Below are 140,314 nucleotides of genomic sequence, written 5' to 3' on the forward strand. Positions count from 1 at the left end.
CAGAGGAGGTTGAAGGCAGTCGGTAGGATGATAATTCAACTGAGGAGGTTGAAGACAGTCTGTAGGCTGCGAATTCAACTGAGGAGGTTGAAGGCAGTCGGTAGGCTCAGAATTCAACTGAGGAGGTTGAAGACAGTCTGCAGGCTCAGAATTCAACTGAGGAGGTTGAAGACAGTCTGCAGGATCCGAATTCAACTGAGGAGGTTGAAGACAGTCTGCAGGCTCCGAATTCAACTGAGGAGGTTGAAGACAGTCTGTAGGCTCAGAATTCAACTGAGGAGGTTGAAGACAGACTGCAGGCTCCGAATTCAACTGAGGAGGTTGAAGACAGTCTGTAGGCTCGGAATTCAACTGAGGAGGTTGAAGACAGTCTGCAGGCTCCGAATTCAACTGAGGAGGTTGAAGGCAGTCTGTAGGCTGAGAATTCAACTGAGCAGGTTGAAGGCAATCTATAGGCTGAGATTTCAACTGAGGTGGTTGAAGGCAGTGTATAGGCTGTGAATTCAACTGAGGAGGTTGAAGGCAGTCTGTAGGCTCAGAATTCACCTGAGGAGGTTGAAGACAGTCTGCAGGCTCCGAATTCAACTGAGGAGGTTGAAGGCGGTCTGTAGGCTCAGAATTCAACTGAGGAGGTTGAAGACAGTCTGCAGGCTCCGAATTCAACTGAGGAGGTTGAAGGCAGTCTGCAGGCTCCGAATTCAACTGAGGAGGTTGAAGGCGGTCTGTAGGCTCAGAATACAACTGAGTAGGTTGAAGGCAGTCTGCAGGATCCGAATTCAACTGAGGAGGTTGAAGACAGTCTGCAGGCTCCGAATTCAACTGAGGAGGTTGAAGACAGTCTGTAGGCTCAGAATTCAACTGAGGAGGTTGAAGACAGTCTGCAGGCTCCGAATTCAACTGAGGAGGTTGAAGACAGTCTGTAGGCTCGGAATTCAACTGAGGAGGCTGAAGACAGTATATAGGCAGAAAATTCAACAGGAGGTTGAAGGCAGTCTGTAGGCTGAGAATTCAACTGAGCAGGTTGAAGGCAGTCTATAGGCTGAGATTTCAACTGAGGTGGTTGAAGACAGTCTATAGGCTGAGAAGTCAACTGAGGAGGTTGAAGGCAGTCAGTAGGATGATAATTCAACTGAGGAGGTTGAAGACAGTCTGTAGGCTGAGAATTCAACTGAGGAGGTTGAAGGCAGTCGGTAGGCTCAGAATTCAACTGAGGAGGTTGAAGACAGTCTGCAGGCTCAGAATTCAACTGAGGAGGTTGAAGACAGTCTGCAGGATCCGAATTCAACTGAGGAGGTTGAAGACAATCTGCAGGCTCCGAATTCAACTGAGGAGGTTGAAGAGAGTCTGTAGGCTCAGAATTCAACTGAGGAGGTTGAAGACAGTCTGCAGGCTCCGAATTCAACTGAGGAGGTTGAAGACAGTCTGTAGGCTCGGAATTCAACTGAGGAGGTTGAAGACAGTCTGCAGTCTCCGAATTCAACTGAGGAGGTTGAAGGCAGTCTGTAGGCTGAGAATTCAACTGAGCAGGTTGAAGGCAGTCTATAGGCTGAGATTTCAACTGAGGTGGTTGAAGGCAGTGTATAGGCTGTGAATTCAACTGAGGAGGTTGAAGGCAGTCTGTAGGCTCAGAATTCAACTGAGGAGGTTGAAGACAGTCTGCAGGCTCCGAATTCAACTGAGGAGGTTGAAGACAGTCTGTAGGCTCAGAATTCAACTGAGGAGGTTGAAGACAGTCTGCAGGCTCAGAATTCAACTGAGGAGGTTGAAGGCAGCCTGTAGGCTCAGAATTGAACTGAGGACGTTGAAAACATTCTGCAGTCTCCGAACTCAACTGAGGAGGTTGAAGGCAGTCTGCAGGCTCCGAATTCAACTGAGGAGGTTGAAGGCAGTCTGTAGGCTCAGAATTCAACTGAGGAGGTTGAAGACAGTCTGCAGGCTCCGAATTCAACTGAGGAGGTTGAAGACAGTCTGTAGGCTCAGAATTCAACTGAGGAGGTTGAAGACAGTCTGCAGGCTCAGAATTCAACTGAGGAGGTTGAAGGCAGCCTGTAGGCTCAGAATTGAACTGAGGAGGTTGAAAACATTCTGCAGTCTCCGAACTCAACTGAGGAGGTTGAAGGCAGTCTGCAGGCTCCGAATTCAACTGAGGAGGTTGAAGACAGTCTATAGGCTGAAAATTCAACAGGAGGTTGAAGTTAGTCTTTAAGCTGAGAATTCAACTGAGGAGGCTCAAGGCAGTGTATAGGCTGAGAATTCATCTGAGGAGGTTGAAGGCAGTCTATAGGCAGAGAATTCAACAGGCGGTTGAATGCAGTCTAGAGGCTGAGAATTCAACTGAGAAGTTTGAAGGCAGTCTTTAGGCTGAGAATTCAACTGAGGAGGTTGAAGACAGTCTATAGGCTGAGAATTCAACTGAGGAGGTTGAAGGCAGTCTGTAGGCTGAGAATTCAACTGAGCAGGTTGAAGGCAGTCTATAGGCTGAGATTTCTACTGAGGTGGTTGAAGACAGTCTATAGGCTGAGAATTCAACAGAGGAGGTTGAAGGCAGTCGGTAGGATGATAATTCAACTGAGGAGGTTGAAGACAGTCTGTAGGCTGAGAATTCAACTGAGGAGGTTGAAGGCAGTCGGTAGGCTCAGAATTCAACTGAGGAGGTTGAAGACAGTCTGCAGGCTCAGAATTCAACTGAGGACGTTCAAGACAGTCTGCAGGATCCGAATTCAACTGAGGAGGTTGAAGACAGTCTGCAGGCTCCGAATTCAACTGAGGAGGTTGAAGAGAGTCTGTAGGCTCAGAATTCAACTGAGGAGGTTGAAGACAGTCTGCAGGCTCCGAATTCAACTGAGGAGGTTGAAGACAGTCTGTAGGCTCGGAATTCAACTGAGGAGGTTGAAGACAGTCTGCAGTCTCCGAATTCAACTGAGGAGGTTGAAGGCAGTCTGTAGGCTGAGAATTCAACTGAGCAGGTTGAAGGCAGTCTATAGGCTGAGATTTCAACTGAGGTGGTTGAAGGCAGTGTATAGGCTGTGAATTCAACTGAGGAGGTTGAAGGCAGTCTGTAGCCTCAGAATTCAACTGAGGAGGTTGAAGACAGTCTGCAGGCTCCGAATTCAACTGAGGAGGTTGAAGACAGTCTGTAGGCTCAGAATTCAACTGAGGAGGTTGAAGACAGTCTGCAGGCTCAGAATTCAACTGAGGAGGTTGAAGGCAGCCTGTAGGCTCAGAATTGAACTGAGGAGGTTGAAAACATTCTGCAGTCTCCGAACTCAACTGAGGAGGTTGAAGGCTGTCTGCAGGCTCCGAATTCAACTGAGGAGGTTGAAGACAGTCTATAGGCTGAAAATTCAACAGGAGGTTGAAGTTAGTCTTTAAGCTGAGAATTCAACTGAGGAGGCTCAAGGCAGTGTATAGGCTGAGAATTCATCTGAGGAGGTTGAAGGCAGTCTATAGGCAGAGAATTCAACAGGAGGTTGAATGCAGTCTAGAGGCTGAGAATTCAACTGAGAAGTTTGAAGGCAGTCTTTAGGCTGAGAATTCAACTGAGGAGGTTGAAGACAGTCTATAGGCTGAGAATTCAACTGAGGAGGTTGAAGGCAGTCTGTAGGCTGAGAATTCAACTGAGCAGGTTGAAGGCAGTCTATAGGCTGAGATTTCAACTGAGTTGGTTGAAGACAGTCTATAGGCTGAGAAGTCAACTGAGGAGGCTGAAGACAGTCTGCAGGCTCAGAATTCAACTGCGGAAATTGAAGGCAGTCTGCAGGCTCAGAATTCAACTGAGGAGGTTGAAGGTAGTCTATAGGCTCAGAATTCAACTGAGGAGGTTGAAGGCAGTCGGTAGGCTGAGAATTCAACTGCGGAGGTTTAAGACAGTCTGTAGGCTGAGAATTCAACTGAGGAGGTTGAAGACATTCTGCAGGCTCCGAATTCAACTGTCGGGGTTGAAGACAGACTATAGGCTGAAAATTCAACCGGAGTTTGAAGGCAGTCTGTAGGCTGAGAATTCAACTGAGCAGGTTGAAGGCAGTCTATAGGCTGAGATTTCTACTGAGGTGGTTGAAGACAGTCTATAGGCTGAGAATTCAACAGAGGAGGTTGAAGGCAGTCGGTAGGATGATAATTCAACTGAGGAGGTTGAAGACAGTCTGTAGGCTGAGAATTCAACTGAGGAGGTTGAAGGCAGTCGGTAGGCTCAGAATTCAACTGAGGAGGTTGAAGACAGTCTGCAGGCTCAGAATTCAACTGAGGAGGTTCAAGACAGTCTGCAGGATCCGAATTCAACTGAGGAGGTTGAAGACAGTCTGCAGGCTCCGAATTCAACTGAGGAGGTTGAAGAGAGTCTGTAGGCTCAGAATTCAACTGAGGAGGTTGAAGACAGTCTGCAGGCTCCGAATTCAACTGAGGAGGTTGAAGACAGTCTGTAGGCTCGGAATTCAACTGAGGAGGTTGAAGACAGTCTGCAGTCTCCGAATTCAACTGAGGAGGTTGAAGGCAGTCTGTAGGCTGAGAATTCAACTGAGCAGGTTGAAGGCAGTCTATAGGCTGAGATTTCAACTGAGGTGGTTGAAGGCAGTGTATAGGCTGTGAATTCAACTGAGGAGGTTGAAGGCAGTCTGTAGCCTCAGAATTCAACTGAGGAGGTTGAAGACAGTCTGCAGGCTCCGAATTCAACTGAGGAGGTTGAAGACAGTCTGTAGGCTCAGAATTCAACTGAGGAGGTTGAAGACAGTCTGCAGGCTCAGAATTCAACTGAGGAGGTTGAAGGCAGCCTGTAGGCTCAGAATTGAACTGAGGAGGTTGAAAACATTCTGCAGTCTCCGAACTCAACTGAGGAGGTTGAAGGCAGTCTGCAGGCTCCGAATTCAACTGAGGAGGTTGAAGACAGTCTATAGGCTGAAAATTCAACAGGAGGTTGAAGTTAGTCTTTAAGCTGAGAATTCAACTGAGGAGGCTCAAGGCAGTGTATAGGCTGAGAATTCATCTGAGGAGGTTGAAGGCAGTCTATAGGCAGAGAATTCAACAGGAGGTTGAATGCAGTCTAGAGGCTGAGAATTCAACTGAGAAGTTTGAAGGCAGTCTTTAGGCTGAGAATTCAACTGAGGAGGTTGAAGACAGTCTATAGGCTGAGAATTCAACTGAGGAGGTTGAAGGCAGTCTGTAGGCTGAGAATTCAACTGAGCAGGTTGAAGGCAGTCTATAGGCTGAGATTTCAACTGAGTTGGTTGAAGACAGTCTATAGGCTGAGAAGTCAACTGAGGAGGCTGAAGACAGTCTGCAGGCTCAGAATTCAACTGCGGAAATTGAAGGCAGTCTGCAGGCTCAGAATTCAACTGAGGAGGTTGAAGGTAGTCTATAGGCTCAGAATTCAACTGAGGAGGTTGAAGGCAGTCGGTAGGCTGAGAATTCAACTGCGGAGGTTTAAGACAGTCTGTAGGCTGAGAATTCAACTGAGGAGGTTGAAGACATTCTGCAGGCTCCGAATTCAACTGTCGGGGTTGAAGACAGACTATAGGCTGAAAATTCAACCGGAGTTTGAAGGCAGTCTGTAGGCTGAGAATTCAACTGAGCAGGTTGAAGGCAGTCTATAGGCTGAGATTTCAACTGAGGTGGTTGAAGACAGTCTATAGGCTGAGAATTCAACAGAGGAGGTTGAAGGCAGTCGGTAGGCTAATAATTCAACTGAGGAGTTTGAAGGCAGTCTATAGGCTGAGAATTCAACTGAGGAGGTTGAAGGCAGTCTGTAGGCTCAGAATTAAACTGAGAAGGTTGAAGACAGTCTGCAGGCTCCGAATTCAACTGAGGAGGTTGAAGGCAGTCTGTAGACTGAGAATTCAACTGAGGAGGTTGAAGGCAGTGTATAGGCTCAGAATTCAACTGCGTAGGTTGCAGGCAGTCTGCACGCTCCGAATTCAACTGAGGAAGTTGTAGGCAGTCTGTAGACTGAGAATTCAACTGAGGAGGTTGAAGGCAGTCTGCACGCTCCGAATTCAACTGAGGAGGTTGAAGGCAGTCTAGAGGCTGAGAATTCAACTGAGGAGGTTGCAGGCAGTCTGTAGACTCAGAATTCAACTGCGTAGGTTGAAGGCAGTCTGTCGGCTCAGAATTCAACTGAGGAGGTTGAAGGCAGTCTACAGGCTGAGAATTCAAATGAGGATGTTGAAGGCAGTCTGTAGGCTGAGAATTCAACTGAGGAGGTTGAAGGCAGTGTATAGGCTGAGAATTCAACTGCAGAGGTTGAAGGCAGTCTATCGCCTGAGAATTTAACTGAGGAGGTTGAAGACAGTCTATAGGCTCAGAATTCAACTGGGTATGTTGAAGACAGTCTGTACGCTCAGAATTCAGCTAAGGATGAAGGCAGTGTATAGGCTGCGAATTCATCTGAGGAGGTTGAAGACAGTCTGTAGGCTGAAAATTCAACTGAGGAGGTTGAAGGCAGTCTGTAGGCTCAGAATTCAACTGAGGAGTTTGAAGGCAGTGTATAGGCTGTGAATTCAACTGAGGAGGTTGAAGACAGTCTGCAGGCTCAGAATTCAACTGAGGAGGTTGAAGGCAGCCTGTAGGCTCAGAATTCAACTGAGGAGGTTGAAGACAGTCTGCAGTCTCCGAATTCAACTGAGGAGGTTGAAGGCAGTCTGCATGCTCCGAATTCAACTGAGGAGGTTGCAGACAGTCTATATGCTGAAAATTCAACAGGAGGTGGAAGTTAGTATTTAAGCTGAGAATTCAACTGATGAGGCTGAATGCAGTGTATAGGCTGAGAATTCATCTGAGGTGGTTGAAGACAGTCTATAGGCTGAGAATTCAACAGAGGAGGTTGAAGGCAGTCGGTAGGCTAATAATTCAACTGAGGAGTTTGAAGGCAGTCTATAGGCTGAGAATTCAACTGAGGAGGTTGAAGGCAGTGTATAGGCTCAGAATTAAACTGAGGAGGTTGAAGACAGTCTGCAGGCTCCGAATTCAACTGAGGAGGTTGAAGGCAGTCTGTAGACTGAGAATTTAACTGAGGAGGTTGAAGGCCGTGTATAGGCTCAGAATTCAACTGCGTAGGTTGCAGGCAGTCTGCACGCTCCGAATTCAACTGAGGAGGTTGCAGGCAGTCTGTAGACTGAGAATTCAATTGAGGTGGTTGAAGGCAGTCTGCACGCTCCGAATTCAACTGAGGAGGTTGAAGGCAGTCTATAGGCTGAGAATTCAACTGAGGAGGTTGCAGGCAGTCTGTAGGCTGAGAATTCAACTGAGGAGGTTGCAGGCAGTCTACAGGCTGAGAATTCAACTGAGGAGGTTGAAGGCAGTGTATAGGCTGAGAATTCAACTGCAGAGGTTGACGGCAGTCTATAGGCTGAGAATTCAACTGAGGAGGTTGAAGACAGTCTATAGGCTGAGAATTCAACTGAGTAGGTTGAAGACAGTCTGTAGGCTGAGAATTCAACTGAGGAGGTTGAAGGCAGTGTATAGGCTGAGAATTCAACTGCAGAGGTTGAAGGCAGTCTATAGCCTGAGAATTCAACTGAGGAGTTTGAAGACAGTCTATAGGCTCAGAATTCAACTGGGTATGTTGAAGACAGTCTGTACGCTCAGAATTCAACTAAGGATGAAGGCATTGTATAGGCTGAGAATTCATCTGAGGAGTTTGAAGACATTCTATAGGCTGAAAATTCAACTGAGGAGGCAGAAGGCAGTGTATAGGCTGAGAATTCATCTGAGGAGGTTGAAGACAGTCTGTAGGCTGAAAATTCAACTGAGGAGGTTGAAGGCAGTCTGTAGGCTCAGAATTCAACTGAGGAGGTTGAAGACAGTCTGCAGGCTCCGAATTCAACTGAGGAGGTTGAAGAGAGTCTGTAGGCTCAGAATTCAACTGAGGAGGTTGAAGACAGTCTGCAGGCTCCGAATTCAACTGAGGAGGTTGAAGACAGTCTGTAGGCTCGGAATTCAACTGAGGAGGTTGAAGACAGTCTGCAGTCTCCGAATTCAACTGAGGAGGTTGAAGGCAGTCTGTAGGCTGAGAATTCAACTGAGCAGGTTGAAGGCAGTCTATAGGCTGAGATTTCAACTGAGGTGGTTGAAGGCAGTGTATAGGCTGTGAATTCAACTGAGGAGGTTGAAGGCAGTCTGTAGCCTCAGAATTCAACTGAGGAGGTTGAAGACAGTCTGCAGGCTCCGAATTCAACTGAGGAGGTTGAAGACAGTCTGTAGGCTCAGAATTCAACTGAGGAGGTTGAAGACAGTCTGCAGGCTCAGAATTCAACTGAGGAGGTTGAAGGCAGCCTGTAGGCTCAGAATTGAACTGAGGAGGTTGAAAACATTCTGCAGTCTCCGAACTCAACTGAGGAGGTTGAAGGCAGTCTGCAGGCTCCGAATTCAACTGAGGAGGTTGAAGACAGTCTATAGGCTGAAAATTCAACAGGAGGTTGAAGTTAGTCTTTAAGCTGAGAATTCAACTGAGGAGGCTCAAGGCAGTGTATAGGCTGAGAATTCATCTGAGGAGGTTGAAGGCAGTCTATAGGCAGAGAATTCAACAGGAGGTTGAATGCTGTCTAGAGGCTGAGAATTCAACTGAGAAGTTTGAAGGCAGTCTTTAGGCTGAGAATTCAACTGAGGAGGTTGAAGACAGTCTATAGGCTGAGAATTCAACTGAGGAGGTTGAAGGCAGTCTGTAGGCTGAGAATTCAACTGAGCAGGTTGAAGGCAGTCTATAGGCTGAGATTTCAACTGAGTTGGTTGAAGACAGTCTATAGGCTGAGAAGTCAACTGAGGAGGCTGAAGACAGTCTGCAGGCTCAGAATTCAACTGCGGAAATTGAAGGCAGTCTGCAGGCTCAGAATTCAACTGAGGAGGTTGAAGGTAGTCTATAGGCTGAGAATTCAACTGAGGAGGTTGAAGGCAGTCGGTAGGCTGAGAATTCAACTGCGGAGGTTTAAGACAGTCTGTAGGCTGAGAATTCAACTGAGGAGGTTGAAGACATTCTGCAGGCTCCGAATTCAACTGTCGGGGTTGAAGACAGACTATAGGCTGAAAATTCAACCGGAGTTTGAAGGCAGTCTGTAGGCTGAGAATTCAACTGAGCAGGTTGAAGGCAGTCTATAGGCTGAGATTTCAACTGAGGTGGTTGAAGACAGTCTATAGGCTGAGAATTCAACAGAGGAGGTTGAAGGCAGTCGGTAGGCTAATAATTCAACTGAGGAGTTTGAAGGCAGTCTATAGGCTGAGAATTCAACTGAGGAGGTTGAAGGCAGTCTGTAGGCTCAGAATTAAACTGAGAAGGTTGAAGACAGTCTGCAGGCTCCGAATTCAACTGAGGAGGTTGAAGGCAGTCTGCACGCTCCGAATTCAACTGAGGAAGTTGTAGGCAGTCTGTAGACTGAGAATTCAACTGAGAAGGTTGAAGACAGTCTGCAGGCTCCGAATTCAACTGCGTAGGTTGCAGGCAGTCTGCACGCTCCGAATTCAACTGAGGAAGTTGTAGGCAGTCTGTAGACTGAGAATTCAACTGAGGAGGTTGAAGGCAGTCTGCACGCTCCGAATTCAACTGAGGAGGTTGAAGGCAGTCTAGAGGCTGAGAATTCAACTGAGGAGGTTGCAGGCAGTCTGTAGACTCAGAATTCAACTGCGTAGGTTGAAGGCAGTCTGTCGGCTCAGAATTCAACTGAGGAGGTTGAAGGCAGTCTACAGGCTGAGAATTCAAATGAGGATGTTGAAGGCAGTCTGTAGGCTGAGAATTCAACTGAGGAGGTTGAAGGCAGTGTATAGGCTGAGAATTCAACTGCAGAGGTTGACGGCTGTCTATAGGCTGAGAATTCAACTGAGGAGGTTGAAGGCAGTCTATAGGCTGAGAATTCAACTGAGGAGGTTGAAGGCAGTCTGTAGGCTGAGAATTCAACTGAGGAGGTTGAAGGCAGTGTATAGGCTGAGAATTCAACTGCAGAGGTTGAAGGCAGTCTATCGCCTGAGAATTTAACTGAGGAGGTTGAAGACAGTCTATAGGCTCAGAATTCAACTGGGTATGTTGAAGACAGTCTGTACGCTCAGAATTCAGCTAAGGATGAAGGCAGTGTATAGGCTGCGAATTCATCTGAGGAGGTTGAAGACAGTCTGTAGGCTGAAAATTCAACTGAGGAGGTTGAAGGCAGTCTGTAGGCTCAGAATTCAACTGAGGAGTTTGAAGGCAGTGTATAGGCTGTGAATTCAACTGAGGAGGTTGAAGACAGTCTGCAGGCTCAGAATTCAACTGAGGAGGTTGAAGGCAGCCTGTAGGCTCAGAATTCAACTGCGGAGGTTGAAGACAGTCTGCAGTCTCCGAATTCAACTGAGGAGGTTGAAGGCAGTCTGCATGCTCCGAATTCAACTGAGGAGGTTGCAGACAGTCTATATGCTGAAAATTCAACAGGAGGTGGAAGTTAGTATTTAAGCTGAGAATTCAACTGATGAGGCTGAAGGCAGTGTATAGGCTGAGAATTCATCTGAGGTGGTTGAAGACAGTCTATAGGCTGAGAATTCAACAGAGGAGGTTGAAGGCAGTCGGTAGGCTAATAATTCAACTGAGGAGTTTGAAGGCAGTCTATAGGCTGAGAATTCAATTGAGGAGGTTGAAGGCAGTCTGCACGCTCCGAATTCAACTGAGGAGGTTGAAGGCAGTCTATAGGCTGAGAATTCAACTGAGGAGGTTGCAGGCAGTCTGTAGGCTGAGAATTCAACTGAGGAGGTTGCAGGCAGTCTACAGGCTGAGAATTCAACTGAGGAGGTTGAAGGCAGTGTATAGGCTGAGAATTCAACTGCAGAGGTTGACGGCAGTCTATAGGCTGAGAATTCAACTGAGGAGGTTGAAGACAGTCTATAGGCTGAGAATTCAACTGAGTAGGTTGAAGACAGTCTGTAGGCTGAGAATTCAACTGAGGAGGTTGAAGGCAGTGTATAGGCTGAGAATTCAACTGCAGAGGTTGAAGGCAGTCTATAGCCTGAGAATTCAACTGAGGAGGTTGAAGACAGTCTATAGGCTCAGAATTCAACTGGGTATGTTGAAGACAGTCTGTACGCTCAGAATTCAACTAAGGATGAAGGCATTGTATAGGCTGAGAATTCATCTGAGGAGGTTGAAGACAGTCTGTAGGCTGAAAATTCAACTGAGGAGGTTGAAGGCAGTCTGTAGGCTCAGAATTCAACTGAGGAGGTTGAAGACATTCTGCAGGCTCAGAATTCAACTGAGGAGGTTGAAGGCAGCCTGTAGGCTCAGAATTCAACTGAGGAGGTTGAAGACAGTCTGCAGTCTCCGAATTCAACTGAGGAGGTTGAAGGCAGTCTGCAGGCTCCGAATTCAACTGAGGAGGTTGAAGACAGTCTATAGGCTGAAAATTCAACAGGAGGTTGAAGTTAGTCTTTAAGCTGAGAATTCAACTGAGGAGGCTGAAGGCAGTGTATAGGCTGAGAATTCATCTGAGGAGGTTGAAGGCAGTCTATAGGCAGAGAATTCAACAGGAGGTTGAATGCAGTCTAGAGGCTGAGAATTCAACTGAGAAGTTTGAAGGCAGTCTTTAGGCTGAGAATTCAACTGAGGAGGTTGAAGGTAGTCTATAGGCTGAGAATTCAACTGAGGAGGATGATAGCAGTCTACAGGCTGAGAATTCAATGGAGGAGGTTGAAGGCAGTGAAAAGGCTGTGAATTCAACTGACGGGGTTGAAGACAGTCTATAGGCTGAAAATTCAACAGAGGAGGTTGAAGGCAGTCGGTAGGCTAATAATTCAACTGAGGAGTTTGAAGGCAGTCTATAGGCTGAGAATTCAACTGAGGAGGTTGATGGCAGTCTGCAGGCTCCGAATTCAACTGAGGAGGTTGAAGGCAGTCTGTAGACTGAGAATTTAACTGAGGAGGTTGAAGGCAGTGTTGGCTCAGAATTCAACTGCGTAGGTTGCAGGCAGTCTGCATGCTCCGAATTCAACTGAGGAGGTTGCAGGCAGACTGTAGACTGAGAATTCAACTGAGGAGGTTGAAGGCAGTCTGTAGGGTAAGAATTCAACTGAGGAGGTTGCAGGCAGTCTGTAGACTGAGAATTCAACTGCGTAGGTTGAAGGCAGTCTATAGGCTGAGATTTCTACTGAGGTGGTTGAAGACAGTCTATAGGCTCAGAATTCAACTGAGGAGGTTGAAGACAGTCTGTAGGCTCAGAATTCAACTGAGGAGGTTGAAGACAGTCTGCAGGATCCGAATTCAACTGAGGAGGTTGAAGACAGTCTGCAGGCTCTGAATTCAACTGAGGAGGTTGAAGAGAGTCTGTAGGCTCAGAATTCAACTGAGGAGGTTCAAGACAGTCTGCAGGCTCCGAATTCAACTGAGGAGGTTGAAGACCGTCTGTAGGCTCGGAATTCAACTGAGGAGGTTGAAGACAGTATATAGGCAGAAAATTCAACAGGAGGTTGAAGGCAGTCTGTAGGCTGAGAATTCAACGGAGCAGGTTGAAGGCAGTCTATAGGCTGAGATTTCAACTGAGGTGGTTGAAGGCAGTGCATAGGCTGTGAATTCAACTGAGGAGGTTGAAGGCAGTCTTTAGGCTCAGAATTCAACTGAGGAGGTTGAAGACAGTCTGCAGGCTCCGAATTCAACTGAGGAGGTTGAAGACAGTCTATAGGCTGAAAATTCAACAGGAGGTTGAAGTTAGTCTTTAAGCTGAGAATTCAACTGAGGAGGCTGAAGGCAGTGTATAGGCTGAGAATTCATCTGAGGAGGTTGAAGGCAGTCTATAGGCAGAGAATTCAACAGGAGGTTGAATGCAGTCTAGAGGCTGAGAATTCAACTGAGAAGTTTGAAGGCAGTCTTTAGGCTGAGAATTCAACTGAGGAGGTTGAAGGTAGTCTATAGGCTGAGAATTCAACTGAGGAGGATGATAGCAGTCTACAGGCTGAGAATTCAATGGAGGAGGTTGAAGGCAGTGAAAAGGCTGTGAATTCAACTGACGGGGTTGAAGACAGTCTATAGGCTGAAAATTCAACAGAGGAGGTTGAAGGCAGTCGGTAGGCTAATAATTCAACTGAGGAGTTTGAAGGCAGTCTATAGGCTGAGAATTCAACTGAGGAGGTTGAAGGCAGTCTGCAGGCTCCGAATTCAACTGAGGAGGTTGAAGGCAGTCTGTAGACTGAGAATTTAACTGAGGAGGTTGAAGGCAGTGTTGGCTCAGAATTCAACTGCGTAGGTTGCAGGCAGTCTGCATGCTCCGAATTCAACTGAGGAGGTTGCAGGCAGACTGTAGACTGAGAATTCAACTGAGGAGGTTGAAGGCAGTCTGCACACTCCGAATTCAACTGAGGAGGTTGAAGGCAGTCTATAGGCTAAGAATTCAACTGAGGAGGTTGCAGGCAGTCTGTAGACTGAGAATTCAACTGCGTAGGTTGAAGGCAGTCTATAGGCTGAGATTTCTACTGAGGTGGTTGAAGACAGTCTATAGGCTGAGAATTCAACAGAGGAGGTTGAAGGCAGTCGGTAGGCTCAGAATTCAACTGAGGAGGTTGAAGACAGCCTGTAGGCTCAGAATTCAACTGAGGAGGTTGAAGACAGTCTGCAGGATCCGAATTCAACTGAGGAGGTTGAAGACAGTCTGCAGGCTCTGAATTCAACTGAGGAGGTTGAAGAGAGTCTGTAGGCTCAGAATTCAACTGAGGAGGTTCAAGACAGTCTGCAGGCTCCGAATTCAACTGAGGAGGTTGAAGACAGTCTGTAGGCTCGGAATTCAACTGAGGAGGTTGAAGACAGTCTGCAGGCTCCGAATTCAACTGAGGAGGTTGAAGACAGTATATAGGCAGAAAATTCAACAGGAGGTTGAAGGCAGTCTGTAGGCTGAGAATTCAACGGAGCAGGTTGAAGGCAGTCTATAGGCTGAGATTTCAACTGAGGTGGTTGAAGGCAGTGTATAGGCTGTGAATTCAACTGAGGAGGTTGAAGGCAGTCTTTAGGCTCAGAATTCAACTGAGGAGGTTGAAGACAGTCTGCAGGCTCCGAATTCAACTGAGGAGGTTGAAGACAGTCTGTAGGCTCAGAATTCAACTGAGGAGGTTGAAGGCAGTCTGTAGGCTCAGAATTCAACTGAGGAGGTTGAAGACAGTCTGTAGGCTCAGAATTCAACTGAGGAGTTTGAAGGCAGTCTCTAGGCTGAGAATTCAGCTGAGGAGTTTGAAGGCAGTGTATAGGCTGTGAATTCAACTGAGGAGGTTGAAGACAGTCTGCAGGCTCAGAATTCAACTGAGGAGGTTGAAGGCAGCCTGTAGGCTCAGAATTCAACTGAGGAGGTTGAAGACAGTCTGCAGTCTCCGAATTCAACTGAGGAGGTTGAAGGCAGTCTGCAGGCTCCGAATTCAACTGAGGAGGTTGAAGACAGTCTATATGCTGAAAATTCAACAGGAGTTGGAAGTTAGTATTTAAGCTGAGAATTCAACTGATGAGGCTGAAGGCAGTGTATAGGCTGAGAATTCATCTGAGGTGGTTGAAGACAGTCTATAGGCTGAGAATTCAACAGAGGAGGTTGAAGGCAGTCGGTAGGCTAATAATTCAACTGAGGAGTTTGAAGGCAGTCTATAGGCTGAGAATTCAACTGAGGAGGTTGAAGGCAGTGTATAGGCTGTGAATTCAACTGAGGAGGTTGAAGGCAGTCTGTAGGCTCAGAATTAAACTGAGGAGGTTGAAGACAGTCTGCAGGCTCCGAATTCAACTGAGGAGGTTGAAGGCAGTCTGTAGACTGAGAATTCAACTGAGGAGGTTGAAGGCCGTGTATAGGCTCAGAATTCCACTGCGTAGGTTGCAGGCAGTCTGCACGCTCCGAATTAAACTGAGGAGGTTGCAGGCAGTCTGTAGACTGAGAATTCAATTGAGGAGGTTGAAGGCAGTCTGTACGCTCCGAATTCAACTGAGGAGGTTGAAGGCAGTCTATAGGCTGAGAATTCAACTGAGGAGGTTGCAGGCAGTCTGTAGGCTGAGAATTCAACTGAGGAGGTTGAAGGCAGTCTACTTGCTGAGAATTCAAATGAGGAGGTTGAAGGCAGTCTGTAGGCTGAGAATTCAACTGAGGAGGTTGAAGGCAGTGTATAGGCTGAGAATTCAACTGCAGAGGTTGACGGCAGTCTATAGGCTGAGAATTCAACTGAGTAGGTTGAAGACAGTCTGTAGGCTGAGAATTCAACTGAGGAGGTTCAAGGCAGTGTATAGGCTGAGAATTCAACTGCAGAGGTTGAAGGCAGTCTATAGCCTGAGAATTCAACTGAGGAGGTTGAAGACAGTCTATAGGCTCAGAATTCAACTGGGTATGTTGAAGACAGTCTGTACGCTCAGAATTCAACTAAGGATGAAGGCATTGTATAGGCTGAGAATTCATCTAAGGAGTTTGAAGACATTCTATAGGCTGAAAATTCAACTGAGGAGGCAGAAGGCAGTGTATAGGCTGAGAATTCATCTGAGGAGTTTGAAGACAGTCTGTAGGCTGAAAATTCAACTGAGGAGGTTGAAGGCAGTCTGTAGGCTCAGAATTCAACTGAGGAGGATGATAGCAGTCTACAGGCTGAGAATTCAATGGAGGAGGTTGAAGGCAGTGAAAAGGCTGTGAATTCAACTGACGGGGTTGAAGACAGTCTATAGGCTGAAAATTCAACAGAGGAGGTTGAAGGCAGTCGGTAGGCTAATAATTCAACTGAGGAGTTTGAAGGCAGTCTATAGGCTGAGAATTCAACTGAGGAGGTTGAAGGCAGTCTGCAGGCTCCGAATTCAACTGAGGAGGTTGAAGGCAGTCTGTAGACTGAGAATTTAACTGAGGAGGTTGAAGGCAGTGTTGGCTCAGAATTCAACTGCGTAGGTTGCAGGCAGTCTGCATGCTCCGAATTCAACTGAGGAGGTTGCAGGCAGACTGTAGACTGAGAATTCAACTGAGGAGGTTGAAGGCAGTCTGCACGCTCCGAATTCAACTGAGGAGGTTGAAGGCAGTCTATAGGCTAAGAATTCAACTGAGGAGGTTGCAGGCAGTCTGTAGACTGAGAATTCAACTGCGTAGGTTGAAGGCAGTCTATAGGCTGAGATTTCTACTGAGGTGGTTGAAGACAGTCTATAGGCTGAGAATTCAACAGAGGAGGTTGAAGGCAGTCGGTAGGATGATAATTCAACTGAGGAGGTTGAAGACAGTCTGTAGGCTCAGAATTCAACTAAGGAGGTTGAAGACAGTCTGCAGGATCCGAATTCAACTGAGGAGGTTGAAGACAGTCTGCAGGCTCTGAATTCAACTGAGGAGATTGAAGAGAGTCTGTAGGCTCAGAATTCAACTGAGGAGGTTCAAGACAGTCTGCAGGCTCCGAATTCAACTGAGGAGGTTGAAGACAGTCTGTAGGCTCGGAATTCAACTGAGGAGGTTGAAGACAGTCTGCAGGCTCCGAATTCAACTGAGGAGGTTGAAGACAGTATATAGGCAGAAAATTCAACAGGAGGTTGAAGGCAGTCTGCAGGCTGAGAATTCAACGGAGCAGGTTGAAGGCAGTCTATAGGCTGAGATTTCAACTGAGGTGGTTGAAGGCAGTGTATAGGCTGTGAATTCAACTGAGGAGGTTGAAGGCAGTCTGTAGGCTCAGAATTCAACTGAGGGGGTTGAAGACAGTCTGCAGGCTCCGAATTCAACTGAGGAGGTTGAAGACAGTCTGTAGGCTCCGAATTCAACTGAGGAGGTTGAAGGCAGTCTGTAGGCTCAGAATTCAACTGAGGAGTTTGAAGGCAGTCTATAGGCTGAGAATTCAACTGAGGTGGTTGAAGGCAGTGTATAGGCTGTGAATTGAACTGAGGAGGTTGAAGGTATTCTGTAGGCTCAGAATTCAACTGAGGAGGTTGAAGACAGTCTGCAGGCTCAGAATTCAACTGAGGAGGTTGAAGACAGTCTGTAGGCTCGGAATTCAACTGAGGAGGTTGAAGACAGTCTGCAGGCTCCGAATTCAACTGAGGAGGTTGAAGACAGTATATAGGCAGAAAATTCAACAGGAGGTTGAAGGCAGTCTGTAGGCTGAGAATTCAACGGAGCAGGTTGAAGGCAGTCTATAGGTTGAGATTTCAACTGAGGTGGTTGAAGGCAGTGTATAGGCTGTGAATTCAACTGAGGAGGTTGAAGGCAGTCTGTAGGCTCAGAATTCAACTGAGGAGGTTGAAGACAGTCTGCAGGCTCCGAATTCAACTGAGGAGGTTGAAGACAGTCTGTAGGCTCAGAATTCAACTGCGGAGTTTGAAGGCAGTCTATAGGCTGAGAATTCAACTGAGGTGGTTGAAGGCAGTGTATAGGCTGTGAATTGAACTGAGGAGGTTGAAGGTATTCTGTAGGCTCAGAATTCAACTGAGGAGGTTGAAGACAGTCTGCAGGCTCAGAATTCAACTGAGGAGGTTGAAGGCAGTATATAGGCTGAGAATTCAACTGAGGAGTTTGAAGGCAGTGTATAGGCTGTGAATTCAACTGAGGAGGTTGAAGGCATTCTGTAGGCTCCGAATTCAACTGAGGAGGTTGAAGACAGTCTGCAGGCTCAGAATTCATCTGAGGAGGTTGAAGGCAGCCTGTAGGCTCAGAATTCAACTGAGGAGGTTGAAGACAGTCTGCAGTCTCCGAATTCAACTGAGGAGGTTGAAGGCAGTCTGCAGGCTCCAAATTCAACTGAGGAGGTTGAAGACAGTCTATATGCTGAAAATTCAACAGGAGGTGGAAGTTAGTATTTAAGCTGAGAATTCAACTGATGAGGCTGAAGGCAGTGTATAGGCTGAGAATTCATCTGAGGTGGTTGAAGACAGTCTATAGGCTGAGAATTCAACAGAGGAGGTTGAAGGCAGTCGGTAGGCTAATAATTCAACTGAGGAGTTTGAAGGCAGTCTATAGGCTGAGAATTCAACTGAGGAGGTTGAAGGCAGTGTATAGGCTGTGAATTCAACTGAGGAGGTTGAAGGCAGTCTGTAGGCTCAGAATTAAACTGAGGAGGTTGAAGACAGTCTGCAGGCTCCGAATTCAACTGAGGAGGTTGAAGGCAGTCTGTAGACTGAGAATTCAACTGAGGAGGTTGAAGGCCGTGTATCGGCTCAGAATTCCACTTCGTAGGTTGCAGGCAGTCTGCACGCTCCGAATTAAACTGAGGAGGTTGCAGGCAGTCTGTAGACTGAGAATTCAATTGAGGAGGTTGAAGGCAGTCTGCACGCTCCGAATTCAACTGAGGAGGTTGAAGGCAGTCTATAGGCTGAGAATTCAACTGAGGAGGTTGCAGGCAGTCTGTAGGCTGAGAATTCAACTGAGGAGGTTGAAGGCAGTCTACTTGCTGAGAATTCAAATGAGGAGGTTGAAGGCAGTCTGTAGGCTGAGAATTCAACTGAGGAGGTTGAAGGCAGTGTATAGGCTGAGAATTCAACTGCAGAGGTTGACGGCAGTCTATAGGCTGAGAATTCAACTGAGGAGGTTGAAGACAGTCTATAGGCTGAGAATTCAACTGAGTAGGTTGAAGACAGTCTGTAGGCTGAGAATTCAACTGAGGAGGTTGAAGGCAGTGTATAGGCTGAGAATTGAACTGCAGAGGTTGAAGGCAGTCTATAGCCTGAGAATTCAACTGAGGAGGTTGAAGACAGTCTATAGGCTCAGAATTCAACTGGGTATGTTGAAGACAGTCTGTACGCTCAGAATTCAACTAAGGATGAAGGCATTGTATAGGCTGAGAATTCATCTGAGGAGTTTGAAGACATTCTATAGGCTGAAAATTCAACTGAGGAGTTTGAAGGCAGTGTATAGGCTGTGAATTCAACTGAGGAGGTTGAAGGCATTCTGTAGGCTCAGAATTCAACTGAGGAGGTTGAAGACACTCTGCAGGCTCAGAATTCAACTGAGGAGGTTGAAGGCAGCCTGTAGGCTCAGAATTCAACTGAGGAGGTTGAAGACAGTCTGCAGTCTACGAATTCAACTGAGGAGGTTGAAGGCAGTCTGCAGGCTCCGAATTCAACTGAGGAGGTTGAAGACAGTCTATAGGCTGAAAATTCAACAGGAGGTTGAAGTTAGTCTTTAAGCTGAGAATTCAACTGAGGAGGCTGAAGGCAGTGTATAGGCTGAGAATTCATCTGAGGAGGTTGAAGGCAGTCTATAGGCAGAGAATTCAACAGGAGGTTGAATGCAGTCTAGAGGCTGAGAATTCAACTGAGAAGTTTGAAGGCAGTCTTTAGGCTGAGAATTCAACTGAGGAGGTTGAAGGTAGTCTATAGGCTGAGAATTCAACTGAGGAGGATGATAGCAGTCTACAGGCTGAGAATTCAATGGAGGAGGTTGAAGGCAGTGAAAAGGCTGTGAATTCAACTGACGGGGTTGAAGACAGTCTATAGGCTGAAAATTCAACAGAGGAGGTTGAAGGCAGTCGGTAGGCTAATAATTCAACTGAGGAGTTTGAAGGCAGTCTATAGGCTGAGAATTCAACTGAGGAGGTTGAAGGCAGTCTGCAGGCTCCGAATTCAACTGAGGAGGTTGAAGGCAGTCTGTAGACTGAGAATTTAACTGAGGAGGTTGAAGGCAGTCTGCAGGCTCCGAATTCAACTGAGGAGGTTGAAGGCAGTCTGTAGACTGAGAATTTAACTGAGGAGGTTGAAGGCAGTGTTGGCTCAGAATTCAACTGCGTAGGTTGCAGGCAGTCTGCATGCTCCGAATTCAACTGAGGAGGTTGCAGGCAGACTGTAGACTGAGAATTCAACTGAGGAGGTTGAAGGCAGTCTGCACGCTCCGAATTCAACTGAGGAGGTTGAAGGCAGTCTATAGGCTAAGAATTCAACTGAGGAGGTTGCTGGCAGTCTGTAGACTGAGAATTCAACTGCGTAGGTTGAAGGCAGTCTATAGGCTGAGATTTCTACTGAGGTGGTTGAAGACAGTCTATAGGCTGAGAATTCAACAGAGGAGGTTGAAGGCAGTCTGTAGGCTCGGAATTCAACTGAGGAGGTTGAAGACAGTCTGCAGGCTCCGAATTCAACTGAGGAGGTTGAAGACAGTATATAGGCAGAAAATTCAACAGGAGGTTGAAGGCAGTCTGTAGGCTGAGAATTCAACGGAGCAGGTTGAAGGCAGTCTATAGGCTGAGATTTCAACTGAGGTGGTTGAAGGCAGTGTATAGGCTGTGAATTCAACTGAGGAGGTTGAAGACAGTCTGCAGGCTCCGAATTCAACTGAGGAGGTTGAAGACAGTCTGTAGGCTCAGAATTCAACTGAGGAGGTTGAAGGCAGTCTGTAGGCTCAGAATTCAACTGAGGAGTTTGAAGGCAGTCTATAGGCTGAGAATTCAACTGAGGTGGTTGAAGGCAGTGTATAGGCTGTGAATTGAACTGAGGAGGTTGAAGGTATTCTGTAGGCTCAGAATTCAACTGAGGAGGTTGAAGGCAGCCTGTAGGCTCAGAATTCAACTGAGGAGATTGAAGGCAGTCGGCAGGCTCAGAATTCAACTGAGGAGGTTGAAGGCAGCCTGTAGGCTCAGAATTCAACTGAGGAGGTTGAAGACAGTCTGCAGTCTCCGAATTCAACTGAGGAGGTTGAAGGCAGTCTGCAGGCTCCGAATTCAACTGAGGAGGTTGAAGACAGTCTATATGCTGAAAATTCAACAGGAGGTGGAAGTTAGTATTTAAGCTGAGAATTCAACTGATGAGGCTGAAGGCAGTGTATAGGCTGAGAATTCATCTGAGGTGGTTGAAGACAGTCTATAGGCTGAGAATTCAACAGAGGAGGTTGAAGGCAGTCGGTAGGCTAATAATTCAACTGAGGAGTTTGAAGGCAGTCTATAGGCTGAGAATTCAACTGAGGAGGTTGAAGGCAGTGTATAGGCTGTGAATTCAACTGAGGAGGTTGAAGGCAGTCTGTAGGCTCAGAATTAAACTGAGGAGGTTGAAGACAGTCTGCAGGCTCCGAATTCAACTGAGGAGGTTGAAGGCAGTCTGTAGACTGAGAATTCAACTGAGGAGGTTGAAGGCCGTGTATAGGCTCAGAATTCCACTGCGTAGGTTGCAGGCAGTCTGCACGCTCCGAATTAAACTGAGGAGGTTGCAGGCAGTCTGTAGACTGAGAATTCAATTGAGGAGGTTGAAGGCAGTCTGCACGCTCCGAATTCAACTGAGGAGGTTGAAGGCAGTCTATAGGCTGAGAATTCAACTGAGGAGGTTGCAGGCAGTCTGTAGGCTGAGAATTCAACTGAGGAGGTTGAAGGCAGCCTACAGGCTGAGAATTCAAATGAGGAGGTTGAAGGCAGTCTGTAGGCTGAGAATTCAACTGAGGAGGTTGAAGACAGTCTATAGGCTGAGAATTCAACTGAGTAGGTTGAAGACAGTCTGTAGGCTGAGAATTCAACTGAGGAGGTTGAAGGCAGTGTATAGGCTGAGAATTCAACTGCAGAGGTTGAAGGCAGTCTATAGCCTGAGAATTCAACTGAGGAGGTTGAAGACAGTCTATAGGCTCAGAATTCAACTGGGTATGTTGAAGACAGTCTGTACGCTCAGAATTCAACTAAGGATGAAGGCATTGTATAGGCTGAGAATTCATCTGAGGAGTTTGAAGACATTCTATAGGCTGAAAATTCAACTGAGGAGTTTGAAGGCAGTGTATAGGCTGTGAATTCAACTGAGGAGGTTGAAGGCATTCTGTAGGCTCAGAATTCAACTGAGGAGGTTGAAGACACTCTGCAGGCTCAGAATTCAACTGAGGAGGTTGAAGGCAGCCTGTAGGCTCAGAATTCAACTGAGGAGGTTGAAGACAGTCTGCAGTCTCCGAATTCAACTGAGGAGGTTGAAGGCAGTCTGCAGGCTCCGAATTCAACTGAGGAGGTTGAAGACAGTCTATAGGCTGAAAATTCAACAGGAGGTTGAAGTTAGTCTTTAAGCTGAGAATTCAACTGAGGAGGCTGAAGGCAGTGTATAGGCTGAGAATTCATCTGAGGAGGTTGAAGGCAGTCTATAGGCAGAGAATTCAACAGGACGTTGAATGCAGTCTAGAGGCTGAGAATTCAACTGAGAAGTTTGAAGGCAGTCTTTAGGCTGAGAATTCAACTGAGGAGGTTGAAGGTAGTCTATAGGCTGAGAATTCAACTGAGGAGGATGATAGCAGTCTACAGGCTGAGAATTCAATGGAGGAGGTTGAAGGCAGTGAAAAGGCTGTGAATTCAACTGACGGGGTTGAAGACAGTCTATAGGCTGAAAATTCAACAGAGGAGGTTGAAGGCAGTCGGTAGGCTAATAATTCAACTGAGGAGTTTGAAGGCAGTCTATAGGCTGAGAATTCAACTGAGGAGGTTGAAGGCAGTCTGCAGGCTCCGAATTCAACTGAGGAGGTTGAAGGCAGTCTGTAGACTGAGAATTTAACTGAGGAGGTTGAAGGCAGTCTGCAGGCTCCGAATTCAACTGAGGAGGTTGAAGGCAGTCTGTAGACTGAGAATTTAACTGAGGAGGTTGAAGGCAGTGTTGTCTCAGAATTCAACTGCGTAGGTTGCAGGCAGTCTGCATGCTCCGAATTCAACTGAGGAGGTTGCAGGCAGACTGTAGACTGAGAATTCAACTGAGGAGGTTGAAGGCAGTCTGCACGCTCCGAATTCAACTGAGGAGGTTGAAGGCAGTCTATAGGCTAAGAATTCAACTGAGGAGGTTGCAGGCAGTCTGTAGACTGAGAATTCAACTGCGTATGTTGAAGGCAGTCTATAGGCTGAGATTTCTACTGAGGTGGTTGAAGACAGTCTATAGGCTGAGAATTCAACAGAGGAGGTTGAAGACAGTCTGTAGGCTCAGAATTCAACTGAGTAAGTTGAAGAGAGTCTGCAGGATCCGAATTCAACTGAGGAGGTTGAAGACAGTCTGCAGGCTCTGAATTCAACTGAGGAGATTGAAGAGAGTCTGTAGGCTCAGAATTCAACTGAGGAGGTTCAAGACAGTCTGCAGGCTCCGAATTCAACTGAGGAGGTTGAAGACAGTCTGTAGGCTCGGAATTCAACTGAGGAGGTTGAAGACAGTCTGCAGGCTCCGAATTCAACTGAGGAGGTTGAAGACAGTATATAGGCAGAAAATTCAACAGGAGGTTGAAGGCAGTCTGTAGGCTGAGAATTCAACGGAGCAGGTTGAAGGCAGTCTATAGGCTGAGATTTCAACTGAGGTGGTTGAAGGCAGTGTATAGGCTGTGAATTCAACTGAGGAGGTTGAAGGCAGTCTTTAGGCTCAGAATTCAACTGAGGAGGTTGAAGACAGTCTGCAGGCTCCGAATTCAACTGAGGAGGTTGAAGACAGTCTGTAGGCTCAGAATTCAACTGAGGAGGTTGAAGGCAGTCTGTAGGCTCAGAATTCAACTGAGGAGTTTGAAGGCAGTCTATAGGCTGAGAATTCAACTGAGGAGTTTGAAGGCAGTGTATAGGCTGTGAATTCAACTGAGGAGGTTGAAGGCATTCTGTAGGCTCAGAATTCTACTGAGGAGGTTGAAGACAGTCTGCAGGCTCAGAATTCAACTGAGGAGGTTGAAGGCAGCCTGTAGGCTCAGAATTCAACTGAGGAGGTTGAAGACAGTCTGCAGTCTCCGAATTCAACTGAGGAGGTTGAAGGCAGTCTGCAGGCTCCGAATTCAACTGAGGAGATTGAAGACAGTCTATAGGCTGAAAATTCAACAGGAGGTTGAAGTTAGTCTTTAAGCTGAGAATTCAACTGAGGAGGCTGAAGGCAGTGTATAGGCTGAGAATTCATCTGAGGAGGTTGAAGGCAGTCTATAGGCAGAGAATTCAACAGGAGGTTGAATGCAGTCTAGAGGCTGAGAATTCAACTGAGAAGTTTGAAGGCAGTCTTTAGGCTGAGAATTCAACTGAGGAGGTTGAAGACATTCTATAGGCTGAAAATTCAACTGAGGAGGCAGAAGGCAGTGTATAGGCTGAGAATTCATCTGAGGAGGTTGAAGACAGTCTGTAGGCTGAAAATTCAACTGAGGAGGTTGAAGGCAGTCTGTAGGCTCAGAATTCAACTGAGGAGTTTGAAGGCAGTCTCTAGGCTGAGAATTCAACTGAGGAGTTTGAAGGCAGTGTATAGGCTGTGAATTCAACTGAGGAGGTTGAAGACAGTCTGCAGGCTCAGAACTCAACTGAGGAGGTTGAAGGCAGCCTGTAGGCTCAGAATTCAACTGAGGAGGTTGAAGACAGTCTGCAGTCTCCGAATTCAACTGAGGAGTTTGAAGGCAGTCTGCAGGCTCCGAATTCAACTGAGGAGGTTGAAGACAGTCTATAGGCTGAAAATTCAACAGGAGGTGGAAGTTAGTCTTTAAGCTGAGAATTCAACTGATGAGGCTGAAGGCAGTGTATAGGCTGAGAATTCATCTGAGGTGGTTGAAGACTGTCTATAGGCTGAGAATTCAACAGAGGAGGTTGAAGGCAATCGGTAGGCTAATAATTCAACTGAGGAGTTTGAAGGCAGTCTATAGGCTGAGAATTCAACTGAGGAGGTTGAAGGCAGTGTATAGGCTGTGAATTCAACTGAGGAGGTTGAAGGCAGTCTGTAGGCTCAGAATTAAACTGAGGAGGTTGAAGACAGTCTGCAGGCTCCGAATTCAACTGAGGAGGTTGAAGGCAGTCTGTAGACTGAGAATTCAACTGAGGAGGTTGAAGGCCGTGTATAGGCTCAGAATTCAACTGCGTAGGTTGCAGGCAGTCTGCACGCTCCGAATTCAACTGAGGAGGTTGCAGGCAGACTGTAGACTGAGAATTCAACTGAGGAGGTTGAAGGCAGTCTGCACGCTCCGAATTCAACTGAGGAGGTTGAAGGCAGTCTATAGGCTGAGAATTCAACTGAGGAGGTTGCAGGCAGTCTGTAGACTGAGAATTCAACTGCGTAGGTTGAAGGCAGTCTGTCGGCTCAGAATTCAACTGAGGAGGTTGAAGGCAGTCTACAGGCTGAGAATTCAAATGAGGAGGTTGAAGGCAGTCTGTAGGCTGAGAATTCAACTGAGAAGGTTGAAGGCAGTGTATAGGCTGAGAATTCAACTGCAGAGGTTGACGGCAGTCTATAGGCTGAGAATTCAACTGAGGAGGTTGAAGACAGTCTATAGGCTGAGAATTCAACTGCAGAGGTTGAAGGCAGTCTATAGCCTGAGAATTCAACTGAGGAGCTTGAAGACAGTCTATAGGCTCAGAATTCAACTGGGTATGTTGAAGACAGTCTGTACGCTCAGAATTCAACTAAGGATGAAGGCATTGTATAGGCTGAGAATTCATCTGAGGAGTTTGAAGACATTCTATAGGCTGAAAATTCAACTGAGGAGGCAGAAGGCAGTGTATAGGCTGAGAATTCATCTGAGGAGTTTGAAGACAGTCTGCAGGCTCCGAATTCAACTGAGGAGGTTGAAGGCAGTCTGTAGACTGAGAATTCAACTGAGGAGGTTGAAGGCCGTGTATAGGCTCAGAATTCAACTGCGTAGGTTGCAGGCAGTCTGCACGCTCCGAATTCAACTGAGGAGGTTGCAGGCAGACTGTAGACTGAGAATTCAACTGAGGAGGTTGAAGGCAGTCTGCACGCTCCGAATTCAACTGAGGAGGTTGAAGGCAGTCTATAGGCTGAGAATTCAACTGAGGAGGTTGCAGGCAGTCTGTAGACTGAGAATTCAACTGCGTAGGTTGAAGGCAGTCTGTCGGCTCAGAATTCAACTGAGGAGGTTGAAGGCAGTCTACAGGCTGAGAATTCAAATGAGGAGGTTGAAGGCAGTCTGTAGGCTGAGAATTCAACTGAGAAGGTTGAAGGCAGTGTATAGGCTGAGAATTCAACTGCAGAGGTTGAAGGCAGTCTATAGGCTGAGAATTCAACTGAGGAGGTTGAAGACAGTCTATAGGCTGAGAATTCAACTGAGTAGGTTGAAGACAGTCTGTAGGCTGAGAATTCAACTGAGGAGGTTGAAGGCAGTGTATAGGCTGAGAATTCAACTGCAGAGGTTGAAGGCAGTCTATAGCCTGAGAATTCAACTGAGGAGCTTGAAGACAGTCTATAGGCTCAGAATTCAACTGGGTATGTTGAAGACAGTCTGTACGCTCAGAATTCAACTAAGGATGAAGGCATTGTATAGGCTGAGAATTCATCTGAGGAGTTTGAAGACATTCTATAGGCTGAAAATTCAACTGAGGAGGCAGAAGGCAGTGTATAGGCTGAGAATTCATCTGAGGAGTTTGAAGACAGTCTGTAGGCTGAAAATTCAACTGAGGAGGTTGAAGGCAGTCTGTAGGCTCAGAATTGAACTGAGGAGTTTGAAGGCAGTCTATAGGCTGAGAATTCAACTGAGGAGTTTGAAGGCAGTGTATAGGCTGTGAATTCAACTGAGGAGGTTGAAGGCATTCTGTAGGCTCAGAATTCAACTGAGGAGGTTGAAGACACTCTGCAGGCTCAGAATTCAACTGAGGAGGTTGAAGGCAGCCTGTAGGCTCAGAATTCAACTGAGGAGGTTGAAGACAGTCTGCAGTCTCCGAATTCAACTGAGGAGGTTGAAGGCAGTCTGCAGGCTCCGAATTCAACTGAGGAGGTTGAAGACAGTCTATAGGCTGAAAATTCAACAGGAGGTTGAAGTTAGTCTTTAAGCTGAGAATTCAACTGAGGAGGCTGAAGGCAGTGTATAGGCTGAGAATTCATCTGAGGAGGTTGAAGGCAGTCTATAGGCAGAGAATTCAACAGGAGGTTGAATGCAGTCTGGAGGCTGAGAATTCAACTGAGAAGTTTGAAGGCAGTCTTTAGGCTGAGAATTCAACTGAGGAGGTTGAAGACATTCTATAGGCTGAAAATTCAACTGAGGAGGCAGAAGGCAGTGTATAGGCTGAGAATTCATCTGAGGACTTTGAAGACATTCTATAGGCTGAAAATTCAACTGAGGAGGTAGAAGGCAGTGTATAGGCTGAGAATTCATCTGAGCAGGTTGAAGACAGTCTGTAGGCTGAAAATTCAACTGAGGAGGTTGAAGGCAGTCTGTAGGCTCAGAATTCAACTGAGGAGTTTGAAGGCAGTCTATAGGCTGAGAATTCAACTGAGGAGTTTGAAGGCAGTGTATAGGCTGTGAATTCAACTGAGGAGGTTGAAGGCATTCTGTAGGCTCAGAATTCAACTGAGGAGGTTGAAGGCAGCCTGTAGGCTCAGAATTCAACTGAGGAGGTTGAAGACAGTCTGCAGTCTCCGAATTCAACTGAGGAGGTTGAAGGCAGTCTGCAGGCTCCGAATTCAACTGAGGAGGTTGAAGACAGTCTATAGGCTGAAAATTCAACAGGAGGTTGAAGTTAGTCTTTAAGCTGAGAATTCAACTGAGGAGGTTGAAGGTAGTCTATAGGCTGAGAATTCAACTGAGGAGGATGATAGCAGTCTACAGGCTGAGAATTCAATGGAGGAGGTTGAAGGCAGTGAAAAGGCTGTGAATTCAACTGACGGGGTTGAAGACAGTCTATAGGCTGAAAATTCAACAGAGGAGGTTGAAGGCAGTCGGTAGGCTAATAATTCAACTGAGGAGTTTGAAGGCAGTCTATAGGCTGAGAATACAACTGAGGAGGTTGAAGGCAGTCTGCAGGCTCCGAATTCAACTGAGGAGGTTGAAGGCAGTCTGTAGACTGAGAATTTAACTGAGGAGGTTGAAGGCAATGTTGGCTCAGAATTCAACTGCGTAGGTTGCAGGCAGTCTGCATGCTCCGAATTCAACTGAGGAGGTTGCAGGCAGTCTGTAGACTGAGAATTCAACTTAGGAGGTTGAAGGCAGTCTGCACGCTCCGAATTCAACTGAGGAGGTTGAAGGCAGTCTATAGGCTGAGAATTCAACTGAGGAGGTTGCAGGCAGTCTGTAGACTGAGAATTCAACTGCGTAGGTTGAAGGCAGTCTGTCGGCTCAGAATTCAACTGAGGAGGTTGAAGGCAGTCTACAGGCTGAGAATTCAAATGAGGAGGTTGAAGGCAGTCTGTAGGCTGAGAATTCAACTGAGAAGGTTGAAGGCAGTGTATAGGCTGAGAATTCAACTGCAGAGGTTGAAGGCAGTCTATAGGCTGAGAATTCAACTGAGGAGGTTGAAGACAGTCTATAGGCTGAGAATTCAACTGAGTAGGTTGAAGACAGTCTGTAGGCTGAGAATTCAACTGAGGAGGTTGAAGGCAGTGTATAGGCTGAGAATTCAACTGCAGAGGTTGAAGGCAGTCTATAGCCTGAGAATTCAACTGAGGAGCTTGAAGACAGTCTATAGGCTCAGAATTCAACTGGGTATGTTGAAGACAGTCTGTACGCTCAGAATTCAACTAAGGATGAAGGCATTGTATAGGCTGAGAATTCATCTGAGGAGTTTGAAGACATTCTATAGGCTGAAAATTCAACTGAGGAGGCAGAAGGCAGTGTATAGGCTGAGAATTCATCTGAGGAGTTTGAAGACAGTCTGTAGGCTGAAAATTCAACTGAGGAGGTTGAAGGCAGTCTGTAGGCTCAGAATTGAACTGAGGAGTTTGAAGGCAGTCTATAGGCTGAGAATTCAACTGAGGAGTTTGAAGGCAGTGTATAGGCTGTGAATTCAACTGAGGAGGTTGAAGGCATTCTGTAGGCTCAGAATTCAACTGAGGAGGTTGAAGACACTCTGCAGGCTCAGAATTCAACTGAGGAGGTTGAAGGCAGCCTGTAGGCTCAGAATTCAACTGAGGAGGTTGAAGACAGTCTGCAGTCTCCGAATTCAACTGAGGAGGTTGAAGGCAGTCTGCAGGCTCCGAATTCAACTGAGGAGGTTGAAGACAGTCTATAGGCTGAAAATTCAACAGGAGGTTGAAGTTAGTCTTTAAGCTGAGAATTCAACTGAGGAGGCTGAAGGCAGTGTATAGGCTGAGAATTCATCTGAGGAGGTTGAAGGCAGTCTATAGGCAGAGAATTCAACAGGAGGTTGAATGCAGTCTGGAGGCTGAGAATTCAACTGAGAAGTTTGAAGGCAGTCTTTAGGCTGAGAATTCAACTGAGGAGGTTGAAGACATTCTATAGGCTGAAAATTCAACTGAGGAGGCAGAAGGCAGTGTATAGGCTGAGAATTCATCTGAGGACTTTGAAGACATTCTATAGGCTGAAAATTCAACTGAGGAGGTAGAAGGCAGTGTATAGGCTGAGAATTCATCTGAGCAGGTTGAAGACAGTCTGTAGGCTGAAAATTCAACTGAGGAGGTTGAAGGCAGTCTGTAGGCTCAGAATTCAACTGAGGAGTTTGAAGGCAGTCTATAGGCTGAGAATTCAACTGAGGAGTTTGAAGGCAGTGTATAGGCTGTGAATTCAACTGAGGAGGTTGAAGGCATTCTGTAGGCTCAGAATTCAACTGAGGAGGTTGAAGGCAGCCTGTAGGCTCAGAATTCAACTGAGGAGGTTGAAGACAGTCTGCAGTCTCCGAATTCAACTGAGGAGGTTGAAGGCAGTCTGCAGGCTCCGAATTCAACTGAGGAGGTTGAAGACAGTCTATAGGCTGAAAATTCAACAGGAGGTTGAAGTTAGTCTTTAAGCTGAGAATTCAACTGAGGAGGTTGAAGGCAGTCTATAGGCTGAGAATTCAACTGAGGAGGATGATAGCAGTCTACAGGCTGAGAATTCAATGGAGGAGGTTGAAGGCAGTGAAAAGGCTGTGAATTCAACTGACGGGGTTGAAGACAGTCTATAGGCTGAAAATTCAACAGAGGAGGTTGAAGGCAGTCGGTAGGCTAATAATTCAACTGAGGAGTTTGAAGGCAGTCTATAGGCTGAGAATACAACTGAGGAGGTTGAAGGCAGTCTGCAGGCTCCGAATTCAACTGAGGAGGTTGAAGGCAGTCTGTAGACTGAGAATTTAACTGAGGAGGTTGAAGGCAATGTTGGCTCAGAATTCAACTGCGTAGGTTGCAGGCAGTCTGCATGCTCCGAATTCAACTGAGGAGGTTGCAGGCAGTCTGTAGACTGAGAATTCAACTTAGGAGGTTGAAGGCAGTCTGCACGCTCCGAATTCAACTGAGGAGGTTGAAGGCAGTCTATAGGCTGAGAATTCAACTGAGGAGGTTGCAGGCAGTCTGTAGACTGAGAATTCAACGGCGTAGGTTGAAGGCAGTCTATAGGCTGAGATTTCTACTGAGGTGGTTGAAGACAGTCTATAGGCTGAGAATTCAACAGAGGAGGTTGAAGGCAGTCGGTAGGATGATAATTCAACTGAGGAGGTTGAAGACAGTCTGTAGGCTGAGAATTCAACTGAGGAGGTTGAAGGCAGTCAGTAGGCTCAGAATTCAACTGAGGAGGTTGAAGACAGTCTGCAGGCTCAGAATTCAACTGAGGAGGTTGAAGACAGTCTGCAGGATCCGAATTCAACTGAGGAGGTTGAAGACAGTCTGCAGGCTCCGAATTCAACTGAGGAGGTTGAAGAGAGTCTGTAGGCTCAGAATTCAACTGAGGAGGTTGAAGACAGTCTGTAGGCTCGGAATTCAACTGAGGAGGTTGAAGACAGTCTGCAGGCTCCGAATTCAACTGAGGAGGTTGAAGACAGTATATAGGCAGAAAATTCAACAGGAGGTTGAAGGCAGTCTGTAGGCTGAGAATTCAACGGAGCAGGTTGAAGGCAGTCTATAGGCTGAGATTTCAACTGAGGTGGTTGAAGGCAGTGTATAGGCTGTGAATTCAACTGAGGAGGTTGAAGGCAGTCTGTAGGCTCAGAATTCAACTGAGTAGGTTGAAGACAGTCTGCAGGCTCCGAATTCAACTGAGGAGGTTGAAGACAGTCTGTAGGCTCACAATTCAACTGAGGAGGTTGAAGGCAGTCTGTAGGCACAGAATTCAACTGAGGAGTTTGAAGGCAGTCTATAGGCTGAGAATTCAACTGAGGAGTTTGAAGGCAGTGTATAGGCTGTGAATTCAACTGAGGAGGTTGAAGGCATTCTGTAGGCTCAGAATTCAACTGAGGAGGTTGAAGACAGTCTGCAGGCTCAGAATTCAACTGAGGAGGTTGAAGGCAGCCTGTAGGCTCAGAATTCAACTGAGGAGGTTGAAGACAGTCTGCAGTCTCCGAATTCAACTGAGGAGGTTGAAGACAGTCTGCAGGCTCCGAATTCAACTGAGGAGGTTGAAGACAGTCTATAGGCTGAAAATTCAACAGGAGGTTGAAGTTAGTCTTTAAGCTGAGAATTCAACTGAGGAGGCTGAAGGCAGTGTATAGGCAGAGAATTCAACAGGAGGTTGAATGCAGTCTAGAGGCTGAGAATTCAACTGAGAAGTTTGAAGGCAGTCTTTAGGCTGAGAATTCAACTGAGGAGGTTGAAGGTAGTCTATAGGCTGAGAATTCAACTGAGGAGGATGATAGCAGTCTACAGGCTGAGAATTCAATGGAGGAGGTTGAAGGCAGTGAAAAGGCTGTGAATTCAACTGACGGGGTTGAAGACAGTCTATAGGCTGAAAATTCAACAGAGGAGGTTGAAGGCAGTCGGTAGGCTAATAATTCAACTGAGGAGTTTGAAGGCAGTCTATAGGCTGAGAATTCAACTGAGGAGGTTGAAGGCAGTCGGTAGGATGATAATTCAACTGAGGAGGTTGAAGACAGTCTGTAGGCTGAGAATTCAACTGAGGAGGTTGAAGGCAGTCGGTAGGCTCAGAATTCAACTGAGGAGGTTGAAGACAGTCTGCAGGCTCAGAATTCAACTGAGGAGGTTGAAGACAGTCTGCAGGATCCGAATTCAACTGAGGAGGTTGAAGACAGTCTGCAGGCTGCGAATTCAACTGAGGAGGTTGAAGAGAGTCTGTAGGCTCAGAATTCAACTGAGGAGGTTGAAGACAGTCTGTAGGCTCGGAATTCAACTGAGGAGGTTGAAGACAGTCTGCAGGCTCCGAATTCAACTGAGGTGGTTGAAGACAGTATATAGGCAGAAAATTCAACAGGAGGTTGAAGGCAGTCTGTAGGCTGAGAATTCAACGGAGCAGGTTGAAGGCAGTCTATAGGCTGAGATTTCAACTGAGGTGGTTGAAGGCAGTGTATAGGCTGTGAATTCAACTGAGGAGGTTGAAGGCAGTCTGTAGGCTCAGAATTCAACTGAGGAGGTTGAAGACAGTCTGCAGGCTCCGAATTCAACTGAGGAGGTTGAAGACAGTCTGTAGGCTCACAATTCAACTGAGGAGGTTGAAGGCAGTCTGTAGGCTCAGAATTCAACTGAGGAGTTTGAAGGCAGTCTATAGGCTGAGAATTCAACTGAGGAGTTTGAAGGCAGTGTATAGGCTGTGAATTCAACTGAGGAGGTTGAAGGCATTCTGTAGGCTCAGAATTCAACTGAGGAGGTTGAAGACAGTCTGCAGGCTCAGAATTCAACTGAGGAGGTTGAAGGCAGCCTGTAGGCTCAGAATTCAACTGAGGAGGTTGAAGACAGTCTGCAGTTTCCGAATTCAACTGAGGAGGTTGAAGGCAGTCTGCAGGCTCCGAATTCAACTGAGGAGGTTGAAGACAGTCTATAGGCTGAAAATTCAACAGGAGGTTGAAGTTAGTATTTAAGCTGAGAATTCAACTGATGAGGCTGAAGGCAGTGTATAGGCTGAGAATTCATCTGAGGTGGTTGAAGACAGTCTATAGGCTGAGAATTCAACAGAGGAGGTTGAAGGCAGTCGGTAGGCTAATAATTCAACTGAGGAGTTTGAAGGCAGTCTATAGGCTGAGAATTCAACTGAGGAGTTTGAAGGCAGTGTATAGGCTGTGAATTCAACTGAGGAGGTTGAAGGCATTCGGTAGGCTAATAATTCAACTGAGGAGTTTGAAGGCAATCTATAGGCTGAGAATTCAACTGAGGAGGTTTAAGGCAGTCTGCAGGCTCCGAATTCAACTGAGGAGGTTGAAGGCAGTCTGTAGACTGAGAATTTAACTGAGGAGGTTGAAGGCAGTGTTGGCTCAGAATTCAACTGCGTAGGTTGCAGGCAGTCGGCACGCTCCGAATTCAACTGAGGAGGTTGCAGGCAGTCTGTAGACTGAGAATTCAACTGAGGAGGTTGAAGGCAGTCTGCACGCTCCGAATTCAACTGAGGAGGTTGAAGGCAGTCTATAGGCTGAGAATTCAACTGAGGAGGTTGCAGGCAGTCTGTAGACTGAGAATTCAACTGAGCAGGTTGAAGGCAGTCTATAGGCTGAGATTTCTACTGAGGTGGTTGAAGACAGTCTATAGGCTGAGAATTCAACAGAGGAGGTTGAAGGCAGTCGGTAGGATGATAATTCAACTGAGGAGGTTGAAGACAGTCTGTAGGCTGAGAATTCAACTGAGGAGGTTGAAGGCAGTCGGTAGGCTCAGAATTCAACTGAGGAGGTTGAAGACAGTCTGCAGGCTCAGAATTCAACTGAGGAGGTTGAAGACAGTCTGCAGGATCCGAATTCAACTGAGGAGGTTGAAGACAGTCTGCAGGCTCCGAATTCAACTGAGGAGGTTGAAGAGAGTCTGTAGGCTCCGAATTCAACTGAGGAGGTTGAAGACAGTCTGTAGGCTCGGAATTCAACTGAGGAGGTTGAAGACAGTCTGCAGGCTCCGAATTCAACTGAGGAGGTTGCAGGCAGTATATAGGCAGAAAATTCAACAGGAGGTTGAAGGCAGTCTGTAGGCTGAGAATTCAACGGAGCAGGTTGAAGGCAGTCTATAGGCTGAGATTTCAACTGAGGTGGTTGAAGGCAGTGTATAGGCTGTGAATTCAACTAAGGAGGTTGAAGGCAGTCTGTAGGCTCAGAATTCAACTGAGGAGGTGGAAGGCAGTCGGTAGGCTCAGAATTCAACTGAGGAGGTTGAAGACAGTCTGCAGGCTCAGAATTCAACTGAGGAGGTTGAAGACAGTCTGCAGGATCCGAATTCAACAGAGGAGGTTGAAGGCAGTCGGTAGAATGATAATTCAACTGAGGAGGTTGAAGACAGTCTGTAGGCTGAGAATTCAACTGAGGAGGTTGAAGGCAGTCGGTAGGCTCAGAATTCAACTGAGGAGGTTGAAGACAGTCTGCAGGCTCAGAATTCAACTGAGGAGGTTGAAGACAGTCTGCAGGATCTGAATTCAACTGAGGAGGTTGAAGACAGTCTGCAGGCTCCGAATTCAACTGAGGAGGTTGAAGAGAGTCTGTAGGTTCCGAATTCAACTGAGGAGGTTGAAGACAGTCTGTAGGCTCGGAATTCAACTGAGGAGGTTGAAGACAGTCTGTAGGCTCCGAATTCAACTGAGGAGGTTGAAGACAGTATATAGGCAGAAAATTCAACAGGAGGTTGAAGGCAGTCTGTAGGCTGAGAATTCAACGGAGCAGGTTGAAGGCAGTCTGCAGGCTCCGAATTCAACTGAGGAGGTTGAAGACAGTATATAGGCAGAAAATTCAACAGGAGGTTGAAGGCAGTCTGTAGGCTGAGAATTCAACGGAGCAGGTTGAAGGCAGTCTATAGGCTGAGATTTCAACTGAGGTGGTTGAAGGCAGTGTATAGGCTGTGAATTCAACTGAGGAGGTTGAAGGCAGTCTGTAGGCTCAGAATTCAACTGAGGAGGTTGAAGGTAGTCTATAGGCTGAGAATTCAACTGAGGAGGATGATAGCAGTCTACAGGCTGAGAATTCAATGGAGGAGGTTGAAGGCAGTGAAAAGGCTGTGAATTCAACTGACGGGGTTGAAGACAGTCTATAGGCTGAAAATTCAACAGAGGAGGTTGAAGGCAGTCGGTAGGCTAATAATTCAACTGAGGAGTTTGAAGGCAGTCTATAGGCTGAGAATTCAACTGAGGAGGTTGAAGGCAGTCGGTAGGATGATAATTCAACTGAGGAGGTTGAAGACAGTCTGTAGGCTGAGAATTCAACTGAGGAGGTTGAAGGCAGTCGGTAGGCTCAGAATTCAACTGAGGAGGTTGAAGACAGTCTGCAGGCTCAGAATTCAACTGAGGAGGTTGAAGACAGTCTGCAGGATCCGAATTCAACTGAGGAGGTTGAAGACAGTCTGCAGGCTGCGAATTCAACTGAGGAGGTTGAAGAGAGTCTGTAGGCTCAGAATTCAACTGAGGAGGTTGAAGACAGTCTGTAGGCTCGGAATTCAACTGAGGAGGTTGAAGACAGTCTGCAGGCTCCGAATTCAACTGAGGTGGTTGAAGACAGTATATAGGCAGAAAATTCAACAGGAGGTTGAAGGCAGTCTGTAGGCTGAGAATTCAACGGAGCAGGTTGAAGGCAGTCTATAGGCTGAGATTTCAACTGAGGTGGTTGAAGGCAGTGTATAGGCTGTGAATTCAACTGAGGAGGTTGAAGGCAGTCTGTAGGCTCAGAATTCAACTGAGGAGGTTGAAGACAGTCTGCAGGCTCCGAATTCAACTGAGGAGGTTGAAGACAGTCTGTAGGCTCACAATTCAACTGAGGAGGTTGAAGGCAGTCTGTAGGCTCAGAATTCAACTGAGGAGTTTGAAGGCAGTCTATAGGCTGAGAATTCAACTGAGGAGTTTGAAGGCAGTGTATAGGCTGTGAATTCAACTGAGGAGGTTGAAGGCATTCTGTAGGCTCAGAATTCAACTGAGGAGGTTGAAGACAGTCTGCAGGCTCAGAATTCAACTGAGGAGGTTGAAGGCAGCCTGTAGGCTCAGAATTCAACTGAGGAGGTTGAAGACAGTCTGCAGTTTCCGAATTCAACTGAGGAGGTTGAAGGCAGTCTGCAGGCTCCGAATTCAACTGAGGAGGTTGAAGACAGTCTATAGGCTGAAAATTCAACAGGAGGTTGAAGTTAGTATTTAAGCTGAGAATTCAACTGATGAGGCTGAAGGCAGTGTATAGGCTGAGAATTCATCTGAGGTGGTTGAAGACAGTCTATAGGCTGAGAATTCAACAGAGGAGGTTGAAGGCAGTCGGTAGGCTAATAATTCAACTGAGGAGTTTGAAGGCAGTCTATAGGCTGAGAATTCAACTGAGGAGTTTGAAGGCAGTGTATAGGCTGTGAATTCAACTGAGGAGGTTGAAGGCATTCGGTAGGCTAATAATTCAACTGAGGAGTTTGAAGGCAATCTATAGGCTGAGAATTCAACTGAGGAGGTTTAAGGCAGTCTGCAGGCTCCGAATTCAACTGAGGAGGTTGAAGGCAGTCTGTAGACTGAGAATTTAACTGAGGAGGTTGAAGGCAGTGTTGGCTCAGAATTCAACTGCGTAGGTTGCAGGCAGTCTGCACGCTCCGAATTCAACTGAGGAGGTTGCAGGCAGTCTGTAGACTGAGAATTCAACTGAGGAGGTTGAAGGCAGTCTGCACGCTCCGAATTCAACTGAGGAGGTTGAAGGCAGTCTATAGGCTGAGAATTCAACTGAGGAGGTTGCAGGCAGTCTGTAGACTGAGAATTCAACTGAGCAGGTTGAAGGCAGTCTATAGGCTGAGATTTCTACTGAGGTGGTTGAAGACAGTCTATAGGCTGAGAATTCAACAGAGGAGGTTGAAGGCAGTCGGTAGGATGATAATTCAACTGAGGAGGTTGAAGACAGTCTGTAGGCTGAGAATTCAACTGAGGAGGTTGAAGGCAGTCGGTAGGCTCAGAATTCAACTGAGGAGGTTGAAGACAGTCTGCAGGCTCAGAATTCAACTGAGGAGGTTGAAGACAGTCTGCAGGATCCGAATTCAACTGAGGAGGTTGAAGACAGTCTGCAGGCTCCGAATTCAACTGAGGAGGTTGAAGAGAGTCTGTAGGCTCCGAATTCAACTGAGGAGGTTGAAGACAGTCTGTAGGCTCGGAATTCAACTGAGGAGGTTGAAGACAGTCTGCAGGCTCCGAATTCAACTGAGGAGGTTGCAGGCAGTATATAGGCAGAAAATTCAACAGGAGGTTGAAGGCAGTCTGTAGGCTGAGAATTCAACGGAGCAGGTTGAAGGCAGTCTATAGGCTGAGATTTCAACTGAGGTGGTTGAAGGCAGTGTATAGGCTGTGAATTCAACTAAGGAGGTTGAAGGCAGTCTGTAGGCTCAGAATTCAACTGAGGAGGTGGAAGGCAGTCGGTAGGCTCAGAATTCAACTGAGGAGGTTGAAGACAGTCTGCAGGCTCAGAATTCAACTGAGGAGGTTGAAGACAGTCTGCAGGATCCGAATTCAACAGAGGAGGTTGAAGGCAGTCGGTAGAATGATAATTCAACTGAGGAGGTTGAAGACAGTCTGTAGGCTGAGAATTCAACTGAGGAGGTTGAAGGCAGTCGGTAGGCTCAGAATTCAACTGAGGAGGTTGAAGACAGTCTGCAGGCTCAGAATTCAACTGAGGAGGTTGAAGACAGTCTGCAGGATCTGAATTCAACTGAGGATGTTGAAGACAGTCTGCAGGCTCCGAATTCAACTGAGGAGGTTGAAGAGAGTCTGTAGGTTCCGAATTCAACTGAGGAGGTTGAAGACAGTCTGTAGGCTCGGAATTCAACTGAGGAGGTTGAAGACAGTCTGTAGGCTCCGAATTCAACTGAGGAGGTTGAAGACAGTATATAGGCAGAAAATTCAACAGGAGGTTGAAGGCAGTCTGTAGGCTGAGAATTCAACGGAGCAGGTTGAAGGCAGTCTGCAGGCTCCGAATTCAACTGAGGAGGTTGAAGACAGTATATAGGCAGAAAATTCAACAGGAGGTTGAAGGCAGTCTGTAGGCTGAGAATTCAACGGAGCAGGTTGAAGGCAGTCTATAGGCTGAGATTTCAACTGAGGTGGTTGAAGGCAGTGTATAGGCTGTGAATTCAACTGAGGAGGTTGAAGGCAGTCTGTAGGCTCAGAATTCAACTGAGGAGGTTGAAGACAGTCTGTAGGCTGAGAATTCAACTGAGGAGGTTGAAGGCAGTCGGTAGGCTCAGAATTCAACTGAGGAGGTTGAAGACAGTCTGCAGGCTCAGAATTCAACTGAGGAGGTTGAAGACAGTCTGCAGGATCCGAATTCAACTGAGGAGGTTGAAGACAGTCTGCAGGCTGCGAATTCAACTGAGGAGGTTGAAGAGAGTCTGTAGGCTCAGAATTCAACTGAGGAGGTTGAAGACAGTCTGTAGGCTCGGAATTCAACTGAGGAGGTTGAAGACAGTCTACAGGCTCCGAATTCAACTGAGGAGGTTGAAGACAGTCTGTAGGCTGATAATTCAACTGAGGAGGTTGAAGGCAGCCTGTAGGCTCAGAATTCAACTGAGGAGGTTGAAGGCAGTCTGCAGGCTCCGAATTCAACTGAGGAGGTTGAAGACAGTATATAGGCAGAAAATTCAACAGGAGGTTGAAGGCAGTCTGTAGGCTGAGAATTCAACGGAGCAGGTTGAAGGCAGTCTGCAGGCTCCGAATTCAACTGAGGAGGTTGAAGACAGTATATAGGCAGAAAATTCAACAGGAGGTTGAAGGCAGTCTGTAGGCTGAGAATTCAACGGAGCAGGTTGAAGGTGGTCTATAGGCTGAGATTTCAACTGAGGTGGTTGAAGGCAGTGTATAGGCTGTGAATTCAACTGAGGAGGTTGAAGGCAGTCTGTAGGCTCAGAATTCAACTGAGGAGGTTGAAGACAGTCTGTAGGCTGAGAATTCAACTGAGGAGGTTGAAGGCAGTCGGTAGGCTCAGAATTCAACTGAGGAGTTTGAAGACAGTCTGCAGGCTCAGAATTCAACTGAGGAGGTTGAAGACAGTCTGCAGGATCCGAATTCAACTGAGGAGGTTGAAGATAGTCTGCAGGCTCCGAATTCAACTGAGGAGGTTGAATAGAGTCTGTAGGCTCAGAATTCAACTGAGGAGGTTGAAGACAGTCTGTAGGCTCGGAATTCAACTGAGGAGGTTGAATACAGTCTACAGGCTCCGAATTCAACTGAGGAGGTTGAAGACAGTCTGTAGGCTGATAATTCAACTGAGGAGGTTGAAGGCAGCCTGTAGGCTCAGAATTCAACTGAGGAGGTTGAAGACAGTCTGCAGTCTCCGAATTCAACTGAGGAGGTTGAAGGCAGTCTGCAGGCTCAGAATTCAACTGAGGAGGTTGAAGACAGTCTGCAGTCTCCGAATTCAACTGAGGAGGTTGAAGGCAGTCTGCAGGCTCCGAATTCAACTGAGGAGGTTGAAGACAGTATATAAGCAGAAAATTCAACAGGAGGTTGAAGGCAGTCTGTAGGCTGAGAATTCAACGGAGCAGGTTGAAGGCAGTCTATAGGCTGAGATTTCAACTGAGGTGGTTGAAGGCAGTGTATGGGCTGTGAATTCAACTGAGGAGGTTGAAGGCAGTCTGTAGGCTCAGAATTCAACTGAGGAGGTTGAAGACAGTCTGTAGGCTGAGAATTCAACTGAGGAGGTTGAAGGCAGTCGGTAGGCTCAGAATTCAACTGAGGAGGTTGAAGACAGTCTGCAGGCTCAGAATTCAACTGAGGAGGTTGAAGACAGTCTGCAGGATCCGAATTCAACTGAGGAGGTTGAAGACAGTCTGCAGGCTCCGAATTCAACTGAGGAGGTTGAAGAGAGTCTGTAGGCTCAGAATTCAACTGAGGAGGTTGAAGACAGTCTGTAGGCTCGGAATTCAACTGAGGAGGTTGAAGACAGTCTACAGGCTCCGAATTCAACTGAGGAGGTTGAAGACAGTCTGTAGGCTGATAATTCAACTGAGGAGGTTGAAGGCAGCCTGTAGGCTCAGAATTCAACTGAGGAGGTTGAAGACAGTCTGCAGTCTCCGAATTCAACTGAGGAGGTTGAAGGCAGTCTGCAGGCTCCGAATTCAACTGAGGAGGTTGAAGACAGTCTATAGGCTGAAAATTCAACAGGAGGTTGAAGTTAGTCTTTAAGCTGAGAATTCAACTGAGGAGGCTGAAGGCAGTGTATAGGCTGAGAATTCATCTGAGGAGGTTGAAGGCAGTCTATAGTCAGAGAATTCAACAGGAGGTTGAATGCAGTCTAGAGGCTGAGAATTCAACTGAGAAGTTTGAAGGCAGTCTTTAGGCTGAGAATTCAACTGAGGAGGTTGAAGGTAGTCTATAGGCTGAGAATTCAACTGAGGAGGATGATAGCAGTATACAGGCTGAGAATTCAATGGAGGAGGTTGAAGGCAGTGAAAAGGCTGTGAATTCAACTGACGGGGTTGAAGACAGTCTATAGGCTGAAAATTCAACAGAGGAGGTTGAAGGCAGTCGGTAGGCTAATAATTCAACTGAGGAGTTTGAAGGCAGTCTATAGGCTGAGAATTCAACTGAGGAGGTTGAAGGCAGTCTGCAGGCTCCGAATTCAACTGAGGAGGTTGAAGGCAGTCTGTAGACTGAGAATTTAACTGAGGAGGTTGAGGGCAGTGTTGGCTCAGAATTCAACTGCGTAGGTTGCAGGCAGTCTGCATGCTCCGAATTCAACTGAGGAGGTTGCAGGCAGTCTGTAGACTGAGAATTCAACTGAGGAGGTTGAAGGCAGTCTGTACGCTCCGAATTCAACTGAGGAGGTTGAAGGCAGTCTATAGGCTGAGAATTCAACTGAGGAGGTTGCAGGCAGTCTGTAGACTGAGAATTCAACGGCGTAGGTTGAAGGCAGTCTATAGGCTGAGATTTCTACTGAGGTGGTTGAAGACAGTCTATAGGCTGAGAATTCAACAGAGGAGGTTGAAGGCAGTCGGTAGGCTCCGAATTCAACTGAGGAGGTTGAAGACAGTATATAAGCAGAAAATTCAACAGGAGGTTGAAGGCAGTCTGTAGGCTGAGAATTCAACGGAGCAGGTTGAAGGCAGTCTATAGGCTGAGATTTCAACTGAGGTGGTTGAAGGCAGTGTATGGGCTGTGAATTCAACTGAGGAGGTTGAAGGCAGTCTGTAGGCTCAGAATTCAACTGAGGAGGTTGAAGACAGTCTGTAGGCTGAGAATTCAACTGAGGAGGTTGAAGGCAGTCGGTAGGCTCAGAATTCAACTGAGGAGGTTGAAGACAGTCTGCAGGCTCAGAATTCAACTGAGGAGGTTGAAGACAGTCTGCAGGATCCGAATTCAACTGAGGAGGTTGAAGACAGTCTGCAGGCTCCGAATTCAACTGAGGAGGTTGAAGAGAGTCTGTAGGCTCAGAATTCAACTGAGGAGGTTGAAGACAGTCTGTAGGCTCGGAATTCAACTGAGGAGGTTGAAGACAGTCTACAGGCTCCGAATTCAACTGAGGAGGTTGAAGACAGTCTGTAGGCTGATAATTCAACTGAGGAGGTTGAAGGCAGCCTGTAGGCTCAGAATTCAACTGAGGAGGTTGAAGACAGTCTGCAGTCTCCGAATTCAACTGAGGAGGTTGAAGGCAGTCTGCAGGCTCCGAATTCAACTGAGGAGGTTGAAGACAGTCTATAGGCTGAAAATTCAACAGGAGGTTGAAGTTAGTCTTTAAGCTGAGAATTCAACTGAGGAGGCTGAAGGCAGTGTATAGGCTGAGAATTCATCTGAGGAGGTTGAAGGCAGTCTATAGTCAGAGAATTCAACAGGAGGTTGAATGCAGTCTAGAGGCTGAGAATTCAACTGAGAAGTTTGAAGGCAGTCTTTAGGCTGAGAATTCAACTGAGGAGGTTGAAGGTAGTCTATAGGCTGAGAATTCAACTGAGGAGGATGATAGCAGTATACAGGCTGAGAATTCAATGGAGGAGGTTGAAGGCAGTGAAAAGGCTGTGAATTCAACTGACGGGGTTGAAGACAGTCTATAGGCTGAAAATTCAACAGAGGAGGTTGAAGGCAGTCGGTAGGCTAATAATTCAACTGAGGAGTTTGAAGGCAGTCTATAGGCTGAGAATTCAACTGAGGAGGTTGAAGGCAGTCTGCAGGCTCCGAATTCAACTGAGGAGGTTGAAGGCAGTCTGTAGACTGAGAATTTAACTGAGGAGGTTGAGGGCAGTGTTGGCTCAGAATTCAACTGCGTAGGTTGCAGGCAGTCTGCATGCTCCGAATTCAACTGAGGAGGTTGCAGGCAGTCTGTAGACTGAGAATTCAACTGAGGAGGTTGAAGGCAGTCTGTACGCTCCGAATTCAACTGAGGAGGTTGAAGGCAGTCTATAGGCTGTGAATTCAACTGAGGAGGTTGCAGGCAGTCTGTAGACTGAGAATTCAACTGCGTAGGTTGAAGGCAGTCTATAGGCTGAGATTTCTACTGAGGTGGTTGAAGACAGTCTATAGGCTGAGAATTCAACAGAGGAGGTTGAAGGCAGTCGGTAGGATGATAATTCAACTGAGGAGGTTGAAGACAGTCTGCAGGCTGAGAATTCAACTGAGGAGGTTGAAGGCAGTCGGTAGGCTCAGAATTCAACTGAGGAGGTTGAAGACAGTCTGTAGGCTCAGAATTCAACTGAGGAGGTTGAAGACAGTCTGCAGGCTCCGAATTCAACTGAGGAGGTTGAAGACAGTCTGTAGGCTCGGAATTCAACTGAGGAAGTTGAAGACAGTCTGCAGGCTCCGAATTCAACTGAGGAGGTTGAAGACAGTATATAGGCAGAAAATTCAACAGGAGGTTGAATGCAGTCTGTAGGCTGAGAATTCAACGGAGCAGGTTGAAGGCAGTCTATAGGCTGAGATTTCAACTTAGGTGGTTGAAGGCAGTGTATAGGCTGTGAATTCAACTGATGAGGTTGAAGGCAGTCTGTAGGCTCAGAATTCAACTGAGGAGGTTGAAGACAGTCTGCAGGCTCCGAATTCAACTGAGGAGGTTGAAGACAGTCTGTAGGCTCAGAATTCAACTGAGGAGGTTGACGACAGTCTGCAGGCTCAGAATTCAACTGAGGAGGTTGAAGACAGTCTGTAGGCTCAGAATTCAACTGAGGAGGTTGAAGAGAGTCTGCAGGCTCAGAATTCAACTGCGGAGGTTGAAGGCAGCCTGTAGGCTCAGAATTCAACTGAGGAGGTTGAAGGCTGTCTGCAGTCTCCGAATTCAACTCAGGAGGTTGAAGACAGTCTATAGGCTGAAAATTCAACAGGAGGTTGAAGTTAGTCTTTAAGCTGAGAATTCAACTGAGGAGGCTCAAGGCAGTGTATAGGCTGAGAATTCATCTGAGGAGGTTGAAGGCAGTCTATAGGCAGAGAATTCAACAGGAGATTGAATGCAGTCTAGAGGCTGAGAATTCAACTGAGAAGTTTGAAGGCAGTCTTTAGGCTGAGAATTCAACTGAGGAGGTTTGAAGACAGTCTATAGGCTGAGAATTCAACTGAGGAGGTTGAAGACAGTCTGCAGGCTGAGAATTCAACTGAGGAGGTTGAAGGCAGTCGGTAAGCTCAGAATTCAACTGAGGAGGTTGAAGACAGTCTGTAGGCTCAGAATTCAACTGAGGAGGTTGAAGACAGTCTGCAGGCTCCGAATTCAACTGAGGAGGTTGAAGACAGTCTGTAGACTCGGAATTCAACTGAGGAGGTTGAAGACAGTCTGCAGGCTCCGAATTCAACTGAGGAGGTTGAAGACAGTATATAGGCAGAAAATTCAACAGGAGGTTGAATGCAGTCTGTAGGCTGAGAATTCAACGGAGCAGGTTGAAGGCAGTCTATAGGCTGAGATTTCAACTTAGGTGGTTGAAGGCAGTGTATAGGCTGTGAATTCAACTGATGAGGTTGAAGGCAGTCTGTAGGCTCAGAATTCAACTGAGGAGGTTGAAGACAGTCTGCAGGCTCCGAATTCAACTGAGGAGGTTGAAGACAGTCTGTAGGCTCAGAATTCAACTGAGGAGGTTGACGACAGTCTGCAGGCTCAGAATTCAACTGAGGAGGTTGAAGACAGTCTGTAGGCTCAGAATTCAACTGAGGAGGTTGAAGAGAGTCTGCAGGCTCAGAATTCAACTGCGGAGGTTGAAGGCAGCCTGTAGGCTCAGAATTCAACTGAGGAGGTTGAAGGCTGTCTGCAGTCTCCGAATTCAACTCAGGAGGTTGAAGACAGTCTATAGGCTGAAAATTCAACAGGAGGTTGAAGTTAGTCTTTAAGCTGAGAATTCAACTGAGGAGGCTCAAGGCAGTGTATAGGCTGAGAATTCATCTGAGGAGGTTGAAGGCAGTCTATAGGCAGAGAATTCAACAGGAGATTGAATGCAGTCTAGAGGCTGAGAATTCAACTGAGAAGTTTGAAGGCAGTCTTTAGGCTGAGAATTCAACTGAGGAGGTTTGAAGACAGTCTATAGGCTGAGAATTCAACTGAGGAGGTTGAAGACAGTCTGCAGGCTCCGAATTCAACTGAGGAGGTTGAAGACAGTATATAGGCAGAAAATTCAACAGGAGGTTGAAGGCAGTCTGTAGGCTGAGAATTCAACTGAGCAGGTTGAAGGCAGTCTATAGGCTGAGAAGTCAACTGAGGAGGCTGTAGACAGTCTGCAGGCTCAGAATTCAACTGCGGAGGTTGAAGGCTGTCTGCAGGCTCAGAATTCAACTGAGGAGGTTGAAGACCGTCTGTAGGCTGAGAATTCAACTGAGGAGGTTGAGGACAGTCTGCAGACTCCGAATTCAACTGACGGGGTTGAAGACAGTCTATAGGCTGAAAATTCAACAGGACGTTGAAGGCAGTCTGTAGGCTGAGAATTCAACTGAGGTGGTTGAAGACAGTCTATATGCTGAGATTTCAACAGAGGAGGTTGAAGGCAGTCGGTAGGCTAATAATTCAACTGAGGAATTTGAAGGCAGTCAATAGGCTGAGAATTCAACTGAGGAGGTTGAAGGCAGTCTGTAGGCTCAGAATTAAGCTGAGGAGGTTGAAGACAGTCTGTAGGCTGAGAATTCAACTGAGGAGGTTGAAGGCAGTGTATAGGCTGAGAATTCAACTGCAGAGGTTGAAGGCAGTCTATAGCCTGAGAATTCAGCTGAGGAGGTTGAAGGCAGTCTGTAGGCTCAGAATTCAACTGAGGAGTTTGAAGGCAGTCTATAGGCTGAGAATTCAACTGAGGAGTTTGAAGGCAGTGTATAGGCTGTGAATTCAACAGGAGGTTGAAGTTAGTCTTTAAGCTGAGAATTCAACTGAGGAGGCTGAAGGCAGTGTATAGGCTGAGAATTCATCTGTGGAGGTTGAAGGCAGTCTATAGGCAGATAATTCAACAGGATGTTGAATGCAGTCTAGAGGCTGAGAATTCAACTGAGAAGTTTGAAGGCAGTCTTTAGGCTGAGAATTCAACTGAGGAGGTTGAAGGCAGTCTATAGGCTGAGAATTCAACTGGAGGTTGAAGGCAGTCTATAGGCTCAGAATTCAAATGAGGAGGTCGAAGGCAGTCTATAGGCTCAGAATTCAACTGAGGAAGTTGAAGGTAGTCTATAGGCTGAGAATTCAACTGAGGAGGATGATAGCAGTCTACAGGCTGAGAATTCAATGGAGGAGGTTGAAGGCAGTGAAAAGGCTGTGCATTCAACTGAGGAGGTTGAAGGCAGTCTGTAGGCTCAGAATTCAACTGAGGAGGTTGAAGGCAGTCTATAGGCTGAGATTTCTACTGAGGTGGTTGAAGACAGTCTATAGGCTGAGAATTCAACAGAGGAGGTTGAAGGCAGTCGGTAGGATGATAATTCAACTGAGGAGGTTGAAGACAGTCTGTAGGCTCAGAATTCAACTGAGGAGGTTGAAGTCAGTCTGCAGGCTCCGAATTTAACTGAGGAGGTTGAAGGCGGTCTGTAGGTTCAGAATTCAACAAAGGAGGTTGAAGGCAGTCTATAGGCTGAGATTTCTACTGAGGTGGTTGAAGACAGTCTATAGGCTGAGAATTCAACAGAGGAGGTTGAAGGCAGTCGGTAGGATGATAATTCAACTGAGGAGGTTGAAGACAGTCTGTAGGCTGAGAATTCAACTGAGGAGGTTGAAGGCAGTCTGTAGGCTCAGAATTCAACTGAGGAGGTTGAAGACATTCTGCAGGCTCAGAATTCAACTGAGGAGGTTGAAGACAGTCTGCAGGATCCGAATTCAACTGAGGAGGTTGAAGACAGTCTGCCGGCTCCGAATTCAACTGAGGAGGTTGAAGACAGTCTGTAGGCTCAGAATTCAACTGAGGAGGTTGAAGACAGTCTGCAGGCTCCGAATTCAACTGAGGAGGTTGAAGACAGTCTGTAGGCTCGGAATTCAACTGAGGAGGTTGAAGACAGTCTGCAGGCTCCGAATTCAACTGAGGAGGTTGAAGACAGTATATAGGCAGAAAATTCAACAGGAGGTTGAAGGCAGTCTGTAGGCTGAGAATTCAACTGAGCAGGTTGAAGGCAGTCTATAGGCTGAGATTTCAACTGAGGTGGTTGAAGACAGTCTATAGGCTGAGAAGTCAACTGAGGAGGCTGAAGACAGTCTGTAGGCTCAGAATTCAACTGCGGAAGTTGAAGGCAGTCTGCAGGCTCAGAATTCAACTGAGGAGGTTGAAGGCCCTCTATAGGCTCAGAATTCAACTGAGGAGTTTGAAGGCAGTCGGTAGGCTGAGAATTCAACTGCGGAGGTTGAAGACAGTCTGTAGGCTGAGAATTCAACTGAGGAGGTTGAAGACAGTCTGCAGGCTCCGAATTCAACTGACGGGGTTGAAGACAGTCTATAGGCTGAAAATTCAACAGGAGGTTGAAGGCAGTCTGTAGGCTGAGAATTCAACTGAGCAGGTTGAAGGCAGTCTATAGGCTGAGATTTCAACTGAGGTGGTTGAAGACAGTCTATAGGCTGAGAATTCAACAGAGGAGGTTGAAGGCAGTCGGTAGGCTAATAATTCAACTGAGGAGTTTGAAGGCAGTCTATAGGCTGAGAATTCAACTGAGGAGGTTGAAGGCAGTCTGTAGGCTCAGAATTAAACTGAGGAGGTTGAAGACAGTCTGCAGGCTCCGAATTCAACTGAGGAGGTTGAAGGCAGTCTGTAGACTGAGAATTCAACTGAGGAGGTTGAAGGCAGTGTATAGGCTCAGAATTCAACTGCGTAGGTTGCAGGCAGTCTGCACGCTCCGAATTCAACTGAGGAGGTTGCAGGCAGTCTGTAGACTGAGAATTCAACTGAGGAGGATGAAGGCAGTCTGCACGCTCCGAATTCAACTGAGGAGGTTGAAGGCAGTCTATAGGCTGAGAATTCAACTGAGGAGGTTGCAGGCAGTCTGTAGACTGAGAATTCAACTGCGTAGGTTGAAGGCAGTCTGTCGGCTCAGAATTCAACTGAGGAGGTTGAAGGCAGTCTACAGGCTGAGAATTCAAATGAGGAGGTTGAAGGCAGTCTGTAGGCTGAGAATTCAACTGAGGAGGTTGAAGGCAGTGTATAGGCTGAGAATTCAACTGCAGAGGTTGAAGGCTGTCTATAGGCTGAGAATTCAACTGAGGAGGTTGAAGACAGTCTATAGGCTGAGAATTCAACTGAGTAGGTTGAAGACAGTCTGTAGGTTGAGAATTCAACTGAGGAGGTTGAAGGCAGTCTGTAGCCTGAGAATTCAGCTGAGGAGGTTGAAGGCAGTCTGTAGGCTCAGAATTCAACTGAGGAGTTTGAAGGCAGTCTATAGGCTGAGAATTCAACTGAGGAGTTTGAAGGCAGTGTATAGGCTGTGAATTCAACAGGAGGTTGAAGTTAGTCTTTAAGCTGAGAATTCAACTGAGGAGGCTGAAGGCAGTGTATAGGCTGAGAATTCAACTGAGGAGGTTGAAGACAGTCTATAGGCTCAGAATTCAACTGGGTATGTTGAAGACAGTCTGTACGCTCAGAATTCAACTAAGGATGAAGGCATTGTATAGGCTGAGAATTCATCTGAGGAGTTTGAAGACAGTCTATAGGCTGAAAATTCAACTGAGGAGACAGAAGGCAGTGTATAGGCTGAGAATTCATCTGAGGAGCTTGAAGACAGTCTGTAGGCTGAAAATTCAACTGAGGAGGTTGAAGGCAGTCTGTAGGCTCAGAATTCAACTGAGGAGTTTGAAGGGCAGTCTATAGGCTGAGAATTCAACTGAGCAGTTTGAAGGCAGTGTATAGGCTGTGAATTCAACTGAGGAGGTTGAAGGCATACTGTAGGCTCAGAATTCAACTGAGGAGGTTGAAGACAGTGTGCAGGCTCAGAATTCAACTGAGGAGGTTGAAGGCAGCCTGTAGGCTCAGAATTCAACTGAGGAGGTTGAAGACAGTCTGCAGTCTCCGAATTCAACTGAGGAGGTTGAAGACCGTCTGTAGGCTGAGAATTCAACTGAGGAGGTTGAAGACAGTCTGCAGGCTCCGAATTCAACTGACGGGGTTGAAGACAGTCTATAGGCTGAAAATTCAACAGGACGTTGAAGGCAGTCTGTGGGCTGAGAATTCAACTGAGGTGGTTGAAGACAGTCTATAGGCTGAGAATTCAACAGAGGAGGTTGAAGGCAGTCGGTAGGCTAATAATTCAACTGAGGAATTTGAAGGCAGTCTATAGGCTGAAAATTCAACTGAGGAGGTTGAAGACAGTCGGCAGGCTCCGAATTCAACTGAGGAGGTTGAAGGCAGTCTGTAGACTGAGAATTCAACTGAGGAGGTTGAAGGCAGTGTATAGGCTCAGAATTCAACTGCGTAGGTTGCAGGCAGTCTGCACGCTCCGAATTCAACTGAGGAGGTTGCAGGCAGTCTGTAGACTGAGAATTCAACTGAGGAGGATGAAGGCAGTCTGCAAGCTCCGAATTCAACTGAGGAGGTTGAAGGCAGTCTATAGGCTGAGAATTCAACTGAGGAGGTTGCAGGCAGTCTGTAGACTGAGAATTCAACTGCGTAGGTTGAAGGCAGACTGTCGGCTCAGAATTCAACTGAGGGGGTTGAAGGCAGTCTACAGGCTGAGAATTCAAATGAGGAGGTTGAAGGCAGTCTGTAGGCTGAGAATTCAACTGAGGAGGTTGAAGGCAGTGTATAGGCTGAGAATTCAACTGCAGAGGTTGAAGGCTGTCTATAGGCTGAGAATTCAACTGAGGAGGTTGAAGACAGTCTATAGGCTGAGAATTCAACTGAGTAGGTTGAAGACAGTCTGTAGGCTGAGAATTCAACTGAGGAGGTTGAAGGCAGTGTATAGGCTGAGAATTCAACTGCAGAGGTTGAAGGCAGTCTATAGCCTGAGAATTCAACTGAGGAGGTTGAAGACAGTCTATAGGCTCAGAATTCAACTGAGGAGGTTGAAGACAGTCTGCAGTCTCCGAATTCAACTGAGGAGGTTGAAGGCAGTCTGCAGGCTCCGAATTCAACTGAGGAGGTTGAAGACAGTCTATAGGCTGAAAATTCAACATGAGGTTGAAGTTAGTCTTTAAGATGAGAATTCAACTGAGGAGGCTGAAGGCAGTGTATAGGCTGAGAATTCATCTGAGGTGGTTGAAGACAGTCTATAGGCTGAGAATTCAACAGAGGAGTTTGAAGGCAGTCTGTAGGCTAATAATTCAACTGAGGAGTTTGAAGGCAGTCTATAGGCTGAGAATTCAACGAGGAGGTTGAAGGCAGTGTATAGGCTGTGAATTCAACTGAGGAGGTTGAAGGCAGTCTGTAGGCTCAGAATTAAACTGAGGAGGTTGAAGACAGTCTGCAGGCTCCGAATTCAACTGAGGAGGTTGAATGCAGTCTGTAGACTGAGAATTCAACTGAGGAGGTTGAAGGCAATAGGCTCAGAATTCAAAAGCGTAGGTTGCAGGCAGTCTGCACACTCCGAATTCAACTGAGGAGGTTGCTGGCAGTCTGTAGACTGAGAATTCAACTGAGGAGGTTGAAGGCAGTCTGCACGCTCCGAATTCAACTGAGGAAGTTGAAGGCAGTCTATAGGCTGAGAATTCAACTGAGGAGGTTGCAGGCAGTCTATAGGCTGAGAATTCAACTGAGGAGGTTGAAGGCAGTGTATAGGCTGTGAATTCAACTGAGGAGGTTGAAGGCAGTCTGTAGGCTCAGAATTAAACTGAGGAGGTTGAAGACAGTCTGCAGGCTCCGAATTCAACTGAGGAGGTTGAATGCAGTCTATAGGCTGAAAATTCAACTGAGGAGGCAGAAGGCAGTGTATAGGCTGAGAATTCATCTGAGGAGGTTGAAGACAGTCTGTAGGCTGAAAATTCAACTGAGGAGGTTGAAGGCAGTCTGTAGGCTCAGAATTCAACTGAGGAGTTTGAAGGCAGTCTATAGGCTGAGAATTCAACTGAGGAGTTTGAAGGCAGTGTATAGGCTGTGAATTCAACTGAGGAGGTTGAAGGCATTCTGTAGGCTCAGAATTCAACTGAGGAGGTTGAAGACAGTCTGCAGGCTCAGAATTCAACTGAGGAGGTTGAAGGCAGTGAAAAGGCTGTGCATTCAACTGAGGAGGTTGAAGGCAGTCTGTAGGCTCAGAATTCAACTGAGGAGGTTGAAGACAGTCTGCAGGCTCCGAATTCAACTGAGGAGGTTGAAGACAGTCTGCAGGCTCCGAATTCAACTGAGGAGGTTGAAGGCAGTCTGTAGGCTCAGAATTCAACTGAGGAGGTTGAAGACAGTCTGCAGGCTCCGAATTCAACTGAGGAGGTTGAAGTCAGTCTGCAGGCTCCGAATTCAACTGAGGAGGTTGAAGGCGGTCTGTAGGCTCAGAATACAACTGCGGAGGTTGAAAGCAGTCTGTAGGTTCAGAATTCAACAAAGGAGGTTGAAGGCAGTCTATAGGCTGAGATTTCTACTGAGGTGGTTGAAGACAGTCTATAGGCTGAGAATTCAACAGAGGAGGTTGAAGGCAGTCGGTAAGATGATAATTCAACTGAGGAGGTTGAAGACAGTCTGTAGGCTGAGAATTCAACTGAGGAGGTTGAAGGCAGTCGGTAGGCTCAGAATTCAATTGAGGAGGTTGAAAGTCTGCAGGCACAGAATTCAACTGAGGAGGTTGAAGACAGTCTGCAGGATCCGAATTCAACTGAGGAGGTTGAAGACAGTCTGCCGGCTCCGAATTCAACTGAGGAGGTTGAAGACAGTCTGTAGGCTCAGAATTCAACTGAGGAGGTTGAAGACAGTCTGCAGGCTCCGAATTCAACTGAGGAGGTTGAAGACAGTCTGCAGGCTCGGAATTCAACTGAGGAGGTTGAAGACAGTCTGCAGGCTCCGAATTCAACTGAGGAGGTTGAAGACAGTATATAGGCAGAAAATTCAACAGGAGGTTGAAGGCAGTCTGTAGGCTGAGAATTCAACTGAGCAGGTTGAAGGCAGTCTATAGGCTGAGATTTCAACTGAGGTGGTTGAAGACAGTCTATAGGCTGAGAAGTCAACTGAGGAGGCTGAAGACAGTCTGTAGGCTCAGAATTCAACTGCGGAAGTTGAAGGCAGTCTGCAGGCTCAGAATTCAACTGAGGAGGTTGAAGGCAGTCTATAGGCTCAGAATTCAACTGAGGAGGTTGAAGGCAGTTGGTAGGCTGAGAATTCAACTGCGGAGGTTGAAGACAGTCTGTAGGCTGAGAATTCAACTGAGGAGGTTGAAGACAGTCTGCAGGCTCCGAATTCAACTGAGGAGGTTGAAGGCAGTCTGTAGACTGAGAATTCAACTGAGGAGGTTGAAGGCAGTGTATAGGCTCAGAATTCAAAAGCGTAGGTTGCAGGCAGTCTGCACACTCCGAATTCAACTGAGGAGGTTGCTGGCAGTCTGTAGACTGAGAATTCAACTGAGGAGGTTGAAGGCAGTCTGCACGCTCCGAATTCAACTGAGGAGGTTGAAGGCAGTCTATAGGCTGAGAATTCAACTGAGGAGGTTGCAGGCAGTCTGTAGACTGAGAATTCAACTGCGTAGGTTGAAGGCAGTCTGTCGGCTCAGAATTCAACTGAGGAGGTTGAAGGCAGTCTACAGGCTGAGAATTCAAATGAGGAGGTTGAAGGCAGTCTGTAGGCTGAGAATTCAACTGAGGAGGTTGAAGGCAGTGTATAGGCTGAGAATTCAACTGCAGAGGTTGACGGCAGTCTATAGGCTGAGAATTCATCTGAGGAGGTTGAAGACAGTCTATAGGCTGAGAATTCAACTGAGTAGGTTGAAGACAGTCTGTAGGCTGAGAATTCAACTGAGGAGGTTGAAGGCAGTGTATAGGTTGAGAATTCAACTGCAGAGGTTGAAGGCAGTCTATAGCCTGAGAATTCAACTGAGGAGGTTGAAGACAGTCTATAGGCTCAGAATTCAACTGGGTATGTTGAAGACAGTCTGTACGCTCAGAATTCAACTAAGGATGAAGGCATTGTATAGGCTGAGAATTCATCTGAGGAGTTTGTAGACATTCTATAGGATGAAAATTCAACTGAGGAGTCAGAAGGCAGTGTATAGGCTGAGAATTCATCTGAGGAGGTTGAAGACAGTCTGTAGGCTGAAAATTCAACTGAGGAGGTTGAAGGCAGTCTGTAGGCTCAGAATTCAACTGAGGAGTTTGAAGGCAGTCTATAGGCTGAGAATTCAACTGAGGAGTTTGAAGGCAGTGTATAGGCTGTGAATTCAACTAAGGAGGTTGAAGGCATTCTGTAGGCTCAGAATTCAACTGAGGAGGTTGAAGACAGTCTGCAGGCTCAGAATTCAACTGAGGAGGTTGAAGGCAGCCTGTAGGCTCAGAATTCAACTGAGGAGGTTGAAGACAGTCTGCAGTCTCCGAATTCAACTGAGGAGGTTGAAGGCAGTCTGCAGGCTCCGAATTCAACTGAGGAGGTTGAAGACAGTCTATAGGCTGAAAATTCAACAGGAGGTTGAAGTTAGTCTTTAAGCTGAGAATTCAACTGAGGAGGCTGAAGGCAGTGTATAGGCTGAGAATTCATCTGAGGAGGTTGAAGGCAGTCTATAGGCAGAGAATTCAACAGGATGTTGAATGCAGTCTAGAGGCTGAGAATTCAACTGAGAAGTTTGAAGGCAGTCTTTAGGCTGAGAATTCAACTGAGGAGGTTGAAGGCAGTCTATAGGCTGAGAATTCAACGGGAGGTTGAAGGCAGTCTATAGGCTCAGAATTCAAATGAGGAGGTTGAAGGCAGTCTATAGGCTCAGAATTCAACTGAGGAGGTTGAAGGTAGTCTATAGGCTGAGAATTCAACTGTGGAGGATGATAGCAGTCTACAGGCTGAGAATTCAATGGAGGAGGTTGAAGGCAGTGAAAAGGCTGTGCATTCAACTGAGGAGGTTGAAGGCCGTCTGTAGGCTCAGAATTCAACTGAGGAGGTTGAAGACAGTCTGCAGGCTCCGAATTCAACTGAGGAGGTTGAAGACAGTCTGCAGGCTCCGAATTCAACTGAGGAGGTTGAAGGCAGTCTGTAGGCTCAGAATTCAACTGAGGAGGTTGAAGACAGTCTGCAGGCTCCGAATTCAACTGAGGAGGTTGAAGTCAGTCTGCAGGCTCCGAATTCAACTGAGGAGGTTGAAGGCGGTCTGTAGGCTCAGAATACAACTGCGGAGGTTGAAAGCAGTCTGTAGGTTCAGAATTCAACAAAGGAGGTTGAAGGCAGTCTATAGGCTGAGATTTCTACTGAGGTGGTTGAAGACAGTCTATAGGCTGAGAATTCAACAGAGGAGGTTGAAGGCAGTCGGTAAGATGATAATTCAACTGAGGAGGTTGAAGACAGTCTGTAGGCTGAGAATTCAACTGAGGAGGTTGAAGGCAGTCGGTAGGCTCAGAATTCAACTGAGGAGGTTGAAAGTCTGCAGGCACAGAATTCAACTGAGGAGGTTGAAGACAGTCTGCAGGATCCGAATTCAACTGAGGAGGTTGAAGACAGTCTGCCGGCTCCGAATTCAACTGAGGAGGTTGAAGACAGTCTGTAGGCTCAGAATTCAACTGAGGAGGTTGAAGACAGTCTGCAGGCTCCGAATTCAACTGAGGAGGTTGAAGACAGTCTGTAGGCTCGGAATTCAACTGAGGAGGTTGAAGACAGTCTGCAGGCTCCGAATTCAACTGAGGAGGTTGAAGACAGTATATAGGCAGAAAATTCAACAGGAGGTTGAAGGCAGTCTGTAGGCTGAGAATTCAACTGAGCAGGTTGAAGGCAGTCTATAGGCTGAGATTTCAACTGAGGTGGTTGAAGACAGTCTATAGGCTGAGAAGTCAACTGAGGAGGCTGAAGACAGTCTGTAGGCTCAGAATTCAACTGCGGAAGTTGAAGGCAGTCTGCAGGCTCAGAATTCAACTGAGGAGGTTGAAGGCAGTCTATAGGCTCAGAATTCAACTGAGGAGGTTGAAGGCAGTCGGTAGGCTGAGAATTCAACTGCGGAGGTTGAAGACAGTCTGTAGGCTGAGAATTCAACTGAGGAGGTTGAAGACAGTCTGCAGGCTCCGAATTCAACTGACCGTGTTGAAGACAGTCTATAGGCTGAAAATTCAACAGGAGGTTGAAGGCAGTCTGTAGGCTGAGAATTCAACTGAGGAGGTTGAAGACAGTCTGCAGGCTCCGAATTCAACTGAGGAGGTTGAAGGCAGTCTGTAGACTGAGAATTCAACTGAGGAGGTTGAAGGCAGTGTATAGGCTCAGAATTCAACTGCGTAGGTTGCAGGCAGTCTGCACGCTCCGAATTCAACTGAGGAGGTTGCAGGCAGTTTGTAGACTGAGAATTCAACTGAGGAGGATGAAGGCAGTCTGCACGCTCCGAATTCAACTGAGGAGGTTGAAGGCAGTCTATAGGCTGAGAATTCAACTGAGGAGGTTGCAGGCAGTCTGTAGACTGAGATTTCAACTGCGTAGGTTGAAGGCAGTCTGTCGGCTCAGAATTCAACTGAGGAGGTTGAAGGCAGTCTACAGGCTGAGAATTCAAATGAGGAGGTTGAAGGCAGTCTGTAGGCTGAGAATTCAACTGAGGAGGTTGAAGGCAGTGTATAGGCTGAGAATTCAACTGCAGAGGTTGACGGCTGTCTATAGGCTGAGAATTCAACTGAGGAGGTTGAAGACAGTCTATAGGCTGAGAATTCAACTGAGTAGGTTGAAGACAGTCTGTAGGCTGAGAATTCAACTGAGGAGGTTGAAGGCAGTGTATAGGCTGAGAATTCAACTGCAGAGGTTGAAGGCAGTCTATAGCCTGAGAATTCAACTGAGGAGGTTGAAGACAGTCTATAGGCTCAGAATTCAACTGGGTATGTTGAAGACAGTCTGTACGCTCAGAATTCAACTAAGGATGAAGGCATTGTATAGGCTGAGAATTCATCTGAGGAGTATGAAGACATTCTATAGGCTGAAAATTCAACTGAGGAGGCAGAAGGCAGTGTATAGGCTCAGAATTCAACTGAGGAGGTTGAAGACAGTCTGCAGGCTCAAATTCAACTGAGGAGGTTGAAGGCAGCCTGTAGGCTCAGAATTCAACTGAGGAGGTTGAAGGCAGTCTGCAGGCTCCGAATTCAACTGAGGAGGTTGAAGACAGTCTATAGGCTGAAAATTCAACATGAGGTTGAAGTTAGTCTTTAAGCTGAGAATTCAACTGAGGAGGCTGAAGGCAGTGTATAGGCTGAGAATTCATCTGAGGTGGTTGAAGGCAGTCGGTAGGCTAATAATTCAACTGAGGAGTTTGAAGGCAGTCTATAGGCTGAGAATTCAACTGAGGAGGTTGAAGGCAGTGTATAGGCTGTGAATTCAACTGAGGAGGTTGAAGGGTCTGCAGGCTCAGAATTCAACTGAGGAGGTTGAAGGCAGTCTGTAGGCTCAGAATTCAACTGAGGAGGTTGAAAGCAGTCGGTAGGCTGAGAATTCAACTGCGGAGGTTGAAGACAGTCTGTAGGCTGAGAATTCAACTGAGGAGGTTGAAGACAGTCTGCAGGCTCCGAATTCAACTGACGGTGTTGAAGACAGTCTATAGGCTGAAAATTCAACAGGAGGTTGAAGGCAGTCTGTAGGCTGAGAATTCAACTGAGGAGGTTGAAGACAGTCTGCAGGCTCCGAATTCAACTGAGGAGGTTGAAGGCAGTCTGTAGACTGAGAATTCAACTGAGGAGGTTGAAGGCAGTGTATAGGCTCAGAATTCAACTGCGTAGGTTGCAGGCAGTCTGCACGCTCCGAATTCAACTGAGGAGGTTGCAGGCAGTCTGTAGACTGAGAATTCAACTGAGGAGGATGAAGGCAGTCTGCACGCTCCGAATTCAACTGAGGAGGTTGAAGGCAGTCTATAGGCTGAGAATTCAACTGAGGAGGTTGCAGGCAGTCTGTAGACTGAGAATTCAACTGCGTAGGTTGAAGGCAGTCTGTCGGCTCAGAATTCAACTGAGGAGGTTGAAGGCAGTCTACAGGCTGAGAATTCAAATGAGGAGGTTGAAGGCAGTCTGTAGGCTGAGAATTCAACAGAGGAGGTTGAAGGCAGTGTATAGGCTGAGAATTCAACTGCAGAGGTTGACGGCTGTCTATAGGCTGAGAATTCAACTGAGTAGGTTGAAGACAGTCTATAGGCTGAGAATTCAACTGAGTAGGTTGAAGACAGTCTGTAGGCTGAGAATTCAACTGAGGAGGTTGAAGGCAGTGTATAGGCTGAGAATTCAACTGCAGAGGTTGAAGGCAGTCTATAGCCTGAGAATTCAACTGAGGAGGTTGAAGACAGTCTATAGGCTCAGAATTCAACTGGGTATGTTGAAGACAGTCTGTACGCTCAGAATTCAACTAAGGATGAAGGCATTGTATAGGCTGAGAATTCATCTGAGGAGTAGGAAGACATTCTATAGGCTGCAAATTCAACTGAGGAGGCAGAAGGCAGTGTATAGGCTGGGAATTCATCTGAGGAGTTTGAAGACAGTCTGTAGGCTGAAAATTCAACTGAGGAGGTTGAAGGCAGTCTGTAGGCTCAGAATTCATCTGAGGAGTTTGAAGGGCAGTCTATAGGCCGTGAATTCAACTGAGGAGGTTGAAGGCATACTGTAGGCTCAGAATTCAACTGAGGAGGTTGAAGACAGTCTGCAGGCTCAGAATTCAACTGAGGAGGTTGAAGGCAGCCTGTAGGCTCAGAATTCAACTGAGGAGGTTGAAGACAGTCTGCAGTCTCCGAATTCAACTGAGGAGGTTGAAGGCAGTCTGCAGGCTCCGAATTCAACTGAGGAGGTTGAAGACAGTCTATAGGCTGAAAATTCAACATGAGGTTGAAGTTAGTCTTTAAGCTGAGAATTCAACTGAGGAGGCTGAAGGCAGTGTATAGGCTGAGAATTCATCTGAGGTGGTTGAAGGCAGTCGGTAGGCTAATAATTCTACTGAGGAGTTTGAAGGCAGTCTATAGGCTGAGAATTCAACTGAGGAGGTTGAAGGCAGTGTATAGGCTGTGAATTCAACTGAGGAGGTTGAAGGCAGTCTGTAGGCTCAGAATTAAACTGAGGAGGTTGAAGACAGTCTGCAGGCTCCGAATTCAACTGAGGAGGTTGAAGGCAGTCTGTAGACTGAGAATTCAACTGAGGAGGTTGAAGGCAGTGTATAGGCTCAGAATTCAACTGCGTAGGTTGCAGGCAGTCTGCACGCTCCGAATTCAACTGAGGAGGTTGCAGGCAGTCTGTAGACTGAGAATTCAACTGAGGAGGTTGAAGGCAGTCTGCACGCTCCGAATTCAACTGAGGAGGTTGAAGGCAGTCTATAGGCTGAGAATTCAACTGAGGAGGTTGCAGGCAGTCTGTAGACTGAGAATTCAACTGCGTAGGTTGAAGGCAGTCTGTCGGCTCAGAATTCAACTGAGGAGGTTGAAGGCAGTCTACAGGCTGAGAATTCAAATGAGGAGGTTGAAGGCAGTCTGTAGGCTGATAATTCAACTGAGGAGGTTGAAGGCAGTGTATAGGCTGAGAATTCAAGTGCAGAGGTTGACGGCAGTCTATAGGCTGAGAATTCAACTGAGGAGGTTGAAGACAGTCTATAGGCTGAGAATTCAACTGAGTAGGTTGAAGACAGTCTGTAGGCTGAGAATTCAACTGAGGAGGTTGAAGGCAGTGTATAGGCTGAGAATTCAACTGCAGAGGTTGAAGGCAGTCTATAGCCTGAGAATTCAACTAAGGAGGTTGAAGACAGTCTATAGTCTCAGAATTCAACTGGGTATGTTGAAGACAGTCTGTACGCTCAGAATTCAACTAAGGATGAAGGCATTGTATAGGCTGAGAATTCATCTGAGGAGTTTGAAGACATTTTATAGGCTGAAAATTCAACCGAGGAGGCAGAAGGCAGTGTATAGGCTGAGAATTCATCTGAGGAGGTTGAAGACAGTATGTAGGCTGAAAATTCAACTGAGGAGGTTGAAGGCAGTCTATAGGCTGAGAATTCAACTGAGGAGGTTGCAGGCAGTCTGTAGACTGAGATTTCAACTGCGTAGGTTGAAGGCAGTCTGTCGGCTCAGAATTCAACTGAGGAGGTTGAAGGCAGTCTACAGGCTGAGAATTCAAATGAGGAGGTTGAAGGCAGTCTGTAGGCTGAGAATTCAACTGAGGAGGTTGAAGGCAGTGTATTGGCTGAGAATTCAACTGCAGAGGTTGATGGCTGTCTATAGGCTGAGAATTCAACTGAGGAGGTTGAAGACAGTCTATAGGCTGAGAATTCAACTGAGTAGGTTGAAGACAGTCTGTAGGCTGAGAATTCAACTGAGGAGGTTGAAGGCAGTGTATAGGCTGAGAATTCAACTGCAGAGGTTGAAGGCAGTCTATAGCCTGAGAATTCAACTGAGGAGGTTGAAGACAGTCTATAGGCTCAGAATTCAACTGGGTATGTTGAAGACAGTCTGTACGCTCAGAATTCAACTAAGGATGAAGGCATTGTATAGGCTGAGAATTCATCTGAGGAGTATGAAGACATTCTATAGGCTGAAAATTCAACTGAGGAGGCAGAAGGCAGTGTATAGGCTGAGAATTCATCTGAGGAGGTTGAAGACAGTCTGTAGGCTGAAAATTCAACTCAGGAGTTTGAAGGCAGTCTGTAGGCTCAGAATTCATCTGAGGAGTTTGAAGGGCAGTCTATAGGCTGTGAATTCAACTGAGGAGGTTGAAGGCATACTGTAGGCTCAGAATTCAACTGAGGAGGTTGAAGACAGTCTGCAGGCTCAAATTCAACTGAGGAGGTTGAAGGCAGCCTGTAGGCTCAGAATTCAACTGAGGAGGTTGAAGACAGTCTGCAGTCTCCGAATTCAACTGAGGAGGTTGAAGGCAGTCTGCAGGCTCCGAATTCAACTGAGGAGGTTGAAGACAGTCTATAGGCTGAAAATTCAACATGAGGTTGAAGTTAGTCTTTAAGCTGAGAATTCAACTGAGGAGGCTGAAGGCAGTGTATAGGCTGAGAATTCATCTGAGGTGGTTGAAGGCAGTCGGTAGGCTAATAATTCAACTGAGGAGTTTGAAGGCAGTCTATAGGCTGAGAATTCAACTGAGGAGGTTGAAGGCAGTGTATAGGCTGTGAATTCAACTGAGGAGGTTGAAGGGTCTGCAGGCTCAGAATTCAACTGAGGAGGTTGAAGGCAGTCTGTAGGCTCAGAATTCAACTGAGGAGGTTGAAGGCAGTCGGTAGGCTGAGAATTCAACTGCGGAGGTTGAAGACAGTCTGTAGGCTGAGAATTCAACTGAGGAGGTTGAAGACAGTCTGCAGGCTCCGAATTCAACTGACGGTGTTGAAGACAGTCTATAGGCTGAAAATTCAACAGGAGGTTGAAGGCAGTCTGTAGGCTGAGAATTCAACTGAGGAGGTTGAAGACAGTCTGCAGGCTCCGAATTCAACTGAGGAGGTTGAAGGCAGTCTGTAGACTGAGAATTCAACTGAGGAGGTTGAAGGCAGTGTATAGGCTCAGAATTCAACTGCGTAGGTTGCAGGCAGTCTGCACGCTCCGAATTCAACTGAGGAGGTTGCAGGCAGTCTGTAGACTGAGAATTCAACTGAGGAGGATGAAGGCAGTCTGCACGCTCCGAATTCAACTGAGGAGGTTGAAGGCAGTCTATAGGCTGAGAATTCAACTGAGGAGGTTGCAGGCAGTCTGTAGACTGAGAATTCAACTGCGTAGGTTGAAGGCAGTCTGTCGGCTCAGAATTCAACTGAGGAGGTTGAAGGCAGTCTACAGGCTGAGAATTCAAATGAGGAGGTTGAAGGCAGTCTGTAGGCTGAGAATTCAACAGAGGAGGTTGAAGGCAGTGTATAGGCTGAGAATTCAACTGCAGAGGTTGACGGCTGTCTATAGGCTGAGAATTCAACTGAGGAGGTTGAAGACAGTCTATAGGCTGAGAATTCAACTGAGTAGGTTGAAGACAGTCTTTAGGCTGAGAATTCAACTGAGGAGGTTGAAGGCAGTGTATAGGCTGAGAATTCAACTGCAGAGGTTGAAGGCAGTCTATAGCCTGAGAATTCAACTGAGGAGGTTGAAGACAGTCTATAGGCTCAGAATTCAACTGGGTATGTTGAAGACAGTCTGTACGCTCAGAATTCAACTAAGGATGAAGGCATTGTATAGGCTGAGAATTCATCTGAGGAGTAGGAAGACATTCTATAGGCTGCAAATTCAACTGAGGAGGCAGAAGGCAGTGTATAGGCTGGGAATTCATCTGAGGAGTTTGAAGACAGTCTGTAGGCTGAAAATTCAACTGAGGAGGTTGAAGGCAGTCTGTAGGCTCAGAATTCATCTGAGGAGTTTGAAGGGCAGTCTATAGGCTGTGAATTCAACTGAGGAGGTTGAAGGCATACTGTAGGCTCAGAATTCAACTGAGGAGGTTGAAGACAGTCTGCAGGCTCAGAATTCAACTGAGGAGGTTGAAGGCAGCCTGTAGGCTCAGAATTCAACTGAGGAGGTTGAAGACAGTCTGCAGTCTCCGAATTCAACTGAGGAGGTTGAAGGCAGTCTGCAGGCTCCGAATTCAACTGAGGAGGTTGAAGACAGTCTATAGGCTGAAAATTCAACATGAGGTTGAAGTTAGTCTTTAAGCTGAGAATTCAACTGAGGAGGCTGAAGGCAGTGTATAGGCTGAGAATTCATCTGAGGTGGTTGAAGGCAGTCGGTAGGCTAATAATTCTACTGAGGAGTTTGAAGGCAGTCTATAGGCTGAGAATTCAACTGAGGAGGTTGAAGGCAGTGTATAGGCTGTGAATTCAACTGAGGAGGTTGAAGGCAGTCTGTAGGCTCAGAATTAAACTGAGGAGGTTGAAGACAGTCTGCAGGCTCCGAATTCAACTGAGGAGGTTGAAGGCAGTCTGTAGACTGAGAATTCAACTGAGGAGGTTGAAGGCAGTGTATAGGCTCAGAATTCAACTGCGTAGGTTGCAGGCAGTCTGCACGCTCCGAATTCAACTGAGGAGGTTGCAGGCAGTCTGTAGACTGAGAATTCAACTGAGGAGGTTGAAGGCAGTCTGCACGCTCCGAATTCAACTGAGGAGGTTGAAGGCAGTCTATAGGCTGAGAATTCAACTGAGGAGGTTGCAGGCAGTCTGTAGACTGAGAATTCAACTGCGTAGGTTGAAGGCAGTCTGTCGGCTCAGAATTCAACTGAGGAGGTTGAAGGCAGTCTACAGGCTGAGAATTCAAATGAGGAGGTTGAAGGCAGTCTGTAGGCTGATAATTCAACTGAGGAGGTTGAAGGCAGTGTATAGGCTGAGAATTCAAGTGCAGAGGTTGACGGCAGTCTATAGGCTGAGAATTCAACTGAGGAGGTTGAAGACAGTCTATAGGCTGAGAATTCAACTGAGTAGGTTGAAGACAGTCTGTAGGCTGAGAATTCAACTGAGGAGGTTGAAGGCAGTGTATAGGCTGAGAATTCAACTGCAGAGGTTGAAGGCAGTCTATAGCCTGAGAATTCAACTAAGGAGGTTGATGACAGTCTATAGTCTCAGAATTCAACTGGGTATGTTGAAGACAGTCTGTACGCTCAGAATTCAACTAAGGATGAAGGCATTGTATAGGCTGAGAATTCATCTGAGGAGTTTGAAGACATTTTATAGGCTGAAAATTCAACCGAGGAGGCAGAAGGCAGTGTATAGGCTGAGAATTCATCTGAGAAGGTTGAAGACAGTCTGTAGGCTGAAAATTCAACTGAGGAGGTTGAAGGCAGTCTGTAGGCTCAGAATTCAACTGAGGAGTTTGAAGGCAGTCTATAGGCTGAGAATTCAACTGAGGAGTTTGAAGGCAGTGTATAGGCTGTGAATTCAACTGAGGAGGTTGAAGGCATTCTGTAGGCTCAGAATTCAACTGAGGAGGTTGAAGACAGTCTGCAGGCTCAGAATTCAACTGAGGAGGTTGAAGGCAGCCTGTAGGCTCAGAATTCAACTGAGGAGGTTGAAGACGGTCTGTAGTCTCCGAATTCAACTGAGGAGGTTGAAGGCAGTCTGCAGGCTCCGAATTCAACTGAGGAGGTTGAAGACAGTCTATAGGCTGAAAATTCAACAGGAGGTTGAAGTTAGTCTTTAAGCTGAGAATTCAACTGAGGAGGCTGAAGGCAGTCTATAGGCAGAGAATTCAACAGGACGTTGAATGCAGTCTAGAGGCTGAGAATTCAACTGAGAAGTTTGAAGGCAGTCTTTAGGCTGAGAATTCAACTGAGGAGGTTGAAGGCAGTCTATAGGCTGAGAATTCAACAGGAGGTTGAAGGCAGTCTATAGGCTCAGAATTCAAATGAGGAGGTTGAAGGCAGTCTATAGGCTCAGAATTCAACTGAGGAGGTTGAAGGTAGTCTATAGGCTGAGAATTCAACTGAGGAGGATGATAGCAGTCTACAGGCTGAGAATTCAATGGAGGAGGTTGAAGGCAGTGAAAAGGCTGTGAATTCAACTGAGGAGGTTGAAGGCAGTCTGTAGGCTCAGAATTCAACTGAGGAGGTTGAAGACAGTCTGCAGGCTCCGAATTCAACTGAGGAGTTTGAAGACAGTCTGTAGGCTCAGAATTCAACTGAGGAGGTTGAAGACAGTCTGCAGGCTCCGAATTCAACTGAGGAGGTTGAAGGCAGTCTGTAGGCTCAGAATTCAACTGAGGAGGTTGAAGACAGTCTGCAGGCTCCGAATTCAACTGAGGAGGTTGAAGGCAGTCTGCAGGCTCCGAATTCAACTGAGGAGGTTGAAGGCGGTCTGTAGGCTCAGAATACAACTGCGGAGGTTGAAGGCAGTCTGTAGGTTCAGAATTCAACTGAGGAGGTTGAAGGCAGTCTATAGGCTGAGATTTCTACTGAGGTGGTTGAAGACAGTCTATAGGCTGAGAATTCAACAGAGGAGGTTGAAGGCAGTCGGTAGGATGATAATTCAACTGAGGAGGTTGAAGACAGTCTGTAGGCTGAGAATTCAACTGAGGAGGTTGAAGGCAGTCGGTAGGCTCAGAATTCAACTGAGGAGGTTGAAGACAGTCTGCAGGCTCAGAATTCAACTGAGGAGGTTGAAGACAGTCTGCAGGATCCGAATTCAACTGAGGAGGTTGAAGACAGTCTGCCGGCTCCGAATTCAACTGAGGAGGTTGAAGACAGTCTGTAGGCTCAGAATTCAACTGAGGAGGTTGAAGACAGTCTGCAGGCACCGAATTCAACTGAGGAGGTTGAAGACAGGATATAGGCTGAGAAGTCAACTGAGGATGCTGAAGACAGTCTGTAGGCTCAGAATTCAACTGCGGAAGTTGAAGGCAGTCTGCAGGCTCAGAATTCAACTGAGGAGGTTGAAGGCAGTCTATAGGCTCAGAATTCAACTGAGGAGGTTGAAGGTAATCTATAGGCTGAGATTTCAACTGAGGTGGTTGAAGACAGTCTATAGGCTGAGAAGTCAACTGAGGATGCTGAAGACAGTCTGTAGGCTCAGAATTCAACTGCGGAAGTTGAAGGCAGTCTGCAGGCTCAGAATTCAACTGAGGAGGTTGAAGGCAGTCTATAGGCTCAGAATTCAACTGAGGAGGTTGAAGGCAGTCGGTAGGCTGAGAATTCAACTGCGGAGGTTGAAGACAGTCTGTAGGCTGAGAATTCAACTGAGGAGGTTGAAGACAGTCTGCAGGCTCCGAATTCAACTGACGGGGTTGAAGACAGTCTATAGGCTGAAAATTCAACAGGAGGTTGAAGGCAGTCTGTAGGCTGAGAATTCAACTGAGCAGGTTGAAGGCAGTCTATAGGCTGAGATTTCAACTGAGGAGGTTGAAGACAGTCTGTAGGCTGAGAATTCAACAGAGGAGGTTGAAGGCAGTCGGTAGGCTAATAATTCAACTGAGGAGTTTGAAGGCCGTCTATAGGCTGAGAATTCAACTGAGGAGGTTGAAGGCAGTATGTAGGCTCAGAATTAAACTGAGGAGGTTGAAGACAGTCTGCAGGCTCCGAATTCAACTGAGGAGGTTGAAGGCAGTCTATAGGCTCAGAATTCAACTGGGTATGTTGAAGACAGTCTGTACGCTCAGAATTGAACTAAGGATGAAGGCATTGTATAGGCTGAGAATTCATCTGAGGAGTTTGAAGACATTCTATAGGCTGAAAATTCAACTGAGGAGGCAGAAGGCAGTGTATAGGCTGAGAATTCATCTGAGGAGTTTGAAGACAGTCTGTAGGCTGAAAATTCAACTGAGGAGGTTGAAGGCAGTCTGTAGGCTCAGAATTCATCTGAGGAGTTTGAAGGGCAGTCTATAGGCTGTGAATTCAACTGAGGAGGTTGAAGGCATACTGTAGGCTCAGAATTCAACTGAGGAGGTTGAAGACAGTCTGCAGGCTCAGAATTCAACTGAGGAGGTTGAAAGCAGCCTGTAGGCTCAGAATTCAACTGAGGAGGTTGAAGACAGTCTGCAGTCTCCGAATTCAACTGAGGAGGTTGAAGGCAGTCTGCAGGCTCCGAATTCAACTGAGGAGGTTGAAGACAGTCTATAGGCTGAAAATTCAACATGAGGTTGAAGTTAGTCTTTAAGCTGAGAATTCAACTGAGGAGGCTGAAGGCAGTGTATAGGCTGAGAATTCATCTGAGGTGGTTGAAGGCAGTCGGTAGGCTAATAATTCAACTGAGGAGTTTGAAGGCAGTCTATAGGCTGAGAATTCAACTGAGGAGGTTGAAGGCAGTGTATAGGCTGTGAATTCAACTGAGGAGGTTGAAGGCAGTCTGTAGGCTCAGAATTAAACTGAGGAGGTTGAAGACAGTCTGCAGGCTCCGAATTCAACTGAGGAGGTTGCAGGCAGTCTGTAGACTGAGAATTCAACTGAGGAGGTTGAAGGCAGTCTGCACGCTCCGAATTCAACTGAGGAGGTTGAAGGCAGTCTATAGGCTGAGAATTCAACTGAGGAGGTTGCAGGCAGTCTGTAGACTGAGAATTCAACTGAGGAGGTTGAAGGCAGTCTGCACGCTCCGAATTCAACTGAGGAGGTTGAAGGCAGTCTATAGGCTGAGAATTCAACTGAGGAGGTTGCAGGCAGTCTGTAGACTGAGAATTCAACTGCGTAGGTTGAAGGCAGTCTGTCGGCTCAGAATTCAACTGAGGAGGTTGAAGGCAGTCTACAGGCTGAGAATTCAAATGAGGAGGTTGAAGGCAGTCTGTAGGCTGAGAATTCAACTGAGGAGGTTTGAAGGCAGTGTATAGGCTGAGAATTCAAGTGCAGAGGTTGACGGCAGTCTATAGGCTGAGAATTCAACTGAGGAGGTTGAAGACAGTCTATAGGCTGAGAATTCAACTGAGTAGGTTGAAGACAGTCTGTAGGCTGAGAATTCAACTGAGGAGGTTGAAGGCAGTGTATAGGCTGAGAATTCAACTGCAGAGGTTGAAGGCAGTCTATAGCCTGAGAATTCAACTGAGGAGGTTGAAGACAGTCTATAGTCTCAGAATTCAACAGGGTATGTTGAAGACAGTCTGTACGCTCAGAATTCAACTAAGGATGAAGGCATTGTATAGGCTGAGAATTCATCTGAGGAGTTTGAAGACATTTTATAGGCTGAAAATTCAACCGAGGAGGCAGAAGGCAGTGTATATGCTGAGAATTCATCTGAGGAGGTTGAAGACAGTCTGTAGGCTGAAAATTCAACTGAGGAGGTTGAAGGCAGTGTTTAGGCTGTGAATTCAACTGAGGAGGTTGAAGGCATTCTGTAGGCTCAGAATTCAACTGAGGAGGTTGAAGACAGTCTGCAGGCTCAGAATTCAACTGAGGAGGTTGAAGGCAGCCTGTAGGCTCAGAATTCAACTGAGGAGGTTGAAGACAGTCTGTAGTCTCCGAATTCAACTGAGGAGGTTGAAGGCAGTCTGCAGGCTCCGAATTCAACTGAGGAGGTTGAAGACAGTCTATAGACTGAAAATTCAACAGGAGGTTGAAGTTAGTCTTTAAGCTGAGAATTCAACTGAGGAGGCTGAAGGCAGTCTATAGGCAGAGAATTCAACAGGACGTTGAATGCAGTCTAGAGGCTGAGAATTCAACTGAGAAGTTTGAAGGCAGTCTTTAGGCTGAGAATTCAACTGAGGAGGTTGAAGGCAGTCTATAGGCTGAGAATTCAACAGGAGGTTGAAGGCAGTCTATAGGCTCAGAATTCAAATGAGGAGGTTGAAGGCAGTCTATAGGCTCAGAATTTAACTGAGGAGGTTGAAGGTAGTCTATAGGCTGAGAATTCAACTGAGGAGGATGATAGCAGTCTACAGGCTGAGAATTCAATGGAGGAGGTTGAAGGCAGTGAAAAGGCTGTGAATTCAACTGAGGAGGTTGAAGGCAGTCTGTAGGCTCAGAATTCAACTGAGGAGGTTGAAGACAGTCTGCAGGCTCCGAATTCAACTGAGGAGTTTGAAGACAGTCTGTAGGCTCAGAATTCAACTGAGGAGGTTGAAGGCAGTGTATAGGCTCAGAATTCAACTGCGTAGGTTGCAGGCAGTCTGCACGCTCCGAATTCAACTGAGGAGGTTGCAGGCAGTCTGTAGACTGAGAATTCAACTGAGGAGGTTGCAGGCAGTCTGTAGACTGAGAATTCAACTGCGTAGGTTGAAGGCAGTCTGTCGGCTCAGAATTCAACTGTGGAGGTTGAAGGCAGTCTACAGGCTGAGAATTCAAATGAGGAGGTTGAAGGCAGTCTGTAGGCTGAGAATTCAAGTGCAGAGGTTGACGGCAGTCTATAGGCTGAGAATTCAACTGAGGAGGTTGAAGACAGTCTATAGGCTGAGAATTCAACTGAGTAGGTTGAAGACAGTCTGTAGGCTGAGAATTCAACTGAGGAGGTTGAAGGCAGTGTATAGGCTGAGAATTCAACTGCAGAGGTTGAAGGCAGTCTATAGCCTGAGAATTCAACTGAGGAGGTTGAAGACAGTCTATAGTCTCAGAATTCAACAGGGTATGTTGAAGACAGTCTGTACGCTCAGAATTCAACTAAGGATGAAGGCATTGTATAGGCTGAGAATTCATCTGAAGAGTTTGAAGACATTTTATAGGCTGAAAATTCAACCGAGGAGGCAGAAGGCAGTGTATAGGCTGAGAATTCATCTGAGGTAGTTGAAGACAGTCTGTAGGCTGAAAATTCAACTGAGGAGGTTGAAGGCAGTCTGTAGGCTCAGAATTCAACTGAGGAGTTTGAAGGCAGTCTATAGGCTGAGAATTCAACTGAGGAGTTTGAAGGCAGTGTATAGGCTGTGAATTCAACTGAGGAGGTTGAAGGCATTCTGTAGGCTCAGAATTCAACTGAGGAGGTTGAAGACAGTCTGCAGGCTCAGAATTCAACTGAGGAGGTTGAAGGCAGTCTATAGGCTGAGAATTCAACAGGAGGTTGAAGGCAGTCTATAGGCTCAGAATTCAAATGAGGAGGTTGAAGGCAGTCTATAGGCTCAGAATTCAACTGAGGAGGTTGAAGGTAGTCTATAGGCTGAGAATTCAACTGAGGAGGATGATAGCAGTCTACAGGCTGAGAATTCAATGGAGGAGGTTGAAGGCAGTGAAAAGGCTGTGAATTCAACTGAGGAGGTTGAAGGCAGTCTGTAGGCTCAGAATTCAACTGAGGAGGTTGAAGACAGTCTGCAGGCTCCGAATTCAACTGAGGAGTTTGAAGACAGTCTGTAGGCTCAGAATTCAACTGAGGAGGTTGAAGACAGTCTGCAGGCTCCGAATTCAACTGAGGAGGTTGAAGGCAGTCTGTAGGCTCAGAATTCAACTGAGGAGGTTGAAGACAGTCTGCAGGCTCCGAATTCAACTGAGGAGGTTGAAGGCAGTCTGCAGGCTCCGAATTCAACTGAGGAGGTTGAAGGCGGTCTGTAGGCTCAGAATACAACTGCGGAGGTTGAAGGCAGTCTGTAGGTTCAGAATTCAACTGAGGAGGTTGAAGGCAGTCTATAGGCTGAGATTTCTACTGAGGTGGTTGAAGACAGTCTATAGGCTGAGAATTCAACAGAGGAGGTTGAAGGCAGTCGGTAGGATGATAATTCAACTGAGGAGGTTGAAGACAGTCTGTAGGCTGAGAATTCAACTGAGGAGGTTGAAGGCAGTCGGTAGGCTCAGAATTCAACTGAGGAGGTTGAAGACAGTCTGCAGGCTCAGAATTCAACTGAGGAGGTTGAAGACAGTCTGTAGGCTGAGAATTCAACTGAGGAGGTTGAAGGCAGTCGGTAGGCTCAGAATTCAACTGAGGAGGTTGAAGACAGTCTGCAGGCTCAGAATTCAACTGAGGAGGTTGAAGACAGTCTGCAGGATCCGAATTCAACTGAGGAGGTTGAAGACAGTCTGCCGGCTCCGAATTCAACTGAGGAGGTTGAAGACAGTCTGTAGGCTCAGAATTCAACTGAGGAGGTTGAAGACAGTCTGCAGGGTCCGAATTCAACTGAGGAGGTTGAAGACAGGATATAGGCAGAAAATTCAACAGGAGGTTGAAGGCAGTCTGTAGGCTGAGAATTCAACTGAGCAGGTTGAAGGTAGTCTATAGGCTGAGATTTCAACTGAGGTGGTTGAAGACAGTCTATAGGCTGAGAAGTCAACTGAGGAGGCTGAAGACAGTCTGTAGGCGCAGAATTCAACTGCGGAAGTTGAAGGCAGTCTGCAGGCTCAGAATTCAACTGAGGAGGTTGAAGGCAGGCTATAGGCTCAGGATTCAACTGAGGAGGTTGAAGGCAGTCGGTAGGCTGAGAATTCAACTGCGGAGGTTGAAGACAGTCTGTAGGCTGAGAATTCAACTGAGGAGGTTGAAGACAGTCTGCAGGCTCCGAATTCAACTGACGGGGTTGAAGACAGTCTATAGGCTGAAAATTCAACAGGAGGTTGAAGGCAGTCTGTAGGCTGAGAATTCAACTGAGCAGGTTGAAGGCAGTCTATAGGCTGAGATTTCAACTGAGGAGGTAAAAGACAGTCTGTAGGTTGAGAATTCAACAGAGGAGGTTGAAGGCAGTCGGTAGGCTAATAATTCAACTGAGGAGTTTGAAGGCAGTCTATAGGCTGAGAATTCAACTGAGGAGGTTGAAGGCAGTATGTAGGCTCAGAATTAAACTGAGGAGGTTGAAGACAGTCTGCAGGCTCCGAATTCAACTGAGGAGGTTGAAGACAGTCTATAGGCTGAGAATTCAACTGAGTAGGTTGAAGACAGTCTGTAGGCTGAGAATTCAACTGAGGAGGTTGAAGGCAGTGTATAGGCTGAGAATTCAACTGCAGAGGTTGAAGGCAGTCTATAGCCTGAGAATTCAACTGAGGAGGTTGAAGACAGTCTATAGTCTCAGAATTCAACAGGGTATGTTGAAGACAGTCTGTACGCTCAGAATTCAACTAAGGATGAAGGCATTGTATAGGCTGAGAATTCATCTGAAGAGTTTGAAGACATTTTATAGGCTGAAAATTCAACCGAGGAGGCAGAAGGCAGTGTATAGGCTGAGAATTCATCTGAGGAGGTTGAAGACAGTCTGTAGGCTGAAAATTCAACTGAGGAGGTTGAAGGCAGTCTGTAGGCTCAGAATTCAACTGAGGAGTTTGAAGGCAGTCTATAGGCTGAGAATTCAACTGAGGAGTTTGAAGGCAGTGTATAGGCTGTGAATTCAACTGAGGAGGTTGAAGGCATTCTGTAGGCTCAGAATTCAACTGAGGAGGTTGAAGACCGTCTGCAGGCTCAGAATTCAACTGAGGAGGTTGAAGGCAGCCTGTAGGCTCAGAATTCAACTGAGGAGGTTGAAGACAGTCTGTAGTCTCCGAATTCAACTGAGGAGGTTGAAGGCAGTCTGCAGGCTCCGAATTCAACTGAGGAGGTTGAAGACAGTCTATAGGCTGAAAATTCAACAGGAGGTTGAAGTTAGTCTTTAAGCTGAGAATTCAACTGAGGAGGCTGAAGGCAGTCTATAGGCAGAGAATTCAACAGGACGTTGAATGCAGTCTAGAGGCTGAGAATTCAACTGAGAAGTTTGAAGGCAGTCTTTAGGCTGAGAATTCAACTGAGGAGGTTGAAGGCAGTCTATAGGCTGAGAATTCAACAGGAGGTTGAAGGCAGTCTATAGGCTCAGAATTCAAATGAGGAGGTTGAAGGCAGTCTATAGGCTCAGAATTCAACTGAGGAGGTTGAAGGTAGTCTATAGGCTGAGAATTCAACTGAGGAGGATGATAGCAGTCTACAGGCTGAGAATTCAATGGAGGAGGTTGAAGGCAGTGAAAAGGCTGTGAATTCAACTGAGGAGGTTGAAGGCAGTCTGTAGGCTCAGAATTCAACTGAGGAGGTTGAAGACAGTCTGCAGGCTCCGAATTCAACTGAGGAGTTTGAAGACAGTCTGTAGGCTCAGAATTCAACTGAGGAGGTTGAAGACAGTCTGCAGGCTCCGAATTCAACTGAGGAGGTTGAAGGCAGTCTGTAGGCTCAGAATTCAACTGAGGAGGTTGAAGACAGTCTGCAGGCTCCGAATTCAACTGAGGAGGTTGAAGGCAGTCTGCAGGCTCCGAATTCAACTGAGGAGGTTGAAGGCGGTCTGTAGGCTCAGAATACAACTGCGGAGGTTGAAGGCAGTCTGTAGGTTCAGAATTCAACTGAGGAGGTTGAAGGCAGTCTATAGGCTGAGATTTCTACTGAGGTGGTTGAAGACAGTCTATAGGCTGAGAATTCAACAGAGGAGGTTGAAGGCAGTCGGTAGGATGATAATTCAACTGAGGAGGTTGAAGACAGTCTGTAGGCTGAGAATTCAACTGAGGAGGTTGAAGGCAGTCGGTAGGCTCAGAATTCAACTGAGGAGGTTGAAGACAGTCTGCAGGCTCAGAATTCAACTGAGGAGGTTGAAGACAGTCTGCAGGATCCGAATTCAACTGAGGAGGTTGAAGACAGTCTGCCGGCTCCGAATTCAACTGAGGAGGTTGAAGACAGTCTGTAGGCTCAGAATTCAACTGAGGAGGTTGAAGACAGTCTGCAGGCTCCGAATTCAACTGAGGAGGTTGAAGACAGGATATAGGCAGAAAATTCAACAGGAGGTTGAAGGCAGTCTGTAGGCTGAGAATTCAACTGAGCAGGTTGAAGGTAGTCTATAGGCTGAGATTTCAACTGAGGTGGTTGAAGACAGTCTATAGGCTGAGAATTCAACAGGAGGTTGAAGGCAGTCTATAGGCTCAGAATTCAAATGAGGAGGTTGAAGGCAGTCTATAGGCTCAGAATTCAACTGAGGAGGTTGAAGGTAGTCTATAGGCTGAGAATTCAACTGAGGAGGATGATAGCAGTCTACAGGCTGAGAATTCAATGGAGGAGGTTGAAGGCAGTGAAAAGGCTGTGAATTCAACTGAGGAGGTTGAAGGCAGTCTGTAGGCTCAGAATTCAACTGAGGAGGTTGAAGACAGTCTGCAGGCTCCGAATTCAACTGAGGAGTTTGAAGACAGTCTGTAGGCTCAGAATTCAACTGAGGAGGTTGAAGACAGTCTGCAGGCTCCGAATTCAACTGAGGAGGTTGAAGGCAGTCTGTAGGCTCAGAATTCAACTGAGGAGGTTGAAGACAGTCTGCAGGCTCCGAATTCAACTGAGGAGGTTGAAGGCAGTCTGCAGGCTCCGAATTCAACTGAGGAGGTTGAAGGCGGTCTGTAGGCTCAGAATACAACTGCGGAGGTTGAAGGCAGTCTGTAGGTTCAGAATTCAACTGAGGAGGTTGAAGGCAGTCTATAGGCTGAGATTTCTACTGAGGTGGTTGAAGACAGTCTATAGGCTGAGAATTCAACAGAGGAGGTTGAAGGCAGTCGGTAGGATGATAATTCAACTGAGGAGGTTGAAGACAGTCTGTAGGCTGAGAATTCAACTGAGGAGGTTGAAGGCAGTCGGTAGGCTCAGAATTCAACTGAGGAGGTTGAAGACAGTCTGCAGGCTCAGAATTCAACTGAGGAGGTTGAAGACAGTCTGCAGGATCCGAATTCAACTGAGGAGGTTGAAGACAGTCTGCCGGCTCCGAATTCAACTGAGGAGGTTGAAGACAGTCTGTAGGCTCAGAATTCAACTGAGGAGGTTGAAGACAGTCTGCAGGCTCCGAATTCAACTGAGGAGGTTGAAGACAGGATATAGGCAGAAAATTCAACAGGAGGTTGAAGGCAGTCTGTAGGCTGAGAATTCAACTGAGCAGGTTGAAGGTAGTCTATAGGCTGAGATTTCAACTGAGGTGGTTGAAGACAGTCTATAGGCTGAGAAGTCAACTGAGGAGGCTGAAGACAGTCTGTAGGCGCAGAATTCAACTGCGGAAGTTGAAGGCAGTCTGCAGGCTCAGAATTCAACTGAGGAGGTTGAAGGCAGGCTATAGGCTCAGGATTCAACTGAGGAGGTTGAAGGCAGTCGGTAGGCTGAGAATTCAACTGCGGAGGTTGAAGACAGTCTGTAGGCTGAGAATTCAACTGAGGAGGTTGAAGACAGTCTGCAGGCTCCGAATTCAACTGACGGGGTTGAAGACAGTCTATAGGCTGAAAATTCAACAGGAGGTTGAAGGCAGTCTGTAGGCTGAGAATTCAACTGAGCAGGTTGAAGGCAGTCTATAGGCTGAGATTTCAACTGAGGAGGTTGAAGACAGTCTGTAGGCTGAGAATTCAACAGAGGAGGTTGAAGGCAGTCGGTAGGCTAATAATTCAACTGAGGAGTTTGAAGGCAGTCTATAGGCTGAGAATTCAACTGAGGAGGTTGAAGGCAGTATGTAGGCTCAGAATTAAACTGAGGAGGTTGAAGACAGTCTGCAGGCTCCGAATTCAACTGAGGAGGTTGAAGACAGTCTATAGGCTGAGAATTCAACTGAGTAGGTTGAAGACAGTCTGTAGGCTGAGAATTCAACTGAGGAGGTTGAAGGCAGTGTATAGGCTGAGAATTCAACTGCAGAGGTTGAAGGCAGTCTATAGCCTGAGAATTCAACTGAGGAGGTTGAAGACAGTCTATAGTCTCAGAATTCAACAGGGTATGTTGAAGACAGTCTGTACGCTCAGAATTCAACTAAGGATGAAGGCATTGTATAGGCTGAGAATTCATCTGAAGAGTTTGAAGACATTTTATAGGCTGAAAATTCAACCGAGGAGGCAGAAGGCAGTGTATAGGCTGAGAATTCATCTGAGGAGGTTGAAGACAGTCTGTAGGCTGAAAATTCAACTGAGGAGGTTGAAGGCAGTCTGTAGGCTCAGAATTCAACTGAGGAGTTTGAAGGCAGTCTATAGGCTGAGAATTCAACTGAGGAGTTTGAAGGCAGTGTATAGGCTGTGAATTCAACTGAGGAGGTTGAAGGCATTCTGTAGGCTCAGAATTCAACTGAGGAGGTTGAAGACAGTCTGCAGGCTCAGAATTCAACTGAGGAGGTTGAAGGCAGCCTGTAGGCTCAGAATTCAACTGAGGAGGTTGAAGACAGTCTGTAGTCTCCGAATTCAACTGAGGAGGTTGAAGGCAGTCTGCAGGCTCCGAATTCAACTGAGGAGGTTGAAGACAGTCTATAGGCTGAAAATTCAACAGGAGGTTGAAGTTAGTCTTTAAGCTGAGAATTCAACTGAGGAGGCTGAAGGCAGTCTATAGGCAGAGAATTCAACAGGACGTTGAATGCAGTCTAGAGGCTGAGAATTCAACTGAGAAGTTTGAAGGCAGTCTTTAGGCTGAGAATTCAACTGAGGAGGTTGAAGGCAGTCTATAGGCTGAGAATTCAACAGGAGGTTGAAGGCAGTCTATAGGCTCAGAATTCAAATGAGGAGGTTGAAGGCAGTCTATAGGCTCAGAATTCAACTGAGGAGGTTGAAGGTAGTCTATAGGCTGAGAATTCAACTGAGGAGGATGATAGCAGTCTACAGGCTGAGAATTCAATGGAGGAGGTTGAAGGCAGTGAAAAGGCTGTGAATTCAACTGAGGAGGTTGAAGGCAGTCTGTAGGCTCAGAATTCAACTGAGGAGGTTGAAGACAGTCTGCAGGCTCCGAATTCAACTGAGGAGTTTGAAGACAGTCTGTAGGCTCAGAATTCAACTGAGGATGTTGAAGACAGTCTGCAGGCTCCGAGTTCAACTGAGGAGGTTGAAGGCAGTCTGTAGGCTCAGAATTCAACTGAGGAGGTTGAAGACAGTCTGCAGGCTCCGAATTCAACTGAGGAGGTTGAAGGCAGTCTGCAGGCTCCGAATTCAACTGAGGAGGTTGAAGGCGGTCTGTAGGCTCAGAATACAACTGCGGAGGTTGAAGGCAGTCTGTAGGTTCAGAATTCAACTGAGGAGGTTGAAGGCAGTCTATAGGCTGAGATTTCTACTGAGGTGGTTGAAGACAGTCTATAGGCTGAGAATTCAACAGAGGAGGTTGAAGGCAGTCGGTAGGATGATAATTCAACTGAGGAGGTTGAAGACAGTCTGTAGGCTGAGAATTCAACTGAGGAGGTTGAAGGCAGTCGGTAGGCTCAGAATTCAACTGAGGAGGTTGAAGACAGTCTGCAGGCTCAGAATTCAACTGAGGAGGTTGAAGACAGTCTGCAGGATCCGAATTCAACTGAGGAGGTTGAAGACAGTCTGCCGGCTCCGAATTCAACTGAGGAGGTTGAAGACAGTCTGTAGGCTCAGAATTCAACTGAGGAGGTTGAAGACAGTCTGCAGGCTCCGAATTCAACTGAGGAGGTTGAAGACAGGATATAGGCAGAAAATTCAACAGGAGGTTGAAGGCAGTCTGTAGGCTGAGAATTCAACTGAGCAGGTTGAAGGTAGTCTATAGGCTGAGATTTCAACTGAGGTGGTTGAAGACAGTCTATAGGCTGAGAAGTCAACTGAGGAGGCTGAAGACAGTATGTAGGCGCAGAATTCAACTGCGGAAGTTGAAGGCAGTCTGCAGGCTCAGAATTCAACTGAGGAGGTTGAAGGCAGTCTATAGGCTCAGAATTCAACTGAGGAGGTTGAAGGCAGTCGGTAGGCTGAGAATTCAACTGCGGAGGTTGAAGACAGTCTGTAGGCTGAGAATTCAACTGAGGAGGTTGAAGACAGTCTGCAGGCTCCGAATTCAACTGACGGGGTTGAAGACAGTCTATAGGCTGAAAATTCAACAGGAGGTTGAAGGCAGTCTGTAGGCTGAGAATTCAACTGAGCAGGTTGAAGGCAGTCTATAGGCTGAGATTTCAACTGAGGAGGTTGAAGACAGTCTGTAGGCTGAGAATTCAACAGAGGAGGTTGAAGGCAGTCGGTAGGCTAATAATTCAACTGAGGAGTTTGAAGGCAGTCTATAGGCTGAGAATTCAACTGAGGAGGTTGAAGGCAGTATGTAGGCTCAGAATTAAACTGAGGAGGTTGAAGACAGTCTGCAGGCTCCGAATTCAACTGAGGAGGATGAAGGCAGTCTGTAGACTGATAATTCAACTGAGGAGGTTGAAGGCAGTGTATAGGCTGAGAATTCAACTGCAGAGGTTGACGGCAGTCTATAGGCTGAGAATTCAACTGAGGAGGTTGAAGGCAGTGTAGGCTCAGAATTCAACTGCGTAGGTTGCAGGCAGTCTGCACGCTCCGAATTCAACTGAGGAGGTTGCAGGCAGTCTGTAGACTGAGAATTCAACAGAGGAGGTTGAAGGCAGTCGGTAGGCTAATAATTCAACTGAGGAGGTTGAAGGCAGTATGTAGGCTCAGAATTAAACTGAGGAGGTTGAAGACAGTCTGCAGGCTCCGAATTCAACTGAGGAGGTTGAAGGCAGTCTGTAGACTGAGAATTCAACTGAGGAGGATGAAGGCAGTGTATAGGCTGAGAATTCAACTGAGTAGGTTGAAGACAGTCTATAGGCTGAAAATTCAACAGGAGGTTGAAGGCAGTCTTTAAGCTGAGAATTCAACTGAGGCGGCTGAAGACAGTCTATAGGGTGAGAATTCAACTGAGTAGGTTGAAGTCAGTCTATAGGCTGAAAATTCAACAGGAGGTTGAAGAGAGTCTGCAGGCTCCGAATTCAACTGAGGAGCTTGACGGCAGTCTGTAGACTGAGAATTCAACTGAGGAGGTTGAAGGCAGTCTATAGGCTGAGAATTCAACTGAGGAGGTTGAAGGCAGTGTAGGCTCAGAATTCAACTGCGTAGGTTGCAGGCAGTCTGCACGCTCCGAATTCAACTGAGGAGGTTGCAGGCAGTCTGTAGACTGAGAATTCAACTGAGGAGGTTGAAGGCAGTCTGCACGCTCCGAATTCAACTGAGGAGGTTGAAGGCAGTCTATAGGCTGAGAATTCAACTGAGGAGGTTGCAGGCAGTCTGCAGACTGAGAATTCAACTGCGTAGGTTGAAGGCGTCTGTCGGCTCAGAATTCAACTGAGGAGGTTGAAGGCAGTCTGTAGGCTGAGAATTCAACTGAGGAGGTTGAAGGCAGTCTGTAGGCTGAGAATTCAACTGAAGAGGTTGAAGGCAGTCTGTAGGCTGAGAATTCAACTGAGGAATTTGAAGGCAGTCTATAGGCTCAGAATTCAACTGAGGAGGTTGAAGACAGTCTGTAGGCTCAGAATTCAACTGAGGAGGTTGAAGACAGTCTGCAGGCTCCGAATTCAACTGAGGAGGTTGAAGACAGTCTGTAGGCTCGGAATTCAACTGAGGAGGTTGAAGACAGTCTGCAGGCTCCGAATTCAACTGAGGAGGTTGAAGACAGTATATAGGCAGAAAATTCAACAGGAGGTTGAAGGCAGTCTGTAGGCTGAGAATTCAACTGAGCAGGTTGAAGGCAGTCTATAGGCTGAGATTTCAACTGAGGTGGTTGAAGACAGTCTATAGGCTGAGAAGTCAACTGAGGAGGCTGAAGACAGTCTGTAGGCTCAGAATTCAACTGCGGAAGTTGAATGCAGTCTGCAGGCTCAGAATTCAACTGAGGAGTTTGAAGGCAGTCTATAGGCTCAGAATTCAACTGAGGAGGTTGAAGGCAGTCGGTAGGCTGAGAATTCAACTGCGGATGTTGAAGACAGTCTGTAGGCTGAGAATTCAACTGAGGAGGTTGAAGACAGTCTGCAGGCTCCGAATTCAACTGACGGGGTTGAAGACAGTCTATAGGCTGAAAATTCAACAGGAGGTTGAAGGCAGTCTGTAGGCTGAGAATTCAACTGAGGAGGTTGAAGACAGTCTGCAGGCTCCGAATTCAACTGAGGAGGTTGAAGGCAGTCTGTAGACTGAGAATTCAACTGAGGAGGTTGAAGGCAGTGTATAGGCTCAGAATTCAACTGCGTAGGTTGCAGGCAGTCTGCACGCTCCGAATTCAACTGAGGAGGTTGCAGGCAGTCTGTAGACTGAGAATTCAACTGAGGAGGATGAAGGCAGTCTGCACGCTCCGAATTCAACTGAGGAGGTTGAAGGCAGTCTATAGGCTGAGAATTCAACTGAGGAGGTTGCAGGCAGTCTTTAGACTGAGAATTCAACTGCGTAGGTTGAAGGCAGTCTGTCGGCTCAGAATTCAACTGAGGAGGTTGAAGGCAGTCTACAGGCTGAGTATTCAAATGAGGAGGTTGAAGGCAGTCTGTAGGCTGAGAATTCAACTGAGGAGGTTGAAGGCAGTGTATAGGCAGAGAATTCAACTGCAGAGGTTGACGGCTGTCTATAGGCTGAGAATTCAACTGAGGAGGTTGAAGACAGTCTATAGGCTGAGAATTCAACTGAGTAGGTTGAAGACAGTCTGTAGGCTGAGAATACAACTGAGGAGGTTGAAGGCAGTGTATAGGCTGAGAATTCAACTGCAGAGGTTGAAGGCAGTCTATAGCCTGAGAATTCAACTGAGGAGGTTGAAGACAGTCTATAGGCTCAGAATTCAACTGGGTATGTTGAAGACAGTCTGTACGCTCAGAATTCAACTAATGATGAAGGCATTGTATAGGCTGAGAATTCATCTGAGGAGTATGAAGACATTCTATAGGCTGAAAATTCAACTGAGGAGGCAGAAGGCAGTGTATAGGCTGAGAATTCATCTGAGGAGGTTGAAGACAGTCTGTAGGCTGAAAATTCAACTGAGGAGGTTGAAGGCAGTCTGTAGGCTCAGAATTCAACTGAGGAGGTTGAAGACAGTCTGCAGGCTCAAAATTCAACTGAGGAGGTTGAAGGCAGCCTGTAGGCTCAGAATTCAACTGAGGAGGTTGAAGACAGTCTGCAGTCTCCGAATTCAACTGAGGAGGTTGAAGGCAGTCTGCAGGCTCCGAATTCAACTGAGGAGGTTGAAGACAGTCTATAGGCTGAAAATTCAACATGAGGTTGAAGTTAGTCTTTAAGCTGAGAATTTAACTGAGGAGGTTGAAGACAGTCTATAGGCTGAGAATTCATCTGAGGTGGTTGAAGGCAGTCGGTAGGCTAATAATTCAACTGAGGTGTTTGAAGGCAGTCTATAGGCTGAGAATTCAACTGAGGAGGTTGAAGGCAGTGTATAGGCTGTGAATTCAACTGAGGAGGTTGAAGGCAGTCTGCAGGCTCCGAATTCAACTGAGGAGGTTGAAGGCAGTCTGTAGACTGAGAATTCAACTGAGGAGGTTGAAGGCAGTGTATAGGCTCAGAATTCAACTGCGTAGGTTGCAGGCAGTCTGCACGCTCCGAATTCAACTGAGGAGGTTGTAGGCAGTCTGTAGACTGAGAATTCAACTGAGGAGGTTGAAGGCAGTCTGCACGCTCCGAATTCAACTGAGGAGGTTGCAGGCAGTCTGTAGACTGAGAATTCAACTGAGGAGGTTGAAGGCAGTCTGCACGCTCCGAATTCAACTGAGGAGGTTGAAGGCAGTCTATAGGCTGAGAATTCAACTGAGGAGGTTGCAGGCAGTCTGTAGGCTCAGAATTCATCTGAGGAGTTTGAAGGGCAGTCTATAGGCTGTGAATTCAACTGAGGAGGTTGCAGCCAGTCTGTAGACTGAGAATTCAACTGCGTAGGTTGAAGGCAGTCTGTCGGCTCAGAATTCAACTGAGGAGGTTGAAGGCAGTCTACAGGCTGAGAATTCAAATGAGGAGGTTGAAGGCAGTCTGTAGGCTGAGAATTCAACTGAGGAGGTTGAAGGCAGTGTATAGGCTGAGAATTCAAGTGCAGAGGTTGACGGCAGTCTATAGGCTGAGAATTCAACTGAGGAGGTTGAAGACAGTCTATAGGCTGAGAATTCAACTGAGTAGGTTGAAGACAGTCTGTAGGCTGAGAATTCAACTGAGGAGGTTGAAGGCAGTGTATAGGCTGAGAATTCAACTGCAGAGGTTGAAGGCAGTCTATAGCCTGAGAATTCAACTGAGGAGGTTGAAGACAGTCTATAGTCTCAGAATTCAACTGGGTATGTTGAAGACAGTCTGTACGCTCAGAATTCAACTAAGGATGAAGGCATTGTATAGGCTGAGAATTCATCTGAGGAGTTTGAAGACATTTTATAGGCTGAAAATTCAAGAGGAGGTTGAAGTTAGTATTTAAGCTGAGAATTCAACTGAGGAGGCTGAAGGCAGTCTATAGGCAGAGAATTCAACAGGACGTTGAATGCAGTCTAGAGGCTGAGAATTCAACTGAGAAGTTTGAAGGCAGTCTTTAGGCTGAGAATTCAACTGAGGAGGTTGAAGGCAGTCTATAGGCTGAGAATTCAACAGGAGGTTGAAGGCAGTCTATAGGCTCAGAATTCAAATGAGGAGGTTGAAGGCAGTCTATAGGCTCAGAATTCAACTGAGGAGGTTGAAGGTAGTTTATAGGCTGAGAATTCAACTGAGGAGGATGATAGCAGTCTACAGGCTGAGAATTCAATGGAGGAGGTTGAAGGCAGTCTGCAGGCTCCGAATTCAACTGAGGAGGTTGAAGGCGGGCTGTAGGCTCAGAATACAACTGCGGAGGTTGAAGGCAGTCTGTAGGTTCAGAATTCAACTGAGGAGGTTGAAGGCAGTCTATAGGCTGAGATTTCTACTGAGGTGGTTGAAGACAGTCTATAGGCTGAGAATTCAACAGAGGAGGTTGAAGGCAGTCGGTAGGATGATAATTCAACTGAGGAGGTTGAAGACAGTCTGTAGGCTGAGAATTCAACTGAGGAGGTTGAAGGCAGTCGGTAGGCTCAGAATTCAACTGAGGAGGTTGACGACAGTCTGCAGGCTCAGAATTCAACTGAGGAGGTTAAAGACAGTCTGCAGGATCCGAATTCAACTGAGGAGGTTGAAGACAGTCTGCCGGCTCCGAATTCAACTGAGGAGGTTGAAGACAGTCTGCAGGCTCAGAATTCAACTGAGGAGGTTGAAGACAGTCTGCAGGCTCCGAATTCAACTGAGGAGGTTGAAGACAGGATATAGGCAGAAAATTCAACAGGAGGTTGAAGGCAGTGTGTAGGCTGAGAATTCAACTGAGCAGGTTGAAGGTAGTCTATAGGCTGAGATTTCAACTGAGGTGGTTGAAGACAGTCTATAGGCTGAGAAGTCAACTGAGGAGGCTGAAGACAGTCTGTAGGCTCAGAATTCAACTGCGGAAGTTGAAGGCAGTCTGCAGGCTCAGAATTCAACTGAGGAGGTTGAAGGCAGTCTATAGGCTGAGAATTCAACAGGAGGTTGAAGGCAGTCTATAGGCTCAGAATTCAAATGAGGAGGTTGAAGGCAGTCTATAGGCTCAGAATTCAACTGAGGAGGTTGAAGGTAGTCTATAGGCTGAGAATTCAACTGAGGAGGATGATAGCAGTCTACAGGCTGAGAATTCAATGGAGGAGGTTGAAGGCAGTGAAAAGGCTGTGAATTCAACTGAGGAGGTTGAAGGCAGTCTGTAGGCTGAGAATTCAACTGAGGAGGTTGAAGACAGTCTGCAGGCTCCGAATTCAACTGAGGAGGTTGAAGACAGTCTGTAGGCTCAGAATTCAACTGAGGAGGTTGAAGACAGTCTGCAGGCTCCGAATTCAACTGAGGAGGTTGAAGGCAGTCTGTAGGCTCAGAATTCAACTGAGGAGGTTGAAGGCAGTCTGCAGGCTCCGAATTCAACTGAGGAGGTTGAAGGCGCTCTGTAGGCTCAGAATACAACTGCGGAGTTTGAAGGCAGTCTGTAGGTTCAGAATTCAACTGAGGAGGTTGAAGGCAGTCTATAGGCTGAGATTTCTACTGAGGTGGTTGAAGACAGTCTATAGGCTGAGAATTCAACAGAGGAGGTTGAAGGCAGTCGGTAGGATGATAATTCAACTGAGGAGGTTGAAGACAGTCTGTAGGCTGAGAATTCAACTGAGGAGGTTGAAGGCAGTCGGTAGGCTCAGAATTCAACTGAGGAGGTTGACGACAGTCTGCAGGCTCAGAATTCAACTGAGGAGGTTGAAGACAGTCTGCAGGATCCGAATTCAACTGAGGAGGTTGAAGACAGTCTGCCGGCTCCGAATTCAACTGAGGAGGTTGAAGACAGTCTATAGGCTCAGAATTCAACTGAGGAGGTTGAAGACAGTCTGCAGGCTCCGAATTCAACTGAGGAGGTTGAAGACAGGATATAGGCAGAAAATTCAACAGGAGGTTGAAGGCAGTCTGTAGGCTGAGAATTCAACTGAGCAGGTTGAAGGTAGTCTATAGGCTGAGATTTCAACTGAGGTGGTTGAAGACAGTCTATAGGCTGAGAAGTCAACTGAGGAGGCTGAAGACAGTCTGTAGGCTCAGAATTCAACTGCGGAAGTTGAAGGCAGTCTGCAGGCTCAGAATTCAACTGAGGAGGTTGAAGGCAGTCTATAGGCTCAGAATTCAACTGAGGAGGTTGAAGGCAGTCGGTAGGCTGAGAATTCAACTGCGGAGGTTGAAGACAGTCTGTAGGCTGAGAATTCAACTGAGGAGGTTGAAGACAGTCTGCAGGCTCCGAATTCAACTGACGGGGTTGAAGACAGTCTATAGGCTGAAAATTCAACAGGAGGTTGAAGGCAGTCTGTAGGCTGAGAATTCAACTGAGCAGGTTGAAGGCAGTCTATAGGCTGAGATTTCAACTGAGGAGGTTGAAGACAGTCTGTAGGCTGAGAATTCAACAGAGGAGGTTGAAGGCAGTCGGTAGGCTAATAATTCAACTGAGGAGTTTGAAGGCAGTCTATAGGCTGAGAATTCAACTGAGGAGGTTGAAGGCAGTATGTAGGCTCAGAATTAAACTGAGGAGGTTGAAGACAGTCTGCAGGCCCCGAATTCAACTGAGGAGGTTGAAGGCAGTCTGTAGACTGAGAATTCAACTGAGGAGGTTGAAGGCAGTGTATAGGCTGAGAATTCAACTGCAGAGGTTGACGGCAGTCTATAGGCTGAGAATTCAACTGAGGAGGTTGAAGGCAGTGTAGGCTCAGAATTCAACTGCGTAGGTTGCAGGCAGTCTGCACGCTCCGAATTCAACTGAGGAGGTTGCAGGCAGTCTGTAGACTGAGAATTCAACTGAGGAGGTTGAAGGCAGTCTGCACGCTCCGAATTCAACTGAGGAGGTTGAAGGCAGTCTATAGGCTCAGAATTCAACTGAGGAGGTTGAAGGCAGTCTGTAGGCTGAGAATTCAACTGAGGAGGTTGAAGGCAGTGTATAGGCTGAGAATTCAACTGCAGAGGTTGACGGCAGTCTACAGGCTGAGAATTCAACTGAGGAGGTTGAAGACAGTCTATAGGCTGAGAATTCAACTGAGTAGGTTGAAGACAGTCTATAGGCTGAAAATTCAACAGGAGGTTGAAGGCAGTCTTTAAGCTGAGAATTCAACTGAGGAGGCTGAAGACAGTCTATAGGCTGAGAATTCAACTGAGTAGGTTGAAGACAGTCTATAGGCTGAAAATTCAACAGGAGGTTGAAGGCAGTCTTTAAACTGAGAATTCAACTGAGGAGGCTGAATGCAGTGTATACGCTGAGAATTCATCTGAGGAGTTTGAAGGCAGTCTATAGGCTGAGAATTCAACTGAGGAGGTTGAAGGCAGTGAAAAGGCTGTGAATTCAACTGAGGAGGTTGAAGGCAGTCTGTAGGCTCAGAATTCAACTGAGGAGGTTGAAGACAGTCTGCAGGCTCTGAATTCAACTGAGGAGGTTGAAGACAGTCTGTAGGCTCAGAATTCAACTGAGGTGGTTGAAGACAGTCTGCAGGCTCCGAATTCAACTGAGGAGGTTGAAGGCAGTCTGTAGGCTGAGAATTCAACTGAGGAGGTTGAAGGCAGTGTATAGGCTGAGAATTCAACTGCAGAGGTTGAAGGCAGTCTATAGCCTGAGAATTCAACTGAGGAGGTTGAAGACAGTCTATACTCTCAGAATTCAACTGGGTATGTTGAAGACAGTCTGTACGCTCAGAATTCAACTAAGGATGAAGGCATTGTATAGGCTGAGAATTCATCTGAGGAGTTTGAAGACATTTTATAGGCTGAAAATTCAACCGAGGAGGCAGAAGGCAGTGTATAGGCTGAGAATTCATCTGAGGAGGTTGAAGACAGTCTGTAGGCTGAAAATTCAACTGAGGAGGTTGAAGGCAGTCTGTAGGCTCAGAATTCAACTGAGGAGTTTGAAGGCAGTCTATAGGCTGAGAATTCAACTGAGGAGGTTGAAGGCATTCTGTAGGCTCAGAATTCAACTGAGGAGGTTGAAGACAGTCTGCAGGCTCAGAATTCAACTGAGGAGGTTGAAGGCAGCCTGTAGGCTCAGAATTCAACTGAGGAGGTTGAAGACAGTCTGTAGTCTCCGAATTCAACTGAGGAGGTTGAAGGCAGTCTGCAGGCTCCGAATTCAACTGAGGAGGTTGAAGACAGTCTATAGGCTGAAAATTCAAGAGGAGGTTGAAGTTAGTCTTTAAGCTGAGAATTCAACTGAGGAGGCTGAAGGCAGTCTATAGGCAGAGAATTCAAAAGGACGTTGAATGCAGTCTAGAGGCTGAGAATTCAACTGAGAAGTTTGAAGGCAGTCTTTAGGCTGAGAATTCAACTGAGGAGGTTGAAGGCAGTCTATAGGCTGAGAATTCAACAGGAGGTTGAAGGCAGTCTATAGGCTCAGAATTCAAATGAGGAGGTTGAAGGCAGTCTATAGGCTCAGAATTCAACTGAGGAGGTTGAAGGTAGTCTATAGGCTGAGAATTCAACTGAGGAGGATGATAGCAGTCTACAGGCTGAGAATTCAATGGAGGAGGTTGAAGGCAGTGAAAAGGCTGTGAATTCAACTGAGGAGGTTGAAGGCAGTCTGTAGGCTGAGAATTCAACTGAGGAGGTTGAAGACAGTCTGCAGGCTCCGAATTCAACTGAGGAGGTTGAAGACAGTCTGTAGGCTCAGAATTCAACTGAGGAGGTTGAAGACAGTCTGCAGGCTCCGAATTCAACTGAGGAGGTTGAAGGCAGTCTGTAGGCTCAGAATTCAACTGAGGAGGTTGAAGACAGTCTGCAGGCTCCGAATTCAACTGAGGAGGTTGAAGGCAGTCTGCAGGCTCCGAATTCAACTGAGGAGGTTGAAGGCGGTCTGTAGGCTCAGAATACAACTGCGGAGGTTGAAGGCAGTCTGTAGGTTCAGAATTCAACTGAGGAGGTTGAAGGCAGTCTATAGGCTGAGAATTCAACTGAGGAGGTTGAAGGCATTCTGTAGGCTCAGAATTCAACTGAGGAGGTTGAAGACAGTCTGCAGGCTCAGAATTCAACTGAGGAGGTTGAAGGCAGCCTGTAGGCTCAGAATTCAACTGAGGAGGTTGAAGACAGTCTGTAGTCTCCGAATTCAACTGAGGAGGTTGAAGGCAGTCTGCAGGCTCCGAATTCAACTGAGGAGGTTGAAGACAGTCTATAGGCTGAAAATTCAAGAGGAGGTTGAAGTTAGTCTTTAAGCTGAGAATTCAACTGAGAAGTTTGAAGGCAGTCTTTAGGCTGAGAATTCAACTGAGGAGGTTGAAGGCAGTCTATAGGCTGAGAATTCAACAGGAGGTTGAAGGCAGTCTATAGGCTCAGAATTCAACTGAGGAGGTTGAAGGCAGTCTATAGGCTGAGAATTCAACTGAGGAGGATGATAGCAGTCTACAGGCTGAGAATTCAATGGAGGAGGTTGAAGGCAGTGAAAAGGCTGTGAATTCAACTGAGGAGTTTGAAGGCAGTCTGTAGGCTGAGAATTCAACTGAGGAGGTTGAAGACAGTCTGCAGGCTCCGAATTCAACTGAGGAGGTTGAAGACAGTCTGTAGGCTCAGAATTCAACTGAGGAGGTTGAAGACAGTCTGCAGGCTCCGAATTCAACTGAGGAGGTTGAAGGCAGTCTGTAGGCTCAGAATTCAACTGAGGAGGTTGAAGACAGTCTGCAGGCTCCGAATTCAACTGAGGAGGTTGAAGGCAGTCTGCAGGCTCCGAATTCAACTGAGGAGGTTGAAGGCGGTCTGTAGGCTCAGAATACAACTGCGGAGGTTGAAGGCAGTCTGTAGGTTCAGAATTCAACTGAGGAGTTTGAAGGCAGTCTATAGGCTGAGATTTCTACTGAGGTGGTTGAAGACAGTCTATAGGCTGAGAATTCAACAGAGGAGGTTGAAGGCAGTCGGTAGGATGATAATTCAACTGAGGAGGTTGAAGACAGTCTGTAGGCTGAGAATTCAACTGAGGAGGTTGAAGGCAGTCTGTAGGCTCAGAATTCAACTGAGGAGGTTGACGACAGTCTGCAGGCTCAGAATTCAACTGAGGAGGTTGAAGACAGTCTGCAGGATCCGAATTCAACTGAGGAGGTTGAAGACAGTCTGTAGCCTCAGAATTCAACTGAGGAGGTTGAAGACAGTCTGCAGGCTCCGAATTCAACTGAGGAGGTTGAAGACAGGATGTAGGCAGAAAATTCAACAGGAGGTTGAAGGCAGTCTGTAGGCTGAGAATTCAACTGAGCAGGTTGAAGGTAGTCTATAGGCTGAGATTTCAACTGAGGTGGTTGAAGACAGTCTATAGGCTGAGAAGTCAACTGAGGAGGCTGAAGACAGTCTGTAGGCTCAGAATTCAACTGCGGAAGTTGAAGGCAGTCTGCAGGCTCAGAATTCAACTGAGGAGGTTGAAGGCAGTCTATAGGCTGAGAATTCAACAGGAGGTTGAAGGCAGTCTATAGGCTCAGAATTCAAATGAGGAGGTTGAAGGCAGTCTATAGGCTCAGAATTCAACTGAGGAGGTTGAAGGTAGTCTATAGGCTGAGAATTCAACTGAGGAGGATGATAGCAGTCTACAGGCTGAGAATTCAATGGAGGAGGTTGAAGGCAGTGAAAAGGCTGTGAATTCAACTGAGGAGGTTGAAGGCAGTCTGTAGGCTGAGAATTCAACTGAGGAGGTTGAAGACAGTCTGCAGGCTCCGAATTCAACTGAGGAGGTTGAAGACAGTCTGTAGGCTCAGAATTCAACTGAGGAGGTTGAAGACAGTCTGCAGGCTCCGAATTCAACTGAGGAGGTTGAAGGCAGTCTGTAGGCTCAGAATTCAACTGAGGAGGTTGAAGACAGTCTGCAGGCTCCGAATTCAACTGAGGAGGTTGAAGGCAGTCTGCAGGCTCCGAATTCAACTGAGGAGGTTGAAGGCGGTCTGTAGGCTCAGAATACAACTGCGGAGGTTGAAGGCAGTCTGTAGGTTCAGAATTCAACTGAGGAGGTTGAAGGCAGTCTATAGGCTGAGATTTCTACTGAGGTGGTTGAAGACAGTCTATAGGCTGAGAATTCAACAGAGGAGGTTGAAGGCAGTCGGTAGGATGATAATTCAACTGAGGAGGTTGAAGACAGTCTGTAGGCTGAGAATTCAACTGAGGAGGTTGAAGGCAGTCGGTAGGCTCAGAATTCAACTGAGGAGGTTGACGACAGTCTGCAGGCTCAGAATTCAACTGAGGAGGTTGAAGACAGTCTGCAGGATCCGAATTCAAATGAGGAGGTTGAAGACAGTCTGCCGGCTCCAAATTCAACTGAGGAGGTTGAAGACAGTCTGTAGGCTCAGAATTCAACTGAGGAGGTTGAAGACAGTCTGCAGGCTCGGAATTCAACTGAGGAGGTTGAAGACAGGATATAGGCAGAAAATTCAACAGGAGGTTGAAGGCAGTCTGTAGGCTGAGAATTCAACTGAGCAGGTTGAAGGTAGTCTATAGGCTGAGATTTCAACTGAGGTGGTTGAAGACAGTCTATAGGCTGAGAAGTCAACTGAGGAGGCTGAAGACAGTCTGTAGGCTCAGAATTCAACTGCGGAAGTTGAAGGCAGTCGGCAGGCTCAGAATTCAACTGAGGAGGTTGAAGGCAGTCTATAGGCTCAGAATTCAACTGAGGAGGTTGAAGGCAGTCGGTAGGCTGAGAATTCAACTGCGGAGGTTGAAGACAGTCTGTAGGCTGAGAATTCAACTGAGGAGGTTGAAGACAGTCTGCAGGCTCCGAATTCAACTGACGGGGTTGAAGACAGTCTATAGGCTGAAAATTCAACAGGAGGTTGAAGGCAGTCTGTAGGCTGAGAATTCAACTGAGCAGGTTGAAGGCAGTCTATAGGCTGAGATTTCAACTGAGGAGGTTGAAGACAGTCTGTAGGCTGAGAATTCAACAGAGGAGGTTGAAGGCAGTCGGTAGGCTAATAATTCAACTGAGGAGTTTGAAGGCAGTCTATAGGCTGAGAATTCAACTGAGGAGGTTGAAGGCAGTATGCAGGCTCAGAATTAAACTGAGGAGGTTGAAGACAGTCTGCAGGCTCCGAATTCAACTGAGGAGGTTGAAGGCAGTCTGTAGACTGAGAATTCAACTGAGGAGGTTGAAGGCAGTGTATAGGCTGAGAATTCAACTGCAGAGGTTGACGGCAGTCTATTGGCTGAGAATTCAACTGAGGAGGTTGAAGGCAGTGTAGGCTCAGAATTCAACTGCGTAGGTTGCAGGCAGTCTGCACGCTCCGAATTCAACTGAGGAGGTTGCAGGCAGTCTGTAGACTGAGAATTCAACTGAGGAGGTTGAAGGCAGTCTGCACGCTCCGAATTCAACTGAGGAGGTTGAAGGCAGTCTATAGGCTCAGAATTCAACTGAGGAGGTTGCAGGCAGTCTGTAGACTGAGAATTCAACTGCGTAGGTTGAAGGCAGTCTGTCGGCTCAGAATTCAACTGAGGAGGTTGAAGGCAGTCTGTAGGCTGAGAATTCAACTGAGGAGGTTGAAGGCAGTTTATAGGCTGAGAATTCAACTGCAGAGGTTGACGGCAGTCTATAGGCTGAGAATTCAACTGAGGAGGTTGAAGACAGTCTATAGGCTGAAAATTCAACAGGAGGTTGAAGGCAGTCTTTAAGCTGAGAATTCAACTGAGGAGGCTGAAGACAGTCTATAGGCTGAGAATTCAACTGAGTAGGTTGAAGACAGTCTATAGGCTGAAAATTCAACAGGAGGTTGAAGGCAGTCTTTAAACTGAGAATTCAACTGAGGAGGCTGAATGCAGTGTATACGCTGAGAATTCATCTGAGGAGTTTGAAGGCAGTCTATAGGCTGAGAATTCAACTGAGGAGGTTGAAGGCAGTGAAAAGGCTGTGAATTCAACTGAGGAGGTTGAAGGCAGTCTGTAGGCTCAGAATTCAACTGAGGAGGTTGAAGACAGTCTGCAGGCTCTGAATTCAACTGAGGAGGTTGAAGACAGTCTGTAGGCTCAGAATTCAACTGAGGTGGTTGAAGACAGTCTGCAGGCTCCGAATTCAACTGAGTAGGTTGAAGGCAGTCTGTAGGCTCAGAATTCAACTGAGGAGGTTGAAGGCAGTCTGCAGGCTCGGAATTCAGCTGAGGAGGTTGAAGACAGACTATAGTCTGAAAATTCAACAGGAGGTTGAAGGCAGTCTTTAAGCTGAGAATTCAACTGAGGAGGCTGAAGACAGTCTATAGGCTGAGAATTCAACTGAGTAGGTTGAAGTCAGTCTATAGGCTGAAAATTCAACAGGAGGTTGAAGAGAGTCTGTAGGCTCAGAATTCAACTGAGGAGGTTGAAGGCAGTATGTAGGCTCAGAATTAAACTGAGGAGGTTGAAGACAGTCTGCAGGCTCCGAATTCAACTGAGGAGGTTGAAGGCAGTCTGTAGACTGAGAATCCAACTGAGGAGGTTGAAGGCAGTGTATAGGCTGAGAATTCAACTGCAGAGGTTGACGGCAGTCTATAGGCTGAGAATTCAACTGAGGAGGTTGAAGGCAGTGTAGGCTCAGAATTCAACTGCGTAGGTTGCAGGCAGTCTGCACGCTCCGAATTCAACTGAGGAGGTTGCAGGCAGTCTGTAGACTGAGAATTCAACTGAGGAGGTTGAAGGCAGTCTGCACGCTCCGAATTCAACTGAGGAGGTTGAAGGCAGTCTATAGGCTGAGAATTCAACTGAGGAGGTTGCAGGCAGTCTGTAGACTGAGAATTCAACTGCGTAGGTTGAAGGCAGTCTGTCGGCTCAGAATTCAACTGAGGAGGTTGAAGGCAGTCTGTAGGCTGAGAATTCAACTGAGGAGGTTGAAGGCTGTGTATAGGCTGAGAATTCAACTGCAGAGGTTGACGGCAGTCTATAGGCTGAGAATTCAACTGAGGAGGTTGAAGACAGTCTATAGGCTGAGAATTCAACTGAGTAGGTTGAAGACAGTCTATAGGCTGAAAATTCAACAGGAGGTTGAAGGAAGTCTTTAAGCTGAGAATTCAACTGAGGAGGCTGAAGACAGTCTATAGGCTGAGAATTCAACTGAGTAGGTTGAAGACAGTCTATAGGCTGAAAATTCAACAGGAGGTTGAAGGCAGTCTTTAAACTGAGAATTCAACTGAGGAGGCTGAATGCAGTGTATACGCTGAGAATTCATCTGAGGAGTTTGAAGGCAGTCTATAGGCTGAGAATTCAACTGAGGAGGTTGAAGGCAGTGAAAAGGCTGTGAATTCAACTGAGGAGGTTGAAGGCAGTCTGTAGGCTCAGAATTCAACTGAGGAGGTTGAAGACAGTCTGCAGGCTCTGAATTCAACTGAGGAGGTTGAAGACGGTCTGTAGGCTCAGAATTCAACTGAGGTGGTTGAAGACAGTCTGCAGGCTCCGAATTCAACTGAGGAGGTTGAAGGCAGTCTGTAGGCTCAGAATTCAACTGAGGAGGTTGAAGGCAGTCTGCAGGCTCGGAATTCAGCTGAGGAGGTTGAAGACAGACTACAGGCTGAAAATTCAACAGGAGGTTGAAAGCAGTCTAGAGGCTGAGAATTCAACTGAGGTTTGAATGCAGTCTTTCGGCTGAGAATTAAACCGAGGAGGTTGAAGGCAGTGTATAGGCTGAGAATTCAACTGCAGAGGTTGAAGGCAGTCTATAGCCTGAGAATTCAACTGAGGATGTTGAAGACAGTCTATAGGCTCAGATTTCAACTGGGGATGTTGAAGACAGTCTGTACGCTCAGAATTCAACTAAGGATGAAGGCATTGTGTAGGCTGAGAATTCAACTGAGGAGGTTGAAGGCAGTCTGTAGGCTCAGAATTAAACTGAGGAGGTTGAAGACAGTCTGCAGGCTCCGAATTCAACTGAGGAGGTTGAAGGCAGTCTGTAGACTGAGAATTCAACTGAGGAGGTTGAAGGCAGTGTATAGGCTCAGAATTCAACTGCGTAGGTTGCAGGCAGTCTGCACGCTCCGAATTCAACTGAGGAGGTTGCAGGCAGTCTGTAGACTGAGAATTCAACTGAGGAGGATGAAGGCAGTCTGCACGCTCCGAATTCAACTGAGGAGGATGAAGGCAGTCTATAGGCTGAGAATTCAACTGAGGAGGTTGCAGGCAGTCTGTTGACTGAGAATTCAACTGCGTAGGTTGAAGGCAGTCTGTCGGCTCAGAATTCAACTGAGGAGGTTGAAGGCAGTCTACAGGCTGTGAATTCAAATGAGGAGGTTGAAGGCAGTCTGTAGGCTGAGAATTCAACTGAGGAGGTTGAAGGCAGTGTATAGGCTGAGAATTCAACTGCAGAGGTTGACGGCTGTCTATAGGCTGAGAATTCAACTGAGGAGGTTGAAGACAGTCTATAGGCTGAGAATTCAACTGAGTAGGTTGAAGACAGTCTGTAGGCTGAGAATTCAACTGAGGAGGTTGAAGGCAGTGTATAGGCTGAGAATTCAACTGCAGAGGTTGAAGGCAGTCTATAGCCTGAGAATTCAACTGAGGAGGTTGAAGACAGTCTATAGGCTCAGAATTCAACTGGGTATGTTGAAGACAGTCTGTACGCTCAGAATTCAACTAAGGATGAAGGCATTGTATAGGCTGAGAATTCATCTGAGTAGTTTGAAGACATTCTATAGGCTGAAAATTCAACTGAGGAGGCAGAAGGCAGTGTATAGGCTGAGAATTCATCTGAGGAGGTTGAAGACAGTCTGTAGGCTGAAAATTCAACTAAGGAGGTTGAAGGCAGTCTGTAGGCTCAGAATTCAACTGAGGAGTTTGAAGGCAGTCTATAGGCTGAGAATTCAACTGAGGAGTTTGAAGGCAGTGTATAGGCTGTGAATTGAACTGAGGAGGTTGAAAGCATTCTGTAGGCTCAGAATTCAACTGAGGAGGTTGAAGACAGTCTGCAGGCTCAGAATTCATCTGAGGAGGTTGAAGGCAGCCTGTAGGCTCAGAATTCAACTGAGGAGGTTGAAGACAGTCTGCAGTCTCCGAATTCAACTGAGGAGGTTGAAGGCAGTCTGCAGGCTCCGAATTCAACTGAGGAGGTTGAAGACAGTCTATAGGCTGAAAATTCAACATGAGGTTGAAGTTAGTCTTTAAGCTGAGAATTCAACTGAGGAGGCTGAAGGCAGTGTATAGGCTGAGAATTCATCTGAGGTGGTTGAAGACAGTCTATGGGCTGAGAATTCAACAGAGGAGGTTGAAGGCAGTCGGTAGGCTAATAATTCAACTGAGGAGTTTGAAGGCAGTCTATAGGCTGAGAATTCAACTGAGGAGGTTGAAGGCAGTGTATAGGCTGTGAATTCAACTGAGGAGCTTGAAGGCAGTCTGTAGGCTCAGAATTAAACTGAGGAGGTTGAAGACAGTCTGCAGGCTCCGAATTCAACTGAGGAGGTTGAAGGCAGTCTGTAGACTGAGAATTCAACTGAGGAGGTTGAAGGCAGTGTATAGGCTCAGAATTCAACTGCGTAGGTTGCAGGCAGTCTGCACGCTCCGAATTCAACTGAGGAGGTTGCAGGCAGTCTGTAGACTGAGAATTCAACTGAGGAGGTTGAAGGCAGTCTGCACGCTCCGAATTCAACTGAGGAGGTTGAAGGCAGTCTATAGGCTGAGAATTCAACTGAGGAGGTTGCAGGCAGTCTGTAGACTGAGAATTCAACTGAGGAGGTTGAAGACAGTCTACAGTCTCCGAATTCAACTGAGGAGGTTGAAGGCAGTCTGCAGGCTCCGAATTCAACTGAGGAGGTTGAAGACAGTCCATAGGCTGAAAATTCAACAGGAGGTTGAAGTTAGTCTTTAAGCTGAGAATTCAACTGAGGAGGCTGAAGGCAGTGTATAGGCTGAGAATTCATCTGAGGAGGATGAAGGCAGTAGAAAGGCAGAGAATTCAACAGGACGTTGAATGCAGTCTAGAGGCTGAGAATTCAACTGAGGAGGATGAAGGCAGTCTATAGGCTGAGAATTCAACTGAGGAGGTTGCAGGCAGTCTGTCGGCTCAGAATTCAACTGAGGAGGTTGAAGGCAGTCTACAGGCTGTGAATTCAAATGAGGAGGTTGAAGTCAGTCTGTAGGCTGAGAATTCAACTGAGGAGGTTGAAGGCAGTGTATAGGCTGAGAATTCAACTGCAGAGGTTGACGGCTGTCTATAGGCTGAGAATTCAACTGAGGAGGTTGAAGACAGTCTATAGGCTGAGAATTCAACTGAGTAGGTTGAAGACAGTCTGTAGGCTGAGAATTCAACTGAGGAGGTTGAAGGCAGTGTATAGGCTGAGAATTCAACTGCAGAGGTTGAAGGCAGTCTATAGCCTGAGAATTCAACTGAGGAGGTTGAAGACAGTCTGTAGGCTCAGAATTCAACTGGGTATGTTGAGGACAGTCTGTACGCTCAGAATTCAACTAAGGATGAAGGCATTGTATAGGCTGAGAATTCATCTGAGTAGTTTGAAGACATTCTATAGGCTGAAAATTCAACTGAGGAGGCAGAAGGCAGTGTATAGGCTGAGAATTCATCTGAGGAGGTTGAAGACAGTCTGTAGGCTGAAAATTCAACTAAGGAGGTTGAAGGCAGTCTGTAGGCTCAGAATTCAACTGAGGAGTTTGAAGGCAGTCTATAGGCTGAGAATTCAACTGAGGAGTTTGAAGGCAGTGTATAGGCTGTGAATTGAACTGAGGAGGTTGAAAGCATTCTGTAGGCTCAAAATTCAACTGAGGAGGTTGAAGACAGTCTGCAGGCTCAGAATTCATCTGAGGAGGTTGAAGGCAGCCTGTAGGCTCAGAATTCAACTGAGGAGGTTGAAGACAGTCTGCAGTCTCCGAATTCAACTGAGGAGGTTGAAGGCAGTCTGCAGGCTCCGAATTCAACTGTGGAGGTTGAAGACAGTCTATAGGCTGAAAATTCAACATGAGGTTGAAGTTAGTCTTTAAGCTGAGAATTCAACTGAGGAGGCTGAAGGCAGTGTATAGGCTGAGAATTCATCTGAGGTGGTTGAAGACAGTCTATGGGCTGAGAATTCAACAGAGGAGGTTGAAGGCAGTCGGTAGGCTAATAATTCAACTGAGGAGGTTGAAGGCAGTCTACAGGCTGTGAATTCAAATGAGGAGGTTGAAGTCAGTCTGTAGGCTGAGAATTCAACTGAGGAGGTTGAAGGCAGTGTATAGGCTGAGAATTCAACTGCAGAGGTTGACGGCTGTCTATAGGCTGAGAATTCAACTGAGGAGGTTGAAGACAGTCTATAGGCTGAGAATTCAACTGAGTAGGTTGAAGACAGTCTGTAGGCTGAGAATTCAGCTGAGGAGGCAGAAGGCAGTGTATAGGCTGAGAATTCAACTGAGGTGGTTGAAGACAGTCTATGGGCTGAGAATTCAACAGAGGAGGTTGAAGGCAGTCGGTAGGCTAATAATTCAACTGAGGAGTTTGAAGGCAGTCTATAGGCTGAGAATTCAACTGAGGAGGTTGAAGGCAGTGTATAGGCTGTGAATTCAACTGAGGAGGTTGAAGGCAGTCTGTAGGCTCAGAATTAAACTGAGGAGGTTGAAGACAGTCTGCAGGCTCCGAATTCAACTGAGGAGGTTGAAGGCAGTCTGTAGACTGAGAATTCAACTGAGGAGGTTGAAGGCAGTGTATAGGCTCAGAATTCAACTGCGTAGGTTGCAGGCAGTCTGCACGCTCCGAATTCAACTGAGGAGTTTGCAGGCAGTCTGTAGACTGAGAATTCAACTGAGGAGGTTGAAGGCAGTCTGCACGCTCCGAATTCAACTGAGGAGGTTGAAGGCAGTCTATAGGCTGAGAATTCAACTGAGGAGGTTGCAGGCAGTCTGTAGACTGAGAATTCAACTGAGGAGGTTGAAGACAGTCTACAGTCTCCGAATTCAACTGAGGAGGTTGAAGGCAGTCTGCAGGCTCCGAATTCAACTGAGGAGGTTGAAGACAGTCCATAGGCTGAAAATTCAACAGGAGGTTGAAGTTAGTCTTTAAGCTGAGAATTCAACTGAGGAGGCTGAAGGCAGTGTATAGGCTGAGAATTCATCTGAGGAGGATGAAGGCAGTCGAAAGGCAGAGAATTCAACAGGACGTTGAATGCAGTCTAGAGGCTGAGAATTCAACTGAGAAGTTTGAAGGCAGTCTTTAGGCTGAGAATTCAACTGAGGAGGTTGAAGGCAGTCTATAGGCTGAGAATTCAACAGGAGTTTGAAGGCAGTGTATAGGCTGTGAATTGAACTGAGGAGGTTGAAGGTATTCTGTAGGCTCAGAATTCAACTGAGGAGGTTGAAGACAGTCTGCAGGCTCAGAATTCAACTGAGGAGGTTGAAGGCAGCCTGTAGGCTCAGAATTCAACTGAGGAGGTTGAAGACAGTCTGCAGTCTCCGAATTCAACTGAGGAGGTTGAAGGCAGTCTGCAGGCTCCGAATTCAACTGAGGAGGTTGAAGACAGTCTATAGGCTGAAAATTCAACATGAGGTTGAAGTTAGTCTTTAAGCTGAGAATTCAACTGAGGAGGCTGAAGGCAGTTTATAGGCTGAGAATTCATCTGAGGTGGTTGAAGACAGTCTATAGGCTGAGAATTCAACAGAGGAGGTTGAAGGCAGTCGGTAGGCTAATAATTCAACTGAGGAGTTTCAAGGCAGTCTATAGGCTGAGAATTCAACTGAGGAGGTTGAAGGCAGTGTATAGGCTGTGAATTCAACTGAGGAGGTTGAAGGCAGTCTGTAGGCTCAGAATTAAACTGAGGAGGTTGAAGACAGTCTGCAGGCTCCGAATTCAACTGAGGAGGTTGAAGGCAGTCTGTAGACTGAGAATTCAACTGAGGAGGTTGAAGGCTGTCTGTAGGCTGAGAATTCAACTGCAGAGGTTGACGGCAGTCTATAGGCTGAGAATTCAACTGAGGAGGTTGAAGGCAGTGTAGGCTCAGAATTCAACTGCGTAGGTTGCAGGCAGTCTGCACGCTCCGAATTCAACTGAGGAGGTTGCAGGCAGTCTGTAGACTGAGAATTCAACTGAGGAGGTTGAAGGCAGTGTATAGGCTGAGAATTCAACTGCAGAGGTTGAAGGCAGTCTATAGCCTGAGAATTCAACTGAGGATGTTGAAGACAGTCTATAGGCTCAGAATTCAACTGGGGATGTTGAAGACAGTCTGTACGCTCAGAATTCAACTAAGGATGAAGGCATTGTATAGGCTGAGAATTCAACTGAGGAGGTTGAAGGCAGTCTGTAGGCTCAGAATTAAACTGAGGAGGTTGAAGACAGTCTGCAGGCTCCGAATTCAACTGAGGAGGTTGAAGGCAGTCTGTAGACTGAGAATTCAACTGAGGAGGTTGAAGGCAGTGTATAGGCTCAGAATTCAACTGCGTAGGTTGCAGGCAGTCTGCACGCTCCGAATTCAACTGAGGAGGATGAAGGCAGTCTATAGGCTGAGAATTCAACTGAGGAGGTTGCAGGCAGTCTGTTGACTGAGAATTCAACTGCGTAGGTTGAAGGCAGTCTGTCGGCTCAGAATTCAACTGAGGAGGTTGAAGGCAGTCTACAGGCTGTGAATTCAAATGAGGAGGTTGAAGGCAGTCTGTAGGCTGAGAATTCAACTGAGGAGGTTGAAGGCAGTGTATAGGCTGAGAATTCAACTGCAGAGGTTGAAGGCAGTGTATAGGCTGAGAATTCAACTGCAGAGGTTGAAGGCAGTCTATAGCCTGAGAATTCAACTGAGGAGGTTGAAGACAGTCTATAGGCTCAGAATTCAACTGGGTATGTTGAAGACAGTCTGTACGCTCAGAATTCAACTAAGGATGAAGGCATTGTATAGGCTGAGAATTCATCTGAGGAGTTTGAAGACATTCTATAGGCTGAAAATTCAACTGAGGAGGCAGAAGGCAGTGTATAGGCTGAGAATTCATCTGAGGAGGTTGAATACAGTCTGTAGGCTGAAAATTCAACTAAGGAGGTTGAAGGCAGTCTGTAGGCTCAGAATTCAACTGAGGAGTTTGAAGGCACTCTATAGGCTGAGAATACAACAGGAGTTTGAAGGCAGTGTATAGGCTGTGAATTGAACTGAGGAGGTTGAAGGTATTCTGTAGGCTCAGAATTCAACTGAGGAGGTTGAAGACAGTCTGCAGGCTCAGAATTCAACTGAGGAGGTTGAAGGCAGCCTGTAGGCTCAGAATTCAACTGAGGAGGTTGAAGACAGTCTGCAGTCTCCGAATTCAACTGAGGAGGTTGAAGGCAGTCTGCAGGCTCCGAATTCAACTGAGGAGGTTGAAGACAGTCTATAGGCTGAAAATTCAACATGAGGTTGAAGTTAGTCTTTAAGCTGAGAATTCAACTGAGGAGGCTGAAGGCAGTGTATAGGCTGAGAATTCATCTGAGGTGGTTGAAGACAGTCTATAGGCTGAGAATTCAACAGAGGAGTTTGAAGGCAGTCGGTAGGCTAATAATTCAACTGAGGAGTTTGAAGGCAGTCTATAGGCTGAGAATTCAACTGAGGAGGTTGAAGGCAGTGTATAGGCTGTGAATTCAACTGAGGAGGTTGAAGGCAGTCTGTAGGCTCAGAATTAAACTGAGGAGGTTGAAGACAGTCTGCAGGCTCCGAATTCAACTGAGGAGTTTGAAGGCAGTCTGTAGACTGAGAATTCAACTGAGGAGTTTGAAGGCTGTCTGTAGGCTGAGAATTCAACTGCAGAGGTTGACGGCAGTCTATAGGCTGAGAATTCAACTGAGGAGGTTGAAGGCAGTGTAGGCTCAGAATTCAACTGCGTAGGTTGCAGGCAGTCTGCACGCTCCGAATTCAACTGAGGAGGTTGCAGGCAGTCTGTAGACTGAGAATTCAACTGAGGAGGTTGAAGGCAGTGTATAGGCTGAGAATTCAACTGCAGAGGTTGAAGGCAGTCTATAGCCTGAGAATTCAACTGAGGATGTTGAAGACAGTCTATAGGCTCAGAATTCAACTGGGGATGTTGAAGACAGTCTGTACGCTCAGAATTCAACTAAGGATGAAGGCATTGTATAGGCTGAGAATTCAACTGAGGAGGTTGAAGGCAGTCTGTAGGCTCAGAATTAAACTGAGGAGGTTGAAGACAGTCTGCAGGCTCCGAATTCAACTGAGGAGGTTGAAGGCAGTCTGTAGACTGAGAATTCAACTGAGGAGGTTGAAGGCAGTGTATAGGCTCAGAATTCAACTGCGTAGGTTGCAGGCAGTCTGCACACTCCGAATTCAACTGAGGAGGATGAAGGCAGTCTATAGGCTGAGAATTCAACTGAGGAGGTTGCAGGCAGTCTGTTGACTGAGAATTCAACTGCGTAGGTTGAAGGCAGTCTGTCGGCTCAGAATTCAACTGAGGAGGTTGAAGGCAGTCTACAGGCTGTGAATTCAAATGAGGAGGTTGAAGGCAGTCTGTAGGCTGAGAATTCAACTGAGGAGGTTGAAGGCAGTGTATAGGCTGAGAATTCAACTGCAGAGGTTGAAGGCAGTGTATAGGCTGAGAATTCAACTGCAGAGGTTGAAGGCAGTCTATAGCCTGAGAATTCAACTGAGGAGGTTGAAGACAGTCTATAGGCTCAGAATTCAACTGGGTATGTTGAAGACAGTCTGTACGCTCAGAATTCAACTAAGGATGAAGGCATTGTATAGGCTGAGAATTCATCTGAGGAGTTTGAAGACATTCTATAGGCTGAAAATTCAACTGAGGAGGCAGAAGGCAGTGTATAGGCTGAGAATTCATCTGAGGAGGTTGAATACAGTCTGTAGGCTGAAAATTCAACTAAGGAGGTTGAAGGCAGTCTGTAGGCTCAGAATTCAACTGAGGAGTTTGAAGGCAGTCTATAGGCTGTGAATTCAACTGAGGAGGTTGAAGGCAGTCTGTAGGCTCAGAATTAAACTGAGGAGGTTGAAGACAGTCTGCAGGCTCCGAATTCAACTGAGGAGGTTGAAGGCAGTCTGTAGACTGAGAATTCAACTGAGGAGGTTGAAGGCTGTCTGTAGGCTGAGAATTCAACTGCAGAGGTTGACGGCAGTCTATAGGCTGAGAATTCAACTGAGGAGGTTGAAGGCAGTGTAGGCTCAGAATTCAACTGCGTAGGTTGCAGGCAGTCTGCACGCTCCGAATTCAACTGAGGAGGTTGCAGGCAGTCTGTAGACTGAGAATTCAACTGAGGAGGTTGAAGGCAGTGTATAGGCTGAGAATTCAACTGCAGAGGTTGAAGGCAGTCTATAGCCTGAGAATTCAACTGAGGATGTTGAAGACAGTCTATAGGCTCAGAATTCAACTGGGGATGTTGAAGACAGTCTGTACGCTCAGAATTCAACTAAGGATGAAGGCATTGTATAGGCTGAGAATTCAACTGAGGAGGTTGAAGGCAGTCTGTAGGCTCAGAATTAAACTGAGGAGGTTGAAGACAGTCTGCAGGCTCCGAATTCAACTGAGGAGGTTGAAGGCAGTCTGTAGACTGAGAATTCAACTGAGGAGGTTGAAGGCAGTGTATAGGCTCAGAATTCAACTGCGTAGGTTGCAGGCAGTCTGCACGCTCCGAATTCAACTGAGGAGGATGAAGGCAGTCTATAGGCTGAGAATTCAACTGAGGAGGTTGCAGGCAGTCTGTTGACTGAGAATTCAACTGCGTAGGTTGAAGGCAGTCTGTCGGCTCAGAATTCAACTGAGGAGGTTGAAGGCAGTCTACAGGCTGTGAATTCAAATGAGGAGGTTGAAGGCAGTCTGTAGGCTGAGAATTCAACTGAGGAGGTTGAAGGCAGTGTATAGGCTGAGAATTCAACTGCAGAGGTTGAAGGCAGTGTATAGGCTGAGAATTCAACTGCAGAGGTTGAAGGCAGTCTATAGCCTGAGAATTCAACTGAGGAGGTTGAAGACAGTCTATAGGCTCAGAATTCAACTGGGTATGTTGAAGACAGTCTGTACGCTCAGAATTCAACTAAGGATGAAGGCATTGTATAGGCTGAGAATTCATCTGAGGAGTTTGAAGACATTCTATAGGCTGAAAATTCAACTGAGGAGGCAGAAGGCAGTGTATAGGCTGAGAATTCATCTGAGGAGGTTGAATACAGTCTGTAGGCTGAAAATTCAACTAAGGAGGTTGAACGCAGTCTGTAGGCTCAGAATTCAACTGAGGAGTTTGAAGGCAGTCTATAGGCTGAGAATTCAACTGAGGAGTTTGAAGGCAGTGTATAGGCTGTGAATTGAACTGAGGAGGTTGAAAGCATTCTGTAGGCTCAGAATTCAACTGAGGAGGTTGAAGACAGTCTGCAGGCTCAGAATTCATCTGAGGAGGTTGAAGGCAGCCTGTAGGCTCAGAATTCAACTGAGGAGGTTGAAGACAGTCTGCAGTCTCCGAATTCAACTGAGGAGGTTGAAGGCAGTCTGCAGGCTCCGAATTCAACTGAGGAGGTTGAAGAGAGTCTATAGGCTGAAAATTCAACATGAGGTTGAAGTTAGTCTTTAAGCTGAGAATTCAACTGAGGAGGCTGAAGGCAGTGTATAGGCTGAGAATTCATCTGAGGTGGTTGAAGACAGTCTATGGGCTGAGAATTCAACAGAGGAGGTTGAAGGCAGTCGGTAGGCTAATAATTCAACTGAGGAGTTTGAAGGCAGTCTATAGGCTGAGAATTCAACTGAGGAGGTTGAAGGCAGTGTATAGGCTGTGAATTCAACTGAGGAGGTTGAAGGCGGTCTGTAGGCTCAGAATTAAACTGAGGAGGTTGAAGACAGTCTGCAGGCTCCGAATTCAACTGAGGAGGTTGAAGGCAGTCTGTAGACTGAGAATTCAACTGAGGAGGTTGAAGGCAGTGTATAGGCTCAGAATTCAACTGCGTAGGTTGCAGGCAGTCTGCACGCTCCGAATTCAACTGAGGAGGTTGCAGGCAGTCTGTAGACTGAGAATTCAACTGAGGAGGTTGAAGGCAGTCTGCACGCTCCGAATTCAACTGAGGAGGTTGAAGGCAGTCTACAGGCTGAGAATTCAACTGAGGAGGTTCCAGGCAGTCTGTAGACTGAGAATTCAACTGCGTAGGTTGAAGGCAGTCTGTCGGCTCAGAATTCAACTGAGGAGGTTGAAGGCAGTCTACAGGCTGAGAATTCAAATGAGGAGGTTGAAGGCAGTCTGTAGGCTGAGATTTCAATTGAGGAGGTTGAAGGCAGTGTATAGGCTGAGAATTCAACTGCAGAGGTTGACGGCAGTCTATAGGCTGAGAATTCAACTGAGGAGGTTGAAGACTGTCTATAGGCTGAGAATTCAACTGAGTAGGTTGAAGACAGTCTGTAGGCTGAGAATTCAGCTGAGGAGTTTGAAGGCAGTATATAGGCTGAGAATTCAACTGCAGAGGTTGAAGGCAGTCTATAGCCTGAGAATTCAACTGAGGAGTTTGAAGACAGTCTATAGGCTCAGAATTCAACTGGGTATGTTGAAGACAGTCTGTACGCTCAGAATTCAACTAAGAATGAAGGCATTGTATAGGCTGAGAATTCATCTGAGGAGTTTGAAGACATTCTCTAGGCTGAAAATTCAACTGAGGAGGCAGAAGGCAGTGTATAGGCTGAGAATTCATCTGAGGAGGTTGAAGACAGTCAGTAGGCTGAAAAATCAACTGAGGAGGTTGAAGGCAGTCTGTAGGCTCAGAATTCAACTGAGGAGTTTGAAGGCAGTCTATAGGCTGAGAATTCAACTGAGGAGTTTGAAGGCAGTGTATTGGCTGTGAATTCAACTGAGGAGTTTGAAGGCATTCTGTAGGCTCAGAATTCAACTGAGGAGGTTGAAGACAGTCTGCAGGCTCAGAATTCAACTGAGGAGGTTGAAGGCAGCCTGTAGGCTCAGAATTCAACTGAGGAGGTTGAAGACAGTCTGCAGTCTCCGAATTCAACTGAGGAGGTTGAAGGCAGTCTGCAGGCTCCGAATTCAACTGAGGAGGTTGAAGACAGTCCATAGGCTGAAAATTCAACAGGAGGTTGAAGTTAGTCTTTAAGCTGAGAATTCAACTGAGGAGGCTGAAGGCAGTGTATAGGCTGAGAATTCATCTGAGGTGGTTGAAGACAGTCTATGGGCTGAGAATTCAACAGAGGAGGTTGAAGGCAGTCGGTAGGCTAATAATTCAACTGAGGAGTTTGAAGGCAGTCTATAGGCTGAGAATTCAACTGAGGAGGTTGAAGGCAGTGTATAGGCTGTGAATTCAACTGAGGAGGTTGAAGGCAGTCTGTAGGCTCAGAATTAAACTGAGGAGGTTGAAGACAGTCTGCAGGCTCCGAATTCAACTGAGGAGGTTGAAGGCAGTCTGTAGACTGAGAATTCAACTGAGGAGGTTGAAGGCAGTGTATAGGCTCAGAATTCAACTGCGTAGGTTGCAGGCAGTCTGCACGCTCCGAATTCAACTGAGGAGGTTGCAGGCAGTCTGTAGACTGAGAATTCAACTGAGGAGGTTGAAGGCAGTCTGCACGCTCCGAATTCAACTGAGGAGGTTGAAGGCAGTCTATAGGCTGAGAATTCAACTGAGGAGGTTGCAGGCAGTCTGTAGACTGAGAATTCAACTGCGTAGGTTGAAGGCAGTCTGTCGGCTCAGAATTCAACTGAGGAGGTTGAAGGCAGTCTACAGGCTGAGAATTCAAATGAGGAGGTTGAAGGCAGTCTATAGGCTGAGAATTCAATTGAGGAGGTTGAAGGCCGTGTATAGGCTGAGAATTCAACTGCAGAGGTTGACGGCAGTCTATAGGCTGAGAATTCAACTGAGGAGGTTGAAGACTGTCTATAGGCTGAGAATTCAACTGAGTAGGTTGAAGACAGTCTGTAGGCTGAGAATTCAGCTGAGGAGGTTGAAGGCAGTATATAGGCTGAGAATTCAACTGCAGAGGTGGAAGGCAGTCTATAGCCTGAGAATTCAACTGAGGAGGTTGAAGACAGTCTATAGGCTCAGAATTCAACTGGGTATGTTGAAGACAGTCTGTACGCTCAGAATTCAACTAAGAATGAAGGCATTGTATAGGCTGAGAATTCATCTGAGGAGTTTGAAGACATTCTATAGGCTGAAAATTCAACTGAGGAGGCAGAAGGCAGTGTATAGGCTGAGAATTCATCTGAGGAGGTTGAAGACAGTCTGTAGGCTGAAAATTCAACTGAGGAGGTTGAAGGCAGTCTGTAGGCTCAGAATTCAACTGAGGAGTTTGAAGGCAGTCTATAGGCTGTGAATTGAACTGAGGAGGTTGAAGGTATTCTGTAGGCTCAGAATTCAACTGAGGAGGTTGAAGACAGTCTGCAGGCTCAAAATTCAACTGAGGAGGTTGAAGGCAGCCTGTAGGCTCAGAATTGAACTGAGGAGGTTGAAGGTATTCTGTAGGCTCAGAATTCAACTGAGGAGGTTGAAGACAGTCTGCAGGCTCAGAATTCAACTGAGGAGGTTGAAGGTAGCCTGTAGGCTCAGAATTCAACTGAGGAGGTTGAAGACAGTCTGCAGTCTCCGAATTCAACTGAGGAGGTTGAAGGCAGTCTGCAGGCTCCGAATTCAACTGAGGAGGTTGAAGACAGTCTATAGGCTGAAAATTCAACATGAGGTTGAAGTTAGTCTTTAAGCTGAGAATTCAACTGAGGAGGCTGAAGGCAGTGTATAGGCTGAGAATTCATCTGAGGTGGTTGAAGACAGTCTATGGGCTGAGAATTCAACAGAGGAGGTTGAAGACAGTCTGCAGGCTCCGAATTCAACTGAGGAGGTTGAAGGCAGTCTGTAGACTGAGAATTCAACTGAGGAGGTTGAAGGCAGTGTATAGGCTCAGAATTCAACTGCGTAGGTTGCAGGCAGTCTGCACGCTCCGAATTCAACTGAGGAGGTTGCAGGCAGTCTGTAGACTGAGAATTCAACTGAGGAGGTTGAAGGCAGTCTGCACGCTCCGAATTCAACTGAGGAGGTTGAAGGCAGTCTATAGGCTGAGAATTCAACTGAGGAGGTTGCAGGCAGTCTGTAGACTGAGAATTCAACTGAGGAGGTTGAAGACAGTCTACAGTCTCCGAATTCAACTGAGGAGGTTGAAGGCAGTCTGCAGGCTCCGAATTCAACTGAGGAGGTTGAAGACAGTCCATAGGCTGAAAATTCAACAGGAGGTTGAAGTTAGTCTTTAAGCTGAGAATTCAACTGAGGAGGCTGAAGGCAGTGTATAGGCTGAGAATTCATCTGAGGAGGATGAAGGCAGTCGAAAGGCAGAGAATTCAACAGGACGTTGAATGCAGTCTAGAGGCTGAGAATTCAACTGAGAAGTTTGAAGGCAGTCTTTAGGCTGAGAATTCAACTGAGGAGGTTGAAGGCAGTCTATAGGCTGAGAATTCAACAGGAGTTTGAAGGCAGTGTATAGGCTGTGAATTGAACTGAGGAGGTTGAAGGTATTCTGTAGGCTCAGAATTCAACTGAGGAGGTTGAAGACAGTCTGCAGGCTCAGAATTCAACTGAGCAGGTTGAAGGCAGTATATAGGCTGAGAATTCAACTGAGGAGTTTGAAGGCAGTGTATAGGCTGTGAATTCAACTGAGGAGGTTGAAGGCATTCTGTAGGCTCCGAATTCAACTGAGGAGGTTGAAGACAGTCTGCAGGCTCAGAATTCAACTGAGGAGGTTGAAGGCAGCCTGTAGGCTCAGAATTCAACTGAGGAGGTTGAAGACAGTCTACAGTCTCCGAATTCAACTGAGGAGGTTGAAGGCAGTCTGCAGGCTCCGAATTCAACTGAGGAGGTTGAAGACAGTCCATAGGCTGAAAATTCAACAGGAGGTTGAAGTTAGTCTTTAAGCTGAATATTCAACTGAGGAGGTTGAAGGCAGTCTGCAGGCTCCGAATTCAACTGAGGAGGTTGAAGACAGTCTATAGGCTGAAAATTCAACATGTTGAAGTTAGTCTTTAAGCTGAGAATTCAACTGAGGAGGCTGAAGGCAGTGTATAGGCTGAGAATTCATCTGAGGTGGTTGAAGACAGTCTATGGGCTGAGAATTCAACAGAGGAGGTTGAAGGCAGTCGGTAGGCTAATAATTCAACTGAGGAGTTTGAAGGCAGTCTATAGGCTGAGAATTCAACTGAGGAGGTTGAAGGCAGTGTATAGGCTGTGAATTCAACTGAGGAGGTTGAAGGCAGTCTGTAGGCTCAGAATTAAACTGAGGAGGTTGAAGACAGTCTGCAGGCTCCGAATTCAACTGAGGAGGTTGAAGGCAGTCTGTAGACTGAGAATTCAACTGAGGAGGTTGAAGGCAGTGTATAGGCTCAGAATTCAACTGCGTAGGTTGCAGGCAGTCTGCACGCTCCGAATTCAACTGAGGAGGTTGCAGGCAGTCTGTAGACTGAGAATTCAACTGAGGAGGTTGAAGGCAGTCTGCACGCTCCGAATTCAACTGAGGAGGTTGAAGGCAGTCTATAGGCTGAGAATTCAACTGAGGAGGTTGCAGGCAGTCTGTAGACTGAGAATTCAACTGAGGAGGTTGAAGACAGTCTACAGTCTCTGAATTCAACTGAGGAGGTTGAAGGCAGTCTATAGGCTGAGAATTCAACTGAGGAGGTTGCAGGCAGTCTGTAGACTGAGAATTCAACTGAGGAGGTTGAAGACAGTCTACAGTCTCCGAATTCAACTGAGGAGGTTGAAGGCAGTCTGCAGGCTCCGAATTCAACTGAGGAGGTTGAAGACAGTCCATAGGCTGAAAATTCAACAGGAGGTTGAAGTTAGTCTTTAAGCTGAGAATTCAACTGAGGAGGCTGAAGGCAGTGTATAGGCTGAGAATTCATCTGAGGAGGATGAAGGCAGTCGAAAGGCAGAGAATTCAACAGGACGTTGAATGCAGTCTAGAGGCTGAGAATTCAACTGAGAAGTTTGAAGGCAGTCTTTAGGCTGAGAATTCAACTGAGGAGGTTGAAGGCAGTCTATAGGCTGAGAATTCAACAGGAGTTGGAAGGCAGTGTATAGGCTGTGAATTGAACTGAGGAGGTTGAAGGTATTCTGTAGGCTCAGAATTCAACTGAGGAGGTTGAAGACAGTCTGCAGGCTCAGAATTCAACTGAGGAGGTTGAAGGCAGTATATAGGCTGAGAATTCAACTGAGGAGTTTGAAGGCAGTGTATAGGCTGTGAATTCAACTGAGGAGGTTGAAGGCATTCTGTAGGCTCCGAATTCAACTGAGGAGGTTGAAGACAGTCTGCAGGCTCAGAATTCAACTGAGGAGGTTGAAGGCAGCCTGTAGGCTCAGAATTCAACTGAGGAGGTTGAAGACAGTCTACAGTCTCCGAATTCAACTGAGGAGGTTGAAGGCAGTCTGCAGGCTCCGAATTCAACTGAGGAGGTTGAAGACATTCCATAGGCTGAAAATTCAACAGGAGGTTGAAGTTAGTCTTTAAGCTGAATATTCAACTGAGGAGGCTGAAGGCAGTGTATAGGCTGAGAATTCATCTGAGGAGGATGAAGGCAGTCGAAAGGCAGAGAATTCAACAGGACGTTGAATGCAGTCTAGAGGCTGAGAATTCAACTGAGAAGTTTGAAGGCAGTCTTTAGGCTGAGAATTCAACTGAGGAGGTTGAAGGCAGTCTATAGGCTGAGAATTCAACAGGAGTTTGAAGGCAGTGTATAGGCTGTGAATTGAACTGAGGAGGTTGAAGGTATTCTGTAGGCTCAGAATTCAACTGAGGAGGTTGAAGACAGTCTGCAGGTTCAGAATTCAACTGAGGAGGTTGAAGGCAGCCTGTAGGCTCAGAATTCAACTGAGGAGGTTGAAGACAGTCTGCAGTCTCCGAATTCAACTGAGGAGGTTGAAGGCAGTCTGCAGGCTCCGAATTCAACTGAGGAGGTTGAAGACAGTCTATAGGCTGAAAATTCAACATGAGGTTGAAGTTAGTCTTTAAGCTGAGAATTCAACTGAGGAGGCTGAAGGCAGTGTATAGGCTGAGAATTCATCTGAGGTGGTTGAAGACAGTCTATGGGCTGAGAATTCAACAGAGGAGGTTGAAGGCAGTCGGTAGGCTAATAATTCAACTGAGGAGTTTGAAGGCAGTCTATAGGCTGAGAATTCAACTGAGGAGGTTGAAGGCAGTGTATAGGCTGTGAATTCAACTGAGGAGGTTGAAGGCAGTCTGTAGGCTCAGAATTAAACTGAGGAGGTTGAAGACAGTCTGCAGGCTCCGAATTCAACTGAGGAGGTTGAAGGCAGTCTGTAGACTGAGAATTCAACTGAGGAGGTTGAAGGCAGTGTATAGGCTCAGAATTCAACTGCGTAGGTTGCAGGCAGTCTGCACGCTCCGAATTCAACTGAGGAGGTTGCAGGCAGTCTGTAGACTGAGAATTCAACTGAGGAGGTTGAAGGCAGTCTGCACGCTCCGAATTCAACTGAGGAGGTTGAAGGCAGTCTATAGGCTGAGAATTCAACTGAGGAGGTTGCAGGCAGTCTGTAGACTGAGAATTCAACTGAGGAGGTTGAAGACAGTCTACAGTCTCTGATTTCAACTGAGGAGGTTGAAGGCAGCCTGTAGGCTCAGAATTCAACTGAGGAGGTTGAAGACAGTCTACAGTCTCCGAATTCAACTGAGGAGGTTGAAGGCAGTCTGCAGGCTCCGAATTCAACTGAGGAGGTTGAAGACAGTCCATAGGCTGAAAATTCAACAGGAGGTTGAAGTTAGTCTTTAAGCTGAATATTCAACTGAGGAGGTTGAAGGCAGTCTGCAGGCTCCGAATTCAACTGAGGAGGTTGAAGACAGTCTATAGGCTGAAAATTCAACATGTTGAAGTTAGTCTTTAAGCTGAGAATTCAACTGAGGAGGCTGAAGGCAGTGTATAGGCTGAGAATTCATCTGAGGTGGTTGAAGACAGTCTATGGGCTGAGAATTCAACAGAGGAGGTTGAAGGCAGTCGGTAGGCTAATAATTCAACTGAGGAGTTTGAAGGCAGTCTATAGGCTGAGAATTCAACTGAGGAGGTTGAAGGCAGTGTATAGGCTGTGAATTCAACTGAGGAGGTTGAAGGCAGTCTGTAGGCTCAGAATTAAACTGAGGAGGTTGAAGACAGTCTGCAGGCTCCGAATTCAACTGAGGAGGTTGAAGGCAGTCTGTAGACTGAGAATTCAACTGAGGAGGTTGAAGGCAGTGTATAGGCTCAGAATTCAACTGCGTAGGTTGCAGGCAGTCTGCACGCTCCGAATTCAACTGAGGAGGTTGCAGGCAGTCTGTAGACTGAGAATTCAACTGAGGAGGTTGAAGGCAGTCTGCACGCTCCGAATTCAACTGAGGAGGTTGAAGGCAGTCTATAGGCTGAGAATTCAACTGAGGAGGTTGCAGGCAGTCTGTAGACTGAGAATTCAACTGAGGAGGTTGAAGACAGTCTACAGTCTCCGAATTCAACTGAGGAGGTTGAAGGCAGTCTGCAGGCTCCGAATTCAACTGAGGAGGTTGAAGACAGTCCATAGGCTGAAAATTCAACAGGAGGTTGAAGTTAGTCTTTAAGCTGAGAATTCAACTGAGGAGGCTGAAGGCAGTGTATAGGCTGAGAATTCATCTGAGGAGGATGAAGGCAGTCGAAAGGCAGAGAATTCAACAGGACGTTGAATGCAGTCTAGAGGCTGAGAATTCAACTGAGAAGTTTGAAGGCAGTCTTTAGGCTGAGAATTCAACTGAGGAGGTTGAAGGCAGTCTATAGGCTGAGAATTCAACAGGAGTTTGAAGGCAGTGTATAGGCTGTGACTTGAACTGAGGAGGTTGAAGGTATTCTGTAGGCTCAGAATTCAACTGAGGAGGTTGAAGACAGTCTGCAGGCTCAGAATTCAACTGAGGAGGTTGAAGGCAGCCTGTAGGCTCAGAATTCAACTGAGGAGGTTGAAGACAGACTGCAGTCTCCGAATTCAACTGAGGAGGTTGAAGGCAGTCTGCAGGCTCCGAATTCAACTGAGGAGGATGAAGACAGTCCATAGGCTGAAAATTCAACATGAGGTTGATGTTAGTCTTTAAGCTGAGAATTCAACTGAGGAGGCTGAAGGCAGTGTATAGGCTGAGAATTCATCTGAGGTGGTTGAAGACAGTCTATGGGCTGAGAATTCAACAGAGGAGGTTGAAGGCAGTCGGTAGGCTAATAATTCAACTGAGGAGTTTGAAGGCAGTCTATAGGCTGAGAATTCAACTGAGGAGGTTGAAGGCAGTGTATAGGCTGTGAATTCAACTGAGGAGGTTGAAGGCAGTCTGTAGGCTCAGAATTAAACTGAGGAGGTTGAAGACAGTCTGCAGGCTCCGAATTCAACTGAGGAGGTTGAAGGCAGTCTGTAGACTGAGAATTCAACTGAGGAGGTTGAAGGCAGTGTATAGGCTCAGAATTCAACTGCGTAGGTTGCAGGCAGTCTGCACGCTCCGAATTCAACTGAGGAGGTTGCAGGCAGTCTGTAGACTGAGAATTCAACTGAGGAGGTTGAAGGCAGTCTGCACGCTCCGAATTCAACTGAGGAGGTTGAAGGCAGTCTATAGGCTGAGAATTCAACTGAGGAGGTTGCAGGCAGTCTGTAGACTGAGAATTCAACTGAGGAGGTTGAAGACAGTCCACAGTCTCCGAATTCAACTGAGGAGGTTGAAGGCAGTCTGCAGGCTCCGAATTCAACTGAGGAGGTTGAAGACAGTCCATAGGCTGAAAATTCAACAGGAGGTTGAAGTTAGTCTTTAAGCTGAGAATTCAACTGAGGAGGATGAAGGCAGTCGAAAGGCAGAGAATTCAACAGGACGTTGAATGCAGTCTAGAGGCTGAGAATTCAACTGAGAAGTTTGAAGGCAGTCTTTAGGCTGAGAATTCAACTGAGGAGGTTGAAGGCAGTCTATAGGCTGAGAATTCAACAGGAGTTTGAAGGCAGTGTATAGGCTGTGAATTGAACTGAGGAGGTTGAAGGTATTCTGTAGGCTCAGAATTCAACTGAGGAGTTTGAAGACAGTCTGCAGGCTCAAAATTCAACTGAGGAGGTTGAAGGCAGCCTGTAGGCTCAGAATTCAACTGAGGAGGTTGAAGACAGGCTGCAGTCTCCGAATTCAACTGAGGAGGTTGAAGGCAGTCTGCAGGCTCCGAATTCAACTGAGGAGGTTGAAGACAGTCTATAGGCTGAAAATTCAACATGAGGTTGAAGTTAGTCTTTAAGCTGAGAATTCAACTGAGGAGGCTGAAGGCAGTGTATAGGCTGAGAATTCATCTGAGGTGGCTGAAGACAGTCTATGGGCTGAGAATTCAACAGCGGAGGTTGAAGTTAGTCTTTAAGCTGAGAATTCAACTGAGGAGGCTGAAGGCAGTGTATAGGCTGAGAATTCATCTGAGGTGGTTGAAGACAGTCTATGGGCTGAGAATTCAACAGCGGAGGTTGAAGGCAGTCGGTAGGCTAATAATTCAACTGAGGAGTTTGAAGGCAGTCTATAGGCTGAGAATTCAACTGAGGAGGTTGAAGGCAGTGTATAGGCTGTGAATTCAACTGAGGAGGTTGAAGGCAGTCTGTAGGCTCAGAATTAAACTGAGGAGGTTGAAGACAGTCTGCAGGCTCCGAATTCAACTGAGGAGGTTGAAGGCAGTCTGTAGACTGAGAATTCAACTGAGGAGGTTGAAGGCAGTGTATAGGCTCAGAATTCAACTGCGTAGGTTGCAGGCAGTCTGCACGCTCCGAATTCAACTGAGGAGGTTGCAGGCAGTCTGTAGACTGAGAATTCAACTGAGGAGGTTGAAGGCAGTCTGCACGCTCCGAATTCAACTGAGGAGGTTGAAGGCAGTCTATAGGCTGAGAATTCAACTGAGGAGGTTGCAGGCAGTCTGTAGACTGAGAATTCAACTGCGTAGGTTGAAGGCAGTCTGTCGGCTCAGAATTCAACTGAGGAGGTTGAAGGCAGTCTACAGGCTGAGAATTCAAATGAGGATGTTGAAGGCAGTCTATAGGCTGAGAATTCAATTGAGGAGGCTGAAGGCAGTGTATAGGCTGAGAATTCAACTGCAGAGGTTGACGGCAGTCTATAGGCTGAGAATTCAACTGAGGAGGTTGAAGACTGTCTATAGGCTGAGAATTCAACTGAGTAGGTTGAAGACAGTCTGTAGGCTGAGAATTCAGCTGAGGAGGTTGAAGGCAGTATATAGGCTGAGAATTCAACTGCAGAGGTTGACGGCAGTCTATAGGCTGAGAATTCAACTGAGGAGGTTGAAGACTGTCTATAGGCTCAGAATTCAACTGGGTATGTTGAAGACAGTCTGTACGCTCAGAATTCAACTAAGAATGAAGGCATTGTATAGGCTGAGAATTCATCTGAGGAGGTTGAAGACAGTCTGTAGGCTGAAAATTCAACTGAGGAGGTTGAAGGCAGTCTGTAGGCTCAGAATTCAACTGAGGAGTTTGAAGGCAGTCTATAGGCTGAGAATTCAACTGAGGAGTTTGAAGGCATTCTGTAGGCTCAGAATTCAACTGAGGAGGTTGAAGACAGTCTGCAGGCTCAGAATTGAACTGAGGAGGTTGAAGGCAGCCTGTAGGCTCAGAATTCAACTGAGGAGGTTGAAGACAGTCTACAGTCTCCGAATTCAACTGAGGAGGTTGAAGGCAGTCTGCAGGCTCCGAATTCAACTGAGGAGGTTGAAGACAGTCCATAGGCTGAAAATTCAACAGGAGGTTGAAGTTAGTCTTTAAGCTGAGAATTCAACTGAGGAGGCTGAAGGCAGTGTATAGGCTGAGAATTCATCTGAGGAGGATGAAGGCAGTCGAAAGGCAGAGAATTCAACAGGACGTTGAATGCAGTCTAGAGGCTGAGAATTCAACTGAGAAGTTTGAAGGCAGTCTTTAGGCTGAGAATTCAACTGAGGAGGTTGAAGGCAGTCTATAGGCTGAGAATTCAACAGGAGTTTGAAGGCAGTGTATAGGCTGTGAATTGAACTGAGGAGGTTGAAGGTATTCTGTAGGCTCAGAATTCAACTGAGGAGGTTGAAGACAGTCTGCAGGCTCAGAATTCAACTGAGGAGGTTGAAGGCAGCCTGTAGGCTCAGAATTCAACTGAGGAGGTTGAAGACAGTCTGCAGTCTCCGAATTCAACTGAGGAGGTTGAAGGCAGTCTGCAGGCTCCGAATTCAACTGAGGAGGTTGAAGACAGTCTATAGGCTGAAAATTCAACATGAGGTTGAAGTTAGTCTTTAAGCTGAGAATTCAACTGAGGAGGCTGAAGGCAGTGTATAGGCTGAGAATTCATCTGAGGTGGTTGAAGACAGTCTATAGGCTGAGAATTCAACAGAGGAGGTTGAAGGCAGTCGGTAGGCTAATAATTCAACTGAGGAGTTTGAAGGCAGTCTATAGGCTGAGAATTCAACTGAGGAGGTTGAAGGCAGTGTATAGGCTGTGAATTCAACTGAGGAGGTTGAAGGCAGTCTGTAGGCTCAGAATTAAACTGAGGAGGTTGAAGACAGTCTGCAGGCTCCGAATTCAACTGAGGAGGTTGAAGGCAGTCTGTAGACTGAGAATTCAACTGAGGAGGTTGAAGGCTGTCTGTAGGCTGAGAATTCAACTGCAGAGGTTGACGGCAGTCTATAGGCTGAGAATTCAACTGAGGAGGTTGAAGGCAGTGTAGGCTCAGAATTCAACTGCGTAGGTTGCAGGCAGTCTGCACGCTCCGAATTCAACTGAGGAGGTTGCAGGCAGTCTGTAGACTGAGAATTCAACTGAGGAGGTTGAAGGCAGTGTATAGGCTGAGAATTCAACTGCAGAGGTTGAAGGCAGTCTATAGCCTGAGAATTCAACTGAGGATGTTGAAGACAGTCTATAGGCTCAGAATTCAACTGGGGATGTTGAAGACAGTCTGTACGCTCAGAATTCAACTAAGGATGAAGGCATTGTATAGGCTGAGAATTCAACTGAGGAGGTTGAAGGCAGTCTGTAGGCTCAGAATTAAACTGAGGAGGTTGAAGACAGTCTGCAGGCTCCGAATTCAACTGAGGAGGTTGAAGGCAGTCTGTAGACTGAGAATTCAACTGAGGAGGTTGAAGGCAGTGTATAGGCTCAGAATTCAACTGCGTAGGTTGCAGGCAGTCTGCACGCTCCGAATTCAACTGAGGAGGATGAAGGCAGTCTATAGGCTGAGAATTCAACTGAGGAGGTTGCAGGCAGTCTGTTGACTGAGAATTCAACTGCGTAGGTTGAAGGCAGTCTGTCGGCTCAGAATTCAACTGAGGAGGTTGAAGGCAGTCTACAGGCTGTGAATTCAAATGAGGAGGTTGAAGGCAGTCTGTAGGCTGAGAATTCAACTGAGGAGGTTGAAGGCAGTGTATAGGCTGAGAATTCAACTGCAGAGGTTGAAGGCAGTGTATAGGCTGAGAATTCAACTGCAGAGGTTGAAGGCAGTCTATAGCCTGAGAATTCAACTGAGGAGGTTGAAGACAGTCTATAGGCTCAGAATTCAACTGGGTATGTTGAAGACAGTCTGTACGCTCAGAATTCAACTAAGGATGAAGGCATTGTATAGGCTGAGAATTCATCTGAGGAGGTTGAATACAGTCTGTAGGCTGAAAATTCAACTAAGGTGGTTGAAGGCAGTCTGTAGGCTCAGAATTCAACTGAGGAGTTTGAAGGCAGTCTATAGGCTGAGAATTCAACTGAGGAGTTTGAAGGCAGTGTATAGGCTGTGAATTGAACTGAGGAGGTTGAAGAGAGTCTATAGGCTGAAAATTCAACATGAGGTTGAAGTTAGTCTTTAAGCTGAGAATTCAACTGAGGAGGCTGAAGGCAGTGTATATGCTGAGAATTCATCTGAGGAGGTTGAAGGCAGCCTGTAGGCTCAGAATTCAACTGAGGAGGTTGAAGACAGTCTGCAGGCTCAGAATTCATCTGAGGAGGTTGAAGGCAGCCTGTAGGCTCAGAATTCAACTGAGGAGGCTGAAGGCAGTGTATAGGCTGAGAATTCATCTGAGGTGGTTGAAGACAGTCTATGGGCTGAGAATTCAACAGAGGAGGTTGAAGGCAGTCGGTAGGCTAATAATTCAACTGAGGAGTTTGAAGGCAGTCTATAGGCTGAGAATTCAACTGAGGAGGTTGAAGGCAGTGTATAGGCTGTGAATTCAACTGAGGAGGTTGAAGGCAGTCTGTAGGCTCAGAATTAAACTGAGGAGGTTGAAGACAGTCTGCAGGCTCCGAATTCAACTGAGGAGGTTGAAGGCAGTCTGTAGACTGAGAATTCAACTGAGGAGGTTGAAGGCAGTGTATAGGCTCAGAATTCAACTGCGTAGGTTGCAGGCAGTCTGCACGCTCCGAATTCAACTGAGGAGGTTGCAGGCAGTCTGTAGACTGAGAATTCAACTGAGGAGGTTGAAGGCAGTCTGCACGCTCCGAATTCAACTGAGGAGGTTGAAGGCAGTCTACAGGCTGAGAATTCAACTGAGGAGGTTCCAGGCAGTCTGTAGACTGAGAATTCAACTGCGTAGGTTGAAGGCAGTCTGTCGGCTCAGAATTCAACTGAGGAGGTTGAAGGCAGTCTACAGGCTGAGAATTCAAATGAGGAGGTTGAAGGCAGTCTGTAGGCTGAGATTTCAATTGAGGAGGTTGAAGGCAGTGTATAGGCTGAGAATTCAACTGCAGAGGTTGACGGCAGTCTATAGGCTGAGAATTCAACTGAGGAGGTTGAAGACTGTCTATAGGCTGAGAATTCAACTGAGTAGGTTGAAGACAGTCTGTAGGCTGAGAATTCAGCTGAGGAGGTTGTAGGCAGTATATAGGCTGAGAATTCAACTGCAGAGGTTGAAGGCAGTCTATAGCCTGAGAATTCAACTGAGGAGTTTGAAGACAGTCTATAGGCTCAGAATTCAACTGGGTATGTTGAAGACAGTCTGTACGCTCAGAATTCAACTAAGAATGAAGGCATTGTATAGGCTGAGAATTCATCTGAGGAGTTTGAAGACATTCTATAGGCTGAAAATTCAACTGAGGAGGCAGAAGGCAGTGTATAGGCTGAGAATTCATCTGAGGAGGTTGAAGACAGTCAGTAGGCTGAAAATTCAACTGAGGAGGTTGAAGGCAGTCTGTAGGCTCAGAATTCAACTGAGGAGTTTGAAGGCAGTCTATAGGCTGAGAATTCAACTGAGGAGTTTGAAGGCAGTGTATTGGCTGTGAATTCAACTGAGGAGTTTGAAGGCATTCTGAAGGCTCAGAATTCAACTGAGGAGGTTGAAGACAGTCTGCAGGCTCAGAATTCAACTGAGGAGGTTGAAGGCAGCCTGTAGGCTCAGAATTCAACTGAGGAGGTTGAAGACAGTCTGCAGTCTCCGAATTCAACTGAGGAGGTTGAAGGCAGTCTGCAGGCTCCGAATTCAACTGAGGAGGTTGAAGACAGTCCATAGGCTGAAAATTCAACAGGAGGTTGAAGTTAGTCTTTAAGCTGAGAATTCAACTGAGGAGGCTGAAGGCAGTGTATAGGCTGAGAATTCATCTGAGGTGGTTGAAGACAGTCTATGGGCTGAGAATTCAACAGAGGAGGTTGAAGGCAGTCGGTAGGCTAATAATTCAACTGAGGAGTTTGAAGGCAGTCTATAGGCTGAGAATTCAACTGAGGAGGTTGAAGGCAGTGTATAGGCTGTGAATTCAACTGAGGAGGTTGAAGGCAGTCTGTAGGCTCAGAATTAAACTGAGGAGGTTGAAGACAGTCTGCAGGCTCCGAATTCAACTGAGGAGGTTGAAGGCAGTCTGTAGACTGAGAATTCAACTGAGGAGGTTGAAGGCAGTGTATAGGCTCAGAATTCAACTGCGTAGGTTGCAGGCAGTCTGCACGCTCCGAATTCAACTGAGGAGGTTGCAGGCAGTCTGTAGACTGAGAATTCAACTGAGGAGGTTGAAGGCAGTCTGCACGCTCCGAATTCAACTGAGGAGGTTGAAGGCAGTCTATAGGCTGAGAATTCAACTGAGGAGGTTGCAGGCAGTCTGTAGACTGAGAATTCAACTGCGTAGGTTGAAGGCAGTCTGTCGGCTCAGAATTCAACTGAGGAGGTTGAAGGCAGTCTACAGGCTGAGAATTCAAATGAGGAGGTTGAAGGCAGTCTATAGGCTGAGAATTCAATTGAGGAGGTTGAAGGCCGTGTATAGGCTGAGAATTCAACTGCAGAGGTTGACGGCAGTCTATAGGCTGAGAATTCAACTGAGGAGGTTGAAGACTGTCTATAGGCTGAGAATTCAACTGAGTAGGTTGAAGACAGTCTGTAGGCTGAGAATTCAGCTGAGGAGGTTGAAGGCAGTATATAGGCTGAGAATTCAACTGCAGAGGTGGAAGGCAGTCTATAGCCTGAGAATTCAACTGAGGAGGTTGAAGACAGTCTATAGGCTCAGAATTCAACTGGGTATGTTGAAGACAGTCTGTACGCTCAGAATTCAACTAAGAATGAAGGCATTGTATAGGCTGAGAATTCATCTGAGGAGTTTGAAGACATTCTATAGGCTGAAAATTCAACTGAGGAGGCAGAAGGCAGTGTATAGGCTGAGAATTCATCTGAGGAGGTTGAAGACAGTCTGTAGGCTGAAAATTCAACTGAGGAGGTTGAAGGCAGTCTGTAGGCTCAGAATTCAACTGAGGAGTTTGAAGGCAGTCTATAGGCTGAGAATTCAACTGAGGAGGTTGAAGGCAGTCTGTAGGCTGAGAATTCAACTGAGGAGGTTGAAGACATTCTGCAGCCTCCAAATTCAACTGAAGAGGTTGAAGGCTGTCTGTAGGCTGAGAATTGAACTGAGGAGGTTGAAGGCAGCCTGTAGGCTGAGAATTCAACTGAGGAGGTTGAAGGTAGTCTACAGGCTGAGAAGTCAACTGAGGAGGTTGAAGGCAGTCTGTAGGCTCAGAGTTCAACTGCGGAGGTTGAAGGCAGTCTGCAGGCTCAGAATTCAACTGAGGAGGTTGAAGGCAGTTGGTAGGCTGATAATTCAACTGAGGAGGTTGAAGACAGTCTGTATGCTGAGAATTCAACAGAGGAGGTTGAAGACAGTCTGTAGGCTGAGAATTCAACTGAGGAGGTTGAAGACAGTCTGCAGGCTCCGAATTCAACTGAGGAGGTTGAAGGCAGTCTATAGGCTGAGAATTCAACTGAGGAGGTTGAAGGCAGTCTGTAGGCTGAGAATTCAACTGAGGAGGTTGAAGACATTCTGCAGCCTCCAAATTCAACTGAAGAGGTTGAAGGCTGTCTGTAGGCTGAGAATTGAACTGAGGAGGTTGAAGGCAGCCTGTAGGCTCAGAATTCAACTGAGGAGGTTGAAGACAGTCTACAGTCTCCGAATTCAACTGAGGAGGTTGAAGGCAGTCTGCAGGCTCCGAATTCAACTGAGGACGTTGAAGACAGTCCATAGGCTGAAAATTCAACAGGAGGTTGAAGTTAGTCTTTAAGCTGAGAATTCAACTGAGGAGGCTGAAGGCAGTGTATAGGCTGAGAATTCATCTGAGGAGGATGAAGGCAGTCGAAAGGCAGAGAATTCAACAGGACGTTGAATGCAGTCTAGAGGCTGAGAATTCAACTGAGAAGTTTGAAGGCAGTCTTTAGGCTGAGAATTCAACTGAGGAGGTTGAAGGCAGTCTATAGGCTGAGAATTCAACAGGAGTTTGAAGGCAGTGTATAGGCTGTGAATTGAACTGAGGAGGTTGAAGGTATTCTGTAGGCTCAGAATTCAACTGAGGAGGTTGAAGACAGTCTGCAGGCTCAGAATTCAACTGAGGAGGTTGAAGGCAGCCTGTAGGCTCAGAATTCAACTGAGGAGGTTGAAGACAGTCTGCAGTCTCCGAATTCAACTGAGGAGGTTGAAGGCAGTCTGCAGGCTCCGAATTCAACTGAGGAGGTTGAAGACAGTCTATAGGCTGAAAATTCAACATGAGGTTGAAGTTAGTCTTTAAGCTGAGAATTCAACTGAGGAGGCTGAAGGCAGTGTATAGGCTGAGAATTCATCTGAGGTGGTTGAAGACAGTCTATAGGCTGAGAATTCAACAGAGGAGGTTGAAGGCAGTCGGTAGGCTAATAATTCAACTGAGGAGTTTGAAGGCAGTCTATAGGCTGAGAATTCAACTGAGGAGGTTGAAGGCAGTGTATAGGCTGTGAATTCAACTGAGGAGGTTGAAGGCAGTCTGTAGGCTCAGAATTAAACTGAGGAGGTTGAAGACAGTCTGCAGGCTCCGAATTCAACTGAGGAGGTTGAAGGCAGTCTGTAGACTGAGAATTCAACTGAGGAGGTTGAAGGCTGTCTGTAGGCTGAGAATTCAACTGCAGAGGTTGACGGCAGTCTATAGGCTGAGAATTCAACTGAGGAGGTTGAAGGCAGTGTAGGCTCAGAATTCAACTGCGTAGGTTGCAGGCAGTCTGCACGCTCCGAATTCAACTGAGGAGGTTGCAGGCAGTCTGTAGACTGAGAATTCAACTGAGGAGGTTGAAGGCAGTGTATAGGCTGAGAATTCAACTGCAGAGGTTGAAGGCAGTCTATAGCCTGAGAATTCAACTGAGGATGTTGAAGACAGTCTATAGGCTCAGAATTCAACTGGGGATGTTGAAGACAGTCTGTACGCTCAGAATTCAACTAAGGATGAAGGCATTGTATAGGCTGAGAATTCAACTGAGGAGGTTGAAGGCAGTCTGTAGGCTCAGAATTAAACTGAGGAGGTTGAAGACAGTCTGCAGGCTCCGAATTCAACTGAGGAGGTTGAAGGCAGTCTGTAGACTGAGAATTCAACTGAGGAGGTTGAAGGCAGTGTATAGGCTCAGAATTCAACTGCGTAGGTTGCAGGCAGTCTGCACGCTCCGAATTCAACTGAGGAGGATGAAGGCAGTCTATAGGCTGAGAATTCAACTGAGGAGGTTGCAGGCAGTCTGTTGACTGAGAATTCAACTGCGTAGGTTGAAGGCAGTCTGTCGGCTCAGAATTCAACTGAGGAGGTTGAAGGCAGTCTACAGGCTGTGAATTCAAATGAGGAGGTTGAAGGCAGTCTGTAGGCTGAGAATTCAACTGAGGAGGTTGAAGGCAGTGTATAGGCTGAGAATTCAACTGCAGAGGTTGAAGGCAGTGTATAGGCTGAGAATTCAACTGCAGAGGTTGAAGGCAGTCTATAGCCTGAGAATTCAACTGAGGAGGTTGAAGACAGTCTATAGGCTCAGAATTCAACTGGGTATGTTGAAGACAGTCTGTACGCTCAGAATTCAACTAAGGATGAAGGCATTGTATAGGCTGAGAATTCATCTGAGGAGTTTGAAGACATTCTATAGGCTGAAAATTCAACTGAGGAGGCAGAAGGCAGTGTATAGGCTGAGAATTCATCTGAGGAGGTTGAATACAGTCTGTAGGCTGAAAATTCAACTAAGGTGGTTGAAGGCAGTCTGTAGGCTCAGAATTCAACTGAGGAGTTTGAAGGCAGTCTATAGGCTGAGAATTCAACTGAGGAGTTTGAAGGCAGTGTATAGGCTGTGAATTGAACTGAGGAGGTTGAAAGCATTCTGTAGGCTCAGAATTCAACTGAGGAGGTTGAAGACAGTCTGCAGGCTCAGAATTCATCTGAGGAGGTTGAAGGCAGCCTGTAGGCTCAGAATTCAACTGAGGAGGTTGAAGACAGTCTGCAGTCTCCGAATTCAACTGAGGAGGTTGAAGGCAGTCTGCAGGCTCCGAATTCAACTGAGGAGGTTGAAGAGAGTCTATAGGCTGAAAATTCAACATGAGGTTGAAGTTAGTCTTTAAGCTGAGAATTCAACTGAGGAGGCTGAAGGCAGTGTATAGGCTGAGAATTCATCTGAGGTGGTTGAAGACAGTCTATGGGCTGAGAATTCAACAGAGGAGGTTGAAGGCAGTCGGTAGGCTAATAATTCAACTGAGGAGTTTGAAGGCAGTCTATAGGCTGAGAATTCAACTGAGGAGGTTGAAGGCAGTGTATAGGCTGTGAATTCAACTGAGGAGGTTGAAGGCAGTCTGTAGGATCAGAATTAAACTGAGGAGGTTGAAGACAGTCTGCAGGCTCCGAATTCAACTGAGGAGGTTGAAGGCAGTCTGTAGACTGAGAATTCAACTGAGGAGGTTGAAGGCAGTGTATAGGCTCAGAATTCAACTGCGTAGGTTGCAGGCAGTCTGCACGCTCCGAATTCAACTGAGGAGGTTGCAGGCAGTCTGTAGACTGAGAATTCAACTGAGGAGGTTGAAGGCAGTCTGCACGCTCCGAATTCAACTGAGGAGGTTGAAGGCAGTCTACAGGCTGAGAATTCAACTGAGGAGGTTCCAGGCAGTCTGTAGACTGAGAATTCAACTGCGTAGGTTGAAGGCAGTCTGTCGGCTCAGAATTCAACTGAGGAGGTTGAAGGCAGTCTACAGGCTGAGAATTCAAATGAGGAGGTTGAAGGCAGTCTGTAGGCTGAGATTTCAATTGAGGAGGTTGAAGGCAGTGTATAGGCTGAGAATTCAACTGCAGAGGTTGACGGCAGTCTATAGGCTGAGAATTCAACTGAGGAGGTTGAAGACTGTCTATAGGCTGAGAATTCAACTGAGTAGGTTGAAGTCAGTCTGTAGGCTGAGAATTCAGCTGAGGAGGTTGAAGGCAGTATATAGGCTGAGAATTCAAATGCAGAGGTTGAAGGCAGTCTATAGCCTGAGAATTCAACTGAGGAGTTTGAAGACAGTCTATAGGCTCAGAATTCAACTGGGTATGTTGAAGACAGTCTGTACGCTCAGAATTCAACTAAGAATGAAGGCATTGTATAGGCTGAGAATTCATCTGAGGAGTTTGAAGACATTCTATAGGCTGAAAATTCAACTGAGGAGGCAGAAGGCAGTGTATAGGCTGAGAATTCATCTGAGGAGGTTGAAGACAGTCAGTAGGCTGAAAATTCAACTGAGGAGGTTGAAGGCAGTCTGTAGGCTCAGAATTCAACTGAGGAGGTTGAAGGCAGTCTATAGGCTGAGAATTCAACTGAGGAGTTTGAAGGCAGTGTATTGGCTGTGAATTCAACTGAGGAGTTTGAAGGCATTCTGTAGGCTCAGAATTCAACTGAGGAGGTTGAAGACAGTCTGCAGGCTCAGAATTCAACTGAGGAGGTTGAAGGCAGCCTGTAGGCTCAGAATTCAACTGAGGAGGTTGAAGACAGTCTGCAGTCTCCGAATTCAACTGAGGAGGTTGAAGGCAGTCTGCAGGCTCCGAATTCAACTGAGGAGGTTGAAGACAGTCCATAGGCTGAAAATTCAACAGGAGGTTGAAGTTAGTCTTTAAGCTGAGAATTCAACTGAGGAGGCTGAAGGCAGTGTATAGGCTGAGAATTCATCTGAGGTGGTTGAAGACAGTCTATGGGCTGAGAATTCAACAGAGGAGGTTGAAGGCAGTCGGTAGGCTAATAATTCAACTGAGGAGTTTGAAGGCAGTCTATAGGCTGAGAATTCAACTGAGGAGGTTGAAGGCAGTGTATAGGCTGTGAATTCAACTGAGGAGGTTGAAGGCAGTCTGTAGGCTCAGAATTAAACTGAGGAGGTTGAAGACAGTCTGCAGGCTCCGAATTCAACTGAGGAGGTTGAAGGCAGTCTGTAGACTGAGAATTCAACTGAGGAGGTTGAAGGCAGTGTATAGGCTCAGAATTCAACTGCGTAGGTTGCAGGCAGTCTGCACGCTCCGAATTCAACTGAGGAGGTTGCAGGCAGTCTGTAGACTGAGAATTCAACTGAGGAGGTTGAAGGCAGTCTGCACGCTCCGAATTCAACTGAGGAGGTTGAAGGCAGTCTATAGGCTGAGAATTCAACTGAGGAGGTTGCAGGCAGTCTGTAGACTGAGAATTCAACTGCGTAGGTTGAAGACAGTCTGTACGCTCAGAATTCAACTAAGAATGAAGGCATTGTATAGGCTGAGAATTCATCTGAGGAGTTTGAAGACATTCTATAGGCTGAAAATTCAACTGAGGAGGCAGAAGGCAGTGTATAGGCTGAGAATTCATCTGAGGAGTTTGAAGACAGTCTGTAGGCTGAAAATTCAACTGAGGAGGTTGAAGGCAGTCTGTAGGCTCAGAATTCAACTGAAGAGGTGGAAGGCAGACTTGCGGCTGAGAATTCAACAGAGGAGTTTGAAGGCATTCTGTAGGCTGAGAATTCAACTGAGGAGGTTGCAGGCAGTCTGTAGACTGAGAATTCAACTGAGGAGGTTGAAGGCAGTCTACACGCTCCGAATTCAACTGAGGAGGTTGAAGGCAGTCTACAGGCTGAGAATTCAACTGAGGAGGTTCCAGGCAGTCTGTAGACTGAGAATTCAACTGCGTAGGTTGAAGGCAGTCTGTCGGCTCAGAATTCAACTGAGGAGGTTGAAGGCAGTCTACAGGCTGAGAATTCAAATGAGGAGGTTGAAGGCAGTCTATAGGCTGAGAATTCAATTGAGGAGGTTGAAGGCCGTGTATAGGCTGAGAATTCAACTGCAGAGGTTGACGGCAGTCTATAGGCTGAGAATTCAACTGAGGAGGTTGAAGACTGTCTATAGGCTGAGAATTCAACTGAGTAGGTTGAAGACAGTCTGTAGGCTGAGAATTCAGCTGAGGAGGTTGAAGGCAGTATATAGGCTGAGAATTCAACTGCAGAGGTGGAAGGCAGTCTATAGCCTGAGAATTCAACTGAGGAGGTTGAAGACAGTCTATAGGCTCAGAATTCAACTGGGTATGTTGAAGACAGTCTGTACGCTCAGAATTCAACTAAGAATGAAGGCATTGTATAGGCTGAGAATTCATCTGAGGAGTTTGAAGACATTCTATAGGCTGAAAATTCAACTGAGGAGGCAGAAGGCAGTGTATAGGCTGAGAATTCATCTGAGGAGTTTGAAGACAGTCTGTAGGCTGAAAATTCAACTGAGGAGGTTGAAGGCAGTCTGTAGGCTCAGAATTCAACTGAAGAGGTGGAAGGCAGTCTTTCGGCTGAGAATTCAACAGAGGAGTTTGAAGGCATTCTGTAGGCTGAGAATTCAACTGAGGAGGTTGCAGGCAGTCTGTAGACTGAGAATTCAACTGAGGAGGTTGAAGGCAGTCTGCACGCTCCGAATTCAACTGAGGAGGTTGAAGGCAGTCTACAGGCTGAGAATTCAACTGAGGAGGTTCCAGGCAGTCTGTAGACTGAGAATTCAACTGCGTAGGTTGAAGGCAGTCTGTCGGCTCAGAATTCAACTGAGGAGGTTGAAGGCAGTCTACAGGCTGAGAATTCAAATGAGGAGGTTGAAGGCAGTCTGTAGGCTGAGATTTCAATTGAGGAGGTTGAAGGCAGTGTATAGGCTGAGAATTCAACTGCAGAGGTTGACGGCAGTCTATAGGCTGAGAATTCAACTGAGGAGGTTGAAGACTGTCTATAGGCTGAGAATTCAACTGAGTAGGTTGAAGACAGTCTGTAGGCTGAGAATTCAGCTGAGGAGGTTGAAGGCAGTATATAGGCTGAGAATTCAAATGCAGAGGTTGAAGACAGTCTATAGCCTGAGAATTCAACTGAGGAGTTTGAAGACAGTCTATAGGCTCAGAATTCAACTGGGTATGTTGAAGACAGTCTGTACGCTCAGAATTCAACTAAGAATGAAGGCATTGTATAGGCTGAGAATTCATCTGAGGAGTTTGAAGACATTCTTTAGGCTGAAAATTCAACTGAGGAGGCAGAAGGCAGTGTATAGGCTGAGAATTCATCTGAGGAGGTTGAAGACAGTCAGTAGGCTGAAAATTCAACTGAGGAGGTTGAAGGCAGTCTGTAGGCTCAGAATTCAACTGAGGAGTTTGAAGGCAGTCTATAGGCTGAGAATTCAACTGAGGAGTTTGAAGGCAGTGTATTGGCTGTGAATTCAACTGAGGAGTTTGAAGGCATTCTGTAGGCTCAGAATTCAACTGAGGAGGTTGAAGACAGTCTGCAGGCTCAGAATTCAACTGAGGAGGTTGAAGGCAGCCTGTAGGCTCAGAATTCAACTGAGGAGGTTGAAGACAGTCTACAGTCTCCGAATTCAACTGAGGAGGTTGAAGGCAGTCTGCAGGCTCCGAATTCAACTGAGGAGGTTGAAGGCAGTCTGCAGGCTCCGAATTCAACTGAGGAGGTTGAAGACAGTCTGCAGTCTCCGAATTCAACTGAGGAGGTTGAAGGCAGTCTGCAGGCTCCGAATTCAACTGAGGAGGTTGAAGACAGTCTATAGGCTGAAAATTCAACATGAGGTTGAAGTTAGTCTTTAAGCTGAGAATTCAACTGAGGAGGCTGAAGGCAGTGTATAGGCTGAGAATTCATCTGAGGTGGTTGAAGACAGTCTATGGGCTGAGAATTCAACAGAGGAGGTTGAAGGCAGTCGGTAGGCTAATAATTCAACTGAGGAGTTTGAAGGCAGTCTATAGGCTGAGAATTCAACTGAGGAGGTTGAAGGCAGTGTATAGGCTGTGAATTCAACTGAGGAGGTTGAAGGCAGTCTGTAGGCTCAGAATTAAACTGAGGAGGTTGAAGACAGTCTGCAGGCTCCGAATTCAACTGAGGAGGTTGAAGGCAGTCTGTAGACTGAGAATTCAACTGAGGAGGTTGAAGGCAGTCTATAGGCTCAGAATTCAACTGCGTAGGTTGCAGGCAGTCTGCACGCTCCGAATTCAACTGAGGAGGTTGCAGGCAGTCTGTAGACTGAGAATTCAACTGAGGAGGTTGAAGGCAGTCTGCACGATCCGAATTCAACTGAGGACGTTGAAGGCAGTCTATAGGCTGAGAATTCAACTGAGGAGGTTGCAGGCAGTCTGTAGACTGAGAATTCAACTGAGGAGGTTGAAGACAGTCTACAGTCTCCGAATTCAACTGAGGAGGTTGAAGGCAGTCTGCAGGCTCCGAATTCAACTGAGGAGGTTGAAGACAGTCCATAGGCTGAAAATTCAACAGGAGGTTGAAGTTAGTCTTTAAGCTGAGAATTCAACTGAGGAGGCTGAAGGCAGTGTATAGGCTGAGAATTCATCTGAGGAGGATGAAGGCAGTCGAAAGGCAGAGAATTCAACAGGACGTTGAATGCAGTCTAGAGGCTGAGAATTCAACTGAGAAGTTTGAAGGCAGTCTTTAGGCTGAGAATTCAACTGAGGAGGATGAAGGCAGTCTATAGGCTGAGAATTCAACAGGAGTTTGAAGGCAGTGTATAGGCTGTGAATTGAACTGAGGAGGTTGAAGGTATTCTGTAGGCTCAGAATTCAACTGAGGAGGTTGAAGACAGTCTGCAGGCTCAGAATTCAACTGAGGAGGTTGAAGGCAGCCTGTAGGCTCAGAATTCAACTGAGGAGGTTGAAGACAGTCTGCAGTCTCCGAATTCAACTGAGGAGGTTGAAGGCAGTCTGCAGGCTCCGAATTCAGCTGAGGAGGTTGAAGACAGTCTATAGGCTGAAAATTCAACATGAGGTTGAAGTTAGTCTTTAAGCTGAGAATTCAACTGAGGAGGCTGAAGGCAGTGTATAGGCTGAGAATTCATCTGAGGTGGTTGAAGACAGTCTATGGGCTGAGAATTCAACAGAGGAGGTTGAAGGCAGTCGGTAGGCTAATAATTCAACTGAGGAGTTTGAAGGCAGTCTATAGGCTGAGAATTCAACTGAGGAGGTTGAAGGCAGTGTATAGGCTGTGAATTCAACTGAGGAGGTTGAAGGCAGTCTGTAGGCTCAGAATTAAACTGAGGAGGTTGAAGACAGTCTACAGGCTCCGAATTCAACTGAGGAGGTTGAAGGCAGTCTGTAGACTGAGAATTCAACTGAGGAGGTTGAAGGCAGTCTGTAGACTGAGAATTCAACTGAGGAGGTTGAAGGCAGTGTATAGGCTCAGAATTCAACTGCGTAGGTTGCAGGCAGTCTGCACGCTCCGAGTTCAACTGAGGAGGTTGCAGGCAGTCTGTAGACTGAGAATTCAACTGAGGAGGTTGAAGGCAGTCTGCACGCTCCGAATTCAACTGAGGAGGTTGAAGGCAGTCTATAGGCTGAGAATTCAACTGAGGAGGTTGCAGGCAGTCTGTAGACTGAGAATTCAACTGAGGAGGTTGAAGACAGTCTACAGTCTCCGAATTCAACTGAGTAGGTTGAAGACAGTCTGTAGGCTGAGAATTCAGCTGAGGAGGTTGAAGGCAGTATATAGGCTGAGAATTCAACTGCAGAGGTGGAAGGCAGTCTATAGCCTGAGAATTCAACTGAGGAGGTTGAAGACAGTCTATAGGCTCAGAATTCAACTGGGTATGTTGAAGACAGTCTGTACGCTCAGAATTCAACTAAGAATGAAGGCATTGTATAGGCTGAGAATTCATCTGAGGAGTTTGAAGACATTCTATAGGCTGAAAATTCAACTGAGGAGGCAGAAGGCAGTGTATAGGCTGAGAATTCATCTGAGGAGGTTGAAGACAGTCTGTAGGCTGAAAATTCAACTGAGGAGGTTGAAGGCAGTCTGTAGGCTCAGAATTCAACTGAGGAGTTTGAAGGCAGTCTATAGGCTGAGAATTCAACTGAGGAGTTTGAAGGCATTCTGTAGGCTCAGAATTCAACTGAGGAGGTTGAAGACAGTCTGCAGGCTCAGAATTCAACTGAGGAGGTTGAAGGCAGCCTGTAGGCTCAGAATTCAACTGAGGAGGTTGAAGACAGTCTACAGTCTCCGAATTCAACTGAGGAGGTTGAAGGCAGTCTGCAGGCTCCGAATTCAACTGAGGAGGTTGAAGGCAGTCTGCAGGCTCAGAATTCAACTGAGGAGGTTGAAGACAGTCTGCAGTCTCCGAATTCAACTGAGGAGGTTGAAGGCAGTCTGCAGGCTCCGAATTCAACTGAGGAGGTTGAAGACAGTCTATAGGCTGAAAATTCAACATGAGGTTGTAGTTAGTCTTTAAGCTGAGAATTCAACTGAGGAGGCTGAAGGCAGTGTATAGGCTGAGAATTCATCTGAGGTGGTTGAAGACAGTCTATGGGCTGAGAATTCAACAGAGGAGGTTGAAGGCAGTCGGTAGGCTAATAATTCAACTGAGGAGTTTGAAGGCAGTCTATAGGCTGAGAATTCAACTGAGGAGGTTGAAGGCAGTGTATAGGCTGTGAATTCAACTGAGGAGGTTGAAGGCAGTCTGTAGGCTCAGAATTAAACTGAGGAGGTTGAAGACAGTCTACAGGCTCCGAATTCAACTGAGGAGGTTGAAGGCAGTCTGTAGACTGAGAATTCAACTGAGGAGGTTGAAGGCAGTCTGTAGACTGAGAATTCAACTGAGGAGGTTGAAGGCAGTGTATAGGCTCAGAATTCAACTGCGTAGGTTGCAGGCAGTCTGCACGCTCCGAGTTCAACTGAGGAGGTTGCAGGCAGTCTGTAGACTGAGAATTCAACTGAGGAGGTTGAAGGCAGTCTGCACGCTCCGAATTCAACTGAGGAGGTTGAAGGCAGTCTATAGGCTGAGAATTCAACTGAGGAGGTTGCAGGCAGTCTGTAGACTGAGAATTCAACTGAGGAGGTTGAAGACAGTCTACAGTCTCCGAATTCAACTGAGGAGGTTGAAGGCAGTCTGCAGGCTCCGAATTCAACTGAGGAGGTTGAAGACAGTCCATAGGCTGAGAATTCAACAGGAGTTTGAAGGCAGTGTATAGGCTGTGAATTGAACTGAGGAGGTTGAAGGTATTCTGTAGGCTCAGAATTCAACTGAGGAGGTTGAAGACAGTCTGCAGGCTCAGAATTCAACTGAGGAGGTTGAAGACAGTCTATAGGCTGAAAATTCAACAGGAGGTTGAAGTTAGTCTTTAAGCTGAGAATTCAACTGAGGAGGCTGAAGGCAGTGTATAGGCTGAGAATTCATCTGAGGAGGATGAAGGCAGTCGAAAGGCAGAGAATTCAACAGGACGTTGAATGCAGTCTAGAGGCTGAGAATTCAACTGAGAAGTTTGAAGGCAGTCTTTAGGCTGAGAATTCAGCTGAGGAGGTTGAAGGCAGTCTATAGGCTGAGAATTCAACAGGAGTTTGAAGGCAGTGTATAGGCTGTGAATTGAACTGAGGAGGTTGAAGGTATTCTGTAGGCTCAGAATTCAACTGAGGAGGTTGAAGACAGTCTGCAGGCTCAGAATTCAACTGAGGAGGTTGAAGGCAGCCTGTAGGCTCAGAATTCAACTGAGGAGGTTGAAGACAGTTTGCAGTCTCCCAATTCAACTGAGGAGGTTGAAGGCAGTCTGCAGGCTCCGAATTCAACTGAGGAGGTTGAAGACAGTCTATAGGCTGAAAATTCAACATGAGGTTGAAGTTAGTCTTTAAGCTGAGAATTCAACTGAGGAGGCTGAAGGCAGTGTATAGGCTGAGAATTCATCTGAGGAGTTTGAAGACATTCTATAGGCTGAAAATTCAACTGAGGAGGCAGAAGGCAGTGTATAGGCTGAGAATTCATCTGAGGAGGTTGAAGACAGTCTGTAGGCTGAAAATTCAACTGAGGAGGTTGAAGGCAGTCTGTAGGCTCAGAATTCAACTGAGGAGTTTGAAGGCAGTCTATAGGCTGAGAATTCAACTGAGGAGTTTGAAGGCATTCTGTAGGCTCAGAATTCAACTGAGGAGGTTGAAGACAGTCTGCAGGCTCAGAATTCAACTGAGGAGGTTGAAGGCAGCCTGTAGGCTCAGAATTCAACTGAGGAGGTTGAAGACAGTCTACAGTCTCCGAATTCAACTGAGGAGGTTGAAGGCAGTCTGCAGGCTCCGAATTCAACTGAGGAGGTTGAAGGCAGTCTGCAGGCTCCGAATTCAACTGAGGAGGTTGAAGACAGTCTGCAGTCTCCGAATTCAACTGAGGAGGTTGAAGGCAGTCTGCAGGCTCCGAATTCAACTGAGGAGGTTGAAGACAGTCTATAGGCTGAAAATTCAACATGAGGTTGAAGTTAGTCTTTAAGCTGAGAATTCAACTGAGGAGGCTGAAGGCAGTGTATAGGCTGAGAATTCATCTGAGGTGGTTGAAGACAGTCTATGGGCTGAGAATTCAACAGAGGAGGTTGAAGGCAGTCGGTAGGCTAATAATTCAACTGAGGAGTTTGAAGGCAGTCTATAGGCTGAGAATTCAACTGAGGAGGTTGAAGGCAGTGTATAGGCTGTGAATTCAACTGAGGAGGTTGAAGGCAGTCTGTAGGCTCAGAATTAAACTGAGGAGGTTGAAGACAGTCTACAGGCTCCGAATTCAACTGAGGAGGTTGAAGGCAGTCTGTAGACTGAGAATTCAACTGAGGAGGTTGAAGGCAGTCTGTAGACTGAGAATTCAACTGAGGAGGTTGAAGGCAGTGTATAGGCTCAGAATTCAACTGCGTAGGTTGCAGGCAGTCTGCACTCTCCGAGTTCAACTGAGGAGGTTGCAGGCAGTCTGTAGACTGAGAATTCAACTGAGGAGGTTGAAGGCAGTCTGCACGCTCCGAATTCAACTGAGGAGGTTGAAGGCAGTCTATAGGCTGAGAATTCAACTGAGGAGGTTGCAGGCAGTCTGTAGACTGAGAATTCAACTGAGGAGGTTGAAGACAGTCTACAGTCTCCGAATTCAACTGAGGAGGTTGAAGGCAGTCTGCAGGCTCCGAATTCAACTGAGGAGGTTGAAGACAGTCCATAGGCTGAGAATTCAACAGGAGTTTGAAGGCAGTGTATAGGCTGTGAATTGAACTGAGGAGGTTGAAGGTATTCTGTAGGCTCAGAATTCAACTGAGGAGGTTGAAGACAGTCTGCAGGCTCAGAATTCAACTGAGGAGGTTGAAGACAGTCTATAGGCTGAAAATTCAACAGGAGGTTGAAGTTAGTCTTTAAGCTGAGAATTCAACTGAGGAGGCTGAAGGCAGTGTATAGGCTGAGAATTCATCTGAGGAGGATGAAGGCAGTCGAAAGGCAGAGAATTCAACAGGACGTTGAATGCAGTCTAGAGGCTGAGAATTCAACTGAGAAGTTTGAAGGCAGTCTTTAGGCTGAGAATTCAGCTGAGGAGGTTGAAGGCAGTCTATAGGCTGAGAATTCAACAGGAGTTTGAAGGCAGTGTATAGGCTGTGAATTGAACTGAGGAGGTTGAAGGTATTCTGTAGGCTCAGAATTCAACTGAGGAGGTTGAAGACAGTCTGCAGGCTCAGAATTCAACTGAGGAGGTTGAAGGCAGCCTGTAGGCTCAGAATTCAACTGAGGAGGTTGAAGACAGTTTGCAGTCTCCCAATTCAACTGAGGAGGTTGAAGGCAGTCTGCAGGCTCCGAATTCAACTGAGGAGGTTGAAGACAGTCTATAGGCTGAAAATTCAACATGAGGTTGAAGTTAGTCTTTAAGCTGAGAATTCAACTGAGTAGGTTGAAGACAGTCTGTAGGCTGAGAATTCAGCTGAGGAGGTTGAAGGCAGTATATAGGCTGAGAATTCAACTGCAGAGGTTGAAGGCAGTCTATAGCCTGAGAATTCAACTGAGGAGGTTGACGACAGTCTATAGGCTCAGAATTCAACTGGGTATGTTGAAGACAGTCTGTACGCTCAGAATTCAACTAAGAATGAAGGCATTGTATAGGCTGAGAATTCATCTGAGGCGTTTGAAGACATTCTATAGGCTGAAAATTCAACTGAGGAGGCAGAAGGCAGTGTATAGGCTGAGAATTCATCTGAGGAGGTTGAAGACAGTCTGTAGGCTGAAAATTCAACTGAGGAGGTTGAAGGCAGTCTGTAGACTGAGAATTCAACTGAGGAGGTTGAAGGCAGTCTGCACGATCCGAATTCAACTGAGGACGTTGAAGGCAGTCTATAGGCTGAGAATTCAACTGAGGAGGTTGCAGGCAGTCTGTAGACTGAGAATTCAACTGAGGAGGTTGAAGACAGTCTACAGTCTCCGAATTCAACTGAGGAGGTTGAAGGCAGTCTGCAGGCTCCGAATTCAACTGAGGAGGTTGAAGACAGTCCATAGGCTGAAAATTCAACAGGAGGTTGAAGTTAGTCTTTAAGCTGAGAATTCAACTGAGGAGGCTGAAGGCAGTGTATAGGCTGAGAATTCATCTGAGGAGGATGAAGGCAGTCGAAAGGCAGAGAATTCAACAGGACGTTGAATGCAGTCTAGAGGCTGAGAATTCAACTGAGAAGTTTGAAGGCAGTCTTTAGGCTGAGAATTCAACTGAGGAGGTTGAAGGCAGTCTATAGGCTGAGAATTCAACAGGAGTTTGAAGGCAGTGTATAGGCTGTGAATTGAACTGAGGAGGTTGAAGGTATTCTGTAGGCTCAGAATTCAACTGAGGAGGTTGAAGACAGTCTGCAGGCTCAGAATTCAACTGAGGAGGTTGAAGGCAGCCTGTAGGCTCAGAATTCAACTGAGGAGGTTGAAGATAGTCTGCAGTCTCCGAATTCAACTGAGGAGGTTGAAGGCAGTCTGCAGGCTCCGAATTCAACTGAGGAGGTTGAAGACAGTCTATAGGCTGAAAATTCAACATGAGGTTGAAGTTAGTCTTTAAGCTGAGAATTCAACTGAGGAGGCTGAAGGCAGTGTATAGGCTGAGAATTCATCTGAGGTGGTTGAAGACAGTCTATGGGCTGAGAATTCAACAGAGGAGGTTGAAGGCAGTCGGTAGGCTAATAATTCAACTGAGGAGTTTGAAGGCAGTCTATAGGCTGAGAATTCAACTGAGGAGGTTGAAGGCAGTGTATAGGCTGTGAATTCAACTGAGGAGGTTGAAGGCAGTCTGTAGGCTCAGAATTAAACTGAGGAGGTTGAAGACAGTCTACAGGCTCCGAATTCAACTGAGGAGGTTGAAGGCAGTCTGTAGACTGAGAATTCAACTGAGGAGGTTGAAGGCAGTCTGTAGACTGAGAATTCAACTGAGGAGGTTGAAGGCAGTGTATAGGCTCAGAATTCAACTGCGTAGGTTGCAGGCAGTCTGCACGCTCCGAGTTCAACTGAGGAGGTTGCAGGCAGTCTGTAGACTGAGAATTCAACTGAGGAGGTTGAAGGCAGTCTGCACGCTCCGAATTCAACTGAGGAGGTTGAAGGCAGTCTATAGGCTGAGAATTCAACTGAGGAGGTTGCAGGCAGTCTGTAGACTGAGAATTCAACTGAGGAGGTTGAAGACAGTCTACAGTCTCCGAATTCAACTGAGGAGGTTGAAGGCAGTCTGCAGGCTCCGAATTCAACTGAGGAGGTTGAAGACAGTCCATAGGCTGAGAATTCAACAGGAGTTTGAAGGCAGTGTATAGGCTGTGAATTGAACTGAGGAGGTTGAAGGTATTCTGTAGGCTCAGAATTCAACTGAGGAGGTTGAAGACAGTCTGCAGGCTCAGAATTCAACTGAGGAGGTTGAAGACAGTCTATAGGCTGAAAATTCAACAGGAGGTTGAAGTTAGTCTTTAAGCTGAGAATTCAACTGAGGAGGCTGAAGGCAGTGTATAGGCTGAGAATTCATCTGAGGAGGATGAAGGCAGTCGAAAGGCAGAGAATTCAACAGGACGTTGAATGCAGTCTAGAGGCTGAGAATTCAACTGAGAAGTTTGAAGGCAGTCTTTAGGCTGAGAATTCAGCTGAGGAGGTTGAAGGCAGTCTATAGGCTGAGAATTCAACAGGAGTTTGAAGGCAGTGTATAGGCTGTGAATTGAACTGAGGAGGTTGAAGGTATTCTGTAGGCTCAGAATTCAACTGAGGAGGTTGAAGACAGTCTGCAGGCTCAGAATTCAACTGAGGAGGTTGAAGGCAGCCTGTAGGCTCAGAATTCAACTGAGGAGGTTGAAGACAGTTTGCAGTCTCCCAATTCAACTGAGGAGGTTGAAGGCAGTCTGCAGGCTCCGAATTCAACTGAGGAGGTTGAAGACAGTCTATAGGCTGAAAATTCAACATGAGGTTGAAGTTAGTCTTTAAGCTGAGAATTCAACTGAGTAGGTTGAAGACAGTCTGTAGGCTGAGAATTCAGCTGAGGAGGTTGAAGGCAGTATATAGGCTGAGAATTCAACTGCAGAGGTTGAAGGCAGTCTATAGCCTGAGAATTCAACTGAGGAGGTTGACGACAGTCTATAGGCTCAGAATTCAACTGGGTATGTTGAAGACAGTCTGTACGCTCAGAATTCAACTAAGAATGAAGGCATTGTATAGGCTGAGAATTCATCTGAGGAGTTTGAAGACATTCTATAGGCTGAAAATTCAACTGAGGAGGCAGAAGGCAGTGTATAGGCTGAGAATTCATCTGAGGAGGTTGAAGACAGTCTGTAGGCTGAAAATTCAACTGAGGAGGTTGAAGGCATTCTGTAGGCTCAGAATTCAACTGAGGAGGTTGAAGACAGTCTGCAGGCTCAGAATTGAACTGAGGAGGTTGAAGGCAGCCTGTAGGCTCAGAATTCAACTGAGGAGGTTGAAGACAGTCTACAGTCTCCGAATTCAACTGAGGAGGTTGAAGGCAGTCTGCAGGCTCCGAATTCAACTGAGGAGGTTGAAGACAGTCCATAGGCTGAAAATTCAACAGGAGGTTGAAGTTAGTCTTTAAGCTGAGAATTCAACTGAGGAGGCTGAAGGCAGTGTATAGGCTGAGAATTCATCTGAGGAGGATGAAGGCAGTCGAAAGGCAGAGAATTCAACAGGACGTTGAATGCAGTCTAGAGGCTGAGAATTCAACTGAGAAGTTTGAAGGCAGTCTTTAGGCTGAGAATTCAACTGAGGAGGTTGAAGGCAGTCTATAGGCTGAGAATTCAACAGGAGTTTGAAGGCAGTGTATAGGCTGTGAATTGAACTGAGGAGGTTGAAGGTATTCTGTAGGCTCAGAATTCAACTGAGGAGGTTGAAGACAGTCTGCAGGCTCAGAATTCAACTGAGGAGGTTGAAGGCAGCCTGTAGGCTCAGAATTCAACTGAGGAGGTTGAAGACAGTCTGCAGTCTCCGAATTCAACTGAGGAGGTTGAAGGCAGTCTGCAGGCTCCGAATTCAACTGAGGAGGTTGAAGACAGTCTATAGGCTGAAAATTCAACATGAGGTTGAAGTTAGTCTTTAAGCTGAGAATTCAACTGAGGAGGCTGAAGGCAGTGTATAGGCTGAGAATTCATCTGAGGTGGTTGAAGACAGTCTATGGGCTGAGAATTCAACAGAGGAGGTTGAAGGCAGTCGGTAGGCTAATAATTCAACTGAGGAGTTTGAAGGCAGTCTATAGGCTGAGAATTCAACTGAGGAGGTTGAAGGCAGTGTATAGGCTGTGAATTCAACTGAGGAGGTTGAAGGCAGTCTGTAGGCTCAGAATTAAACTGAGGAGGTTGAAGACAGTCTGCAGGCTCCGAATTCAACTGAGGAGGTTGAAGGCAGTCTGTAGACTGAGAATTCAACTGAGGAGGTTGAAGGCAGTGTATAGGCTCAGAATTCAACTGCGTAGGTTGCAGGCAGTCTGCACGCTCCGAGTTCAACTGAGGAGGTTGCAGGCAGTCTGTAGACTGAGAATTCAACTGAGGAGGTTGAAGGCAGTCTGCACGCTCCGAATTCAACTGAGGAGGTTGAAGGCAGTCTATAGGCTGAGAATTCAACTGAGGAGGTTGCAGGCAGTCTGTAGACTGAGAATTCAACTGAGGAGGTTGAAGACAGTCTACAGTCTCCGAATTCAACTGAGGAGGTTGAAGGCAGTCTGCAGGCTCCGAATTCAACTGAGGGTGTTGAAGACAGTCCATAGGCTGAGAATTCAACAGGAGTTTGAAGGCAGTGTATAGGCTGTGAATTGAACTGAGGAGGTTGAAGGTATTCTGTAGGCTCAGAATTCAACTGAGGAGGTTGAAGACAGTCTGCAGGCTCAGAATTCAACTGAGGAGGTTGAAGACAGTCTATAGGCTGAAAATTCAACAGGAGGTTGAAGTTAGTCTTTAAGCTGAGAATTCAACTGAGGAGGCTGAAGGCAGTGTATAGGCTGAGAATTCATCTGAGGAGGATGAAGGCAGTCGAAAGGCAGAGAATTCAACAGGACGTTGAATGCAGTCTAGAGGCTGAGAATTCAACTGAGAAGTTTGAAGGCAGTCTTTAGGCTGAGAATTCAACTGAGGAGGTTGAAGGCAGTCTATAGGCTGAGAATTGAACTGAGGAGGTTGAAGGTATTCTGTAGGCTCAGAATTCAACTGAGGAGGTTGAAGACAGTCTGCAGGCTCAGAATTCAACTGAGGAGGTTGAAGGCAGCCTGTAGGCTCAGAATTCAACTGAGGAGGTTGAAGACAGTCTGCAGTCTCCGAATTCAACTGAGGAGGTTGAAGGCAGTCTGCAGGCTCCGAATTCAACTGAGGAGGTTGAAGACAGTCTATAGGCTGAAAATTCAACATGAGGTTGAAGTTAGTCTTTAAGCTGAGAATTCAACTGAGGAGGCTGAAGGCAGTGTATAGGCTGAGAATTCATCTGAGGTGGTTGAAGACAGTCTATGGGCTGAGAATTCAACAGAGGAGGTTGAAGGCAGTCGGTAGGCTAATAATTCAACTGAGGAGTTTGAAGGCAGTCTATAGGCTGAGAATTCAACTGAGGAGGTTGAAGGCAGTGTATAGGCTGTGAATTCAACTGAGGAGGTTGAAGGCAGTCTGTAGGCTCAGAATTAAACTGAGGAGGTTGAAGACAGTCTGCAGGCTCCGAATTCAACTGAGGAGGTTGAAGGCAGTCTGTAGACTGAGAATTCAACTGAGGAGGTTGAAGGCAGTGTATAGGCTCAGAATTCAACTGCGTAGGTTGCAGGCAGTCTGCACGCTCCGAGTTCAACTGAGGAGGTTGCAGGTAGTCTGTAGACTGAGAATTCAACTGAGGAGGTTGAAGGCAGTCTGCACGCTCCGAATTCAACTGAGGAGGTTGAAGGCAGTCTATAGGCTGAGAATTCAACTGAGGAGGTTGCAGGCAGTCTGTAGACTGAGAATTCAACTGAGTAGGTTGAAGACAGTCTACAGTCTCCGAATTCAACTGAGGAGGTTGAAGGCAGTCTGCAGGCTCCGAATTCAACTGAGGGTGTTGATGACAGTCCATAGGCTGAGAATTCAACAGGAGTTTGAAGGCAGTGTATAGGCTGTGAATTGAACTGAGGAGGTTGAAGGTATTCTGTAGGCTCAGAATTCAACTGAGGAGGTTGAAGACAGTCTGCAGGCTCAGAATTCAACTGAGGAGGTTGAAGACAGTCTATAGGCTGAAAATTCAACAGGAGGTTGAAGTTAGTCTTTAAGCTGAGAATTCAACTGAGGAGGCTGAAGGCAGTGTATAGGCTGAGAATTCATCTGAGGAGGATGAAGGCAGTCGAAAGGCAGAGAATTCAACAGGACGTTGAATGCAGTCTAGAGGCTGAGAATTCAACTGAGAAGTTTGAAGGCAGTCTTTAGGCTGAGAATTCAACTGAGGAGGTTGAAGGCAGTCTATAGGCTGAGAATTCAACAGGAGTTTGAAGGCAGTGTATAGGCTGTGAATTGAACTGAGGAGGTTGAAGGTATTCTGTAGGCTCAGAATTCAACTGAGGAGGTTGAAGACAGTCTGCAGGCTCAGAATTCAACTGAGGAGGTTGAAGGCAGCCTGTAGGCTCAGAATTCAACTGAGGAGGTTGAAGACAGTCTGCAGTCTCCGAATTCAACTGAGGAGGTTGAAGGCAGTCTGCAGGCTCCGAATTCAACTGAGGAGGTTGAAGACAGTCTATAGGCTGAAAATTCAACATGAGGTTGAAGTTAGTCTTTAAGCTGAGAATTCAACTGAGGAGGCTGAAGGCAGTGTATAGGCTGAGAATTCATCTGAGGTGGTTGAAGACAGTCTATGGGCTGAGAATTCAACAGAGGAGGTTGAAGGCAGTCGGTAGGCTAATAATTCAACTGAGGAGTTTGAAGGCAGTCTATAGGCTGAGAATTCAACTGAGGAGGTTGAAGGCAGTGTATAGGCTGTGAATTCAACTGAGGAGGTTGAAGGCAGTCTGTAGGCTCAGAATTAAACTGAGGAGGTTGAAGACAGTCTGCAGGCTCCGAATTCAACTGAGGAGGTTGAAGGCAGTCTGTAGACTGAGAATTCAACTGAGGAGGTTGAAGGCAGTGTATAGGCTCAGAATTCAACTGCGTAGGTTGCAGGCAGTCTGCACGCTCCGAGTTCAACTGAGGAGGTTTCAGGCAGTCTGTAGACTGAGAATTCAACTGAGGAGGTTGAAGGCAGTCTGCACGCTCCGAATTCAACTGAGGAGGTTGAAGGCAGTCTATAGGCTGAGAATTCAACTGAGGAGGTTGCAGGCAGTCTGTAGACTGAGAATTCAACTGAGGAGGTTGAAGACAGTCTACAGTCTCCGAATTCAACTGAGGAGGTTGAAGGCAGTCTGCAGGCTCCGAATTCAACTGAGGGTGTTGAAGACAGTCCATAGGCTGAGAATTCAACAGGAGTTTGAAGGCAGTGTATAGGCTGTGAATTGAACTGAGGAGGTTGAAGGTATTCTGTAGGCTCAGAATTCAACTGAGGAGGTTGAAGACGGTCTGCAGGCTCAGAATTCAACTGAGGAGGTTGAAGACAGTCTATAGGCTGAAAATTCAACAGGAGGTTGAAGTTAGTCTTTAAGCTGAGAATTCAACTGAGGAGGCTGAAGGCAGTGTATAGGCTGAGAATTCATCTGAGGAGGATGAAGGCAGTCGAAAGGCAGAGAATTCAACAGGACGTTGAATGCAGTCTAGAGGCTGAGAATTCAACTGAGAAGTTTGAAGGCAGTCTTTAGGCTGAGAATTCAGCTGAGGAGGTTGAAGGCAGTCTATAGGCTGAGAATTCAACAGTAGTTTGAAGGCAGTGTATAGGCTGTGAATTGAACTGAGGAGGTTGAAGGTATTCTGTAGGCTCAGAATTCAACTGAGGAGGTTGAAGACAGTCTGCAGGCTCAGAATTCAACTGAGGAGGTTGAAGGCAGCCTGTAGGCTCAGAATTCAACTGAGGAGGTTGAAGACAGTTGGCAGTCTCCGAATTCAACTGAGGAGGTTGAAGGCAGTCTGCAGGCTCCGAATTCAACTGAGGAGGTTGAAGACAGTCTATAGGCTGAAAATTCAACATGAGGTTGAAGTTAGTCTTTAAGCTGAGAATTCAACTGAGGAGGCTGAAGGCAGTGTATAGGCTGAGAATTCATCTGAGGTGGTTGAAGGCAGTCGAAAGGCAGAGAATTCAACAGGACGTTGAATGCAGTCTAGAGGCTGAGAATTCAACTGAGAAGTTTGAAGGCAGTCTTTGGGCTGAGAATTCAGCTGAGGAGGTTGAATGCAATCTATAGGCTGAGAATTCAACAGGAGTTTGAAGGCAGTGTATAGGCTGTGAATTGAACTGAGGAGGTTGAAGGTATTCTGTAGGCTCAGAATTCAACTGAGGAGGTTGAAGACAGTCTGCAGGCTCAGAATTCAACTGAGGAGGTTGAAGGCAGCCTGTAGGCTGTGAATTCAACTGAGGAGGTTGAAGACAGTTTGCAGTCTCCGAATTCAACTGAGGAGGTTGAAGGCAGTCTGCAGGCTCCGAATTCAACTGAGGAGGTTGAAGACAGTCTATAGGCTGAAAATTCAACATGAGGTTGAAGTTAGTCTTTAAGCTGAGAATTCAACTGAGGAGGCTGAAGGCAGTGTATAGGCTGAGAATTCATCTGAGGTGGTTGAAGACAGTCTATGGGCTGAGAATTCAACAGAGGAGGTTGAAGGCAGTCGGTAGGCTAATAATTCAACTGAGGAGTTTGAAGGCAGTCTATAGGCTGAGAATTCAACTGAGGAGGTTGAAGGCAGTGTATAGGCTGTGAATTCAACTGAGGAGGTTGAAGGCAGTCTGTAGGCTCAGAATTAAACTGAGGAGGTTGAAGACAGTCTGCAGGCTCCGAATTCAACTGAGGAGGTTGAAGGCAGTCTGTAGACTGAGAATTCAACTGAGGAGGTTGAAGGCAGTGTATAGGCTCAGAATTCAACTGCGTAGGTTGCAGGCAGTCTGCACGCTCCGAATTCAACTGAGGAGGTTGCAGGCAGTCTGTAGACTGAGAATTCAACTGAGGAGGTTGAAGGCAGTCTGCACGCTCCGAATTCAACTGAGGAGGTTGAAGGCAGTCTATAGGCTGAGAATTCAACTGAGGAGGTTGCAGGCAGTCTGTAGACTGAGAATTCAACTGCTTAGGTTGAAGGTAGTCTGTCGGCTCAGAATTCAACTGAGGAGGTTGAAGGCAGTCTACAGGCTGAGAATTCAAATGAGGAGGTTGAAGGCAGTCTGTAGGCTGAGAATTCAATTGAGGAGGTTGAAGGCAGTGTATAGGCTGAGAATTCAACTGCAGAGGTTGACGGCAGTCTATAGGCTGAGAATTCAACTGAGGAGGTTGAAGACAGTCTATAGTCTGAGAATTCAACTGAGTAGGTTGAAGACAGTCTGTAGGCTGAGAATTCAGCTGAGGAGGTTGAAGGCAGTGTATAGGCTGAGAATTCAACTGCAGAGGTTGAAGGCAGTCTATAGCCTGAGAATTCAACTGAGGAGGTTGAAGACAGTCTATAGGCTCAGAATTCAACTGGGTATGTTGAAGACAGTCTGTACGCTCAGAATTCAACTAAGGATGAAGGCATTGTATAGGCTGAGAATTCATCTGAGGAGTTTGAAGACATTCTATACGCTGAAAATTCAACTGAGGAGGCAGAAGGCAGTGTATAGGCTGAGAATTCATCTGAGGAGGTTGAAGACAGTCTGTAGGCTGAAAATTCAACTGAGGAGGTTGAAGGCAGTCTGTAGGCTCAGAATTCAACTGAGGAGTTTGAAGGCAGTCTATAGGCTGAGAATTCAACTGAGGAGTTTGAAGGCAGTGTATAGGCTGTGAATTCAACTGAGGAGGTTGAAGGCATTCTGTAGGCTCAGAATTCAACTGAGGAGGTTGAAGACAGTCTGCAGGCTCAGAATTCAACTGAGGAGGATGAAGGCAGTCGAAAGGCAGAGAATTCAACAGGACGTTGAATGCAGTCTAGAGGCTGAGAATTCAACTGAGAAGTTTGAAGGCAGTCTATAGGCTGAGAATTCAACAGGAGGTTGAAGGCAGTCTATAGGCTCAGAATTCAAATGAGGAGGTTGAAGGCAGTCTATAGGCTCAGAATTCAACTGAGGAGGTTGAAGGTAGTCTATAGGCTGAGAATTCAACTGAGGAGGATGATAGCAGTCTACAGGCTGAGAATTCAATGGAGGAGGTTGAAGGCAGTGAAAAGGCTGTGAATTCAACTGAGGAGGTTGAAGACAGTCTGTAGGCTCAGAATTCAACTGAGGAGGTTGAAGACAGTCTGCAGGCTCCGAATTCAACTGAGGAGGTTGAAGACAGTCTGTAGGCTCAGAATTCAACTGAGGAGGTTGAAGACAGTCTGCAGGCTCTGAATTCAACTGAGGAGGGTGAAGACAGTCTGCAGGCTCTGAATTCAACTGAGGAGGTTCAAGGCAGTCTGCAGGCTCTGAATTCAACTGAGGAGGTTGAAGGCAGTCTGCAGGCTCAGAATTCAACTGAGGAGGTTGAAGGCAGTTGGTAGGCTGATAATTCAACTGAGGAGGTTGAAGACAGTCTGTATGCTGAGAATTCAACTGAGGAGGTTGAAGACAGTCTGTAGGCTGAGAATTCAACTGAGGACGTTGAAGACAGTCTGCAGGCTCCGAATTCAACTGAGCAGGTTGAAGGCAGTCTATAGGCTGAGAATTCAACTGAGGAGGTTGAAGGCAGTCTGTAGGCTGAGAATTCAACTGAGGAGGTTGAAGACATTCTGCAGCCTCCAAATTCAACTGAAGAGGTTGAAGGCTGTCTGTAGGCTGAGAATTTAACTGAGGAGTTTGAAGGCAGTCTGTAGGCTGAGAATTTAACTGAGGAGGTTGAAGGCAGTCTGTAGGCTGAGAATTCAACTGAAGAGGTTGAAGACAGTCTGCAGCCTCCAAATTCAACTGAAGAGGTTGAAGGCAGTCTGTAGGCTGAGAATACAACTGAGGAATTTGAAGGCAGTCTATAGGCTCAGAATGCAACTGAGGAGGTTGAAGGCAGTCTATAGGCTCAGAATTCAACTGAGGAGGTTGAAGGCAGTCTGTAGCCTGGGAATTTAACTGGGGAGGTTGAAGGCAGTCTCTGGGCTGAGAATTCAACTGAGGAGGTTGAAGGCAGT

Source organism: Hypanus sabinus, unplaced genomic scaffold (assembly GCF_030144855.1).
Source record: "Hypanus sabinus isolate sHypSab1 unplaced genomic scaffold, sHypSab1.hap1 H_5, whole genome shotgun sequence".
Taxonomy (NCBI): Eukaryota; Metazoa; Chordata; class Chondrichthyes; order Myliobatiformes; family Dasyatidae; genus Hypanus; species Hypanus sabinus.